Here is a 112,623-nt window from a genome sequence, read left to right as displayed (position 1 = left end):
TGGATTCAGAAAAAAGGATTTTACAGGTAGGACCAAAATCCCCTTTTATCATTCATGCCAATGGTGGTCACTGGGACAGTGGGACGTCCCAAAGCTGTCCCTTTTACGGGAGGGAACGCACCTGAGCTGCACTGATGACGCGTTGTCCAAAAGCAGAATCTGCCCTGGCGAACGTGTCAAAATGGTAAAATTTTAGAAAGGTGTGTGGAGAGGACCAAGTGGCCGCGCGACACAACTGTTCTGCAGAGGCTCCCTGATGAGCCGCCCAAGAGGCCGCTACCGAACGCGTGGAGTGGGCTCTGATAGAGGATGGAACTGGCTTATTGGAAGATACATAAGCCTGTTTTATAGTTAGCCGCAACCATCGAGCCAATGTCTGCTTCGTTGCAGGCCAGCCTCTCTTGTTTGCATCATAGAGCACGAACAGGGCCTCTGTCTTGCGTAAGGATTGAGTCCTGTTAACGTAAACTTTTAAAGCTCTTGTAACATCCAAAGAGCGTAACTCTGGGGAGTCCTCCAACTGGGGAAAGGCAGGAACAACAATATCCTGGTTTATGTGAAAACTGGAAATAACTTTGGGTAGGAACTCCTTTTTTGTTCTTAAGACTGCCCTGTCCGGGTGGAACACCAGATACGGGGATGCACTCGACAAGGCTGACAGGTCCGAGACTCTTCTGGCTGAAGAGATAGCCAGTAGAAACACTGTTTTCCATGTTAGCCACCTGAGCTCTGAGGATTCAAGAGGCTCAAACGGTGGTCTTTGCAGTGCTGAGAGCACCACTGTGAGGTCCCAAGGTTGGATTGGGGGTACAAAGGGAGGCTGTATGTGAAGGACGCCCTGCAAAAAGGTCTGTATAGCCATCTTCTTTGCTAACTTCCGCTGAAACAAAATAGAGAGTGCGGAAACTTGGACCTTTAAGGAGGACAACCTTAGGCCCAAATCCAGGCCCGCCTGCAAGAAGGCCAGGATCCTGGAAAGTCGAAACTCCCTAGGCGGGAGGTTCTTCTTCGCACACCAGGTGAAAAAGGCATTCCAGATTCGATAGTAGATCCGGGAAGAAGCAGGTTTCCTTGCTGCTATCATGGTTTTTATGACCGGTAATGAAAATCCTTTCTCTCTTAAAACTTCCGTTTCAAGAGCCACGCCGTCAAAGCTAGTCTGCCTAGATTCGGATGAAGGCATGGTCCTTGTACTAGCAAGTCCGGACGAGCTGGCAGTCTCCAAGGTGGCTGCAGAGACATCTCCCGAAGGTCTGAGTACCAGGCCCTGCGGGGCCAGTCTGGGGCCAGGAGGATTGCTGTGGTCCCTTCTTGTTTGAGGCGTCTGAGGACTCTTGGTAGCAGTGCCACTGGAGGAAAAATGTAGACCAGGGAGAATGGCCATGGAGCCGACAGGGCATCCACCAGATATGCCTGTGGGTCCCTGGAGCGAGCCCCGTAACGGGGTAACTTTTTGTTGACGCTTGAGGCCATTAGGTCTATTTGCGGGAGTCCCCATCTGTTGACTAGTTCCTGGAACACATCCTCGTGGAGCCCCCATTCGCCTGACTGTACCTCCTGGCGGCTCAGAAAATCGGCCTCCCAGTTCTGAACCCCTGGTATGTGTACCGCTGACAAAGCTAACAGGTGATGTTCTGCCCACTGCAGAATTGATGTTACCTCCCTCATGGCTGCTAGGCTCCTGGTCCCCCCCTGGTGGTTGACGTATGCCACCGCAGTGGCATTGTCTGATTGAATCTTCACCGGTTTGGAGTGAATCAGAGGGCCTGCTGACTTGAGGGCTAGCAGGATGGCTCTTAGCTCCAGTATGTTTATTGGGAGCAGCGCCTCCTCCCTCGACCAACGGCCTTGGAAGGAATGTTCTGCCAGAACAGCTCCCCACCCTCGGAGGCTGGCGTCCGTTGTTAACATCACCCATTGAGGGATGACAAACTGGCGCCCTTTTTGAAGGTTTAGAGGACTGAGCCACCATGTGAGCGACAGACGTGTCTGCCTGGACAGAACAAAGGTTTGCGATTTCAGGCTTGGTTGGGAACGGTTCCAGTGACGCAGCATTTCCCTCTGCAGGGGCCTGGAATGGAACTGCGCAAATTCCGCCATGTCGTAACAAGAGACCATCTTGCCTAGGACCTTCATGCACAGGTGCACAGAGACCCTTTGTTGCTTCAGGAACAGTTTCAGGAGGTCTCTGAGGAGTATCCACTTGTCCTCCGGCAGGTAAACCCTGAGAGTTTTTGTGTCTATCAAGGCTCCTAGATGCACCATCCGCTGTGATGGGGTTGTTGAGGATTTTTTCCAATTTATGAGCCAGCCGTGGGTCTGCAGGAGGGAAACAGTTAGCTCCAGATGCCTCTGGAGTGTCTGTGCGGATTGAGCCAGTATCAAGAGGTCGTCTAGATATGGTAGTAGACGAACGCCCTGGGCCCTTAGGGCCGCCGCCATGGTGGCCATGATCTTTGTAAAGATTCGTGGCGCGGTCGACAGCCCGAAGGGGAGGGCTATGAACTGGTAGTGGTTGCTTTTGACTGCAAACCTGAGGTAGCACTGGCTGTCCGATCGAATTGGCACATGGAGGTAGGCATCCTGGATGTCCAGGGATGCCATGAAGTCCCCCCCGGTTCCAGAGATTGCAGGATAGACCTGAGGGACTCCATCCTGAACTTGGGGATACAGAGATGTTTGTTCAGGCCCTTCAGGTTGAGGATGGGCCGGTATGACCCGTCCGGCTTTGTCACCAGGAACAGGCTTGAGTAGAAACCTGCTCCTCGCTGAGAAAGTGGGACAGGTACTATGACCCCTGCTGCCAGCAGGGTGTGAATAGAGCTGGTCAGAGCAGCCGCTCTGTCCTTCTCCCGGGGCATGCTTGTTGTGAAAAACCGAGATGGCGGACGCCCCTGAAAGGAGAGGGAGTAACCCTGGGCCACTATGGTGTTTACCCACCTGTCGGTGGTAGTGGCCTGCCAAACCCCGGCAAATGACAACAGGCGACCGCCCACCTGATGTGGTTGGTGGGCCGCCTGATCCTCATGCTGAGGGCTTGTCGGCCTGTTTTGGGGCCTGACGGCGACCCGCCCAGGACTGTTTGGTCTTGGGAGCGGATGGACGCCTTGTGGGGGCCTGCGCCCTTGATGAAGGCTGACCCCTGGGCCTCCCCTGTGGACGGAAGGTCCGAAAGGACTGAGATCTAGGCCTAGCCGGTGCCGAAGGCAGAAAAGCTGTTTTGGACGTTGCAATGGTGGCTACAATCTTGTCCAGCTCGGAGCCGAACAGAACCTCCCCTGAGAATGGAAGGGCCTCCAATGCCTTTTTGGAATCAGAATCTGCGTTCCAAGTACGCAGCCACAGTGCACGCCGGGCAGCAATTGAAGAAGCTGAAATTTTTGAGGAGAGGGCCGCTGCATCTATCGCTGCCTCTTCCAGGTATGTGGCCCCTTCCCTAATGAGGTCCACCGTCGATAACAATTCAGAGCGACGTGTGCCTGAGGAAATCTGCTCCTGTAGGGAGTCAGCCCAAGTTGCAATTGCCTTTGCTACCCAGGCTGAGGCCATAGCTGGTCTTGCTGACACGCCAGCATTGGAGAACACTGATTTTAGGCAGTGTTCAATCTTCCTATCAGTAGGGTCCTTAAGAGAGGCCACTGTAGGAATGGGAAGGGTAGTAGCCTTAACTAGGCGGGCTACGTGAGCATCAACCTGTGGAGGCTCCTCCCATTTCTTACGGTCCGCTGGAGCGAATGGGAAGAAGGAAATCAGGCGTTTGGACACTAAAAACTTTTTGTTAGGGTGTTGCCACGCTTCAGATAAGACCTCATTTAAGTCTGAATTTGAGGGAAAAAGAGCCAACTCCTTCTTTTTCTTTTTAAAAAGAAGTGCGTCAGGTGCTGTGGCCTGGGTGTCCTGTATATTGAGAGACATCCTAACAGCTTTAACTAAGGAGTCTACTCTGGACTGGGTCATTCTTTCCTCCTTATCAGGTTCATCTATGTCAACATCATCTATGTCAACATCATCGTCTGTGTCGACCAGCACCTGGTCACCCAAGTCATCCCCAGCATCTGATTGATTAGAAGCTAAAGGAGCTTGTGCTTTGCGTTTAGGTGGAGCCCTCAATGCAGATTGCAGAGAAGCAGACACCTGGACTAAATCCTGAACAGAGGTGGATAAACCCTGTACCCAGGCCGGCTCTGATGCAGCAACAGCAGGCTGAGCTGGCAATGGCTGCGCAGCCGACTCTCTGTTTGCAGCTAACTGAGTAGCTAACTCCTTCATGGCTGCTGAGAGAGTGGAAGCCCAACTGGGTTCTGTTGGGACTGAGGGGCCCCCCAGGGAGTCCTGTGCAGAACAGCGTTCACACAAACCAGCTTGCTCCTGTATGGAGGAATAATTCTCCTTACAGTTAGTGCATGTATAAGCATGCAGCTTAGGTGAATCCCTAGCTGGCTTTGCTTTGGGGTTTTTCTGTGACATTTTAACACAGACAGGCCCTGTGTGCACTGGTTACAATAATACAGTGGACAGTAACACCCTCTGAAACTATAAAGGTATACAGATGGATGACAGTAGAAAAGACACTATACTCTCTGACACTCAGCCAAATACTGAGGTACAGAGGGCTGCAGACAAAACCTGTTCCTGTAGCGTGTAGAGGAGCAGAGATTCCGGTGCACTTCTCCCACAGTGTAGTCCCGCGTAATGGCGTCTTCAGTACGCTGCTGGGGCGTGGGGAAGCTAAGCTCAGGCGGGAAAACAGCGTTATGTCGCTCTGAGCGTGGAGGCGGGGAGCTGTGGATCAAGGCCCCGCCTCCCCTGGAACCATCAGTGCCCTGCGCCATTAACAAAAATGGCGCTCCACAGTACGGCTCCCTGGTGGTCTAGTGGCCGCGCAGAAAAGACTGGGTGCCACTGCCAGGGTCACCCGGGCTGCACCCCGCCCGGTGACTCGACCGCTAGCGGTGCGCACATAAAATGGTGCGCGCGTCCCCTCACATGGAGGGCCCGCTTACCTGTGGTGGAGCGCGGCGGGTCTGGCTATGAAAGTCAGCGCGCCGCTGCCAGCCACAGGGGAGCAGCGTAACGCTGTCTCCGTGTAAAAAAAAAAAAAAAAATTGAAGATTTCAGACAGGGCACGGAGCCCTGTCCCATGGTACCTGTGCCTTGAGGCACCAAGAAACAACTGAAGCCTGTAGGGGCGTGGAGGAGGAGGAGCCTGGGCTGCACTTGAAGAACTCTATTCTACTTGGTGCCTGTAGCTGAAGCTCCACCCACACCCCACTTTCCCATTGACCACCATTGGCATGAATGAAAAATAGAGATTCCAGGGCTTATAGGCCAGGAAGGGCCTATAGGAGTGGAAACTGGATGTCTCGAGCGTCCTTTCGTGCCCAAAGAGGGAAAGAAGGGAAGGCTCCTTTCCGAAAGGAGCAACAATGACGCCATCATACAGAGAGTTGGCGCCAGGCTCAGTTTTACCAAGCTTGGCGAGAATCCACCACGGACAGGTGGGTTCTGGAAATAATTCAGTTCGGATATCGAATAGAATTTGAGACTTCCAGGAAATCTTTTTGTGGAGTCTCCAGTACCCAGCGACATAGAGGAGAGACAGGCGCTATTTTCAAGTCTGGAAGAAATGCTAAGACAAGGAGTTGTCGAAGTAGTTCCGAAGAAGCAAGAGAAGCAGGGATGGTTTTCTCGCTTCTCCGTGGTAAAAAAGGCGTCAGGAGGTTTTCGAACCATCCTAGACTTAAGGCGCTTGAACAAGTTTGTGTTAAGCCGAACGTTCAAGATGGAGTCAGCGAGATCTATAATCCCAGACTTAAAATACGGGGATTACATGACGTCCATAGATCTAAAAGACGCCTATATACCCATCTGCGCAAACCATCACAGGTTTCTCCGATTCCGTCTGCAGGGGGTCAGCTATCAATTCGTGACTCTTCCCTTCGGCCTGTCGACTTCCCCGCAAACTTTTTCAAAGGTGCTGTTTGGGGTCATAGCAAAGCTGAGACAGGAGGGCGTAAAACTCTGGCCCTATCTCGATGATATTTTAATAGTTGCAGATTCAGAAGAACTGGTAAGGGAACACACAGAGTTAGTGCTCAAATGTCTGGAACATCATGGATGGCTGATCAACGAAAAAAAGAGTCAACTGGTGCCAGGTCAAGAGATTACATACTTGGGGGTATCAATAGATACTCAAAACGAGAGTGTCTCTCACAGAGACCAGAAGAGAAAAATTGGTACACCAAGTAAGATCAATTATCAAGAGATCAGTCGTGTCATCCCAAGACTGCATGGAGATACTGTGATTGATGGCAGCCGCATTAGAGACAGTACCATGGGCAAGGTTCCACACAAGGAAATTCCAAAGTTGATTCCTGTCACAATGGAACAAGAACAGCAAGGATCTTACTCAGAAGATATTAACAAGGGCCGCAAAGTCAGATTTGGCCTGGTGGTCAGACGTGGAACGACTAGAAGCAGGAAAATCATTTGCAGTAGTCAACCACGTCACGGTAACAACAGATGCCAGCCATGGAGGCTGGGGAGCGACATGCGGTCAGTCCATTGCCCAAGGACGGTGGTCTCCAAGGTGGCAAGCCGCACATTCCAATCTCAGGGAAATGAAGGCGGTGGTCATGGCGTGTCAGGAGTTCCAGGATCAGCTGATAGCCAGAGACATAAACATAAGATCGGACAATCGGGCGGTAGTCTCGTACATAAACCGTCAAGGCGGGACGCGAAGTCGACGCCTCATGGAAATAACATCCCAGTTATTGGAATGGGCAGAGTCTCATGTACACAGCATGTCGGCAGTCTTCCTGGCAGGGAAAGACAATCTGGTTGCGGACTCATTAAGCAGAACAGAGTACCTACCGGGCGAGTGGGCGCTCAACGACAACCTGTTCAGCATGATAGTAGAGAAATGGGGGTGGCCACAGGTGGATCTTATTGCGCAACATAAAAGTCCCAAGGTACTTCTCAAGGTTCAGAGATCCACAGGCGGAGCAGGTAGATGCCCTGACAGCAGAGTAGAACATGTCCAGAGCGTATGTCTTCCCGCCGATTCGTCATTCCGCGCCTACTGAGAAAGATACAGAGAGAGGAGACGGAAGTGATAGCAATACTTCCGTATTGGCCAAGGAGGGGGTGGTTTGCTACAGTGATGCAAATGGCAGTGGATGGACCATGGTTCCTGCCCAAATGGCCCTATCTCCTAGTCCAAGGCCAAGTACGTCAACCGCAGCCAGCAGCATGGAAACTGACGGCCTGGCTTCTGAAACCGCTACATTAAGATCTAAAGGTTTCTGTGATTCGGTGATCAACACTTTGCTTAAAGCAAGGAAACAATCAACATCTAAAATATATTATCGAGTGTGGAAGAGTTACTTGTCCTGGTGTAGTTCAAACCAACAAATACAGAGTAAAGTTGCTTCAGTACTTGGATTTCTACAGGTAGGCTTACAACTGGAATTATCAGTAAGTACTTTGAAAGTACAAATATCAGCATTGGGAGCAATGTTAGATTGGGATCTGGCAGAACATACGTAGGTTTATCCAGGCTGCGAAAAGGATAAAACCAAGATTTAGGTGGCGACGTGGGACTTAAATTTAGTTTTAGGAGTTTTGACGGAAGCACCGTTCGAGCCGCTACAAGAGGCTACACTTCCTGGAAAGTCTGTTTTTTAGTGGCAATAACCTCCGCAAGGAGGGTGTCGGAGTTGCAGGCACTTTGGGCGGAGGAGCCCTTTTTGAATTTTTTTGAAGACAGGGTAGTGCTGCGAACTAACCCTGAATTTTTGCCTAAAGTTGTATCAGACTTTCATATCAACCCTGATATAGTCCTACCTTCTTTTTGTGCCAATCCGTCAAATGTGAAAGAAGAGCGATTACACAAGCTAGATGTTGTAAGAGCGCTAAAGATTCACGTACAGAATACGAAAAACTTCCGGAAATCGAAGAATTTATTCGTTTTAACGGAAGGAGTAAACAAAGGTCAAGCTGCATCAAAAGCCACATTGGCTAGATGGATCAAGGCCTGTATCTGCAGAGCATATCAGATTAGGCAAAAAGAGCCTCCAGTGGGTCTGAAGGCCCATTCCACAAGGGCGGTTGCATCTTCCTGGGCAGAAAAAGCATCTGCCTCAGTACTGGAGTTGTGCAAAGCAGCCGGGTGGTCATCCATTCATACTATCGTGTGGATGTGATGTCGTCATCAGATGCTAAGGTTGGGAGAAGCGTCCTTAGCGCGGTGATATAAGGAAAGTGGCTGAAGCAGTACCTTATTATTTAATTTGAAGTCTGGAGTGAAGTAACTCTGGTTTCGTGAGTATGCCCTCCCATATATTAACTGCTAGGGTATTACCCATTTGTAATGGCCGCCATGGGGGAGGTAGAGGAAATATCAGATTATTACCTGGTAATATGTTTTCCTCTACTCCACCATGGCAGCATTTATTCCAGTCCCGATGTGTTATGACTGTTAACATGTGTTATGCGGATTAATGATGTTTTTTGTTTTAAAGCTGGAGAATGCAAAGACACTGAGGCCAGGAGGAGGGGCCTTCTTATAGGGGCTGGTGTCTTTTTTTTTTTTCCCCTTTCTGAAGCACTACCCAGTGGGGAGGAACCCATTTGTAATGGCTGCCATGGTGGAGTAGAGGAAAACATATTACCAGGTAATCTGATATTTTTTTATTTATTTTTCTGGGAGTGTCAGGAAAAACACAAGCTTGCCCAGGTGGTTTTAGGAAGGGTGTGTGATGTCCTCTCCATCCTCAATCAGTCAGTCTGACACAGACTTGTGGAATGATCAGAGCTATGCACACTTGTACAGACTAAGAAAATAATACGATGGTGAATTGCGTTGCGTATGGATTTGCAGCTGGCCCACGATCAGCGATACTTTTGCAAGTCATACGTAGCCTGGCACAGGGCGGGTTTTCACTCTGTCTGGATGGCGCCTATCTGATCACAGGCCTCTGCAAATTTATTTTGCAGCAATCAGTTCTGACCCCCAATTCCATTAGCTGTGAGTATTTTACCATGTGATTGTGGGATCCAGGCCCCCATGCAAGTCAATGAGAAATCGTCAGATGCGTACATAGTGTCTGTCATGTGTTTACTCTGCAGTATGAAAGCTTTTTGACATACATGAATGGAAGGGAAATCATACTGAACCCCCATTAAAGTGAAATAAGATATCAGCACTGTGTATGAGGCTGTTAAAGGATTGAATTTCACAACTTTTACTAATGGAGGATGATTGCGAGCAATTGTAATTTAGGAAATAAGTAATAAGACATTGGTTCCCTCGGCACACTGAATAGTTTTAGCAACCAATCTTGAACACTACATGATAATAGAATTCAGAGATATTGGTTACATATACCTGCGCAGGTGTATGATATGCCCCCAAGCCACGTCAAGGCTTCTCTGTATATTGGGGGTCCCTAGCGCTATATCTAGGTGCAGGGTGTGGCACCCCAAAAACTATCATAAGCTAGGAGGCCCAGTGCGGCATGCCAGTGAGATACTAAGTGTTAATAATTAGTGATAGGAAGCCGAAGCTATACATGTGTATGTATTTTAGGAAATAAGCTTTTGAGTTTTTGTTGGGATACATTACAATGCCTCGTAAAATATTAGAAAAATCGTGTGGACAGTATTTGTGGAAAACAGGTGTTGGTGGGGGTACTACAGCCAGTGACTGCATCTTTGGATACAGCTTTACTGCCTTTATATGAATGAATATTACTGACATTTTGAGTAATCTAGATACTTTTTTAGGATCCTGTAAGTTGAGTTAGAAATTTCCACTACTCATGTAATCATGTTTCCAGTACTTTCTTTACTATTAGTGTAAAGGGTTATACACACAGATTTTACTACCTAGTGAAAAATCTCACTGTCTGCTAGCCAGTATCTCCTAGCATAGCTAGACTGTGCAGGCAAGGCAATTTTGACTAGATCATAAACTATAGACAAAATTGCTTAGTCAAAATCTCCAGCGCATCTCGTCTCACGTGTGCACATGGCTTAAGCTGCCCACACAGATGTGCACCATGCATTTTGGAGTAGATCGCATGGCATCTAGTTCAGAATGCATGCAATGTGCTAAAGCAGCATGCATTTCGATCTAGATGCAATCTATTCCAAAAAGTACTGCAGCACATATATTTTGTACTATGCTTTGTGATGGGTGCGCAAGCCAAAAACTCTTCATGTGTGGGCACCTTTAAGGGTCCTTGGATGTGAGGCACGGCCTAGGGGCGGCTAAATTAGGGTTACCAGGCCCACACTGGTAGTCTGGCAGGCTGCAGCCGTTTGTCCGCCCCGGTGGCGGACCTGACTGAGCGTGTCACAGAGACAATGCTGTGAAACGGACATGCAGGGGCGCTGTGTATGCGCAGCCACCTGGAGCTGGCTGGGGATGGGTGCACTGTGCCTGTGTGTGGTACGCTACATAACCTAAACTGCAGGCACAGCCCTAGAGGACAAAGAGTCAGTCTGATTTGCAAAAAGGCTTAGTGCGGCATACATAGATGTGCAACACATGGACTACATCCATGGAAGTCTGTTCTGGAGAAGCATCCAGCCCTCAAAAGGCATGGACCACAATCTCCTGGTTGACATGAAATCTAAACAGTGCCTTGGAGAGGTGAGAAGGAACTGTTTGAAGAACTACCCCATCAGAATAGAAGATGCCAGATGAAATGGTAAGCACCTGCTGAAGGTGTGCACTGAGCATGATTGAGATTACTCTGAGTTCAAGCCTCTGGTCCTTAACAGAGGTCTCAAAAGACACCCCGTCAAAGCCAGATGCTGCAAGTCCGGGTGTAGATATGGTCCTTGAGAGCAGGTCTGGATGTAGAGGTAGACGGATCGGTGGGGCCACTGATAGAGCCTGCAGATTCAAGAACCAGATCCCTCTGGGCCAATTCGGAACCAACAGGATCAATGTGCCGTCCTCCACTTTCAACTTGCGGATCACTCTCAGGGGGAAGGTGTACATCAGAGCAAATTTCCATGGGGCTGATAGGTCATCCACCATGCAAGTCACGAGGCCTAGACCTGTATAGGGTGACCTTGTGGTTGTGGCACGATGCTATCAAGTCCAGCTCAGGTCTGTTCTAGCATCTGCAACACCTCCAGATGGAGAGTCTATTCGCCGGCATCCAGAGTCTGACTGCTGAGCACTCCCGGAATAAAGATCACAGAGAGCAGGGACCATCTTCTCCGCCCATTGGAAAATGTGGTCTGTCTCCTTTATGGCAGCCTGACTGCGAGTGGTTGATATAAGCCACCGTCGTCGCATTGTCCGACTGGACCTGTAAGGTGTGACCTCCCAGCCAAGGTTCCGCCAGGCAAAGTGCTCGGAACACTGCCCTCAGTGCGAGGATATTGTTTGAAAGTTGGGTTTCCTGAATGTTCCATAGACCCTGGAATAATCTGTAGCAAGTTACTGCCCCCCCACCCACGGAGGCTGGCTGTGAGGTTCTGGTCTAGAAGCCACCCAAACAGGTAGAGATGAACAGCTGGTGATAAGGTTGTCAGCTGTGACCAAATGCTGATGTAGGATCTTGACCATTTGGTGAGGATTTCTTGTTGTAGAGGACAGGACTGGGCATATTCCGCCATGTCGAATGCTGATACCATCGAGCCCGGGACCCTCATGCTGGCATGAATGGACAACTGAGGGAGAGGAGACGTCAGACATAGGACTGCAGTGTCCTGCGATGCTCCTCTGGTAGGTAAATCCTTTGATGTACCGTATCTAACTGGGCTCCCAGATTGATCATATACTGTGCGGGGATCATGGATGACTTAGGCCAATTGATGATTTAGCCGTGACATTCTCATTACCACTGTGGTCAGATGGTCCCTGAGAATTTCTGCAGATTGTGCAAGAATTAACAGATATGGAAGTATGCAGACACCCTGGTTGCGAAGACTGCTATCCATCACCTTTGTAAACATCTAAAGGGCAGTAGACTGGCCAAAGGGCAGAGCCCGAAACTATAAATTACAGTCCTGTAGAGCAAATAACAGAAAGAGTTGATGTTCTGGTCTGATGGGAATATGCAGGTTTGCATCCTGGATGTCCAAAGACGCCATGTAGTCTCCTGGTTGTAAGACTGTGGATCTCAAGGTCTCCATTCGGAACTTTGTGACATGAACAAACTTGTTGAGTCATTTTAAGTTAAGAATGGGACGGTATGATCTGTTGGGCATCCGGACTACAAAGAGACTGGCGTACAATCCTAAGCCTCATTGAACCGGAGAGACCGGTGCTATAATGCCGGCTCGTAGAAGCTTCTGGATGGATTGCTCCAGAGCCCTGAACTTTCCTTTGGAGAACTTGTGGAAAAGAATGTGATTGGTGGACAATGCTGAAAGGTTAGGCAGTAAGCCTCGTGAGACAACATCCGGAAGCTATGCATCTTGTGGATTCCAGGCAGATGTCTAAAAACCCCAAAAGCAAGCGCTGGACTCCTGTAAGGGACTTCACTTCCCTGGCGGGATTTCCATCCCTAAACCCTTCCCTGGCGGGATTTCCATCCCTAAACCCTTCAAGATGGCGGGCGCCATCGCGGGGGGTCCGTCCCCCAAGATCCCCTTCTGCAAGGAGCCGGTTAAGACACCCCCGGGGCCCAGGAAAGCCTCTTACCCAGAGAGACAAAGCGCTGTGCAGAGGGAATAAAAAGGTGTCCCTCTGCACACAGAGCTGACAGGACGCGCTTCTGTCAGCCTCTGCTGCGCTCTCAGTGTGTATGCGCTTCAGTTAGAAGCAACACACTGGCAAACCTGCTCTAAGCTAGTGCATTAATAAAAACCTAACTATCTGAAAAAAAATCTAAAGAAAAAAACGCAGCTGCGAAGAATAGCACCCACTCCTGTGGGCACCTAAAACTAACTGAAGCATTATGGGATGCAGTAGGGAGGAGCCTGCTCCCAAATAATTTAGAAGCATAGGTGGCTGGCTCCTGGCGGACCCTCCTGCATCCCATCGTGAGCTGTGTCACCGGACTGGACGAAAGAGAAATTAAGGCAGGGTCCTAAGAGGAGGGTGCAGCGCCTGCACATTGTAGCAGCTTGCGCATAAGCCACCCTGGACATATTCCTGGGAGGGATAAGCCAGTACTCTACATTCCCTACAAGACAGCAGTGTTACTGGATTTACCCTTAGTAGAAATAACCAGGCTATATACACTGAACACAGTTAAACACACAGGCAGCTTAAAAAAGGTAAAGGTAACACAGTATAATGCTGAAGGGCAGTTTTAGTGCTAATGTAGTACACAGCAAGCATACAATGCAATGAAAAATGGCCCTAAGCTCCTTAAGCAGCTATGGCTGACTAGAGAATAAACTCTTGGAGGAGAGGTACAGGGAGGACTGGCCCAGACTCTCTGGCAGTGAAGGAGTGGATCACTGGGTGGCTGCTGTAAAGCTCAGTGTCCCTCCACACGTCCTGCGGGCAGGAAAGATCATTGGGAGGAATAGGAGTTGGATATGCCGCCTACTGTCCCCGGGGGAAGTGGCTATGTGGGAAGAGTAGTATGAGACAACAACATAATTTTCAAACACATTCCATTTGCCCTCTCCCAAGCACTAGTAGTAAGGCTGTAAAATGAGCATTACGTAAATGCAAGATATAGCACTGTACAAAGTGATTTATTTGCAGCAGCTGAAACCATGTATGATAAATATTGCACATATGAAAGAAAAGAGGAACCATTTCAACTTGTAATAAAAACGAAATTATACAAAAATTTCCCTTTCCACAATATAAAGTATAAACTGGTCAAAAAGATGGCATCAACATTTGTATTGAATGTTATTAAAAAAAAAAAGCACTAAAATGAAAAACTGCATGCATGCTCACACCAGTTTTTTTTTCCATTATATATAAAGGAGGATGAAGACATAAAAACTGTCAGAACACTGCTCTTAAAAGTCCAAGCATTCCAAAGCAGCCACAATTCAATATTTGGTACCAAACGCAATTGTCTTTAGTACAGGAGATCGGCGTGCCCGCAGAACACGGCTATAAGGGCTGTTCTCCATTAGTGCTTTTTGCCCAGGAGTTCTGGACAGGAGGTTGCGAAGAAAAGGCCTCTTCTCAGAGGGTTGGTTTGGCTGTATATTCTCATTATTGTAAATATGTTTAAAGCCAGAAGGTGTTCCTTGTAGTCTTCGCACAGTGTGATACTGCTCTGCAATACAAACCGCTTTCTTCCTCAAGTCCATCTTCACCAGGGTCATGTTGTTTTGCAGCTCAGCCAAAGTTTTTTCCTATGGAAAAGAAAAACAATGAATAAATAGACCATGATTATCTATCTCTATCTATACCCCTGATGAAAACAGACACTGCTGCTCACTTGAAACAGCTGTCGGGACAGCTGCTGCTACCGATTTCTAACTTTATGGAATAAAAGGATTTCTTCATACTCCAGTGCCGGTTCTGACCCCTTCCATGCCGTGGGGGTAAGTGTACTATATCTACACACAAATGCACATGGCTTTTGAAATAAAAGGAGCCATTGTCCAATTTTATCTTCGAAACCTTTATTTGCTCTTTATATTAAAAATCATAAAATTATATCCCCAATAAGAAATTATTAAATGATTTGTATTTTGATATTTAGGCCCTACATTTTGGATGTTTAAAATGTTTTATTACATTTCAGCAAATAGTTGACCTATTCAGCTACAGTATGTCAATTTAGACTTATTTTTGCACGCAATGTCTTACCAGTGAACCCCAGCAATGGACTACCAGATACATCCAGGTGTCAACCATTAGCCTTTTCTATTATTTATCTCAGGGTTTCCCAAACTCAGGGGTAGATTTATTAAGCACGGTGAAGTGATAAAGTGTCTGGTTTTTATCACCGGCCAATCAGCTCCTACCTGTCATTGTTCAAACCAAGCCTATAACTTCACAGGTAGGAGCTGATTGGATTTTATCACCGGCCAATCAGCTCCTACCTGTGAAGTTATAGGCTTGGTTTGAACAATGACAGGTAGGAGCTGATTGGCCGGTGATAAAATCCAGACACTTTATCACTTCACCGTGCTTAATAAATCTGGCCCTCCCAGTCCTCAAGGCACTCTAATGCTGCTAGGTATACACTATGCAATGTTTTTGAAATCAGCTAAACATATGAATCAGGGTTGCCTATTTGACTTTCTCCTTCAGGGAGAAAATGCTCTGTTCCTGGACTTTCCTGGTAAAGTATGATTGCCATCACCTGTGGTGAAACACCTTTCTTATCTATTACCTAGCTCCCCACAGGTGACGGCAATCATACATTACTAGGAAAGTCCAGGAGCAGAGCATTTTCTCCCTGAAGAAGCGGTCAGGTAGGCAACCATGCGGTAGAGGCATACAGAACATATAGGTCTGAACTATGTTGCTCACAATCCTCACATCTGCCCTGCAACACAGGGAATGCAGATATATAACTGTACATCTGGCTGTCTGTACAAGGGCCCCCATTTGCCAGCCCAGGAAGCTTCTATAATGACGTTACTACCCAGTCCTGTTGAGGGGCATATTGTAAAGTGTATATGCACAATATTGGTATCAATTCTATTCTCCTCAGTGAATAGCGCAGGGAGAGCTCCTGGCACTATCAAATCATTGCCCTGCTAAGTTGGAGAATGCCGCCGGTACTCACTGGTGTTAAGTCGCAAGTACCGTCATTTTCTGCTAAAAGTGCCCCGTGGCAATTAATGTGCCACGTTAGGCACAAGACAGCAACGCAGTCCTAATATTGCTGTATTTCTGCTCGCATCCCAGGAGAGCAGAAATCCACTAGTATGCGGCGTGCTGATTAGAATAGCGCCAGGAGCTCTCGATGCAGAGAATAGAATTGACTCCATAGTTTATGCATAGCATTTACAAAATAGTTAGATTGCTTGGCACATGGCACAACAGTGTTTAGGGATTTGCATGCTTGTGCACAGAGCGTAGAAAAGAAAAGCAATCTGACCGAGTGACTAATTAAGCCACCTGTGAGTGTCAATAGGACAGAGTTTATGTTCCAACACACAAGAGGATTTAAAAAGAAATTGGCAAATCCTGTAACGAAGTCTGGGGCACACAGATAATCTCCTCTATGCCGAAATCCTTAACCCCAGATTAAATGCAGAATGTGACAAAAATAAATAAAACGGAACCTGTTTAGTCAAGATGTCATCACAGGCAGCCAAGGTTTGTTTTAGTTTCTCAGCTCCAGTCGTATGGCAGCACAATCTATCCACCTGCTGCAGAGAGTCGCCAAACTTCTGCATTGCTGAGCGCAACAATCTGATGTTCTGTGGGGGCAAAAAAAAAAAAAAGCATGAAGTAAAATGAACATTTATTCTAACTATCATTATTCACCACTAGAACACACCACACTGAAATCTACCTCATGATTAATCACCCATTAAGAAAGGAGGTAAGCCGGTTTATGTGCAAGGAAGCATTGATGCTACATCAGATTCTGGGGAGCATGCAGTCTGTTTAATGTTACAATCTGTCATGTAGTATTTCTATTCTACATTACTGATCAAAGTCATTCTCTCGAATAGGTGTCAAACATTACATATACAATAGATACACACATGCTACATGTACTGTAGAGTGCAAGATGTTTAATAGTTTTAATCATTATAGAGTACCATAATTATAGACTGTATTTAACCCATATAGCTATACTTTAGAAATGAACAAAGAAAACAAAAAAGGGGGCCTTTAAACACAGGTGAAACCAGAACAGAAAAGGACTGCAGAGCAATGGAATCACAGCTGCTCCCCAGAATGCTGTGGTGGAGGAGGGGTGAAGACAGACAATTAAGATGGTTACCCAAAGAGCTCTTGTGTGCTGATAATCTGTGCACGTGTGATGAGAGCCCAGAACATACCGCTGGAAAACAGGAAACATTTACACACATACACAAATAAGGATTTGTTTCAACCCCTACACTGACCATGAATACTGCAAATCTAATTAGCATTTTATGAACATTTATCATCTGGACTTATTTTTGGAGCAGACCAGCTCCATGTAGAATCTGGATGTTACATGCATGCAGAAGCGAGAGTACAGGCTCTCCTACGAGAATGACCCTCAGCAGACTGCCATGCAAAGAGACCAAAAGGAGGTAAACAATGGATATGTAATGATATTCTCTCTATACAACAGAGACTACATATGGCAAAACAAACAAGGGATATCTCCTCTGCACTGTATATATGAAAAATTAATTTGAGTTTCACCAAGCAAAGCCAATTAAGAACACATACAAGTAAACTGTACACCCGCAATCATTTTGCCTGACTATGCAATAGAAGCAGAAATCTGTATGGAGATTTCTGTTATTTGGTTCCAAGTATTATAATACTGCCTATAAATAATCTCTATATGGTTATAAACCGCTGACACCAATTTATGGATGTGGAATGGGCACATACAGAGAGGCTAAGCAAATAATGCAGTTATTTGAACTGTTAAAATCAATGAGCTGTAGGATAAAACCATATGGAATGATTGGCATTTCATATTAAATCCCAGTAAAGGTATGAGAGGGGTCAGAGACCTGTAGCTCACATGGAAACATCCCCAACCCATTACCAGTCATTTTACATAATGTTCCCATTAAGATGGCTAAATACTGCTCAAGGCAAAGTCTGAGGATCCAAAGTAGTAAATGTTTATAAATGAAACATTATTATTATTTACGACTTAAGGAAGAATACACCAGGAGTAGTGGAGGAGTTGGCAAAAGAAGCACTAAAATATTCAATAATCAGCAAACGCTTTTAAAAAATAAAAATCATTCATTTTACACTACAGTCCCACCATCAGTAGGCACATTTACAAGAAAATGTAACGCTTACCTTTTGTCCCTCTTGAATCTTCCGATCTACATCAGCTGTGCACATTTTGGAAGACGCTGGTGGCTCTTGTATTTGCTTCAGACTTTCTATTTCTGCAGTAGACCGATAAATAAATGTAGAACTACAAAGCTACAATAACGACTGTATACAATAAGTTACTCCGTCCTTACCTTCATTCTTTGAACACAGATCCGCTTTAAGTGCTACATTTTCTTGTTTCAGTCTATTTAAATCCAACACATCAGGTGTGGCTAACCGCTTGGATCTACGAAGAGGAGCATTGTCCTGTTTGCATTTACTGGTGTCTAATGAATTAGATGTTAGATTTTTTGCCTCCTCTAGAGCAGCTTGTAGTTCCTCAATTTGCTCATCTTTTTCCTAGATAGAAAATAATAGGGTGAGAATACTGAGATCATATATACAAAACCCCCATGCAAATAATGTAGTCCCTATGCATCGCTATAACACTTCCTGTTTCCCCTCATTAAAGAGCTGAAGCTGGAAGAGACCCTGACCTCCTCCAGCGAAGCCCACGCCTGCAGACAGCACATCAGCCCAGAATGATGCGCTGTGTCTGCCTACCTGTCCTGGTCTTCTGGGCATGTGCAAGATCTCCTGTGCAGCCCAGAGCTGGCAGCAGGGACAGTGCTGTCCCTGCTGTGGGGATAGGGCATCGCCCCCATGTATCGGTTGAAGCTGACAGCTGCAGAAGGCATAACGGTCAGCACTGCTGACGTTCATACATTTGCCCTGCTATATTTTAAAACCAGCTTTGAGAAAAAAAAAAAAAAAAAAAAAAAAAAAAACACAATAAAATAAATAATGGCCCATTCCTCGTCAACTCACCTCCAGCTCACGCTTGTAATAATTTGTAAGAGATTCTTTCAGATTTTCTAGTCTACTCTCATGCCTCTCTTCCAGCAGCTCTCGCTCATCTTCCATCATCTCACTATTCAAGAAAATGTTAAAACAATCATGAAAATATGGAGAATTCACTGACAAGAATTGGCATAAAAGCTGGAAAAGAGAGCAAGAGAAAATGATTACTTTATAATAAATAGGCTTTAATCTACAGCACTATAGACGGTATGTGGAAAAAAAAAATTATATTTATACATCTATAATCTCACCTGCATTGAGCCTTCTGTTGTTGCATCACCTCCATCATCTCATTGCAGACTTCCTTCCGGATTGATGCCTCCATTGTCAGTTTTTCCTGACGTTCCTTAACCAGAAGTTGTTTCAGGTTCTCTACAACTTGCAGCAATTCCTAGGAGAAAACCAGCCAAAAAGGGCACATCAGTGGAGTACATATTTATAGAGTGCTGTAAAGTCTAGAACAAGTAGGATCAAAGATCTTCACCAACCTCTTTATTAAACATGGTGATATCAGTCTCACTGTCGCTTTCCTCATCAGAGCCTTCATTAGCATCCTCTTCATCAGTGTAGCTACGATTGGCCAATATACTGCTCTCCTTGATGAGAGACTGAATAGTTGGAAGATTCAGTTTCACCGGCTGCACTTGAACCAGCTGTAAAAAATAAAAAGATCACATCAGGAATTCTGGCCACTGGCCTGAAGGCCAAAACTATCAAAACATTCCCAAATAATCGGACCATTACAAATCCACCTTTAGAGAGTTGCCCCCGACTTATCCTGACCCCCCGATCCTCCCCCCCCCCCGTATGGTCAATAAGCACTGTCCATGGTAGGAAGAGAGTTCCCCTATACCCCTTTTCACATCTGTTTTTTTTTTTTGTTTCTTGTTTGTTTCTTTAGTTGACGCTGCTTTTTCGTTCTAAAGGTTTTGTTTTTATCTTTTTATTTTTCTCTCTTACGTACACATTAAGTTTTCAGCCTATGGGGGAGATTCAATCGCCGTCGAGCATTTCCCGTGGGGGAGATGCTCGACGGGCCCTATTCAATGCTGTCTTCCCCGACAGCATTGAACAGGGTTTCCTGTCAGAACGAGCCCGACATCTCTAGCTGTCGGGCTCGTTCTGCCGAGAACAGCCGGGAAGTGACGAGCTGCCGGCTGCAGCTCGTCACTTCCCGGACGCAACTCGCGGCCACGCCCCCTTCTCGCCGCTCGGCGGCCGGGACATTGAATCCCGACTGCCGAGCTCCAGGCGAGCTCACCGAGAACGGGACAGGGGCACGGCTGTCGCGCTAGCTCGACAGCCGTGCCCCTGACATTGAATACCCCCCCCCCCCCCTATGAGTCTGGAAATTGAACCACTCCTTGAACTATGCTTGTGATCATTTTGATTCTCTTTTGGCAATATTTTACACTGTTCAGATTAACCTTGTGATGTGAATTTCCGGTAAGTACTACTGATTCACTTAATGTAACAATGTTACATAGCTCAGTCTATATCACAAATATGATGGGATCTCTGTTTTTCCTGTATTTTTTAAATCTTTTCAATAAATAAATAAAACTTATTTGCAAAAAAAAAAAAAAAAAAAAAAAAAAAAAAACACACAACACCACCATTCCCAAATGCTTAAAGGATCTATACCTGGCTAGCAATTGCAGAGAATTTCATGGCATGAAGTGTCTCATCGTATGTAGACGCACACTGGTTTATATTCACAATCATGCATGATTTTCCACGACCAGTGAAAAAGGTTTGAAATACACGTGTTAGTTTACTGTCCCTGAAAGGAACCATATTCTGTCGCAGCCTACAAAAAGAAAAGCAATGTGTGAAAAATATTTCCTCCATTAAACCAAGACGTTCAAGCATGTAAAATTTTGTAGGGGAAAAAATAAAATGCCCACTTACTTGTTTTGTTGGTTTTGTCTAAGCGCAGCAATGCAGCGGCCCAGAGTATGAAGAGATGTATTGATATTGGTCGCCTCTTTCAGGCGATCCCCAATTTTTTGGTCTTTGCATCTTTCAGAGCCAGCCAAATCACAGAAAGTCAGTCTTTAGTGGAAGAGAATAAATAAAAACTTTAAAAAAAACACTATCTATAGATCTTTTTGTATGCTGCTAGTTAGTCCGGGGAGCAGCGATATAAACGTTACATAAAAACCATGTACTTACTCGCTAATCTTTGGGGATAAGTCATTTTTGCCCTGCAAGTGAAGGATCCGAATAGAGAAGATGCTATGACTAGGAAAGAGCGGGAAAAAAAAAATATATATAAAAGTTAAAAAAATTCCCCCAAACACTATTGGAACGTAATTGCATTTACAAAAGTCAAGATGGATTGCTAAAATCGAAGGCAAACTTTCCACATTCAATAGAAGTAAAACTTCAAACTGGAATAAAATGCTTAAAAACTAGTTGTTGTTATACTGCAGATCAGAACTATTACCCATACAGCATACACTAAGGGAGAATGGTGCAATGTACTTGCAGAGCAAATGTTAAAAACCTTTTTGTCCTGCAAAATCTGTTTTTCTGAATTCATGGTTGGTAATACAAATAGCCTCAGACACACAACACCGTGGCACTTAAGGATTTCACAGGCAAAAGACATCATAAAAGTAGTCCAGTTACTGGTGGGGATACTCTGGAGCTGGCACTGAGGACCGATCGCCAAAAAGGCAGAGGCAAAAGGTGTTGAAGTGATAAAGTCAGAGTGGAACACTCACTAAAAGAAAGTTTGAATCACCTGTGATCAGGAAACACGGAATTTGTGTAATATCTGGGTGCCCGATTTTGTGATTGTATTCAGATGCGATTTTCGGCAAAATCGCATCCAATGCAATGGACACGAGTTTCCATAGGATTCAATTTTGACATGGTCCTGTTTTTTTCCCCACTATCCAAGTGGGCATAGAGTTGATTTTATATAGCGTGGAGAGCGAGCGCAGCGAGCCCGAATCGTGGCGATGCGGATTACTTAAAATGTATTCCGCGGGGCTCGCCACGCTTGCTTCGGGCTTGGTGGCACGCTGCGACCGCCACGCTATATAAAATCAACTCTATGCCCAAATGAACAGGACCATTTTAACATTGAATCCTATGGAAAAATTGCGTTGATCGCATGCGATTTTCCGACCAGATCTTAAAACCAGGCGCCCAGTTATTACACAAGTACCGGAAACACATCATTGGAATAGCACAGAAGCACAAGATACCTCTACCTTGAGGAAAGACAGACAAAAAGATCCAATTACCAACTGTAAGAATGCTAAAATTCTGGAGACACGGTATATGAGCAAATCCAGAAGAATGCAGGAAAGCTTCTTGGCAGAGAACATAGTCTGGATAACCATGCCTGAAAACTCACTAGCTATTAAGGCCGACTCTCAAAAGCCACCACGTTAAAGCTGAATGAAGTGCAGATACAGGCCTTGTTGTCGTACACCATAGAGGCGGGAACATGGAACCACAATGGACAGACCATGGAGGTCTGCATAACAAGCTCGCCTTGGCCAGCCTGGAATGACAGTCACCCCCCTAGTTTCAACCTGAAAAGAACCTGCCAAAGAAGAGCAGGACAAAGACTTATAGTATACCAGACAACCATATCAGGGAACTGCCAAAGCATCTACTAGAAACACACCTGGATTGTGGCTGGAAGCAAACAAATTAATCTGTGGCTTACCACAGCAACAAGCTAACATTTGCAAAACGTCAGGCTGGACGTCCTGTCCGCTAAGGAAGTCCACTTCCCAAATCTGGATCCTTGGGAAGTAGACCGCGTATGGAGCAGGAAGGGACCTATCTGCACCCCCCCCCCCCCCCCCCCCATCTCTGATCCCTGCTGCCCCGCTCACAGCCGCTTCCCCATATGTTATGTACCAATAATGGCCAGTAACGCATTGCATCCCGGAGCGACCACCAGTCTGACATGGCAGTAGCTCATTGTAGCCTATGGGCTACTTACTCTGTACTGGTGATGGGGCAGCGCTAACCGCACATGCACAGACCCTGCACAGCACCTAATACAGCAGATCACAGACTGCTCCTTTTCGGACAGGATCATGCATATTACAATGAGCCCCTATGTGTTCTACCTCCTCCATGGCAGCTCAGCACCCTGATGATTGCTTTATGTGACTAGACACATTGTGGGAAATTTACTAAAGGAAATTTGTAAAAAACAGGTGTATTTGTATCCAGAAATACACTTATTTACTATCCCGAAAATACGGCTATTCGTATTGATAGCACATCAATACGAATAGGCGTATTTTTCGGGATAGTAAATGTAAAAAATAAGTGTATTTCTGGATACAAATACACCTATTTTTTTTTTTATTTTTTACAAATTTCCTTTAGTAAATTTCCCCCATTGTCTCACTGGACCTTTACTGATCTATGAGGGTACTCACTTGATAAAACCCACAAAAGGCCGTGCAAAGTTCCATAATGTTTACAGAGCTTTGCCTCTCAGTCGGACCAACGGCCCTGAAAGGAGTGCCTGCCTGTGATAGTCCCCCAGCCATTAAGGCTGGCATCCATGATTAGAATGACACTCCTGGATGAAGAAAGGGCAACTTATCTAGATAAGCCACCACGAGATAGGCTGACTTCCCTGGACAGAGCAATCAACTTGAATTTGAGATGTAGAGGTGGAAAACCAAGTCAAAGCATTGCCTGAGTGAATGTCTGTGTCCCTGGTGGTCTAGGAAGGACTTTGATTTATGTAATGCTGCCAGGACCACTGTTGCCAGACACCATTGGCAGTGATGGGGGATATCGCTGCCAATGGTGTCTGGCACTTCTCTGGAAATACCCTGCCTGTCAGACACCCAAGGCTCACAAGATGGTCAATAGTGCCAGGAAACAAGTGTAGTTTCCACAGGACCCAGAAACCAACATGATTGGAAGCTTTAAGGCTTGCACTCTTATCCACTTATGTAATCCATCACGTTATCTAATCCCAAAATATGTTAACCGTTCAAACTAAATGTTGCAACATGTATATTTTGTAGGGCAGGAGTTCTCAAACTCGGTCCTCAGGACCCTGCACAGTTGTTTTCCAGGTCACCCGGCAGGTGCATTCATTACGCATGGACACATTTTAAAAGATTCACAGGTGGAGCTAATTTAACTCGTAAGGAGACCTGCAAAACATGCACTGTGTTGGTCCTGAGGAAGTTTGATAACCATGTATATTTTGTAGGGAAATGTAATTTAAAACTGTATGTCAAAATCCACTTCTTAACCTAAGTGAACTCCAACTGAACTGCCAGGGGACATTTGGATGGTAAAATAAATGTTTTTGTACTCAAGCCAGCAGGAGGGACTGTGTAACTGGTATGATCTTCTTGTTAATCCCCAGGGGCGACTAATACCCCTTTTACACCAAGGAATAACCCAGGTTGGACCCAGGTCAGCCTTGGTGTAAAAGGGGCCAACCCAGGTCTCCTACCCAGGTCCTGACCAGGGTTGAACACTGGTTGGACCTGGGTCGTGGGCGGTGTAAATGGTCCCAACCCAGGTTAGGACATCCGGGTAGTGCTGAAAGGATACCAGAAGTGCTGGACGCCTTTCCACAGTGCGCAGCAGTGGCAAAAGACAGCAGCCAGGAAGGATACAGGCAGTGCACACAAATCATAATTGGATGCAGGATCATTTATATTATTTTTTTTGGGGGGGGGGGGGGGGCCACATGGGAGATGCTGCACTGTTATACCGCTATGTGGGCTTGAGCACTGAATAAAACATTTTTGAAAAATATTTTACTAAAATAAACAAACCAACATTTTTCAATGATAACTAGCATGTCTTTTCATTTTTATTTTAAAATCATTGACGGAAGTTGGATGGCAGTTTGTCAGTCCTAAAATGGACATATTTAATGTCATCCATAGGGGAAAGCAGTGCTGACCCAGGTTCAGTGTAAACGGCGCAGACCTGGGTCCCGGTGCTGTGGAAACTGGGTATGAAGCTGGGTCCAACCCTAGAAACTCCCGTGTTCAAAGACCAGGGTCCGACCAGGGATTTTGGTGTAAAAGGGGTATTAGGAAGTTCATAAGCATTGCTCAAGAGAGCATTTGGTCAGGCAACCCATTTCCTGACTTAATTAAATGATATAAAATAAATGGCCATAGTTAATGATATTTGTATTGTTAACAATGCACTCTCCCGCAGTTCGTTAGTGACCCCCTTTGTCGTCTGTACATGCAGCTCAATCCCGACTATATCGTCAAAGACCGTAACCGCCTCATAAGCGCTGAAGCGAACATTAAAATCCATCACTAGTTTTTATCGTGTGTGACCTTAGACCTACGGCCATGAAAGTCACAGGCTACTGATTTCTTTAGTGTATACTCTGTCAACAGAACTGAAGAGCCACTGTAGGAGCTGTTATTTCCTAGAATTCCCTTCATGGTGGCAAAACACAATATAGTTTAAGGGTAATATAAGTTGCAAAAAAAAAAAACATTGTCACAACCGCCCAACTTTGAAGAAGTTCTGAGTGCAAGTGCGTCATGCTGGAAATACTATATCCTTACCTAGGCCATTGATATGAGCCAATTACCATTCCAGTCACTGGTCTTGAATGTATTTTAATATAGTTTTATGTATTGTATGATTAGGAGTTTATAATAAATTTTATTTTCTTCATGTATTGTAATTCAGACAAATCATTGTGTATAACATTTCTAGACTCTACCTAGTGCCAGAGGTCATCACCCCAGGTTTGCAAGTCTTTTCCTGGAGGCTGGGAATACCTTGATTGGTGTTCTGACCTGGGCTAGCTCTGGTGGTTTATGTGCACTTACTGAGCCACAGAGGTGCTTTAAGAGAGGAAGCCATGTGCAGCCTCCTCTGATTGGAACACCTCTTCTCTCCAGGCAGCAGCGCTGCACAGTAGAGTCTGAGCACTAGCGGGCTCAGACTATACTGCACATTCACAACCATTTTTTTTTTCTGTGATTCTAGCAGTGCTGCTGCCCTTATCACAGGACCCAGGAGGGGTAAGTATTAAACAATGGGTGCAGTGTGAGCACCCCAGGGATCCTGGGGGCCAAGAGCACCGCACACAATGCACCCATTATAAATATGCTGAGCCCCCCCACCTCACCACACAAGTACATAAAATTGTTCTTTCCACACTTGTGAATTTTTGTAAATAAGTATAAATAGCTGCATTAAACATTAACCACATTTTCTCTCACCTTCTGCTGGAATTCTGGTTTAAGTGGGTGCTAGCAAAGCTCTGATTTTTCCTTCCCGCTTTCAGCGCCTTCCATGCTTCATCAGCACTATGAACATTAATCCAGTTCAGATCTGTTGACAAATGATATATTGTTTACCAGTCAGGATCCAAAGCAGAACATTTCTGACTTCATGCCTTAAGTTGCCTTACCTTTTACATAAGGATTTCCATTTCTGTCCTCACACAACCTCAATGTGGTTCTTTTGCGGTTTGGGCCAGATGGCACGGGCTCCAGTAAGTCATATACAAACTCATTATAAATTTCAAAATAAGACACCCAAATGGAGAGCTGCATATCAACCGGTTCTTGGATTGAAACAGCATCTTGTTCACCCCAGCGTGAGCAGGTGTCTGACGTGTGGAAAAGAAACACAGTAAAGGGTCTTACTATTTCAGACATGAATTACATTATGAACAGTAAGAAATTGTGAAATACCTTCTAAATGAAGGCTGGTCTGATTGGTCTGGCTGGTCTGGCTTGTACAAGAGAGTCCACCAATACCACTGTCAAAACTGATACTTGTGCCCGCGCGAAGCTGTGACTCATTGCCACCACTTCTTTTCAAGGGTGTCAGAAGTTCTTCCTGCAGACATAACCGCAAAACAATTTAAGGAAACTATTTTATCTAAAGTGGATGCAGCATCTATTAATGGAAAAATAATCCCAAACTGACATGTTCAGTAATTTACCATTATACAAAGGGTATCCAGGCATCCACTAACCTCACGCAAATTAGTAAGCACGGAGATCTTCTTTATCTCTTCCTGACGCACTTGCTTACTGTCCAGCCAGATTACTTCATTAGAAAGGGGTTTCAGGTCGGAACTTTTGTACAGACGCTCTTCAGCACTGTTGAAGATGAGGGCTATGGAGCGAGGAAGAATGCCACCATCCTTGCTAGTCCCTGAAGAGGAATTAGTTGCTCGTTAACGCAGACTGAACATATTACTAAATGCAAAACCTCTATAAAAGAAAAACATACCTTGTATTGTGTACGTCTTTCCTGAGTTGGTGACACCATATGTATAAACAAGCCAGTTTTGCCCATTTAGTACATCCTTCACCACTTGCCTCACAGTGCCATAAAAAAACTGCTTCTGGCCAACCTCAGCGCCAAAAATCTGAAATAAGAAAAACATGGTAGTGTGAAAGCTTGCAGGGCTGTGTATCATTAGGCCGACCACTTCTGTTGACAGGCAGAAGGTCGACATGAGGTTTTTTTTTGGTATAATTTTTTTAAATGTCTGTTGACATATAGACACCATATTGGTGTACCCTGTCTCTTCGAACAGCTCGCCATGTTTTGGGCATGGTCTTTCGCTGCACTTGGCACACTATTATATTTAGAAAAAAAAAAAAAAAAAAAAACACAGGTCAACCTGCCTGTCAACCTTTTCCATGTCGTCCTAACGTCCACATGTCAGCATGCAGAGAAATAGGTTTCGTGTTCACCACACATGCCATTTATTACCTGCGAGAATGAGAATTTGTGCACACTTTGTCCAAGGCCACGTTCTATGCTTTTCATAGCAAAAGAGTCTTTAGGAGCTTGCAGAATCAGAGTCTCCTGATTCTCCACCACAACACAACTCTGCAAAGAGGAACGCATATGGAGTTACACAATGGGAGATATTTAATTAGCCGCAGAAACACAGCACTCTGTCACCAGTCTATGGCAGCTATCAGCCAAAAAAAAAAAAAAAAAAGCTTTTCTCCCGCTCAAATACAGTGAAAGCAATTTTGAGAAAAAAAACCTAAGGATAATCATCACAGGGATATTTGCACAGATAATCGAATACCGGGATAAAACCCATTTTTGTGGCTCGCTGAATAACCCCCAGTTGATATATTGGCACTCACTAAATAAACATTTAGCTTTCTCTTACCTGGTTTTCCTTTTTTTCAAGCTCATCCTCTACAAAAGGTCTGATCCTGACATATACCATAACTTTGTCATTGCCTTCATCAAGTAATGGCTAAAAAGAAATTATGCATTATCAGTCAAAAAGCACAAAATGTGTTTGATGCTATATCCCACTCCTCCGTTCCCTACCTTTCCTTCTGTCAATATTATAAGACACGGAAAATCCATTAAACACTTGTTGCCTTCTTTTATCTTTACTAAGGTATCCTTTCCATGAATATTAAAAAAACAGCTCTAGCTGAGTACAACCCTAGATTGCTTGAAAATATTTAAAAGACCAACCAGTATTTTTAATAAACGCTTTATTTCAACTGTTGGCGAGTGAGCTTCTGACACTGAGCTCATAGCACCAACCACAGCCATTAAACTGCAAACTACACTAGTAGCGAGTACACTACTTCCAGATCATGGGATGCTCACACTTGTGAACACTATAATAATCATAGCTGAGCAAAGTGGTACTTCTAGAAAAAAAAAAAAACATACAATACATAACTAGGCATCTATTTACTGCTCAGTTTTGTGTAGGCAGCAAGTACTAATTAGTTTTGAAAATCCAGAAATTATTATAAAGTGTCAGAGGAAACTAAATACCATTAGGGGCAACATTTACCACACAATCCTGCCAGTTACAAGTTGGCAAAATAAAATACAAAGGAATAAGTATATAATGTTTTAAGGACATGGGATGAGAGAACATCTGTACATACCAGAGTAGGCTGTCCTAATCCTGGCGAGATGACCGAGAAATCATTGAGAAGATCTTTGCGGATTCCTGTCCCACAATCATGAGATGTGGATTCAAAAACAGGTGACTCTTCATCTTCAGAAAGCACACGAAGGTCAGGGGAAATTACACTGAAAGCCATTTTTGAGAGCTACGTTTTATTATTTCCTAAAGAAAAAAAATGGTGTCAGTGGTTGAAGAATAAAATATGGGCACAAAAACAGCTCGTGTTTTCAACAAGTTAAGACCTCAGCAACCACAAAAACACTGTGCATGCGTCACATTGAAGCTCTGCTTATTACTTTGCATGTAGACTTAGGGAATAGGCTAGGACAGAGGTTCTCTAACAGAGGGGTAGATTTATTAAGCTCAGTGAAGTGATAAAGTGTCTGGTTTATCACCAGCCAATCATCTCCTACCTGTCATTTTTCAAACCAAGCCTGTAACTTCAGTTAGGTACTGATTGGCCGGTGAGAAAAACCAGACACCTTGGGGCAGATGTATTAAGCTTTAACAAGAGACAAATCCAAGGGTGATAAGGAGAGATAAATGCCCAGCCAATCACCTGCCAACTGCCATTTTACAGGCTGTGTTTGAAAAAAGTCAGTAAGGAGCTGATTGGCTGGACGTTTATCTCTCCTTATCACACTTGAATTTATCTCTTGTTAAGGCTTAATACATCTGCCCCAATATCACTTCACGGAGCTTAATAAGGCACCTGGGGTGCTATGAGGCTCTTGTAGGGTTGCCAAGGTTTGGTGGCTTCCAATTGAAAAACAGGTGAACAATCCGAAGCACAACTGTACACCAGACAAAAAAACCTAAAGCTGGGCTCACAATGGAGCAACAAGTATTCATTCAGACACTGGAATGAATCTGTCAGCGCGGCTTGCTGGTACAGACAGGAATGTCATTGAAGGACGGAACGTTCACTGATTTTTCCCTTATTAGGATGGATGGTGTTGCTAGTGATTTAGTCAGGCACATCAAATGTGACATCAGTAAACACTTAGCGATATACTGGTCTGATCCACCTGACAAGACGACATATCATTCACCATGTACCCAGCGTCAGGATGACAGGTTAGCACAGTTAATGTTTTTCCAAATTTATCAATCAGAAACTTTTGGCGCAGTGAAGATAAAAAAAATGCGTATACTGTTGGGCGCATGATTCAAGAAAGTTTGGGAACCAACGGCTAGGACAAGGGTCCTCAAACTATTTTGCTATGGGACCCCATCAGACAATAAAAATAATTACAGGACCCCAGCAAGTTACTTCAGAATGTCATCACATCACATGTGTAGTCAGCAGACAGCATTGTGGAGGCACAGATTTTTCGGACTTCTGATAGTGCATACAAACGGTGTGATATGCACTAATTTTGCTTATAGAAGCAAAAATTGAATGGGCAACAAATTGTTTTTCTACATTTGATGCACATTTGATCCCAATGCGCACTCCCGTGTAGTGTAAATCAAATAGAATAATAGTCTTGTCTAGTCAAATCGAATGCATTTTGGGTACCACCAATCGAAAAGGATCGAATTGCAAGCAAAATGGCACCATGTGTACCCGTTATCAGATTAGAAAAGTCAGACTGTCAGTAACATGGAGTCGCGACCCCATAATAAAAAGGTTGGGACCCACAGTTTGAGAATTAAGATATTATTTGAATTTCTGCTGTATCGCTAGAAAATGCACTCAGGCATTAGGAGACCTTGCTCCTAAAGATTGCAGCAGCACTTGTATGTGCAGTCTGTCTGGAATGTGACAAAAATAGAATTACCGGAAAGCATCCATATGTGGAATCAAAGGTCTGCCAATTTAAAACAAGTGCTGCCACCTACAGTTGTCAAACTAGTTGCCTGAGCTTGTAGTGTAGATTAAATATTTACTATTTAAGGGGAAATATTGAGGTTTGAAACTTTTGAGAAAAAAAAAAGGTGCCCATACACTAGGGCGATGTACATACAAGTTGGTTACTTTTTAAACGATTGATGCAATAAATCGCATAAAGAGCATCCAAATTGCATGTATTTGACATCAGGGCCTATGCATCGCATTGGAGTCAGAGGATCGCACAGGCTGCAGGATAGATATGTTGCATCGCAGCCAGGCTTGGCTCGCATGATACATTGTATGTAGGGTGGCCAATCCCGGGATCGGGAGGATACCGGGATTTGGCCCCCAAAACGCAGAGATTCCAATCCCGGGATTAGACTGCGCATGCGCAGTCTAATGCCGGGAAGGGTCTGAGCACACGCTCAGACGCTGCCCGGCAGAGCAGCACTGCGCAGCGTGATGAGTTCAGAGGTCACGCTGCGCAGGCAGAGATCACGCCAGGATAGTGTCTAGTTCACATGCAGTTTTGTTAATTTTCCCACCATGCACTGGGTCCACGTATACCTGGAGGGGGAATTTAAATCTGTGGCGAGCGAAGCGAGCCACCGTGCCCAAAGCGGGCAAGCCCGCGAGTGTACAATGCTGCAAAAATAAAACAAAATAACCGACACCTACATGAATTACAGATAAATAAAACAAACATTGTGAGGGCATCTAACAACTTCTGCCCTCACTGTACGTCACATCCTGTAACCAATACTGCATGTGAACTAGTCTCTACCATCACGCCAGCCCACAGCAAGCAACTCCGCAGTCCCGCTCCCCGCCTTCCCCCGGCAGTATGAAGCCGCACTCCTGCCCGCCCACCTATCCAGCAAGCATATGAAGCTGCACTCCTGCCTGCCCACCTATCCAGCAAGCATATGAAGCCGCACTCCTGCCTGCCCACCTATCCAGCAAGCATATGAAGCCGCACTCCTGCCTGCCCACCTATCCAGCAAGCAAGTCAGCAACCTGGCTCCTGGCAGTATGAAGCTGCCCACCCGGCTCCCACCCACCCAGCTGCAAATGTAAATAAATGTGGGGCGGCCAGGGCGTTTTTTTATTAGGAAAGCCAATCGGCATTTAAGCATTTTTTCAATCCCAGGATTGGAAAAAATGCCCCGGGATTGGCTTCCCTAACTGTACGTGAAAAGGACCACGTACGGTATATTTTATGCAGTCCTGCCACCCAAGAGCCTAATATAAGGACACCATTAGTTTAGAGAAAATAACAAGCTTAAACTGTGTACACACTGGGGCGATTTCAGCACATATCGCTGGGAATATGATGAACAGGAGACACTGAGCAATATATCTCCCCCGTGTGTACACAGCTTTACATTTGCAGTGCTACATCTTTATGACAAATTAATAACATTGAGCAACATTTATGCTCAATATTTGCACACTAACGAGAGATCTTCCGTTTTCAGTCCCAATGGTTTATATTAATGAAAACATTTAGAAGAGAATGAGTAAAGCGTCAGATTACATTTAACCCATGATGTTCTGTACTTTACAGTATATTAAACATGAAGTATTGTACGATACACTCACTGATATACTGCTCACTGCATGTGTGTGGAATCACTGCAGACTACCATGGATTAGTGACTGTGGAGCTCATCCACAAACAGGGCAAACAACACACAATTGTGTCAGAACATTACACAAGATGATCTTTGTTGGTGGCCTGTATACGGAAGCACCCTTCCTATTCAGTGCCAGAGTGAGAGCACGGTTCTGGGCATGCACAGGCTGGACATGCGTTGAACCTCCTGGCGCCCGAACGCGTCTCCTTACAAAACACAAGAACGCTATTAGGGTCACGTCACGTGCCGCTTGCCACCCAGCCGGTGGCCGCACTCACCTCTGCCCGACAGGACTGCGAGCAGCAGCGGCAACTTCCTCACTTCTCTGCCCGTCACGCCACGACTGTTAGTATTAGTAACTGCACGGTTCAAACTTAGCGCTGATAAACCTGACCACTCACAATGCTCTATGCCGCTCCGCCAATCAGAAAGCTAGTCGCTCTAAACTACCCAATGAGACGCTGCATAGTCAAATATACTTCTTAGAAGAAGTACAGTTTTTTTCAATCTAACAACCAGCCAGGCAGAGGCACTGTGACAGTACAATAGAATCGAATACAATGATTAGGGACTCGACTCACTGTACTTCATTCAGGCCAGGGCAGCAGAGGTATGAAGCATGGGAGAAGTGAGCCAGAGGAGTAGTGGCCTAACGCAACCAATCAGCACTGAAGCAATAGCTTAATAATTTGAATAATATAAAATTATACAGAGCAGCTTCTTGGTTGCCATGGGCAACTTCTCCCCTCACTCAGGGATGGTCATCGATGCCTTTGCCATCAATGGTTGCTATTGATGGCAAAAGTGCAACTAGCCATCATTGGTGTATAAGTATGCAATGGATGACCATTGATTTGCTAAAATCTGGACAATTTGCACACACTATAATATGATGTGAAGAACAAAAAGCACAATTTGCATTGAAAGAAAAAAAAACACCCAATTTTACATTAGCCCTAAAATTAGAGTGTCATATATATTATATTACTAAAGGAAGTAAGTGTTGTGAATATATTCTATATACTACTAAAAGAAAAATAAGTAAGTTGTGAATAAATATTAATTGGACATGCATGATATGGAAACATCTATTCTAAGCACTTGATGCAGCGGACAAGTTTTGTCAAATAGGAACCTGTATGCTTTTTGATAAGATTTTTAAGTAATGGCTTTTATTTTCATTCAAGATATCACTGCAATACACAACTGGTCAAGGGTACATCTTAAGGCCCCCATACACTACGTAATTTGGGCCCGATTTCACCCGATTCTGGAGTATTGGGCAGAGAAATTGGGTGAAATTGCCCAAATTGCGTAAGGGTGTGACATCCGATCTGATCCGTTGCGCGGTCCCGTGCGCATCGGATCAGATTGTGATGTCGGACGGTCTGCACATAAGATTAATCTTATGTGCAGCCGGCAGGGAGCAGGTCCGGGGGAGCGGGGACCAGAGAGCAGGGTCCAGTCCGTGGGAGCTGCGCTAGTGGTACGCATCTTCCAACCTTTTCATACCCCCACTATCCATGTTGATTTTATATAGTGTGGGGAGCGGCCGCGTATTACTTCACATGTATTCTGCGTCCGCTCGCCATGCTTCGGGCTCGGTGGCTCGCTGCGCTCGCCACACTATATAAAATCAACTCCATGCCGACGTGGGTAGTGGGGGTATGAAAAGGTTGGAGGACGCGTACCGCCGCCCCTCGCCACGCTTCAGGTTGGCGTTGATACTGGGATGGCGTTAACACTGGGGGGGAGGGGGGGATTTCACATAGTAATCACCCATCTGGGTGCCTGTACGATTAAAAACTGGGTCCAATCGCGTCGCATCGCATGCGATATGATTGTATGCGATGCGATGCGATTTTTTAACGTGCAATGAAAAAACGGGCGCCCAGATAATACACAAAAAATCTTATGACTGTTGACCTAGCCCATGTCGACCTAATGCTTGTGTCAACCTAATTACATGTCGACCTAAGCCCATGTTGACTTTCTCGTGTATCAAACTTGGCTCATGTTGACCTTCAGTGGTCAACCCAATGCATGTCGACCTTAGCGCTGTCGATCCTATGATCCAAGTGCGCCACGGCACACAGTTTGGGAACACTTGCCCTAACCCTATACCCTAAACTAACCCTAATATCCTAACCCTGAGGTTTTCCTCTTGGTATTATACAAGTGGGCGTACCTCTCCCTGTTTCTTCATTCATACAGCACACACCAAAAGCACTGGGTGCCTGCCTAATATAACAGTGTCATTATTGGTGTGCCAGGGTAATGTTACGCTGCAAACACTGGAATCCTGCATAATACATTGGGTTGTATTATGGGGTTTTAAGGGACATTCCCGCGTCCGGCCCAGGGCCGGCAGTTTCTTGCAGCATGGGAAGGGGGGCTCTTGGGAGTCCCCCTTGTCAGCTGCTGAGCAGCGCTAAATAGATACTGTGCGCCTCTGGGCCATGCTCCCACAGGGTCAAAATGGGGGTCGCGGCCTCACGGGAAGATACGCATATAGGCCATGCCCCCTTTTCAGCAAGCCACGTCACCCAATTTAGGGAACGCGTCGAAGGAGCGTGCCTGTGTCCCTCTTCAAAGACCCTAGAAGTTGGGAGGTATGGAGATATACATTGGATTGGATTAGATTGATGTATTTTCTACTTGCCGTGTTGCTACCGGTTAGCTGCAACCAGTAACCCCTTTCACATTGCACCAAACCGGCATGAACCCAGTAATTAGATGTGATGTGAAAGGGGTATTATATATAAATAAACCCCTTCGATTTGGGTGGGGTGTGCTCAAATTGAAATCTAAACTGCAGTGTAAAAAGAAAGATGTTTGATATATGTGGGCTACATGCAGAAGCAGATGGTGTTTACCCTGCACAGACACAATATAAATGCATTTGCTCCCAGTGCATACTGAATCTGGCGCAATGATGTTAGGCAATATTGGTCGCTATGGCCAAACAGAACTTCAATCTCAGTAAATGTACGCATATGAATCTCAATATGGGTACTCAGAATAGAAATATAATAAAACATACCCTCCAACATTTGCAGGGCAGAAATCGGTACACCTATACGGAAAGGGGGCGTGGCCATGACTAAAGGGGCGTGGTCATGACTAAAGGGGGCGTGGCCATACCCCCTTTACGAATGTATATCGCCCATTTTTTCAGATATATGTATTTAAAAAATAAATAAATCATGCAATATAAAAATATCAGCACCACTGTTTAGCACCTCCCCGCTGCCCCCGTGTGCTGGGCATAACACTGCAGCATAATGGCACATGGCACACACCTAGGCCATTCTCCCCCAGCCCCCGCACAGTCCTCTCAACGCCCCAGCTGCCGCACGGTCCTCTCACTGCCCCGTCTCCTCCTCATCCCTTGCTGCTGCTGACGCCAGTGATCCCCCGTCGGACTCAGCCATGTGCGTCCTGTGAATGGCCGGGCTGGGTCACGAGGGGCGGCGGCGGACAGCTGGGCAGCTGGCTGTGGCTAATCACGGTCGGTGCACACTGCAGCCGCCTGCATCCAGCTTCGCTGTCCATACTTCCTCGGCTCGGCCTCCTCCTTTCACGCCGCAGCATATGAGGCAAGTAAAGCGCTACAAGCCCGTGCCCCGGTGATTGGCAAAAACCGGTACATTCGGTACACTTTGATTTAGCCGGTACAGACCGTAAAAAAACGGTACTGTACCGGCTAAATCGGTACAGTTGGAGGGTATGATAAAATATGGGTGTGTGTGTAACTTTCCAAATGAACATGCACATCTTTTTTTAAATCAGCATTACTATAAATGATATTGTTTTTAAGGGCATGAAGAACAAATAACAGCACGTTTTGTGCAGTGCTGCCAGTGAGTGTTCCCAATTTTCCACATCGATCAAAGGCAAGCCACCTTGATTATACTATAACACATTCACAACAACCTAAACCGGCCACGGCCAGCATGCATTGCTGTTGCTGTTTCTACCCGGCCTCATAATCCCTGTGCAGGTTACGTCATCATCTTCGCGACGTCGCGCTCCGGATGTGTAGTATAGTTTACAGTAGCTGAGAAAATGGCGGCCGGGACGGGGAGTGAGTATTGTGTAAAGAGAGAGAGATATTATATACGTTTATCCAGCCAACATATACTACCCAACACACAGCCGGCAGCACAGTGTCAGACCACATTATCTGGTGTACATGAGACGTGTGTGTACTGACGCTTTCTTTTTCTCTGTTCCCTCCCAACCTAGAGCACAAGCTGCTGAATGTCGGCCCCACAGAGCCGTGGTCTGTCCGGGAGAAGCTGTGCCTCGCCTCCTCGGTCATGCGCAGCGGCGACCAGAACTGGTGAGAGGACAATCCACGTTGACCTCCTGCTGCAAGATATAGGGCCAGATGTACTAAGCTTGAAAAGAGGTAAAATGGAGAGAGATAACGCACCAGCCAATCCGCTCTCACCTTTCAATTTTTAAGCCCACCCTGTGACTGGGCAGATAGGAGATGTTTGTTTGGTGTGTTATCACTTTTCAAGGTTTAGTACATCACCCCCAACGAGCGCTGCCCTACCAGTGTATTGCAACCATGAGGAGTCAAGCACAAATAATTACTAAAACTTCTAAAACAGAGAAGTGGTGTTACCTACAGCAACCTATCAAGTTCTATCATTTTCTTCATTGCAATAAAAAAGGATTGCTAAAATCTGATCACTACCATTTGTCTGTTTTAGAAGCATTAAGCCCCATACACATGACTAGAGGATGCTGTAAAAGATATCGCTCAGAAAGGGATTCTGAGCAATCTTTTAAAATATAGGCCCTTATTCTGGTTGGTGTGGATATGTCCGCGTGCGTTCGTTCCGCCGATGTTTTGTGTTAGCGCATGTGCAGAGGCATATCTGCGCATGTGCGAAAGGGACATACGTCCAAACTGGCCACATTGCCGGATGTCAGCTGCCCGCCCAGATCCCTGCTTTTGCACAGAGAAATGCCCGAGTGGTCTGAGCTCGCGGGAGCTGCCTGACCACTCGGTCCTGCATTTGATGGTATGCGACCATCGAATGATGGGGGAGGTTCCCAGAGATGGAGGAGGTGTATACATGAGAAATCCACTCGTGCTCCGTGCGGTCAGCAGCTTACCGCATTCGGACGGAGTGAGCGATCCGTACGGAAGGCGGGGTTTAGGACGCACGGTCCTGGACGCATATTCGGCTCCGGCCGCACAGACCAGAATAAGGCCCATAGTTAATTGGTACACTCTGTATCATTAATGATGCCCGCTCCTGTGCATCATTAACAACACCTCCCGTTTGCAGAACATGCAGATTAATTTGGCTATATAGCCAAACGCTATATAGCATGTTCAGCCATTCCTGGCGATTTTCACTTGAATGATATCGATTACCGATATCGTTCTGTGTGTACACTCAATATCTGCCACCCGTGGATGTTATTGTTCACTATATCATCCACCGACAGGGTCGCCTAGTATGTATGGGGCTTTAGTAAATATAACCCCTAGCACCACTAATGACAGTATTTTGGCAGTACAGTCCCGATTAGCAGCCCAGAAAATAACCAAAGCTAATGTAAATTGTGGGCAGAGGTTAGCCAGAAAGTTGGAAGCATTGAGCAGTGATTATTTTATCCTGATTTGGGGGCATGTTTATTATCAAGAGTTGGTCTGTATTATTTTAGTTTACTGTGGCAATAAACATATAAAGGCTCGCCAAGACTTCCATTGTTCATCTGCAGGGTCTGTGGCTTCAATAGGGTCCTATCACTGCGATGTGTGAAGCTGGGTATACAGACTTATCGGTCTGACTCATTGGTTGTGCAGCACAGCCAGTTATATCAACACATTTAGCTTTATGCGGTACACTTGCTAGCGGGAACACCTGGGAATGAGCTCTGAACTGGGCTGGCACATTTGAATACCCGTCTGGTTACGACCTTAACAACACATCAGGCAGATCATTTTGTGTGCCCCCATGCTTACTACAAATATGTGCGCTCACTACCATATGTTATAATTAATAGCGCAGGCCACAAAAAAGGTTGTGAGATATCACAAAGAAAGGACATGGTCACACTATAGGGCAGGGCTGGGCAATTGCGGCCCTCCAGATGTTGATGAAGTACACATCCCAGCATGCCTTGCATCAGTTTCAGCATGGCCACATAGCAAAACTAATTCAAAGCATCCTGGGATGTGTAGTTCATCAACATCTGGAGGGCCGCAATTGCCCAGCCCTGCTATAGGGGATACAATCAATAGGTCAACACCCCTAAGGTGCCCATACACGTTATAATTATTGTATCCAATATTGGATACAATATCGCATCTCGGTTTTGCCATAAGATGGGATGAGATGAGATCTAGTACAAAATGTATGTGCAGCACATACTTTTTGTACTAGATCTCATCTTATCGCTAAACCGAGGTGCGATGAGATGCGGTATTGTATCCAATATTGGATGGGCACATGGGTTGACATACTGGAAGGTCGACACGTGCGTTCGGTTAGGTCGACATGGGGTTTTTCACTGTTTTTTGACCCGACATGTGCAGACAGGCGGTATTTCATGCCTGACCATCCACATGGTGGGAAAATAAAACCTTGAAGTATGTTGACCTAACAGTGTCAATCCAGCCAGCAGCCTGCACCTTTTTAAAATCCCAGAAGCACCACGGCAGCGAATGACACCCCAGGCAGGAAAGAGGAACTGCATGGATTGCAGTACGGATGGTGTAAACATTACTGCGTCACAGTGCTGAGGTCATGAGTTGGGTTCCCACCATGGCTCTAACTGTGCGGAGATTTTATATTCTCCCCGTACTTGCGTGGGTTTTCTCTGGGTACTCTGGTTTCCCCCCACAATCCAAAAATATACTGGTAGGGGAATTGGCTCCCAACAAAATTAACCCTAGAATGAATATGTGTACATGGTAGGTAATCTCACTGGGACAGGGACTGATGTGAATGTTCAAATGTTCTCTGTAAAGAGCTGTGAAAAATTTGTGCGCTATATAAGAAACTGTTAATAATAACTGGATTTTGGTGCTACAATGAACACTACGAACCAATGATGTGCTGTGAGTTTAGGCAAGTGAGGCAGAGCCTTTCCTGTCATGAATGTATACACCAGAGCTGTGAAAAATGCAAAGAGTATGTTAGAAATAGCTTCTATGTATTATTCTTATTTTTTACATTAAAAATTCTGGAGTAAAAAGTTTTTGGCATGTCAGGCAGTGCCTCCCCTGCCTACCTTTGCTGCATATCTCTTATCAAAACTCAGTGAATTTCTAGCTGTAGATATTGCTGCATCTGCTTATGATGCCCACATGAACACTTGGCTCATATATTGTTTGTGAATATGGCTCTGGTAGTAGCCAGTGCCTCCTGAACCCTTTAGCTCAATGCACATCCCTGCTAGGAACCCTGGGGTAAGAAGTCATCTTCAGAGTTGGTTTTGGGAGGAGTAATGACAGATGTCAGATTCTAGGGTGCAAGGCATTGTAAAACTGGGCTACATCCTGGGTTTACAGCCTGTTCTTCATGATAAGTCTCCACTTGATCCTGCAGAACTCAAGTCCTTTCTGGCCTCGGACCTTATTTACTTGAAAGAGGGGTGGACTTTTCTTTGCCTATTCTGAACGTCAAGTCATTGAACATCTTAGGGTTCCAAGGTTCAAAATGTCACAGGTCCATTTTGAACTCTAGAACCCAGGGGAGTATTTGGTATGTTTGGATGTCAGGGATGCTTATTTGCCTACTACTGTTTGGGAGGACTATCAGCGCTTTCTGTGCTTTGCTGTCTCCTCATGCCACTACCAGTCTATGGCTGTCAATTATAGTATCTGGATGGTCTTCTGATTGTGGCTTATTCTGTAGACACCTTGCAGGAGTACTTGCAACTGGCCAGATACTTTAGTCCCATGGATACCTTCTCAATTGGCACAAATGCAGTAGTGGTAGAGTAGTATTAGTTTGTTTATTTATAGTCTTATGCCTTCTCAGCACATGCTATGCTTGGGGGCTCTGTAGGACATCCAATCCCATAGGCAGCGGTTTCCTGTCTCCTTAGGCATTTCACTACCTACCCTATCTTTCACTTCGGTTTAGTTCATTTATTTTTGATTTAAGAAATAAACTCTACTTAGTAGTAGTAGTAGTAGTACGTTTATTTATAAGGCGCCACAAAGTGTCCGCAGCGCCGTACATAGCAAAAAAAATAAAAAAATAAAAATTACAAGGTAACGTACAGGGTGTGTAGAAAGATACAGTATAAATAGGGGTATAGCTGGTAGAACTAAAATCAGCATCAGTTCAGAAGTAGGTGTCAAAATAGTCAAGGAGACCGAAGATGAAGTAGAGGAAGGGAAGAACAGGACAGGAGCACAGGTGAGGTAATGAGGTAGGGTGAGTACGTGAGGAAGGAGAGCCCTGCTCATAAGAGTTAACATACTAAAAATAGGTGGGTGGACAAACGAAATACAATAGGATAAGTAGGAACGGAGGGGAACGGAGGCAGGATAGGAGGATCAAAAGAGGTTAGGAGGAGGGATAGGCTAGTCGAAAAAAGTGGGTTTTGAGGGAGCGCTTGAAGGAGGTAAGGGAATCAGATAGCCTGATGGGTGGCGGGAGGTTGTTCCAGTGCAGGGGGGCAGCGCGAGAGAAATCTTGGACACGGGAGTGGGAGGAGGTGATTAGGTGAGAGGTCAGTCGGCGGTCAGCGATGGAGCGAAGGGGACGGGAGGGAGTGTGGATAGAGATCAGTGAAGAGAGGTAGGGAGCTGTGGAGGAGGAGAGAGCCTTGTAGGTGGTGGTGAGGAGTTTAAAGAGAACTCGGAAAGGAATGGGGAGCCAGTGAAGAGATAAACAGAGGGGGGAGGCGGAGGTAGAGCGGCGGGAGAGGAAGATGAGCCTAGCAGCAGCGTTAAGAATGGATTGGAGAGGTGCGAGGCGGGTGAGAGGTAGCCCAGAGAGAAGGATGTTGCAGTAGTCAAGGCGGGAGATGACAAGAGAGTGAATGAGAATTTTGGTCGCGTCAGTGGAGAGGAATGGTCTGATGCGTGAGATGTTGCGTAGGTGAAAGCGGCAAGACTGTGAGAGAGCACGAATGTGGGGGGTGAAAGAGAGGGAGGAGTCAATGATGACACCGAGGCAGCGCGTTTGGTCGGTGGACGTGATCTCGGTTTCACCAATGCTGATGGAGATAGTGGGAGAAGAGGGGATGTTCGGGGGATGGAAGATTAGAAGTTCAGTTTTAGCCATGTTTAGTTTCAGGAAGCGTTGGGTCATCCAGGCTGAGATGGCCGTGAGGCATTCGGAGACCTTGGACAGAAGTGATGGGGATAAGTCGGGGGAGGAGAGATAGATTAGGGTATCATCAGCATAAAGGTGGTAATGAAAACCATAGGAGCTGATGAGGGTGCCCAGAGAGGTGGTGTAGAGGGAGAAGAGGAGAGGGCCAAGGACTGACCCTTGGGGAACGCCGACTGGCTGGGGGTTAGTAGGAGAGGAGGAGCTCGGAGTGGAGACGGAGAAGGAGCGATCGGAGAGAGGTACTTACAGCAGAAACCGGTCTCCTGGGCTAGGGAGCAATCACTCTTGCCTCAACCTTCCAACACAGATAGGTTGTACATAAGTCCCGGCTTCCCATGACCATCTTAGCGTTCAGGGAAGTATACAAGGTCTTGTGTTAGCAAGACTTCTCTAATGCCATTCTGTATAGGTCCACTTGGACAATGTCACAGTGGTCTACTACATAAAACATCAAAGCAGCCCCAAATATACTTCGGCCATGCGTGAAATGTGCAGGACATATTGGTGGACAGAACAGTTCTTCAGCAGTCTACATCCTATGTATTGACTACTTCAGCCATCAGGATGTCTACCTAGGAGAATGGTCCTTTCATCCAGAGGTTTTTCAACAACTAGTGGACTACTGTGGCTTCCTGCCCATTGATATAATAGTGTTTTGTCTGAATCACAAGCTGACCCTTTATTGTCACTACTGCCTCAAATCCTCCGCAAGCTACAGCTAAATGATGGGGCACCCATCCTGTTCACTATGGGTTAACACTGCAGAGGGAAGGTTTGCTTACCCTAATATGATGTCTGTGGCTTCCCCTGGGCACTGTGGGCGGACCTTTTCTTGGAAGGTCTGTTCCTACACCAGAATCTTCCTCCCCCAGCTTTGATGAGATGTCTGTTGAGAAATCCTCCAGAATGCCAGGGGTTTCTCATATACTGTATTTCATACTATGCTTTGTGGGGGGAAACTTACTTTTGCTAAAGCATATGACTGAATGTAGAATGCCTACTTCTACTTGTGTAATCTTTGGAAACTGGATCCTGTAGTGTTGCGTCTTGCCAAGATTCTCTTTATACTGAAGATGGGGTTCAATATGAGTCTCCAACTGTCTTTCCTTGTTTCAGGTTGCTACCCTCTCAGTTTATTTAAAAAAAAATTGCAGTGCTTTCTGCTGTGCAGGCTTCCTCCAGCCTGTCTACGCCCCACCGATTAGCAATTACTACCTATTTCTCCTTCGGACTCTTCAACATCCTCTCTTTGAGTTTTTGGAATTGGTTGACTTATGTGTTTTGTTCCTGGCTAACTCTTTGGCTTAGTTGGTTTCAGAATCAAGTGCCTTGTCTCACATGTCACCTTTTCCCATTTTTCATCATGAAAGGGCACTCTTAACTTTTCTTCCAAATGTGGTTTCCTGGTATTTACCATGAAAGTGTGGTCTCCATGCTTCCTGTTGAGGATCAGGGAGATTCTCTGGTCCTTGGTTGTAGCACTCGTTCTTTGTGTTTATGTTGAACATTCCAAAGATTTTCACTGTGCAGACTCTGTTTGTGTTCTGTACCATAGTTGCATGGGGTTTGCCTGCTTTCAAAAGCCTGCTGTATTCTGGAAGCCATCTGTCACATGCGCTTCATCAAACTAGTCTGTTCCAGAACCCGGTCAGTGGGTGCCTCACGGGCGGCATGGTGCGGTGCTTAGGTGTTTGTAGGCTGCCACATGCTCCTCTAATCATACTTTTATCAGGTTCTGCTGTATTGACACCACCTCTAGAAATGCTAGTTTTGGGCCACAGCACAGGAGTGTTTTCTCACTTATACCCCTTTTACACCACCGAAAAATCCGGGTCAGCGGCGGGTCAGACCCGGATCATCGGCGGTGTAAATAGGGTATATCCGTGTCCATTTACACGGGTCCTCTACCCAGGTCCTGACCTGGGTAGAACCCAGATAGGACCCGTGTAAACGCCGGTGAAAATGGTCCCGCTGCGGTTCCAGGCACCCGCAGCGGGTCCACAGCGTGCAGCGCTGGGGAAGCTGTCCCCAGGTGCTGCGGGAGGAGGGGGGTCCCTGCGGCTGGTGAGGGGGGGGGGTACCTGTCAGCCTGAGGTCAGAGCCCGAGATGATAATGTGCGCCGCCGCTGCTGTACCTCCCCCCGCTGCCGCTGCTGTACCTCCCCCCACTGCCTGCGACGAATGGACAGTCAGCATCGGGGGTCACTCTGGCGCATGGGAACTAGTACTAGTTCCCATGCGCCAGAGAGACCCCCACCACTGACTGTCCATTCGCCGCAGGAACTTCGTGGCTGCGGGGGGAGATGCAGCGGCGGCGCACATCATCCCCTCCGGCTCCGACCTCAGGCTGACAGGTACCCCCACCTCCCCTCAGCAGCCGCAGACACCCCCCTCCTCCCAGCACCCGGAGACAGCTTCCCCCCTCTACCCCCTCGGAATCCCGACCGCCGAAATCCCAACACATTCTCCTTCCGTGGGTGTCCACGACACCCCTGGAGGGAGAATAAATTAGTGTGCCGAGCGTAGCGAGGCACCGGGCCCGCTGTGTGGCGAGCCCGCAAGGGGGGGGCGCGATCCACGTCCCCCCCTTGTCGGCATTTCGGCTGTCGGGATTCCGGCGTCGGGATTCTGAACGCCGGGATCCCGACCGCCGGGATTCAGTACTGAATCCCTCCTAGGACTTGGTATGCAATAATCACAGACACACAACAAGCAATTTCACCCCCCTTGGCAACAAGCAAGCATTTTTAACGACATCCACAAGGAAAGGCAGGGCTGACCCAGGTTCAGTGTAAATGGTGCAGACCCAGGTTGAAGTGCTGTGTAAATGGGGTATAAAGCAGGGTCAGACCCTGGAAACTCTAGTGTTCAAAGACCAGGGTCCGACCAGGGTTTTTGGTGTAAAAGGGGTATTAGTTCAGCTTTGGGATGTTCCCGATATGTCTCCAGTGTCCCCATGGATTAAAGAGAAAATGGGATATTGATTTTTGCCTGATCCATGGGGGACTCCGGAAGACCTACTTTACACTCCTGGCTTAGTTGGATATTTTGAGTTTTGGTGATCCAGGTTCACCTGCTATCCATTCAGTGTGTGGGTTTCTCCTCTTTCTCTCTGTCCTGTAAGCCTCAGTAGTGACCTGGACAGGGTGCAAGGTATGTTAGAGGATGAGCCTGTGCTGTATGAATTTAACTCTTAGGCTTTAATAAGAAATATGTACCTTTCGCAAACCACTGCTTTAGGGCAAGTAGTAGGTAAAAATGTAAAATGACCCTCACAGTCAGTGTAAAGCCACGCAATAACGGCCAGTGAATGTTTAAGTTTTTTGCTTCCAACCCATCAACAAGTATTACCTTTAAAAAGCCTTTGCTTCTTTCGTATATAAAGCCCTTACTACCCAGGGTCCTCAGGCCCCAGCTATACACAATGCCACTCCAGTGTCCCCTTTTATACATATCACTTGTTTATGTTGGCTTATTCATTTGTTCACAAAGTAAAAAGTTGTGAGCCATTTGTCACAATTGCTTCTATTTTATTATTTAACTGTCTGGGTGTTCCTTTAAGGAAATGTTGATTTTTTTTTTTTTGTTACTTGCAACTATTTTATGCTATGCATATTTCAATTCTGAAAACTACAGTTAATATTTGATAACCATTGCAATGTGTTATTTGTTTGGTTGTAATGTAAAATTTCCATGTATTGGAATGAGAAGTATGTTCTGCTCAAGGCTAAGTAGAATGGAGCTCAGGCAAGGTTCCCTGTGTGAAAGGGGTGTGGTATGGGACTCCGACAGTCGGGATCCCGACAATCATTATCCCGACGTCGGGATCCCGACTGGCCAGAGTCAGACAGCATGGCGAGTGCAAAAAAGCCCCTTGCGGGCTCGCTGCGCTCGCCACGCTGCGGGCACGGTGGCCGTCGGGCACCCGGCTGTCGACGTTTTGACAGTCGGGATCCCGACGTCACATAAATGATTGTAGGGATACCGACTGTCGGGAACCCATTCGGCACCCTGTGAAAGCAGGTGCTGGGAGGGGGGGGGGGGGGGACAATGGAGCATAAATGCATCTCATGCAGTTTATTCCTGACTGTGCATGACCGGTGGAGAGTAATATCTTATGGCCCATACACACTAGGCATTTTTGTGCTGAAAGTAGCTCACTTTTGGTGTTTTGAGCTACCTTCAGCTAATAATCTGCCAGTGTTCAAAGGTGGTTCACCCCCTGTGAAATCGCTAGGATGGGGGGGGGGGGGGGGGGGGGGAGTGTGTATACACACTGAGCGATTAGCACATCAATGCTTCTCGTACACATTGGGCAAAAACACCCAGTGTGTATGAACCTTAACGTATGTAGATGGCGAGTTAAGCAGGCAAGAATTTGTGTATGAAAACCTGTTATACCTAAGACAATACCGAAAAGGTAAACCTTTAGTTTTATTTAGACTCTAATTTCAGTGAAACTAACCAAACTGGTTAACCCACTACTTCTGTTTTTAGGGTATCCGTAAGCCGTGCCATCAAACCTTTTGCAGAACCCGGACGCCCTCCTGATTGGTTCTCTCAGAAGGTAAGCTGATGTTTTTTCCAACCTGTCTCTTAGAAAACTAGATTCATGTAAAATATTTATCATCCTCACCTTGGTGTAAGTTTTATCTCAAAAATGATATGTAGTTTTATATCTGTTTGAAAGCTGGATGGAAATGATATGTAGTTTTATATCTGTTTGAAAGCTGGATGACTAAGACACATAGGTGTGTATTCAATGCGGCCAGCGAGGGGGTTAAACGGCGGGGATCGCCGAAATAAGTGACCCCCGCGCCAGCCGCTCACCCTATTCAGCGTTCCGGGGGAACCCTCGCTGTCAGATGACGGTGAGGATTCCCCCAAATAGCGAGGTTCATGGCTAATGCAGAAAGTCCGCTGCATTTTGCCACGAGCCTCGATGTTTTGGCGGCCGCTGGGTCTTTACAGTGACGTGGAAACGGCGTGTGCAGGGGGGTCAGTTGAATACTGACCAGGCGAGCTTTCAGCACTGCTCGCTGTCACAGCTCGTAAGAAGCATTGAGTATACTCCAAAGGAGGACATTCAATTAACAGCCATGGCTCGATGTTCAGCTGTACTCGTGTGGCACATTACAGGCATAACCTGCTCATTTTATTTTGCAACCCTAGAGGAGTGCTCTGGTAATTATCCATTACATGGCCCATACGGTTATATAGGGATAGCCCATAGTTAAAAAATTAACTTGACTTTTTCATTAAAAAACCTTCTATTTATGGTTTGTTCTAACACATTATAAAACTTTTATACATGTGCAGAGAATAATTTTATGCAGACGTACTTTGGGAAATCTGTTAAAGCATGCTCTGGACTTTCTCATATATAGTCCTGTGACTTCAGTTAATATTTTGTTTCTTGAAATGTTGAATTTCATTTTTTTTTGTTCTTAGCATTGTGCGTCACAGTATTCTGAGCTCCTGGAGACCACAGAGACCCCAAAGTGAGTATAGAATGACACATCACATACAGCAGTAATCCCAAGGCATGCTATGGCTTGTACTGTATTCTCTTCTACCTCTGGCCTAATTCAGAGCTGCATTGACAGTGGCTTTGGACAGATCTCAGGATTTGTAGCAGAGCTTAGCTATGGGCAATTCATAGACTGCATCTCAACTGTAACTTTGCCCATGTCTCAGTGGGTATAACTGGGTAGTAACTAGGCTGTCACTTCTAGGATAAGTATGTCGTAGGTAAAACTGCAAACTATGTAGCAGCACGCAAGTGTGGCCTAGCTCCATGCCTGCATTTAAAGGTTTTATACTTCCTCGCCTGTTATACTTTAGTCAGTCAGTTATTGTAAGTTTTGTAACCCACTTCTACAAACAGATCCAAAATGAAAAGGTGTATTTTAGCATTTACAAATGTATCTTCCATTACCATGATGTTCGATTTTTCATAGATTATCTATCTCCAAGGAAACTCTTGCACTCTTAGCAGCTGTGAACATAACAATACCTAAACAACTCCCTATCAGGCAGCTGCCGTGTTCCCCGGTTGTTTGGATCATTAACAAGTCTTTTATTTGGCTTCCAGAGAGGAATTGTGGTGTCCATATGGAATAATCTATCTTCCCCTGCCATGTTTTTATCTTAATACCTTATAATTCTCAGATGCAAAACTGCTGAAACTTATAACTCTGTTTGTAAATGTTCTTAGTTGCACTGCTAGACAAAGTTGTCTTAAATCTAGAAGCCAGCATAAAAGTTCAGTATAGTTGTGCAGGCCACCCCAAATCTCCTTCAATTCCCTCAGACTTCACCACATGCTGTCATCTATATATTCCCCTAACACTCAAAAAATGCCATCAGAATATCACATGACCCTTCGGTGCTCATCAAACCCACCACATGCAGATTTCTAGCCCCCAACTCATACCATGCTCAGTGTTATTGAGAAAATTTTGGCAGGTGGGTGGCACAAATAATTAGGCGCTTGGGGGCAGTGTGATCTGACAGGGCACATATATAGGTTTTAAAGACTAATATTGCAGATATTTCGCATTTCCTGACTGGACCCTCTAATTTATAGCATGCCACACCATAAATGTCCCTAATTCATAGTGTAACATATTGTTGTTCTCCCAAGTCACCTACTCCATGGTGTCTCCCAAATCATATACCACTCAGTAGTACCTTAAATTATGAGTATACCACACAGCCGTGCTTCCAGTTAACAGTATGCCACACAGCAGCCCCCCAATTTGAAATTGGCAACAATTTGCTGGTAAAGAAAAAGCAAACATCACCCACAGATCCAGAAAGCTGACTAAGCCTGTCCTATGGCTGATTGGCCACATGTGGAAAATGCAGTAGAACATACTCGTACTGAAAAATGTAAACTTTATATTTTGGATAGCAATATAATCTGAAAACATTATACGAACATTAATAAGTAAGTATTCACATTGACTAATTAAAAATGTGACCCAGCAGAAGTGCTCTGGAAGTCAGTGGTAGTAAGCTGAATACTGCAGGGAACATGTGAACACTGGCTGCAGGACTGGGAGACAAATAATATACAGCAGGACATATGGATGTCTTTGTAGGATGGTGGCACATCTTAAATACAGACATGGGACTCCATAGTGCACTGTCATAACCACAATCCTGCTCCAAGGTTGCTGGGGCTGTTGGGGCCACCACGGGTTTGCAGGGGCTGTTGGGACTGCCTCTGGGGATGCTGGAACCACTGGGCTACTGAGGATCCCTCCAACCACCCTGATAATCCAATCACAATGCTGGAAATGTTGGTCTCCCCGGTGACCGTTATTTGTTGAGAACTGGCTTATTAGGTAATTTAATATTTATATTTGGTACTTGTTTCCTAGCACGGCGCCAGCGATGGAATCATAGTAAAATGGTCCCTGAGACCCGATTTTACATTGGCCCCAATGTGAAATGGTCCTCAGACCCCAATTTTTATTGTTTCCCAACCCTGATGGGTCAGATGCCCCCCCTATTAACGCCACCCCACGATCAACGCCAACCCAAAACGTGGTGGCGGTATGCGTCCTCCAACCTTTTCATACCCCCACTATCCACTTCGGCGTGGAGTTGTTTTTATATAGTGTGGCGAGCGCAGCGAGCCACCGAGCCCAAAGCGTAGCGAGCTTCGGGTTGCCGTTCATTGTGGGGTGCCGTTAACAATGGGGGGGGGCGGAGCATTTGTCATGTAAAATACCCATAAGGGTGGGTATACAATGAAAAATCAGGTCCATTGACCCATTTAACATTGTTCCCTATGTAAAATTGCGTCCATCGCATCGGTCGCATCGCATGCCTTAACTTAGGGCATGCGATGGACGCGATTTTTTCATTGTCGGGGAAAAGGCTAAAAATAGCCCTAAAATTGCGTCGGTCGCGTCCATCGCATACCTTAACTTAAGCTATGCGATCACTACGACGGGCGTCATGCTAGGAAACAAGTACCTTATATTTAATATTGATTATTTTCTAATTCTTGTGTACAGCGGGTGCACATTTTTGGACTTACATGCTAGAGTGCAAGATAGAACTGGCTGGGGCGTGTGATTACAAAAACATGATCTGGCATGTCTGATATTGTAAAAGTAGACATAATTAATATAACATAATTCAATCAAATATTAAATACTGTCTATAGCAAAACCATGCTCAGAATAAGTCTAGTGTCCACTACAAAACCATGCTGCACGGCAGGTGGGGCAGATGTAACATGCGCAGAGTCTTAAGCTAGCTATACACCTAAAGATTTATTGTCCAATCTGGCCAAAATCTGGAGGTATAAAAGGGGCAAATGACAATGAATACTTGTTCCGAAATACTGAAAAATACTTTTGGGCAGTTTGCCAGCATTTCTGAACTTTCTCCCATATGCTACCAGATTTTTGTTTCAACCAGCCAGGTTTTCCAGTAAATCTTTAGATATATAACCCGCTTTAGATTTGGGTAGGGTGTGTTCAAACTGAAATAGAAATTATCCGGCATTTACCCAGCTCAGGATAAATATAATATCTCTGCACCTGTTACAATCAGATGCACCTGCAGTCCTACATGGTTTTGCCCACTAATTTCCTTTTGTGCTTTGTTAATATAGCTGAATCAGGCCCATAGTCTCTATATGCATCCCATTTAACAGACCCATGCTTTGTAATGTTCCGGTACCCGTCATAATCACTAAATGCCTATCCCATATCTCAGTCATTTGTCATTTACTTCCAATACGTTGTTCAGTCCATTGCGCATCATATCTGGAGATCGTCGTGGCTGCCACAAGGTTACCTGGGACAGTGAATGGCATTGCATACGATACCAAAAGGACCATGTGTATAGTGTGCAATCCTAACCATCGAGGAGTTGCGAGGATGCATACAATGCCTTGGCTGTGTATAGGGACCTTACGGGCTTCTCACTTTGTATATGGTTTTTAGACGGAAACGAGGAGAACGTGGAGAAGTTGTGGAGACAGTTGAAGATGTAATTGTACGGAAACTGACAGCAGAAAGAATTGAGGAATTGAAGAAAATGATTAAGGAAACACAGGAAAAATATAGGTGAAATTTGTAGTTTTTTTTTATTTATTTTAATTTACAAGACATTGCCATACAGAGGGGTGGATGTAAAAAGCGTTGTTATGGAGGATGTATGGTATCCATGCCGTCATGTGCTGATACCCCTTCTCCCCTATGTATGAAGGAGAAGTGTGCTCATTCATACATCGCTGCTGCTCTTTACAACATAGTGCACCGATGTGCAGGACAATGTATGAACTATGTGGAGCTTTTGTCAATGTCGATTTAGTGTCCTTTTGGTGTCCACCTATTGATTGTGAGCTAATCCACACTAACATGTAATGCAGGGTCTATCAGTGACCAATCTAGCTTGGCACATTAATTCTTTAAGAACACAATGAGCATTATTAAATGAAGTTTACTATGACAATAAAGCCTCAGTGCTTTCTAGTAGGAGTTTGTTTATTAGACTGATTGTCCTCATGAAGAATTTTCACATTCGATTGTCAGGAAATTGAAGAAGGAAGCTGAGCTGATTCAGTGTGGACACATGGACAGCAAGTTGGAGGAACTGTGGAATTTCATTTTGGCGTGGGTTCTCCTTTTGTTATACACTTCTATATCTCCATCCGCTGCCAGTTCTGTCTTCCCTTTTAAATCTCTTTATCTGTATACTACAGCAATAAGAAACAAGAAGAGGAGGATGCGGAGATGAAGAGAAAAGCCACCGATGCTTCTTATCAAGGTTCGGGTGATAATGAAATTAGAATATATTTGATTTAAGATTAATATTCTTGTATTTTGCAATTTATACAGTTAAACTGTGTGCATATTTAACGATCCCCAGCACCACCGATATTGTTATCAGTGGTGGAAACTATATAGAGCATACACACTGACAAATATCGTTCATGATATCCGTCTGTGACCTTACCCGCTTTGTGCATGCAGTCCCTGACATTCTTGTCAGATTGAACTGTTGAGCTGCATGTACAGACGATAGGGAGGGTTAATACAGGAGCTATTTGCACTATATATTAACAATATCGCTATTGTCCAGGTTGTTATCGCTATATTGCCCAGTGTGTAAGCTGCTTAGAACTCCTGGATAGCATTTGTAGTGTCCTTGTCATACGTAGCTTTTATTTCAGATATTTTTATTGAAGTAGCCGAGGAAGTTACAGCAATGCACAAAAAAATAGACCTTGGTACAATAAAGTAGAAACAAATATAGATAGCAACAATACACAAAACAAAATAGATATTGGGCACAATTAAAAAGACACAAATAACTATAATAAAATATTTGCCACCTAATAAAACCAAATACCACACAATTAAAAAGCAGAATAGCCATTGGTTGTTTTTTTTGAACAATAGTTTTAATTGAAATATTTTGTTCCGTTAGTCACGGAAAGGGAGGGACTTAGGGAGGTACACAAGGGTATAGCTTGTTTTTTAATTCATTACTTGACTTAAAACCGCTACAATATCTTCTCTTAGGGCTGTTATATTAGTAATGCGAAAGACATATCCATTATTTTTTTCAGTTTACATTTAACCTTCTGATTATTTTTTATTCAAATTTTGTCCTGTTTCCAAGTATATACATAACTGCAATTGAAGATTAATTTTGTACTGCTGCATTTAATTATTTCAGCCCGCCAGGCAGCTAAGAATATTCCTCGTAGAATTTCAAGTACAATCAGTCGCTCCTCTATTGAATCTTCATCTCCTGGAGGAGATTTTGGCTTAGGAGACCTGACACCAAGTAGCATTGAGGAGGGAAGTGTTGGGGTAAGTACTCTTCAGAAAAAACTTTAGGGTCCTATTCAGACTTGATCGCAAACTTGCAGATGACTGCGAGTAGTTAAATTTTTTTTTTGTATTTTTATGCCTCCCAAAGAAAGAAACCTTCTGTGCAAATCTGCGTGTTCGTAGCAAAAATGTCACTATCATGTCACACATCCGTACGCAATTCACGAACCATCAAATGGTTTTTCCACTCTGTGCAAGCGTGTGTATGGATGACCACCAGAACTCTGCGACACAGACAGGTGGATCGTGGCAGAACATGCTGCCTTCCTGTCAGTCAAATTGCGATGATGTATTTTCCTTATATTCTATCGCTATTTTGGTTTACGCGTGCGCAACCATTCGATAATTGAATGGATTGGAATTCCCATGATAGCGATCAACTCTGAATCAGGCCCTTAGTCTTTTGGCCTCTGTTCTTTAGATATGTTTTTACTATTTTTTTTCTTTACAGGTAAGTGGGGGGTCTTTAACAAGCACCCCAGTCTCTTCCTTCATTGGCATTTCTGACACCCCTCCTCCTCCTTCTGCCCCCTTGGAGTCCTTGTTGACCCCTATGATGGATGACTCTCCCCAGAAAAAGATGGTGGGACAGAAAGCAACTCCACCCCCCTCCCCGCTGTTATCGGAGCTCTTGAAGAAAGGCAATCTGTTGCCCACGAGTCCCCGGCTGGTATGGAACCCCACCCTGGTCTTCACAGAGGGTGCCCCAACACTACCCATAGTTTTACCAAGGGAGGAAATTCTGCTCATAGTCAAGTTTCTTGCCATATCTGTTTCTTTTTTTTAACAGGTCAGTGAGAGTGAAATGACTTTAACATCTACTCAGATTACCACTTCTGGTGTATTAATGGATGTTGGAGTCCTTCCAAGTCTTCATGGAGGTGAGCTGCACCCTGTTGCAGGCACAATTCCGGCAGCTTCAGGTATGCAACCTAAATATAGTTGTGGCAAATAAAATGAAACAAAAATTATGGCCCTGTTATCAAGATAAAGGTTTGTCTGCCTCATAAGGCCTATTACATCTTTCTAAACCCCCTTTTTTTTTGTCTTTGATCCCTTTCTCTTGTACTTGATCCTTGCCTCCCATGTTTGTTTACATCAATCCTGTTTCCTTTTGTATTATACTCCCCCCCCCCCCCCTTCTCTCTTGTCCCTTTTTTATTCTATTACCTTTTTTCAATCTCTGGCCTCCTCTCTTGTTCTGTTGTCCCTTCCTGTTCTTGCCCTGATAGGTGCTCCCACTCTGTCCCGGCTTCTAGAAGCTGGTCCTGCACACTTCGCTCCATCTCTCGCTTCCTTCTCTGCTGCTACAAGTGAATCTCTGTCTAAATCTTTGCTGACCCCTATAGAGTCCCAGGCCACCATTATTATGATGTCAGCACTGCCAATGTCTGCAGCTGTCCCAGGTAACTTATGCCTTGGGCTTCATGCTTGTTTTATTAACTTGAGTTAAACTGCTTTAATTTGAATTACTTTAATGCACTTAATTTTCTGCAAATATGTTATTTCTGAGCACTGCCAGTGTTGGAACTTTCTATTTTCTTTTTTTTTTTTAAACTAAAATAAACTTATTTAGAGGACATCTAAGATACCTTTCAGAAGCTATCTTGTAATATTTAATATCTCTGAAAAGACCAAAAAGGAGATGTAGTAGAGTCAACTGATCAGCTCCCAACGGTCAGTTTACAGGCTGTTCGTGGTATCTGTGCACGTTCTTTGTTGCAGATACCGCCTCTTGCAATCATACATTGAGGAGTAGTGTTCAAGATGATGCCAGGGACTAGGCATACAAAAACTAGGCAACATTTTGTCTGGTGCCCTCTAGCACCACCAACTGTTCTGACCATGACCAAGCTCCCCTCTCAGCACAGTACCCATGAACCTGCAGCACAGATCACAGTAGCAGCCAGCAGCACCCATCACCACTCGCCCATAGCCATCCTCATCCATAGAGCCGTAACTAGACATCTACACTTTATGCCTGTCCCAATCTGCCACTGTCAAGGTGAGCCGTCTCTATGCTTGGAATGCATGCCACTAGGCATTTACCAACTTGCCTATGCCTAGGGCGGCTCTGGGTGCTGCTGGGGAGGGATTTGGGTACTTGTGTATTATCAGGGCGCCCGGCTACGCTACATTTTCAAGGTAGGCTAAACTACGTTGTCAGCGTAGCCGGCGCCGTGATAATACAGGAGGCAGCACTGGGAGCAGGGTGATGTGGTTTATACTTACCCTCCTCCGGACGGCGTTCTCTGATGACTCCCTGGCGGCAGCGACAGTCACTCCCCGGCGGCAGTGTTCAGTCCCCTCCTCCGGCACTCACAGCGGATGCTGTATGTAATTCAGCGTTGTGCTGCTGGCAGCGCATCACATGGTTTCCCTGCTCCCCCAGCGGCACTACACTAATTGCATACAACATCCGTGGCGAGTGCCGGAGCAGGGGGACTGAATGCGACTGCCTGGGAGTCACCGTGGATCCCAGCGTGAGTCAGTGGGGATCGACGCGGTGCCCGGGCCGGAGGAGGGTAAGTCTAGACCAGCCATTTTACACCCACTATCCATGTCATACCCCCAGTATCCAAGTCAGCATGGAGTTGATTTTATAAAGTGTGGCGAGCGCAGCGAGGGGACGCATATCCGCTTCGGGCTCGGTGGCTCGCTGTGCTCGCCACACTTTTTAAAATCAACTCCACGCCGACGTGGATAATAGGGGTATGACATGGATAGTGGGGATATATTAAGCATTGTGTATTTTTAGGGCCCCAGAGACACTTACGTAGTTTATGTAGCCAGCTTAGTGCTGTATTGGTATTCTGAATACACCACTACGTAATGGGCGCCCTGATAATACACAAGTACCGGGATTTGTTACCAGCGCACTATACACGCAGTGCCGGTTCCCACAGAACGTACAGCCTCAATAGACACTTCGCCAAAAAGGGAATTTAACAAAGTATAAATAAATTCCGCCAATGCGAGGGCCTGCTTTGCTGGGCTAAATGATCCAGTAATTCGGAGGAATGGCTGTAATCATACATTTCCCCCTGTGTTTGAAAAGTGATAGTTAGGGGCTGATTGGTGGTACTATATCTCTCTTCAAAATTAGTAGATCTCCTGCTATAAAAGTGATTGTTGAAAAGTTGATGAGTGGAACTCTACATGATAATCAATGGAATTGTATTTGATTATATAGTGACCCAGCAAGACGACTCTGAATCTTCTTCAGATCCACACACCGTTACAGTGTCCATGGACAGTACTGACATTTCCATGATCATAGATTCCATTAACAAAGAATGCCTTGCAAGTGGTGATGGAAGCTCACAATCTAAGGCTGAGTCTTCTTCAGAAAGCAAGGGAGATCTGGATCTGGCAGAGAAGATGGATATTGCAGTATCGTACACGGGAGAGGAGTTAGATTTTGAAACTGTTGGTGACATAATTGCAATAATTGAGGATAAGGTAAGGATATACATGTATGAGCCAAAAAATGTTTTCTAACCATCTACATTTGAAGAGAACTAATAAACATGGAATGGTATCAGGATTCTGGCGGTCACAAGACTGACAGCACCACCCCTTCCGACTACTGGGATCTTGACTGCCGGTATGCTAACCGCATCCCATAAGCGCATAGTAAATGTTCTGTAAAGGGGTTTTCATGTCTATCAGAATAGCAGAAATATAGATAGGTAACAAATAGGACAGACGTTCCCAAACGCAGTCCTCAGAAAACCTTAATGGCCCAGATTTTATGAATACCCAAGAGCACAGACCGTTAAATCATATTGAGTGAAGTACTAATTAAGTCATCTGTACCCAAGCATGGTCATCCTTAAAACATGTGTGTTTGAGAACCGCAGCAAATAGATATGAAGCTGTGACTTAATACTGCAAAACTATTTGGTTGAGGTGCTATAATTCAAATATAATTGAAGAAATTGTATGGTTGTCTGACAAAATGATTAAAACAAGGAATTGATAATATTTCATCAGATACTTTTGACCGGAAAGTTTATTATATGGTTGAAGGCTTGTGAATAACATTCCAAATTGCCTTGTTAATCATACTGTTATTTAATTATGCTTTCACTCTTTAAATAGGTGGATGACCATCCTGAAGTTCTGGATGTTGCTGCTGTTGAGGCAGCCCTTTCTTTATGTGAAGAGAATGATGACCCCCAAGCACTTGGTGGGCCCTGGGATCAGGATGTACAGGGACATACTGCAAAACAAGAGACCCTTGCACAGTCTCTTATTCCGGGGCCCAAGGAGTCAGACACAATAATGAATATAATGGAGCTGACTGCTGATATAAAAACGGAACCTCCAGAGACGGAAGTAGAGCCTGCTCCATCAGAGACTTCTTCTGTCAGTTCTCATTCATTGTTTCAGCTTGGACCTCCTGAAGAAGCCTTGAGAGGAACCACTGTAGAAGAGCCAGTTAAAGAAGAGGAAACAGAACACCAATTGAAAACTGAGGTACTTTTTATATATAAATAAGATTGCGTTACATAGGAAATATTTTGTGTGTGGCTACTTATCATTCTTCTTTTTTTCATTCAGGAACCACATTGTGAAAATTCTCAGAGTGAGGCTTTTTCTAATGAAGAGGAAAAGGGAATTGGATCGGAGGAAAGCCCTGTGCTAATTGGTGCGAATTGAGAGCAATTGAAAATGCATATGCTAGGTCTGGGGTAGCATTAAGATTAGACCAGAGTTGGGTAAACATAAGCAATGTGTAATTAGCTATGCATGTTCTCATTGTCTTGCTCCCGTTTCTAGATACAATGAAATCGGAACCTCCATCTAGCAGTCAGAACAAGGTATCCTTGCTGTGCCATTATGTCCTCTTTCTTTGCAGGATTGTAATCCGAATGAAAGCTACATTCATATTTATTTTTGCAGGACTCTCAAGGAGAAGAGGAGGAAGATGATGATGATGTAACAAGTGACGCTGGCAGTCCAAGTGAGCCCAAGGAAGAAGAAGCAGGGGAGGAATATTTGTCAGAGATGGATAATGAGCCACCAATCAGTGAGAGTGATGATGGGTTCAGTATTCACAATGCCCAACTCCAGTCTCACACACTTGCTGATTCTATCCCCAGTAGTCCAGCATCCTCCCAATTGTGAGTAACCTCTGCTTATGCCATGTTTGTCTTCATCATTATTTTGAAAATATCCTGACATGTAATTTTTATTCTATTTACAAATATATATATATTTTTTTCATTTTAGTTCAGTCTGCAGTGAAGATCAAGAAGCAATACAAGCTCAGAAAATATGGAAAAAAGCTATTATGTTGGTATGGCGGGCAGCAGCCAATCACAGGTCTGTAGTTATAATGCAGTTATAATGGTGGTGTAATAATGTTTATTATTATCAGAATGAACGCACTTTATTATTTTGTAATGTTAGTAAAATGTTGTAATTTTGCATAAAAAGTATGACTTTAATTTATGGTAAGTTTTTTTTTTTTACTCAGTCATTGAAGAACACGTTCTCTCCCCAGATGGGAAGGTTACCTGAACAAATAAGCACCTTCAGGCACCGAGGGGTAAATGTATGAAGCTTAGGTGAACGGTATGTGCAAGGTGATAATGCTCCAGCCAATCGGCTCCTAATGGTCAATTTACATATTGGAGCTGATTGGCTGGTGCATTATCACATTGCACATAACGTTCTTTATGGGGATAGATACCACTTCTCCAAGCTTCATACATGTACCTCCCAAATAAAAAATAACATACCTACCTGGATATAGAATTAGCAGTGCATGTTTTAGACTTAAATCATATGAATCCTCTGAGTACTCTTAATTCAAAAATGTATCATACTCCACATGGGCAGTCTGGTGCAACTAGCTTAATGGTGCTGCTTTATTCTACATTCCTGCAAGTGTCATTTCGGATTCCTGAAATACATTACAATAAAAAAATGTGAATAAATACATTCTACCAATGACAAAGCAAATATTAAATAATTCTTACACATGTAAGCAGAATTCAGGAGATGAAAGGGGTAGGGGCAGGGCATTTTTAAACCCACTGGAATTTTAAAATCTTACAGAAAACACAAAGTAGTGCTATAAGGCTGTAATACTGAAGATACCTTTATATCTATGTGAAGTTAAGTTCTTACATCAAATGTGTACAAAATATATTTTCTTGAACTCATGGTCATGTCTTTCTATACAGATATGCCAATGTCTTTCTTCAACCCGTAACAGATGATATTGCTCCTGGCTATCACAGTATAGTGCAAAGGTAAGATGGTTATTCGATGATATCAGAAAAGTCACATTTCTATTTGATATAGATATAGCGATTATTCTAGAACTCCTTTGTAATTCTACCTTTTGTTACCACATCCTGCGTCATGGACAGCTGTTGGCAACCCAGCAAACCTTAACCTGCAGCCCCAATCAGCGTTTACCAGTTTGATTACTCTGTGCTAGCAGTCAGAGCGTAAAGGAGGCCATACATCAGCAGGTGCAATCTGCTAACTTGCTGGAACATTTTAAAAATAGCCCTATCCTGGGATCCCCACCAGAATCGGGAGATAAGGGTTCCTCTGGTATCCACTGAGAAACACTGGCTTCTCCTTGGGTTTGGGCCCTCAATACATTGTAGAATATGGGCACCTTTTAGACAATGGGAGCAGTTTACGTCTGTCACATGACTTCTGCAATACATACAGAGGTCATGCAGCACTTGAGAGGAGGAAGAGGCAGCAAATGTTCTCCTTCCTTTCTCTGCATGTTCCATACCTCCCAATAGTTAAACATGCAGAATTAGGATCTATAAATCCTTACTCTATTCTGCTCAGATCCTCCCAGATATGTCCAATTTTTGACTGAGGTCCTGTTGGGATCTGTAAATTAGTGGCATGTTAGGATTGGGGCTGCGGGTGTGCCAAGGTTGTTTTTATGCTCTTTTCTTACTCTTGCAAATTAGGGTTTGTGGCACTTTTCAAGGTTGCACATGCATCACTTGAAGTATATTAAGTTGCCCATCACTGATCTAGGGTTTATACCACTCTTCTATGAGCAATGCTTGAAAAATTATTTAGCTATTGGTTTTGGCTTCCTCAAGCAGCCATTCTTTTAGATTAAGTGGGCAGTATGGAGGGTTTAATGGTTAGCATTACTGCTTCACCGCACTGAGGTCATGGGTTCGATCCTCACCACAGAGTGTCGTTTGCATATTCTACACCATGAATATACATGGGGAGGAAGCGGGGGTACTCTGGTTTCTTCCCACAATCTAAACATATACTGGTTGGTTAATTACAAAAAAAAAAAAGATCTCTAGTATGTGCATGTGCAAAGGTTTAGGGCCGACTAGATGGGCCAAGTGGTTCTAATCTGTCTTCAAATTCTGTTTCTGTGCTGCTAAAGTATGTAAATAGACAGGAATATAACTGCAACAGAAGAAACCAATGACTAAATGTAATAGCCTCTGTGTTCTACAGTTGTGGGACCTTTGTGCAGATCTGCCCATTTCTTTAAGCGAGCAATCATTTACAAGGCAAAATCTGGTTGGTTTGCCTTGTAAACATTTGCTGTTTAAAAAAAAAAACAAAAACAGACTCTCACAAAAATCCTGCATTTCCGGAATGCGGAGGCTGTTACATTAGCCCCGATGGTATATTTTTTGCATTTACCTGTTGTGGTTCGTCCCACAATGAATAAATAATTTTTGACAGAATGTTTAACATTTTTTCTGTTCAAGGTATCACTGGCAACATTTTTTTTAATACTTTTAACCCTGATAACATTGTTTGCTTATCACAGTATTGCCATCACTTTACGTTCCTTTTTCACCCAAGGCCCATGGACCTATCTACTATAAAGAAAAACATTGAGACTGGTATAATCCGGAGCACAGCTGAGTTCCAGAGGGACATCATGCTTATGTTCCAGAATGCTGTAATGTATAACAGTTCTGATCATGATGTCTATCACATGGCAGTGGAGATGCAGAGGGATGTACTGGAACAGATCCAGGTACGGCTAGTAATTGTGGTTAGCATAAAAATTGTTTGTAACTTTTAAATATATTAATTATTATGGACGAATACTTATAGTACTTTAGGTACTTGTGTAGTTTCAAGGCGCCAGCATGGTGCCTTGCGTCTGTGTCCAGCTGCGGGGCTGTAAGCTCCATGCCAACGTGGATAGTTCGTACCCCCACTATCCACGTTGGCATGGAGTTGATTTTAGATAGCGTGGTGAGCGTAGCAAGCCACCGAGCAAATAGCGTGGGCGAACGCCGGGATCCCGACCGCCGGGATTTCATACTGAATCCCATACAAGGTGGTATGATACAGGTTAATTTTATAGGAGATATGTACGTAGGTTAACTACTCCGTATATATCGAAAGAGCGCCACACAATCGGAAAAATTATAATCGTTATAAAATTTATTTATTGACATACACATACATACACTCCTTTAAGAAAGATTCAATATGAGGTTGTCGTGGTAACCAATAGTCCGGAATTTAATGATCCCTCTTTGTGCAATAAATGAAGATATTTTTAGATAAACTCTCCTTAGGTGGAATCCACAAAGGAATCCTACATTACAGATGTGCTTGAAGATAAATAGAAAATTGAGTTTAGCAGGTGCTGGTAATCCACTCTGTCCGCAGACAGCTCCAGCTACCCCGCAAGCGGTCGCCGCCTGTTGACGACCCGCTGATGTCACAGTACGCAGGGAGCGAGCCGTCCGCCTCACCCGGACTGTTGATTTTCATTAAGCCGGAACTAGCCAGTACTGTCGGTGTAAAGACGGGAAGACTCCTGATGTAAGGCAGGTTTTCCTTCTGAAGAAACCGCTGTACATTCCCATAGCGGAGAAACGCATCAAGGGGCAGAGTCTGCATATACTTCTATTTATAATAACTCTTGGTTGTACCTGCATAACCACCTTTGACCAGCTTTAACCTAACCTGCCGGTTCTTACACTGCCTAACATCAGAAGTTTTCCCTGTGCCCACAAGCGTCTTCACACCGACAGTACTGGCTGGTTCCGGCTTAACAAAAACCAACAGCCTGGGTGAGTCTGTATATACTGCTCACAATTCCAGCAGCTCCCGGCAGATCAGCGTATTCCAACCGAGCTGATGCCAAAGGCGGACGGCTCACTCCCTGCTCACTGTGACATCAGCGGGTCGTCAACAAGCTTCGACCACTGGCAGGGTAGATGGAGCTGTCTGTGGACAGAGTGTATTACCAGTATCCAGTTTGCTATTTGGGAGCAGCCATCAGTTCTACTTGATATTAATTATCCCTATCCAAGGGTGATTTTTTAATATGTGCTCCCGATTGGCTTTGTTTTTGTTTTTTTAGGAAACTACTGTAGCGTATGTAGATTTTAGCTACAAAGAGTAGAGCGTTTTTAGTGTGTGTGTCCTTCTACATAACAACTGTTCATTCTTCCCATGACAGCAATTCCTGGCCACCCAGTTGATAATGCAGACATCTGAATCTGGAATCAGTGCAAAAAGTCTGAGGGGTCGAGATTCCACACGCAAGCAAGACGCCTCTGAAAAGGTACGGTTTTGCCAATTGCTGCTTAAGTCAAATCAAATTACTTTTACCATTAATATTTGAATCTAAAATGTTTGTGATATGTAGAGATAAGATAATGGCTTACTTACTGACCTATTTAATACTAAATGGATAGAGGCAGTCAGGGGATGGAACATGTGGATGCCCAGCGTTTTCCCAAAAAAATGGTGGGTGTGCCCAGCAAAGCGCTGTGTGTCCCCATCCGAGCGCAGGCATGTTCTTCGTAAATAAAGTCAGCCTCGACTGATTGTTATTTACGGAAGGGACAAAAATCATTTCATGGTCTGCGATTATCAAATAATTTTTGGCCCATACGCTCCCATGCAGATGGATGTGTGAGGGAAACATCCATTCGCATTGGGCAGGGATGCACGCATGAATTAGATCCAAAGCCTGGTGGTTTGGTTAGTCAAGATCAGTCAAATGTCTCCAATAAACAAGTAATAATACCAGGCTGGTGGGCTGTGGTTAGGTACTGCCTATTTGTCAGTTCAGTGCAGCCTCATATGTTGAGGAAATGCTATGTCACTAATATGCTGAGCTTCAGATAATCAATGAGATTAATTCATGCAACAGTATTTAAGTAAAACCCTCATTGCTCTAATTTAACACAGGATTCTGGTATTCTTTTCAATGTCATTTATTATTTCTTCAGTCCTTGGGCCACATTGGTAGATAGCCATAATTTTAGTGTAAAATACATACAATTTTCCAGGAATACCGTATTTCTCCTTCATCCACTAGGTGGCACTGGAGATCTACAGTGGGGAATAGAGGGCGACCACTAGGAGCTTGGGCACTATAATAATTATAACAGTGTGGCTAGCTCCTCCCCTCTACTTCCCCCTGCCTGGCAGTTTTAGAATGTGCCCGGGGAGCTGGGTGCAACGTTTTGCCCTCTAAGGGCAAATAGAAATTTTTATTATTTTTTTATTGATTTATTAAATATTTACATATGAGGACAGACAGGCAGCTTCTGCCGACTGCCTGTCTGCGTCGCGGGAGCTGCCGGAGGGGACCCCTGCGCCACTGAAAAGCTCTTGATGGGATAGAACAAATTGTTGCTTCTGTAGTGACTCCAACCAACCCAAGTCACATATAGCTCTCCTTTTACAAAATGTGTGCTCCCTCTTCCACGCACAAACAAAGCTTCTGTAACCTGTTTCTGAATTTTGTTTCTCTAAAACATATTAGTCCAAATGCCTCACCTATAACATCGTTGTGCTGACAATTCATTTCTTAGTATGTAGCACATATTCCTTGCACATTACCTGTTCTGCATTGGGAATGAGATGGATCCCACTGAGCAACTTGTCCTCACTTGTAAGACTATGCTCCACAGTACAGTAGCAGCCTGTCTGATTTCACTGGTGAAGGACAGGGCCTCTCTGCATGGCTCGGGACTCAAAAAGTCCCCACAGTTATATGGAGAGAACATACTGAATGCGGTATAGGCAAGATAAATGTCCTGCTTCTTGAGGAACACACATAAAGTTGCCATAAAGGTTGTGATGGTATATGTTTTCCGACCACCATAAACTGGGGCGCTTGTATCTTAATCAGTAAATGCAGCTGCGCTGGTCACATTTCCTTGATATTACCTACTATTAAGGATGAGGGGGCAGCAAATCAATGCATCTATGTCTTATTCTGTTAATGTGTGTATATGTTATGGTATTAATTGCCTTGTCTTCCAAGGGACATCCAGTAATGTTGCAGGGGGGCTTTATGAAAACTGTTCTGTGAAAAAAACAACCCATGGATTAATGTCAGTTTTTGGATGAAGGAAACAGATTACATGGATAATAGTGATAGTACAATGTGATCAAACATCGGTGCAAGAATCAAGAATGTTAATTATGACAACAGGGGTTTCTTATTATGATTGTGAGTAGCAAGAGAAGCCAGTACTAGTATAACATGCTGGGACATACCAAAGTAACATACCCCCCACCCCTATAGAAAAACACCACACAAAAGCAAAACACAGATAAATGGGAAAAAGCACCTGTAGCTATATTTCAGTCTTGTGTTTCCCATAAAGGCTCTGTGTCCAAGTCCTGGCTCCTCTTCTGCTTTTGTGTTGCCAGCTTCTCTATGTCTTTTGTTGGAGAGTCTCAGTGGAATCTGACCTGTTTTTGTGTTTGTCCTTTAACAGGACAGTGTCCCCATGGGCTCTCCTGCCTTCCTTCTCTCTCTTTTTGTAAGTATTGAATAGCTGCGTTATGTTGGAGGAGATGAGTGTCTCAAGATCCTCCATCCTTCGATTAGAGCTGTTAGAGAAAGTCATCAATGTTGTAACAGTCTGCTCTGTGTCTGCTCTGTAATGCTTTCTTATGGGGCGTACACATGGTTCAATGCAGAGGCCGTCCATACCGATTCAATATTAACGGTCGCCGGGGCCCGGCAGGAGAGAGCAGTGAAGAGGAGGGATGGATGGATTCCGCGGGGGCAGGGGGGGGGTATGCTGAATAGAGCAGCATGGAACTGCCTTCGATCTTCCAGATCGAAGCAGAAAAAGACTTGTCTGCCAAGTCTATTTTTGCTTTTGATCGCGGGGCCGCACATCGGGATCGAATCTAGATCAAAAGCAGTTAACACTGTTCGATTTTTAAGATTTGATTTCGATTTGATTTTGCTTCTAGAAGCAAAATCGAAAATGTGTCCAAATCGAACCATGTGTACGCCCCATTGGTGTCCCTTTCTGTCTTTCAAACTGATATTTATGTTTCATTTATACAATGATACCTGTTGATTCTATGACTTCATCACGCCTATGTAGAAAGGTCGCAGTTTGTTATCCAGTGCATATTACAGACATATTTATTCCAGTGTAGCTGTGTTTTCCGTAAATGCAACAAATCAGAGTTTTGAAATGTGAATACAGACAGGGTTAAGGCAGGACTAGGATGAGAAGGCAGAAGTTCCCAGCTTAGATTAACTCAGGTATGTGAGCCTTTCCGATAGCACGGACATGCAAATCCCTTAGTATTTGCTGTGCCAGAAACCATTATTCTTCCACAAATAACTCTTGTTACGCTATGCATTTCCTTGATGATTTCTACTTTATTTCACAGGATGGAGGAACTCGGGGCCGTCGCTGTGCAATTGAAGCAGATATGAAAATGAAAAAATGAGGTGGCAGCCTGTGTACTGTGTGGTGCACAACGTAATAGTAGTGAAGATTGATTGTATTGTGTCTATAACAGAGCAATGTCCTTTTCTGCAAGTTAGTTTGTAACCCCCAGTATCTGGGTCTCCTAGCTAGCACATTTCTGTTTGCATGCCCTCCATGAAGTGGCAACACAAACAGTATTGTTTGACTTGTAAATATGTACATTGAGATTGCTAGAACATACTTTCTAAATAGCGGTCACTGTTACAACATTTCTACAGTTCAGTTATACTTGAACTTTATTTATTGAAATGGTAGGAAGTCGCTTTCCGCTGTCGTTTTGTTTTGACCTACTGTGCTTGTCATTCGTTTTGAAACTACACTTCATGATGGATATGATAACGGAAGAAATCACAAGCCTGTGAGAAAATGTTTGCTTGTTTAATTAAGTCGTCTTTCAGCAGCCTATACATTTCTAACAAAGTCCCCCCCACCCAGAGTCCCTATGGATTTAAGTGTACATATAGCATTTACACTTACCCCTGGACCGGACTATACTTTTGTGGTGGAGAATGCTGAATGCTTTCTCCTGTGTGGGTCCCGACTTCAGCGTCAATCTTCTGGCGGTGCAGGGGGAATACGGATCTGGCTCCTAACACTGACTGTGGGTCCCAACTGCAGCTGCAATCTGCTGACTAGGCGGGGAGTTGTGACTCTGGCTTCTCGCGCCGGATCGCTGCTGAGGTGTGCTGCTGCCTTCTTCCTAGTTTTTTAAACAGGTGCAGTGTACAAGTGGCTACTTCTGCCTCGATGTACAGTGGTTTCAATTTCCAGCAGCAACGGAGATCGTGTTTGCAAGGTCCCTTCCTCAGTCTAGGATCTTCATTATGGACGATCCAGCGGACTTGAACAGACGGCGGCACACCTGGCAAACCGGCCCAGCAGTTCAACAATGCTGGGCTAAAGCATAACGTGATTGTCTCACATCATTCTCTGGGACTTCCTCTTCAGTGGGTGAGGTCTCTCTGTCCCCTCCTTTCCTTGTTGTAGACAACTGCACATGGAGAGGGGAGAGAGAGAGTATATTGCAGCAGCAGCCTCTCTCTGCAGCCCAGCACACATGCTGCTGCTGTGTGCCGCACTGGGGAGAGTGATAACTACAGAAGCAGTCAATCCTCAAACTTCCTGCCAACGGCATAACCATGTGTGGCGTGTGCAATATTTCCTTAGGAGGGAGGCTGGCCACACCTCCCTGCATTGGTCCACCACCCCACCCAGTTACCTGGGCCTGGCACAGCTGTTGGCGCACATGTTTGTGCCCTCCTACAACTTCTATTAAACAGATTCTTGGAAATGTTTTATCAACAGTCTGTCCATGTCCACACAGCCAGTGTCCTGGCTCATAATAGCCTTCTGCTACACTAAAACAAATAATAATAAATGATTGACTAAACAAAATAATTTATGTATGCTACAATTTGGCATAAGCGAAGTTGGTTTGTATAGACTTTAATTGTGGTAGTGGAACCGCAGTCCATTGTTTTAAATTTATTTTCAAAGTTAAAAAGGATATACTTCGTATATGGATTGGAAACTACAATTGTCTATTTATTTGTGAAGGTTGTAACATGACCAACTGTAATATATGTCTCTTTATATTTTGTGTATATGTTGCTTCATTTGAAATAAAAGTACCACTTTGGATATATATAAAAATTACTATGTCAAAATCCATTGCATTTGTTTTATATTCTCTTTTTATTATGCACAGCACACTGGTATAACTGCAATAAGCCTATTTAATTTAGTGTCTTATTTTTAGATAAGTATGCACTCTTACTATGTATGCCTAGTTTTTTTTTTTATTTTTTTTTTATGTATTGCTCCATAAACCTTTCCAGAATTTTTTTTTTTTTTCTACGACAAATCTTCACCAGTTTGGATTTCTCAAAGAAGATTTTAATTTGACTGGAAGGGCTGTTGTCCTGGAGAGAGATCCTGGACCCAGGCTACTGATAGTCTTCACTTTCCATAAAAATGTTTGGTTTATGCTTTCTATTGAAAGAAGATACCTGGTTGTCATCTGTAAGAAGGGGATTGTTGAATATATCATCAACGAAGCATGCTAGCACTGGGGGCAGTTGATGTCACTGAACATTATTGTTTAATGTGTATGACCTGTCAGGCATGTCCAAACTGTGGCCCTCTAGCTGTTGTGAAACTACACATCCCAGCATGCCTTGCCAAAATTTTAGCATTTCCTAATAGCAAAAATGTGGCAAGGCATGATGGGACTTGTAGTGCATGCCCTTTTAGGTGAGTGAAACTTATTGTTGCATTTTTTTCTTTTATAACAATGTTTTACAGCCTATTCTAGATCTGGACAATGTCCCTTTTTATGTACTTACTGTGAATCTGCGAATTAGACTGCTGCACAGTCTCTTTCTACTTTTGATCCTGGGGCCATGCACTCACTTGCTATCGATTTTCGACTATACAGTCAAAATCGATGGCCAAAATTGCACCGTGTACACACCATAAGGTTCTAGTGTATTTGGGATTTGTTTATGATTAAATGTTTCTGTCATTTGTATTGTTTATTTGTACTGAACTGCATTTACCTTAGTATGTTGCATGTAAATTGGTTGTGATATTTTCTCTTTTCTTCTTCGAGTCCTCCGGAGACACAGGGCTATGCTGGCTATAGGTGGTGTGGTCCAGGCAGGCACCAAACGGGTTAAAACTTTTACTGCTTCCAGGAACCGGGCTCCTCCCCTCAGGCTACCAATTTTTCGTTTGGTGCAGCAGGAGCAGCACCTTCTTAAGGGGAAGACAGCCTGTTTTGATTTATTTATTATTTACACTGGGCTGGCAGCGCTGGGCGTCTCAAGGACACCTACGCTGCCACCCCACCACCCCTGGCGCCGGCGGCCAGAGCACCACGACAGGGTGAGTGCCTTGGCCGGGATCCCCAGTAGCAGGACCCACAGCTGCAGACACCGCCGGGGAGCAGGTAAGAGGCACTGGGCTCCTATCGCGACTCGAAGCCCAGCGGGTGAGGACCGCCGGACTGTGCTGGCCGAGCGGGGACCGGGTCACTCGGTTCCCCGCTAGACCACCAGGGTACAGGCAGCGGAGACATGGCGCCGGCAGCGGGGATACCCGGCAGGGATCCCCGCTGCTTCACTAGCGTTGTGGTGGCCATTTTCCCTGGGGCGGCCCCCAGTGTCTGCAGAGGGAGGCTGGTTCTCTCCGTTGGCCCCTCCCCCGGGCCTGCAGGCTCCAAACTCCTGAGGTTTTCGCACTGCACATGGAACGGCCATTGCTGCCTAGTCCAACTGCCTGCTGCACCTCCGGAGAACCAGGGCTGTCTCCAGTATACCTCTCCTCCACAGGACAGGCTATACTTCCTGCCTCCTGCCACCCTTGTGGTTTTTGGTCAGTTGAAAGCTGCTGTATTTATTATTTTTAATTTATTACTGGCATTGTATGTACTGCTGTTTGCTGGGGCTGCTGTGTGGTTGTTAGCTGCTGCTTCAGACCCTCACTGCACTTGCAGCACATTGCTCAACCTATATTCTCACACCAAGGGGTGTTGAGTAATTATTTGCCTCCCATTAATATGTCGATGTAAAGCACCCAAGGAAACCGGAGCCCCTGTGCTGCGCACTTCCACTTCTTGTGCCGCGGGTCTGTCCCCTCAGGATGAGGTTCATGGCGACCTATGCGCATGCTGTCATACTCGTCAGCAAGAGCTGGCGGCCACCTTATCTACTAATGAGCCAACGTGGGCCTCTTCCCTCACTCCGGTCATGACATAGTTGTTGGACCGACATACATCTGCTCCCCCTGCACAGCCTGCTCTACCGGTGGCTCCCTCCGCCTCGGTCCAGGGAGGCTTGCCCCATGTGTTGGAGCCACCCTGGGTTAGCTCCTTGACCGCATCTGTTGAGGGCCTACAACAGATCCTGAGCAAGAAGCCAGCCAAACGTCCGGCATTGCTCCGGAACGATCCCCCTCAGCTCTTGGGGGACACTGATACAGACACAGATCAGGAGCAGTTGGACCCTGAACCCGCTGAGGTTGACCTCCCTGTGGATTCTCAGGATTCCTCACCTAGGGCCTTATTTTGGTTCATTCTTTCTGACAAAATCCTTCTTAGATGGGCAAAACCATGTGCACTGCAGGTGGGGCAGGTGTTACTTGTGCAGAGAGAATTAGATTTGGGTGGGGTTTTACTTCAAAGTGAGATCTATATTGCAGTGTAAAAATAAAGCAGTCAGTATTTTCCCTGCACAGAAACAAAATTACTCACCCAAATCTAATTGTCTCTGCACATGTTACATCTGCCCCCCCTGCAGTGCACATGGTTTTGTCCATCTAAGAAGGATTTTGTCAGAAAGAATGAACCAAAATAAGGCCCCTAGTGTTGGTGTAGAGGCTTTGGTCAGAGCAGTCAGGGACATGGGCGAGGATGAAGTACCAATACCCAAGGGCCCAGTCTTTAAACGGAAAAAGAACACTTCCTCCTTTTCCCTAAGTCAGACCAATTAGAGGAGATGCTATAGGAGGCCTGGGCTACCCCTTATCGAAGATTTCAGATCCCCAGACGGTTACCCTCTCTTTATCCCCTCCACAGGAGACTCGGGTTAAGTGGGAAACTCCGCCACCTGTGGATGCTCATGTAGCTCGCTTGGTGAGGGCCTCTACCTTGCCCATCCCTAATACCACTTCCTTAAAGGAACCTATGGACAGGAAGATGGAGATCTTTCTAAATATTATTTCCTCTACCTCCCCATGGCAGCCAACTCATGGGTTAAGTCCCGAAGGGTAGTACTCTGGAAGGAAACAAAAACGGAACACTGGCCCCTATATAAGCCACACCTCCTAAGGACTCAGTGTCTTTTTTTTTCCTTCCAGGGTAGTGGAAGGGCTTACCCTGAGCTGCGCCCTCTCCGCTGCCTAGAGCAGTTGGGGTTGAGGCATGGAGTTAAAATACGGGTCCCCGCTGTCGAGGGCAGTAAGGGGTACCTGGGGTCTGCTGGAGCCGGTGCCGGAGGTTTTTTCTAAACAGATGTGAGCAGTAGCGTGGTCCAGGAGCGGCGGCGCGAGCATGGACCTGGAAGCTGGCGGGCGTCGGGTGTCCGGCGTGTGGCGTCTGACGTCAGGGGCGCCGCGCAGAGACGCAGTGACCAGGCGCCCCGTCGGGCGTGTAGCCCAGAGATCACATGCTGTGGCGTCTGACGTCAGGGGCGCCGCGCAGGGACGCAGAGACTGGGCGCCCGTCGGGCGTGTAGCCCAGGAATCACGTGCTGTGGCGTCTGACGTCACAAGGGCGCCGCGCGGACCACGGGGCGCGTCACTGAGGCGCGACAGGAGGCTTAAAAGCGGCAAATACAAATGGAGAAGCTGCTGGGGTGCAGTGGAGTGTCCGGGCACAAGGGCAGTATATTCCAGCAGACGGTAAGACTCCGCTGACAGCGTTAAGCTGGAGGAGTTGTCATCATCCTTATTGTGTGTGTCATTGCTTTCAGCTGCAGGCTGATAAAGCTGTCATTATGGATGAGGAGAAAAAGCAGCAGAGAAAATCAGGGTAAGCCAGAGATAGGAACTGTTTTGGAAGCGTTGTGGTACTGACTATTATATGTGTGTTTGTAGATCAGATACAAGCAAGGGGCAGTCGGAGGCAAAGGCTAAACATAAGAAACATCACCCTGCTAAATGCAGTCTGTGTGATAAAGCCCTGCCGGATAAATGGATAGGATCCGCATGTAATGCCTGCAAATTAACCCAGCAAATGGGTATGCCTCAGATGACTGAATTGGTGTCTATGCTGACGACCGCTTTGGCTGACACTTTTATGACTAAGCAAGATGTGGAAAGAATGCAAGCAAAAAGGAGCAGAGCGGAGCTCTCAGGGGGGTCCCAGGACTCTGCAGAGGGCCCAGCTTTTAGAGAGGAGGAAGTAGAAGAAGGAGAAATAACGCAGGATAAGGCGGAGGCAGACTTTAACCCTGTGTTATTAGAGAACCTGTTGGTTCTTATCAACAAATCTCTGAAAATAGAAGAGACTCAGGAAGAGGAGAAATTGCAGGATCTGCTTTTCCAGGACAAGAAGAAGAAAAGCAAGACATTTCCATTATCAAAGCCGCTGAAGGAAATGGTAGACGAAGAATGGAGGCACCCGGATAAAAAAGTGGCGGTGCCGCTTAGGGTATCTAAGATGTATCCATTCGATAGTGAGCAGGTGAAACATTGGGAGGAGGCCCCAAGAGTCGATGCGGCTATCGCGAGAATTTCCAAAAAAACTACGCTCCCACTAGAGGATGCAAATATTTTCAGAGACGCTATGGAAAGGAAGATTGAGGTCAGTCTGCGGAAACAGCACGTCACCTCGGGTGCGGCAATTAAGGCGTCCGCAGCTATGGCAGTAACAGCCAGGGTAATGAGGTCCTGGTGTCATGACCTAGAGTCAGACACGCTGGATGGAATTCAGAGATCAGATCTGATAAAAACCATCCAGAACATTCAAATTGCCGTGGAGTTTATGTGTGATGCGTCTGTGGATGCAGTAAAATTGGCGGCAAGGTCAAGCGCTACTACAGCGGTAGCAAGAAGAGCGCTCTGGCTTAAACCATGGGCAGCTGATACGCAGTCAAAACAGAAGCTGTTGTCTCTGCCGTTTCAAGGGCAGTATTTATTCGGCTCCAAGCTCGATGATATCATCACGAAGATCTCGGGTGGTAAATCAGTGTGGCTGCCACAGGATAAGGGGAAGAAGCCCTTTTTCAATAGATCGCTTAAATTCCAATCACCGGATTTTAAGGAAGCGAGAACATATAGGCCAGGGAGAAGCTTCAGAAGGTCTTGGGCAAATCGGAGCTTTTTTCGAGGCCAAAGGGGCAGAGACGGAAGATATTCCGCAAAGCACTCTAGCCAATGATGCCAGAGTGACAGTTGGGGGCAGGCTGCTGCAGTTCAAGCAGATTTGGTCCCAGTCTGTCCAGGACAAATGGGTACTCGAGATAATAGAATCCGGGTACAAAATAGAATTTGCGAAGTTTCCGGGTTACTGGAAGACGGAGTCTCCAATACCTCGGGATACGCGAGAAAAAATTGCGTTGCTGGACAGCCTACAAAAAATGATCAACCAAAAAGTGGTAGTGAGAGTGCCAAAAGAGCAAGAATGGAAAGGTTGCCAATCAAGATTTTTTATAGTCAAAAAGCCTTCAGGAGGTTTCAGGACTATCCTGGATTTGAGAAGAGTAAATGCCTTTATCATAACAAAAAAATTCAGGATGGAATCACTGAGGTCTATCCTACCGGACATCGTGGAGGGGTCATTTCTGACTACAATAGACCTTCGGGACGCATATCTGCACGTACCGATACATGCGGGGCACCACAGGTACCTAAGATTCAGTCTTGGAGGGGTAACATATCAGTTTGTCGCCCTGCCATTCGGCCTGGCTACATCTCCAAGGACGTTTACAAAAATACTGGTGGTATTGGTCGCCAATCTGCGACAGCAGGGGATCTGCGTGTGGCCGTATCTCGACGACTTGTTAATTATGGCAAGAACAAGGAGGGAGGCGGAGAGAAGCACGTCGCAAGTAAGGCAATACCTGGAGCTACACGGGTGGTTGATAAACCAGGAGAAGAGTCAACTCATCCCGGCGAGTGTAGTAAAGTATCTAGGCGTCTGGATAGACACAAATCACATGACAGTCAAACTAACAGAGGGCAGAAGGGAGAAGTTAAGAGGCGAAATATCTTCTCTCCAAAGCAAAAAAGTCGTTTTTTCAGGAGACTGCATGAAAGTGCTCGGCCTCATTTCGGCAGCATTAGATGCCGTACAATGGGGTCGGTTCCATATGAGGGCTTTCCAAAGCTGCTTCCTTATGCAGTGGGATGGCGATGGAAAAAACAAATTTCAAAAGATTGCCCTGTCAAAGAAGGCTCGTCAGGATCTAGCATGGTGGTCGGTCAGACGGAGGCTAGAGGAAGGAAGAATGTTCGCAGTGACGAGACAGAAAGTGGTGACCACGGATGCCAGCCTGACAGGCTGGGGAGCGGTCTGTGGAGAGCAGATGGTTCAAGGGGTCTGGACCCAAGGAACAAGGATCAAGCACTCCAACGTCCGAGAGATGAGGGCGGTGCTTATGGCCTGCATACACCTGCAAGAAGCCCTATTGGGAAGTCATGTTGTGGTAAGGTCCGACAATCAGTCGGTGGTGTCTTACCTAAACAGGCAAGGAGGGACAAAGAGCCGAGAGCTCATGGCAGAAGTATCGGAAGTAATATCCTGGGCAGAGTGCCATGTAAACAGTCTCACGGCAGTGTTTGTGGCAGGCAAAGAAAACCTGCAGGCAGACAGCCTCAGCAGGCAGCTCATGCAGCCGGGAGAATGGGAGTTGTCCCCAGAGGTGTTCGAGCAAATCATAAAGATGTGGGGTCAACCTCAAGTGGACCTCATGGCCACAAGGAAGAATGCAAAGCTCCAGAGGTTCTTCTCAAGACATTGGGAGCCTGGGGCAGAGAAACAGGATGCGCTGACGGCAGTATGGGAAGCGGAATTCGTATACGTGTTCCCGCCGTTCCCTATAATAGCGAGGCTGCTGAGGAAAATTCAGCAAGGGAAGGTGACGGCAATAGCGATACTTCCGTACTGGCCGAGGAGACCGTGGTTCTCCAAACTGCTGGAGATGGCGATAGCGGACCCATGGCACCTGCGGGATCTAGACAACTTAATAGGTCAAAACAGGTTATGGAGGGCACAGCTCCTTACCTGGAAACTGACGGCATGGCTGTTGAGACACAAATGTTAGAGAGGAAAGGATTTTCCAGCAGAGTAGTAAGAACCTTGCTCAAAGCCAGGAAAAGATCTACGTCCATTACGTACCACAGAATTTGGAAAAGGTACGTGGAGTTTTGTAGGTCAAAAAACAATCAGGCAAAGGAAGTAGGGATGGTGCTGGAGTTTCTGCAACGGGGGCTAGACAAGAACTTGTCCGTAAGTTCGATTAAGGTACAAATCTCGGCCCTGTCGGCCATGCTGGACTGGAAGTTAGCAGATAATAAATACATTCAGAGGTTTATTCAAGCAGCTAAACGAATAAAGCCGTCCTTTCATAACCCGCTGGCACCTTGGGACCTTAATCTGGTCTTGAATGCGTTAGTAGAAAAACCCTTTGAGCCGATGCAGGAAGTGTCATTAAAAATGCTTACTATGAAGGTGGTGTTTTTAGTCGCAGTCACATCCGCGAGGAGAGTATCGGAACTCCAGGCTCTTTGGGCAGAGCAGCCTTTCCTGAATTTTTTTCCGGACAAAGTGGTCCTAAGAACGAACCCGCAGTTTCTGCCCAAGGTGGTGTCCGCCTTTCATATTAATCAGGAAATTATCCTGCCTTCATTCTGCACGAATCCTGCTAACTCAAAGGAGGAGAGGCTACATACCTTAGATGTAGTTAGAGCATTAAAAATATACTTGGAAAGAACTAAGTCTCATAGAAGAACGGAAAGGTTGTTCGTGCTGACCGAAGGAAAGAATAAAGGGCAGGGGGCCAGCAAAACTACGATTTCAAGATGGATCAAATCTTGTATTGTGGAAGCATATAAAGTTAGGGGTCAAGCCCCACCTGTAGGCTTAAAGGCTCATTCAACAAGAGCAGTATCGGCCTCCTGGGCAGAAAAGGAGGCGGCGTCAATTCAGGAATTGTGTAAGGCAGCATGCTGGTCCTCAGTACATACCTTCACCAAGCATTACAGAATGGATGTAATGGCGTCGGCAGATGCCCGGTTTGGTAGGAAGGTGCTGAGCGCAGTTGTTTAAAGTGAGGTGATGTAACCCCTATTATTATTATTTCGTTATTGTTATTATGCCCACCCAGTGTGGTAACTGCTTGGGTATTACCCATGAGTTGGCTGCCATGGGGAGGTAGAGGAAAGTACAGATTCTCCTACCTGTTAATATGCTTTCCTCTACTCCACCATGGCAGCATTATCCCGCCCGGTTGTTGGTGGTTAAAACTGTTTAAGTGAGATGTAACTATGTATATGTTGGCTATTTAATCAAGACACTGAGTCCTTAGGAGGTGTGGCTTATATAGGGGCCAGTGTTCCGTTTTTGTTTCCTTCCAGAGTACTACCCTTCGGGACTTAACCCATGAGTTGGCTGCCATGGTGGAGTAGAGGAAAGCATATTAACAGGTAGGAATCTGTACTTTATGCGCATGCCGGTGCAATTACCAGGCCCACCTTGGCCTCAGCATGGGTAGCTAAGGCTCTGACGGAGTGGGCGGACTCCTTAGTCAGGGGATTATCCAGCAGCACCCCCCGAGAGGAATTGCTGCCCTTAGCAAGTAACGTACAACAGGCTGCCTCTTATTTGGGAGAAGCAGCCTTGGACGCAGGGGTCCTGGCCTCAAAGATTTCTGCTTCTGCAATTTCTGCCAGACGGGCCTTGTGGCTTTGTTCTTGGTGTCCGGACGCGGACTCTAAGAAAACACTAGAGGCGTTGCCTTTTACAGGAACGATCCTCTTTGGATAGAATTGGACAAGATAATTGCCGTTCCTTTCGCCCACAGGGTAAGGCACGTGGACAGCCTTTTCCCCGATCACAGTATCAGACCTCCAAACCTCCTAGGTAACGCGGGAAACAATCCTGGTCTACCAGTCGTCCAGAGCCCAAACAGTCCGTCAAGCTCGCTGCCTGATGGGGCGGACCTCCACCTGGGGGGCCCCTGAGTGGGGGGTCGTCTGCTGAGATTTTCTGCCTCATGGCTGGACACAACAACAGACGGTTGGGTCCACGATGTTGTCATGCAAGGTTATGCTCTCACATTTCGCCATCCCCCCCCCCCCCCCTCAATGCTTTTCCATCCCTCTACGCAGGGATCCTATCAAAGCACAAGCCCTCACGGAGTTCATTCAGTCCCTCCTACAGTCCAGAGTCATAGTCCCTGTTCCCCCTGCACAACGGGGCCTAGGATACTATGCCAGCCTATTCCTGGTTCAGAAACCCAGTGGGGCGTATCGGCCAATACTCAACCTCAAATCCCTAAATCGTTTCCCCTGGGTTTCAAGGTTACGTTCCATCATTCTGGCCTTGGAACTGGGAGACTTTCTGCCATCCCTGGATATACAGGATGCCTACCTTAATGTTCCCATTCATCTAGACCTGGGGTAGCCAACCCTAGTCCTCGAGAGCTACCAACAGTGCATGTTTTGCAGGTCTCACAGAATCACAAGAGAGCTAATTAGCTCCATCTGTGGATCTTTTAAAATGTGTCAGTGATTAATGAGTGCAGCTGTGCAGCAGCTAGGTTGTCTGGAAAATGTGAACTGTTGGTAACTCTCGAGGGCTAGGGTTGGCTACCACTGATCAAGACCATCAGAGGTTCCTGCGCTACTGGGCAAGCACTTTCAGTTTGTGGCACTGCCTTTTGGTCTCTCAACTGCACCTCGTGTGTTCACGAAAATCATGGTGGTCATGGCAGCAGATCTCAGGCATCAGGGGAATAGTATCCTTCCCTACCTAGACGACCTCCTTCTGCTGGCTCAATCTCCAGAGGTATTCCGGGAACACATACAGCAGACAGTGTCTCCTGCAGAGACATGGCTGGATTATCAATTGGTCCAAATTTGCCCTCCATCCAGCTCAGGGAATGGTCCATCTGGGTGCTTTCCTTAATTCCAACCTACAAAGGGTTTTCCTGCCAGAGGACAAGCTTCAGACCCTCCAGGCCAGGATTCGTGACCTTCTCAGACACAAGAAGGTCTCCATTCATGCCTGTATGCGGGTCCTGGGCTCGATGGTTTCCACTTTCGAAATGGTGGAATATGCTCAGGTCCACTCCCGTCCACTTCAGTGGGAGCTTCTGACCCAGTGGAACGGGTCACACCACCACATCAGGACACAGCGGATTGTACTCTCAGGGGGTTCATCTGTCCCTTACATGGCGGCTACTCTCACGGAACCTGCAGGTGGGACACCCCTTCTGTATCTAGGAGTAAGTACTCCTGACGTCGGATGCCAGTCTACGCGGCAGGGGAGTGGTCACCTGTCAGAAATCTTTCCAGGGTTTATGGACTGTGAGGGAGAGCAGTATATCCATCAATCGGTTGGAACTGCGAGCGGTGTACAGAGCTCTTTGTCTGGTCCTCCCATTACTCCAAGGTCACCCGATTCAGGTCCAATTGGACAATGCTACGGCCATAGCATACATAAATCACCAAGGAGGAACTTGCAGTCAGGGGGCCATGGCAGAAGTGAGGTGCATCTTCGGGTGGGCGGAAAGACACCATATCGACAATATTCATCCCGGGGGTTCTGAACACGCAAACAGACTTCCTAAGCCGCAAGACACTCCAGGCCAGAGAATGGTCTCTTCACCAAGAGGTCTTCAACCTGATGGCAGACAGGTGGGGAACTCCAGAAGTAGACTTTATGGTGACTCGCCACAACCGAAAGATCCAGAAATATGGGCACGCACTAAAGATCCGGGCGCCTGTCTCACAGACACCCTAATGGCGCCTTGGCCAATTCACCGAATGTACGCGTTCCCCCCCAATATCTTTCCTCCCCAGGGTTCTCCTCAAATTCAAAGCAGAGGGAGGATCCTTGCTCCTCGTAGCTCCAGATTAGCCCATGCGACCCTGGCACACGGACCTCCTGGGAATGTCAGCGTCACCTCCATTCCGTCTTCCTCTACGTACAGATCTCATCAGTCAGGGACCCTGCCTGCACCCAGATCTCCCCCGTCTCCGTTTGACGGGGTGGCTCTTGAAACGTCCCTCTTGCGAGCGAAAGGGTTTCCCTCGAGTAATCCAGACTATGTTTAGGGCACGTAGACCTTCTTCAGTGGGAGCCTATTATAGAATCTGGAGGGCCTTCTTTTCCTGGTGTAGGGCAAGAAGACTTAATCCCATGCTTTATAGGCTATCGCAGGTCCTGTCCTTCCTCCAGATGGGTTTGGAGGCCGACTTACGTCTTTTCGCTAAAGGTTCAGATCTCTGCTTTGTCAGTCCTGTTCCAAAAAAGATTGGCTCTGCTGCCGGATGTTCGTACCATCCTGCAGGGGGTTATCCGAATCCAACCTCCATTTGTGGCTCCGTGGGACCTTTTCCCTGGTTCTCAGAGCTCTGCATTCTCCCCCCGTTCGAGCCTTTACGTTCGGTCGATCTTCCGTGTCTCACTTGGAAGATGATTTTTCTGTTAGCCATCGCTTTGGCTTGGCGAGTGTCTGACTTGTTAGCTCTCATGGCGTTCCCCTTATCTGGTCTTCCATCCGGACAGGGCAGTTCTTCGAACTCGCCCTTCTCATTTGCCTAAAGTTGTCTCTAGGTTCCACGTCAACCAGGAAATCGAGGTCCCTGCTTTCCGAGCCTCGGATCAGACAACTACGGAGTCCTCCCTGGACGTGATCCTTCGTATCTACGTGAAACGTACCAAGACCATTCAGAAATCAGATGCACTCTTCGTCCTATATGCTGAGACGGTGGCCCGGTGAATCAGATCCACTATCCGTCAGGCTTATCTAGATTCGGGCCTTTCGGTTCCGAAAGGGATTTGGGCTCACAGCTGTGCAGGGAGGCAACTTGGTCATCTCCAAATACCTTTTTGCGCTTTTATGCGTTTGATACCTTCGCTTCGTGGGACTCTACCTTTGGACAAGCGCGTCCCCACCCATGAGATGTTGCTTTAGGACGTCCCAGCGTAGCCCTGTATCTCCGAATGACTCGAAGAAGAAAAGGTGATTTATGTTCTTACCTGTTAAATCCCTTTCTTCGAGATCCGTAGGAGACACTCGGGTCCCTCCCTGACGCGCCTGCTTATAGGCGTTTCATTGCATTTTATACGTTAATACTGTTAGGTTAGGCCCGTGGATTGCATGTGGCCTTGTGTGTTATAGTTTTCTTCCTTCTTTCTTTGTTCCTGCCTTTGGCTTGTTTACAAAAAACTGGTAGCCTGGGACGGGGTATAGGAGGGGAGGAGCCCGGTTCCCGGAGGCAGTAAAAGTTGTAACCTGTTTGGTGCCTGCCTGGACCACACCACCTATACCCAGCGTAGCCCTGTGTCTCCTACGGATCTCGAAGAAAGGGATTTAACAGGAAAGAACATAAATCACCTTTTATACCTAATGTAAATGCTTCCTAAATGTTCATATTTAGGCTTTTTAATTCAGGACATACATGTATTGCATAAAATAAGGCAGGTGAAAAACAACTATTTCATGTTTTTGTTTGTTACAGATGAAATCTCATTTAGAGCAGAACTTAAAGAAAGTGCAGACAACTTTTCCATCTGAGATATTTGGTGCAAACTTTGCTCAGGATTACTGTGGCTTCAAAGAACTTGGGGAGATGCATCTTCGTTATGGAAATATATCAGTTTCAGGAGGAAAAGCAATTTGTATGTCCATTGCTAGTGCACATTTCACTGCAGTTGATCAGAGCATCTGTCATGATCTAGATCAGGTATTTAATATGTAGAGAAGTAAATAAATACAGCACTGAAAAAAAACACATTCTAAGGTGGGCACCCAATTATCCGCAGGGATTCATCATTGGTAATTGTATTCCGAGTGTGTTAGCCCCTATAAGCTGGCACGAAATCTGGCTTATCGAGTTTGTTTCAACTGCATCAGGTAAGCAAACCAACCTCGAAAGCATCCCCATTTAAGGACAAAAATGGGGCTGTGACCACAAAAACACACAGGTTTCCCTAAACTGGTGGGTTTTTCGTGAGAAAATGTTTGTTTATTTATTCATTTATTTATTGCGGTAGATCTAATTGGATAGCCTGAATAGAAAAAAAAAAAAAAAAAACATTGGAAAAAAAAATTTATTTTTTGCAGAGTTTTATAATGCCTCATTTGATACCCTCCAAAATTATGGTTCTTGTATCATTGTGCCTTTCAAGCAAACATGTACAATTGTACAATAGCACTATGTTTAACCCTTTGAGTGCCAATATCTCTGTGATTTTCAAAATATCTGCTAAAAATGCACATTTGTTATATAAATTCAAATAAAAATTGCGTAAAAACACGTAAACTGTAGTGTTTACGTGTTTTTACACATTTTTTATTTGAATTTCATATAACAAATGTGCATTTTTAGCCGATATTTTGAAAATCAATATGATGAATAAAAATGTTTGCCAATTTTCACACACAACATACATCTATATGTACACGTCTGTACGGGATACGGTCGTATTATCGACCACACTTAGGTGGACAGTCATTAGGTAGTCATCGTTGGGTCGACAGGGTTTTAGGTCATCATGGTTGAAGGTCAACTGGTGTCTAGGTCAAAATGTTTTTTTTTCACTGTTTTTTTGAGCCGACGTGTCGTCAGGTGGTATTTCATGCCCTACCATCCACTAGGGCGTGGTGGGAGAATAAAATAGTGTGCTGAGTGCAGCGAGGCACTGTGCCCGAAGCATAGCGAGCGATGCAAAGGGGCTGCGGTTGACTTCCAACTGTGTCCATGTCGACTGTGTCGACATTCGGGTAAAAACTGGAAAAAAATACATGTTGACCTTGCGACCTGTCAACCTAACGCATATGTCGACCTAAACCCATGTCGACCTAGACACCTGTTGACCTTCATCCATGTTGACCTAGAACCCTGTTGACCTAGTTGCATGTCGACCCAACGGTGTCAACCTAATGACAGTCGATCTAAGTGTGGTCGATAATACGATCCACACCCATCTGTACAATATTGCTGTTCATCTACTGAAACTTCTGAAAAAGGGGGTGTCACTACATACTGAATTGGAAGAAGAACACGAACAAACCCAAACCAGTCACAGAAACAAACACGCTTTGTGTGATTTGGTCGATTCTGATGTTTCAGTAGGTTTAAAAATATTTGACTAGACAAGGCAACCAGGATCGGATGAAACCAGAGGTCTACCAATGTCTGACCAACTGGTACTCCGAAGAACGGATTGGATGAGAATTGGAAAAGTGTCTGCCCAGCTTTATGTTGATGAGCATTTCAGCATTAGCTTCTGGCTGCTGACTGGCTGTATGTGGATTGATCGCTGAAGCTAATAGGACTGTCCTCATTTGCCTATAGCAGAGGTTCCCAAATTCTGTCCTGAAGGCACCCTAATATTTGATGTTTGAAAGATAACATCTCTAAATTAGTAACTGTAAATTCTAATATGACCCATATGTGTTCGATCTTGTATATGCTTAAAATCTGTACTGTTAGGTGCCTTGTTGGCAGAATTTGGGAACCACTGGCCTACGGTATATCATTTTTGTGGCCATATTTAAAAATTAACTATTTGTTACTTTATTTCGGAAGTGCATATGATCCTCCATTTCCATAAAGATAATTAAGGCATAAATATTGATTAACCATAGGCTTAACGGTCAGCCTGCAGATTCCAATTTCTGTTCGAGCTTGAGGAAGGTTCGAATAGATATCCAAAGAGGGTGCCCACATTGCAGGTGCGGCAAACACATTAACACAGCAACACAGCTGTGATGATTGCTAAGTATGGCCTGTCTGAATATTTTTGTCCATATAGTGTAGTTCCAGACTCCTGACACCAAAAGTAATCACTTTGTATTCCATTCCCTGTCTGCATCTCTAAAGGTGCATACACACGGGCTATAATCGCTGGCAATATAGCGACCATATTGCCAGCGATTGGAGTGTGCACCGGCGATAAATCGCCTGGTGCGCGCTCCTGTTTTTAGCCCCCTTATGATCGCTGGTCGCAGGACCTTGCTCCCGCGACCAGCTGATTCCCTCTGTGGCTCCTCCGGCAGAGGTTTCCTTTCATCAGCAACCATCTCTGGTCGCTGATGAAAAGGAGACACTGAGCAATATATCGCCCCAATGTAACGGTTTACACTCTTCTTGGAAGGCTTTCCACAAGATTTTGGAGTGTTTCAGTGGCAATTTGTGCCCATGTTGGAGTAGAAAAGGGCCTTCCCAAACTGTTGCCACAATGATGGAAGCATATCATATTGGGGCAGCACGGATGGTGTAATGGTTAGCTTTACTGCCTCACAGCACCGAGCTCATGAGTTTCATTCCCACCATGGCTCTAACTGTGCGGAGTTTGTATATTCGCCTCGTACTTGCGTGGGTTTCTCTGGTTTCCTGCCACATTCCAAAAATATACTGGTAGGTTATTCGGCTGTTAACAAAAATTAACTCTAGAATGAATGAGTGTGCATGTGGCAGGGAAAATAAATTGTAAGCTCCATTGGGGGGCAGGGACTGATGTGAATGTTCAAATATTCTTTGTAAAGCGCTGCGGAATATGTGTGCGCTATAAAAGAAACTGTTAAGAAATAAATAACATTGTTCAACATTATTGGTATGCTGAAGCATTAAGAGTGCCCTTTAATGGAGATAAGAGGCACAGCCCAAACTGAAAAAAGCCCCAAATTGTTATCCTTCACAGTTGGCATAATGCAGACAGGCTGGCAACATTCTGTGGGCATCCGCCAAATCCAAACTTGCCCATCCTACTGCCACTCCAATGAACACGTTTTCAGCTGCTCCACAGTTCAGTGTCTGTGTTTTACACCACTCCATCCTTCGCTTGGTGTTGGTATCACCACTGTACAGGGAGGCATACAAAAGTGAAAGACAAGCTTTACCGGAATGGAATTCTCACATAAGGGTGCAGAAGAACAGTGAAGGGCCCTTCATTCTGGTTCACTCGCAAAGGTAAAAACCTTCTCAAATTGACAAAACCATGTGCACTGCAGGGGGGTAGATGTAACTTGTGCAGAGAGAAATAGATTTGGGTGGGGTTTTACTTCAAAGTGAGATCTATATTGCAGTGTAAAAGAAAAGCAGTCAATAGTTTCCCTGCACAGAAGCAAAATAACTCGCCTAAATCTAATTCTCTCTGCACAAGTTACATCTGCCCCACCTGCAGTGCACATGGTTTTGTCCATTCGAGAAGGAATTTGCCTTTGCAAGTGAACCAGAATCAGGGCCAAGGAGTGTGTCTTTGCAAACATTACTGTGAGCAGGAGGCTCAAGCTGACATGGCATATGGATATTTTTTTAAAGCATTATTGTGGACACAGGAGGTTTCATTTTTAAAATGATAAAAATGCTCATTAAATGAACTAATATGTAGAATAGGTCTGGAGACAACTTTCAGTTCTCTCTACTACAGCAGAGAGCTCCTAATAGTTACAGCTTTACACAGATACTGCAGACAACCAGCACAGAGGTTTCGGGCAGAGATTTAGCTGTGCAGCCATCACTGATGATTCATGTTCCCTAAAAGCAGAACCATAGGGGTTGACTTACAAAGCGTTGTGTTGTAAGTGCTTTTGACCTTGTTTATACCCAATATTTAACAGCAATTTTATATTAGCAAGGCACCGCTAATAAAAGCATTTGTCCTTTTAAATTAAAAGTTTAAACACACTCACAAGCACCATGTTTTATAAAGGATACTTTAGTAACTTGTTTATTGTGTGTGTGACCGAGTCTGTAAACTCACACACAGATATACAAGAGTTATATATCAATCCTAATCACATTACATTGCGATTAAGGGCGGTATTTATTCAATTCCCGCTGCTTTTTACGACAGGGACATTCAATGCTGTCGTTTCTGACAGCATTGAAGGCGGAATTCCACAAAACAAATCCTACTTTAAAACCAGTTCAATCTGTTTTGTTGAAAACGCCCATGGATTGTCGAATTCACGGCCGGAGTAGTTTGTACAAGATTTCTAAAACTTATATCAGGTCATTCCCTAATACACCTTACACACTGCACCTCGGCCCCGGGTAGTTGCCAGGTTGGTGACGCGCTGACCTGGGTCGGGGTGCGGAATGAAAGCACCAAAGCTTATAACCGGAATGGACCAACCCGGCAATTTGACCTGAGTTATAAAAAGGAATAAATCGGGTCGCCCTCTGTATAATGGGAAACCCAGGTTTGATGTGAAAGCGGCGGACCCGGACCGAGATTGAGATCCTGCATCTAACCTTGCATTGCAATTTGAAAGGGGTATAAGGGACAGATGTATAAATCCTGGAGAAGTGGTAAAGTGGAAGGTGACAACAAACCCTGTCTGTAACATACCAGTTATGAGCTGATTGGCTGGTGCGTTATCACCTTTTAAATAATCACTTCTCCAGGCTTAATACATCTGCCCCTAAGTGCCTATACCATGCATGCCCAAACTATGGCCCTCCAGCTGTTGTGAAACTACAAGTCCCACCATGCCTTGCCTCAGTTTTGCTATTAGGGAATGCTAAAACTATGGCAAGGCATGCTGGGATGTGTAGTTTCAGCTGGAAGGCCATAGTTTGGACATGCCTGGCCAAAACCATCTCTGTCTGCAACCTGAGTATGTGCTTACACAAATATAGAATAATCCTTCTTCATAATAATTAGAATCATAATTTATCTTTCAGGACTTGTATGAGGAGGTGAAAATAGAACAATGTGTTGACCCTCAACTGTTGACCAGTGATTATCCATCACAGCTTGGTGAATCAGGCCTTGATCTCAGTTCTTCAGTGATACAAACTAAGAGTGAAGTCTCCATTTGCGTTAAGACTGACAACATTACACGCATAAGCCCATCACTGCTTGAAGTGTGAGTGGTTGACAATGTTAAGAGGAGTTTTATACAGCTTCTCCTTTTCCCTCGGTTATGGTACATTATTTCCATTATCACAAAGCAGGCTTTACTGCATGGACAGGACACCTTGGAACTCCAGTACACTGTAGTAAGTGAAAGTGGGAACTTGATTAGATGGTAAGTTCACCTGGGATTTGCTTCAGTGCATTGGAACTTCAAACTGCCAAGACCTATCCAAACAGAGATATCAATCTCAAATGTATCCAGAGAGCCCACTATATCAATACATATTTTAAAGTGTATATGTAGTCATATGTGTCTCTACTTTTTTCAGACTGATTTTTCACACTAGAAAATACCATCAAGACAAAATCACCATCAAGAAGATGCTTACAGCTGTCTGGAAACTGATTGCTTCTCACAGGTTTGTCATGAGTACACAAGGATTGAGAAGCATTATTTACTCAACATTCCAGTAGACCCAATTTCAATTAAAAGCACAGTATTGTCTTTACATCACCACCAATAAAAATGTGCTTGACTGTAAGAACGTCTACTTCTACATAGAAAGCCATGATAGAATGGGGCCTGCTGCAATGACAGCTCTTAAGGTGCCCATACACGTTACAATTATTGTATACAATATCGCATCTCGGTTTTGCGATGAGATGAGATCTAGTACAAAAAGTAGGTGCTGCACATACTGTTTGTACTAGATCTCATCTCATCGCAAAACCGAGATGCGACGAGATGCGATATTGTGTACAATAATTGTAACGTGTATGGGCACCTTAATAACTATGATAGCACTCCACAAATTAAATTAATATGGCTATGTCCTTAAATTAAAATGGACAATTAGTTTATTAAAATATTTCAATGGGGTGGCAGCACTCACAATAATTGACGCCCCATCAAGATCTAGGGCCGGATTTAATTAGCCTTGTTACCTTACTGCGCAAGGAAAAGTGTTGTGGTGTCGTATTTCTTTACCTAAAGCTATTCAGTTAGTTATTTTTATTGCACAGTAAATCTGTGGCTAACATGTTAATCCATAGATGATTTTAATCAGCAGAGTTTGCTTGTGTGTCTTATTTACATAGTGATATAAATAATACACATTGTCAGCAAAAAAAAAAAAAGATGCCCACCACTAAAGAAGTTGCACAGGACATGTCAGCTTAGTCACGCTAGGTATCTGCCCCTGCGTGGTGTATTGAGGACACATCTAAACCCAGAGCTCTGAGTTAACTGTTCAAGGAGGCCCACTATAAGGGGAGAAACCCAACGTAACATAGGTTTCTGTTTGAGCCTCAGGAGAAGGTGAACAGATATATTGCAGCCTGCCGGATTACCATGGGTTACAAAAAGAAAATACCAACTTTAATCCTGGGCGCTGACTGTAGCAATCCCCACAATTTTTCCCTTCATTCAAGATATTAACCGGAAATGAAAACAGAGAAAAACAAGGGACACACAATAGCGTAATACTGTTTTTGTTAAAAAACACAACAAATTATATAGTGCTTTTAGATGTTCAGACTCGTACCCTCTAGAGTGGTCTGCTATAGTAGGCAGACACAAGCGCTCATCTGGGGGCGGTAACGTCACCGAGTCGTCATCCAATGCATCCAAATGAATTCAAATGTACATGCAAAAGAAGGCAGACACAAGCGCTCATCTGGGGGCGGTAACGTCACCGAGTCGTCATCCAATGCATCCAAATGAATTCAAATGTACATGCAAAAGAAGGTTTAAAAGCTGGTATAGTGTAATACCGCTTTATTTTATTCGACACATACAAAAGTAAAAACAATGGTGTAAATCATCAGCCTCTCACCGAATGGAATGGTCTACAAGATATTGCAGACAAACAGGCACAGATAGATAGATCTGTGCCTGTTTGTCTGCAATATCTTGTAGACCATTCCATTCGGTGAGAGGCTGATGATTTACACCATTGTTTTTACTTTTGTATGTGTCGAATAAAATAAAGCGGTATTACACTATACCAGCTTTTAAACCTTCTTTTGCATGTACATTTGAATTCATTTGGATGCATTGGATGACGACTCGGTGACGTTACCGCCCCCAGATGAGCGCTTGTGTCTGCCTACTATAGCAGACCACTCTAGAGGGTACGAGTCTGAACATCTAAAAGCACTATATAATTTGTTGTGTTTTTTAACAAAAACAGTATTACGCTATTGTGTGTCCCTTGTTTTTCTCTGTTTTCATTTCCGGTTAATATCTTGAATGAAGGGAAAAATTGTGGGGATTGCTACAGTCAGCGCCCAGGATTAAAGTTGGTATTTTCTTTTTCTACTATATGTTAACTGTGTATGAAAGGTGATTCATACGTTACCAACCAAATCCCAGGCTGCAGATAGCGCGAGATTCAAATCTCAGAGAATCCATTTGTTTATACCATGGGTTACAGTAGGCCAGGGATGGGGAACCTTCGGCCCCCCAGCTGTTGTGGAACTAAACATCCCAGCATGCCATGTTACAGTTTTGCTATGTGGTCATGCTACAACTGTTGCAGGGCATGCTGGGATGTGTAGTTCAGCAACAGGTGGAGGGCCGAAGGTTCCCCATTCCTGTAGTAGGCTATAATTGAATAGCTCTTGTCACTGCATTGTGGGTAATTCTAACTTTGAGACTAATTGAATTTGCATACCTCCCAACATGACCCTCTCCAGAAGGGACAGAATGCTCTGTTCCTGGACTTTCCTGGTAATTGATTGCCCTCATCTGTGTTGAAACACCTTTCTTATCAATAAACCTGTTCAACACAGGTGATGACAATCATACTTTAAAGGGGAGGTCCAGGCATAGAGCATGGTGTCCCTCCTGAAATGGGTCATGTTGGGAGGTATGAATTTGGCCCTTAATTTGAAAGGAAATAAGTAATCTATCATGCACTCACATGGCTAGATAACTTTGCACAAGGGGCTATCTTTGCTTTCAATTGCCAATCTTCAATTGTTTCGATCACAGTTTTTGGTGTATTGGATGCTGGAAGACCATGATTTGCAATGTGGAGTCCCAACGACCTCTCAGTCTTACACATTTCTTAGTTTCCCAAACATATTTTGGGGTATTAGCAATACAGAGATAAGATCCACCAAATGTTAGCAGTGACTCTACTGAGTTGCAAGGAATTCAGGCAATGAGCCATACTTAGTAAATAATGAATATCTTTCTTTTTAACTGATTAAATTAAGTGTTGAATCAGGAACAGATAGCAATTTATATATTTACACAATCATTTTTGGTAATGCTCATAGCACTGTTATGGTTTCAATTTCCATTATGGCCCTTACTATGCGGAGTTTGTATATTCTCCCTGTGCTTGCGTGGGTTTAATCTGTGTACTCTGGTTTCCACCTATAGTCGAAAAATATACTGGTAGGCTAATTAGCATATGTATGTATGTATATAATATATAGATTGAAAGCTCCACTGGGGCAGGGGATGATGTGAATGAGCAAATATTCTCTATAAAGCGCTGTGGAATATGTGTGCACTGGCAAAATAAATAAACCACATTTATGTGTTAATTTCATTGCAGATTTGCAGGACCATTCATGACCCCAGTGAAGGACAAAGACGCTCCAGGATACACGGAGATCGTTAAGCGGTCAGTAAAATCTTGAGGGGTTTTCATATGCTTCAGGAAAAAGTGAATTATGGTATTTTTTATATGTTAAGATGTCTTCTTCTCCTTCCTGATAGAAGGTAGGCTTAAGGTCCCCAAAAATGTGTGCTCATTTTATTTGGAGATACACAGTTTGTAGTCTGTACAAAAATGTGAGTAATAGCATTGCACTAGAATTACAATGATGAACGCTGAACTGCGAAATGGAATGGGTACAGTACTGATACCTGAATTTCCCTACAGATGTAAATAGTTTGTCTTTCTAGGCCTATGGACCTCACTACAATAAAACGTGGGCTATCCAAGGGAAGAATAACTACCAAAGCAGAGTTCCAGAGAGACATCATGCTAATGTTCCAAAACTGTGTCATGTACAACAGCATCCACCACTGTTGTCATCATAAAGCCTTGGAGATGCAGATAGATGTAAAAGAACTGCTTCAGGTGTGTTGGTGCTAAACATTATAACTTGTGTGATAAGCGCTGTCCCCACTCTTTTGCAACTTTGTATGTGTCACACTATCCTCATACAGTTGTATAGAATGTCTAAATTATGGTTATTACAGATTATTAGCAGATGCCTGTAAACTCCATTATGGTAAACAGGGTTTAACTTTTATCAAGTCCAAAATCTTCCATGAAATAAATTATGAGAAAACAAAATGATTTCTTCTTACCTGTGGGCACTGGCTACTGGAGTTCAACACTGAGTCTTCCTCACACCAGCACTCACACGCACAACCCCCCCCCCCCCCCCCCCATGGAGCAGTTGAGCGGCGCCCATCGGTCAGTGCCTGGGACGCTGATATGCCTTGCACCGACCCTGGTTTGGAGTGTTTCTGTGGGAATTTGGACCCATTTGTTCTGGAGAGCATTTTTAAGGTAAGGCACTGATGTTGGACGAGACGGCCTGGCTCGCAATCTCCTTTCCAGTTCATCCCAAAAGATCTCGATTTGGTTGAGATCTGGGCTCTATGTGGGTCAGGAAAGTTCTTTCACACCAAACTCATCAAACCATGGGGGCAGATGTATTAAGCATTAACAAGAGATACATGCAAGGGTGATAAAGAGAGATAAACATCCAGCCAATCAACTCCTTACTGACTTTTTTTCAAACACAGCCTGTAACACGGCAGTTAGGAGGTGATTGGCTGGAAGTTTATCTCTTTATCACCTTTCATTTATCTCTTGCTAAGGCTTAATACATCTGCCCCCATGTCTTTATAGTCATTGCTTTGTGCACTGGGCCTTCTCCAGACTGATGCCACAAAGTTGAAACCATTGTATTGTTTATTATGTCTTAGTATGCTGAAGCATTAAAGTTACCCTTCACTGGAGATGAGGCTCCTAGCCCAAACCCTGAAAAACAGTCCCATTCCATTGCCTCTCCTCTACCAAATTTCAGTGGGCGGTGGGCACCAGGCTGATTCCAGAGTAAAAAATTGAATTAATAACTATTGAGTATCAGCAAGCCTCCCCCTTCATACTGGAACTAGGAGAACCATAAGTCCCATGCTGGGGCTCTTAGTTTAAAAAAAACAAACTCAGGAGCCCAAGGTGTGCTCCCTACCACCAGTGCTGTGCCTAAACACGTGCAAAGGGGGCCGTGCGATCGAATGGGCTTATCTCCCGGAGGAGACGGGCCCCGTTTTTCCCCTAACCCCTCTCAACCATAAGGCCGAAGAGGGGAAAATAGGGAACGGTGGGTCCTCTTCGCCGAAGCTTAGAGAGACCCTCTTTCCTCAACCCCCGGAAGGGTTAGGACGGTGGGTCCTCCGCACCCGAAGGTTTGGAGAGACCCTCAGTGGACTTCCCTCCGCCTTGCGGCTCGGGGTCGTCCTCGGGGGGAGCGCAGCTCTCCCCAAAAGGCGAGAGCTTTGGCACGTTGGGGAAATGGAAGGCCCGTAAGGGTTGACCACACTACCCAAAAAAACGTGACAAACTACAAAAAAACAGAAAACGTGAAAGTGACGAACGTGAGAAGGAAAAGAAATAAATAATAAAGAAGACCCTAGCCAGAAGGCTTGAAAGCCTTTCTGTGTGAATTTGTTTGGAGCATGGGTGGTGCCATGATTAGGCAGCTTTCGACAATTGCCTGTGGGCACTGGCTACTGGAATTCATGTCGAGCAGGGCGAAAACGGATCAGGATTCTAACTGTTGGGATAGTTGGAATCCCGTATTGAATACTACCCTATGTCTTAGATGATTGGATGAGCCCCAGTCAGCAGAGATCTCACATGTGTTGGTGTATATTATGTCTCAGATGATTGGATGAGCTCCAGTCAGCAGAGATCTCACATGTGTTGGTGTATATTATGTCTCAGATTAGTAGTAGTAGTAGTAGTAGTACGTTTATTTATAAGGCGCCACAAAGTGTCCGCAGCGCCGTACATAGCAAACAAAAAAAACAAAAACAAATTACAAGGTAACGTACAGGGTGTGTAGAAAGATACAGTATAAATAGGGGTATAGCTGGTAGAACTAAAATCAGCATCAGTTCAGAAGTAGGTGTCAAAATAGTCAAGGAGACCGAAGATGAAGTAGAGGAAGGGAAGAACAGGACAGGAGCACAGGTGAGGTAATGAGGTAGGGTGAGTACGTGAGGAAGGAGGGCCCTGCTCATAAGAGTTAACATACTAAAAATAGGTGGGTGGACGAACGAAATACAATAGGATAAGTAGGAACGGAGGGGAACGGAGGCAGGATAGGAGGATCAAAAGAGGTTAGGAGGAGGGATAGGCTAGTCGAAAAAAGTGGGTTTTGAGGGAGCGCTTGAAGGAGGTAAGGGAATCAGATAGCCTGATGGGTGGCGGGAGGTTGTTCCAGTGCAGGGGGGCAGCGCGAGAGAAATCTTGGACACGGGAGTGGGAGGAGGTGATTAGGTGAGAGGTCAGTCGGCGGTCAGCGATGGAGCGAAGAGGACGGGAGGGAGTGTGGATAGAGATCAGTGAAGAGAGGTAGGGAGCTGTGGAGGAGGAGAGAGCCTTGTAGGTGGTGGTGAGGAGTTTAAAGAGAACTCGGAAAGGAATGGGGAGCCAGTGAAGAGATAAACAGAGGGGGGAGGCGGAGGTAGAGCGGCGTGAGAGGAAGATGAGCCTAGCAGCAGCGTTAAGAATGGATTGGAGAGGTGCGAGGCGGGTGAGAGGTAGCCCAGAGAGAAGGATGTTGCAGTAGTCAAGGAGGGAGATGACAAGAGAGTGAATGAGAATTTTGGTCACGTCAGTGGAGAGGAATGGTCTGATGCGTGAGATGTTGCGTAGGTGAAAGCGGCAAGACTGTGAGAGAGCACGAATGTGGGGGGTGAAAGAGAGGGAGGAGTCAATGATGACACCGAGGCAGCGCGTTTGGTCGGTGGACGTGATCTCGGTTTCACCAATGCTGATGGAGATAGTGGGAGAAGAGGGGATGTTCGGGGGATGGAAGATTAGAAGTTCAGTTTTAGCCATGTTTAGTTTCAGGAAGCGTTGGGTCATCCAGGCTGAGATGGCCGTGAGGCATTCGGAGACCTTGGACAGAAGTGATGGGGATAAGTCGGGGGAGGAGAGATAGATTAGGGTATCATCAGCATAAAGGTGGTAATGAAAACCATAGGAGCTGATGAGGGTGCCCAGAGAGGTGGTGTAGAGGGAGAAGAGGAGAGGGCCAAGGACTGACCCTTGGGGAACACCGACTGGCTGGGGGGTAGTAGGAGAGGAGGAGCTCGGAGTGGAGACGGAGAAGGAGCGATCGGAGAGGTATGAGGTGAACCAGGAGAAGACCGTGCCAGTGATGCCAAAGGAGCGGAGGGTGTTGAGCAGGAGAGGGTGGTCAACGGTGTCAAAGGCAGCCGACAGATCAAGCTGGATGAGGATAGAGAAGAGGCCTTTGGATTTAGCCGATAGTAGATCGTTAGTGACTTTGGTCAGGGCAGTTTCAGTGGAATGTAAAGGGCGGAACCCGGATTGTAGGGGGTCTAGAATGGAGTTAGCAGTAAGGTGGCTTAGGAGACGATTATAGGTCAGACGTTCTAGGAGTTTGGAGGCAAAAGGGAGGAGGGAGATGGGCCTGTAGTTGGATGGAGAGTTGGGGTCCAGATTTGTTTTTTTGAGAATTGGGGAGACAAGAGCGTGTTTGAAGGAGGAAGGGAAGATCCCAGAGGATAGGGAAAGATTAAAGAGGTGAGCCAGGTGAGAGCAGACTGATGGACTGAGACGACGGATAATATTGGAGGGGATAGGATCAAGCGGGCAGGTGGAGGGAGAAGCGGATTGAAGGATAGAGTGGACTTCAGCAGCAGTGGTGGGGTAAAATGAGGACAGGGGTTGGAAGGAGGGGAGTGGAGATGTAGGAGGGGAGGAGGGAGAGGGTGAGGTCATGGCAGCAGTGATGGCAGTCCTGAGAGAGGAGATTTTGGTTGAAAAGTAGGTAGCAAAATCAGCGGCTACGATGGAGGACGGAAGAGCTGGAGGAGGGGGGGAGAGCAAGGAGTTGAAGGTGGCGAAGAGCCTGCGGGGATTGGATGATTGGGAAAGGATGAGGGACTTAAAGTAGATTATTAGATGAGCCCCAGCCAGCCGGGATCTCATATGTGTTGGCATATTTTATGTCTCAGATGATTGGTTGAGCCCCAATCAGCAGGGATCTCACATGTTGGTATATGTTATGTCTCAGATAATTGGATGACCCCCAGACAGCCAGGATCTCACATGTGTTGATATATATTATGTCTCATATGATTGGATGACCCCCATTCCACAGACATCTCACATGTGTGATGTATATTTTGTCTCAGGCAATTGGATAAGCCCTAGTCACTAGAGATCCCACATGTGTTGGCGTGCATCAGGCCACAACTAATTGGGCAAGAGTTATTTTGCAAAGATCCCAAGTATTGGTGTGCATCAGATCCCACCAGATTTGATGAGCCCCAGTCAGCTGAGATCATACATAGTGTGCATGCATCCAATCCCAACAGATTTGATGAGCCCCAATCAGCAGAGATCCCACATGTTTGCATGCATTAGATCACTGCTGATTGGATGAGCCCCAGTCAGCACAGATCCCACGTGTTTGCATGCATTAGATCACTGCTGATTGGATTAGCCCCAGTCAGCAAAGATCTCACATATTTTGGTGTGCATCAGATCTCAGCTGATTGGAAGAGCCCCAGTCATCAGAGATCTCATGTGTTTTGGTGTGCATCTGATCTCAGCTGATTGGATGAGTCCTAGTCAGCAGAGCTCCCACGTGTTTTGGTGTGCATCTGATCTCAGCTGATTGGATGAGCCCCAGTCAGCCGAGATCCCACATATGTTTGTATGCATCAGGTCTCCGCTGATTGGATGAGACCGTCAGCAGTGATCCCACATGTTTTGGTGGTCATCCATTCTCAGCTGATTGGATGAGTCCTAGTCAGCAGAGATCCCACATGTTTTGGTGTGCATCTGATCTCAGCTGATTGATCAGGTCTCCACTGATTGGATGAGCCTGTTAGCAGAGATCCAACATTTTTTGAACTGAGGTTGGTACTTGTGTATTATCACGGCGGCCGCAAATCGCATGCAAAAATCGGATGCGATTTAGTGGCCGATTTTCTGCAGTTTTTCTGCCAATTTGCATGCTATTCCATCCTTGCACACCACCACTATCCAAGTCAGGACGAAGCGTGGCGAGCGGACGCGGTACACGTCCTCCCTACCTGTTCATACCCCCACTATCTACATCAGCGTGGAGTTGATTTTATAAAGCGTGGCGAGTGCAGCGAGCCACTGAGCACAAAGTGTGGCGAGCGGACGCGTAAAATGGTCCCGAGGCGTGGCGAGCGCACACGGATTACTTGACGTGTATTCCACGTCCCCTCACGCGGCTAGCTGCGCTCGCCATGCTTTGGTAACGTTTTCCACTTTCCCTCGCGGGGCTCGCTGCTCTTGCCATGCTTCGGGCTCCGTGGCTCGCTGCGCTCATCTCGCTTTATAAATTCAACTCCACGCCGACGTGGATAGTGGGGGTATGAACAGGTCGGGAGGACACGTATGCCCGCCACGCTTCGGGCTGACTTGGATAGTGGGGGTGTGCAAGGATGGAATAGCATGAAAATCGTCAGGAAATTGCAGAAAATCGGCCGCAAAATCACCGCGCGGATCGAATCGGCCGCAAATCGACCGCTAAATCGTATACGATATTGTATGCGATTTAGATGAAATCAGGCACCGTGATAATACACAAGTACCTGAGGTCCATCATATTCTGTTGATGTTTGTCAGCATCTGGATGGATTTAATGTGTCTTAGCAGGTTTTCTATAGCAGGGGTGGGGATTTATTTCAACTGGGGAGGCCCATACATAATAGTTTGTGTTGACAATAGGTCTAAAAAAAGATAAATAATCATTTCTGTATTTTTCCACCCAGATTTCCCACACTGCACACTGTCTAATGTCACATTTAGGGCATGAATCTGAGGGGATGACAGGCAGAACATTTACAATAAGGTTGTGGGTTATTATTGTAGATTAAACGCAATCCTAGCTGCTTGTGCTAATGCTCCTGGACCACCAGCCTATTCCCGCTGTCTGCTGCCGGCAGACTATAATTTCCTTTTACTTCCTCTTTATCAAACTGTCCAAAACTAAACTATAGGGGCACATGCCACTCCGGTGATGAGGACTTATGCCACGCTGGTGATGGGTGCTCATGCCACTCTGGTGATGGGTGCTCATGCCACTCTGGTGATGGGGGCTCATGCCACTCCATTGATGGATACAGGGGCTCATACCAACTATAACAGGAGGGAGAGAGAAAAGATTGTCTCTTTGCTGGTGCATTAGTAGAAAGAGAGGATTTGTTAAAACATACCTTTTATTATTATTATTCACTAAAAAGGAAAGATATATTACGTGAAATGTTTCCCAAAATGTAATAAAATAAGTATTCAATTGTTATATATCGGGCTGTGTGTGTCGTTTATTTGTGTATTAAATATTATGATGGTCTTGAAATTTAGTGCAAACTTGAGCATATAAAGATGCAGGGATCACTATGATGTACAATTATCATCCAGGTCCGTTCTCTATTCATATAAGATTGTGCAAAAATCCTTTTGCTTTTAAGATTGTAGTATAAATATTGTTTCTGTATTAACTTGTTGCAAAGGATTGTTGCATTCATTTGATAACAGTTGCAAGAACACACACATTTTCAGTGGCTTTGGCCCTTATTCTGATTGACGCGGACTTTACCGCATACTTTCGGATCGCGTCTTTTCGGCGTCTGCGCATGCGTGGAGAACGCAACGCGCATGTGCCACGCCTTGACTCCGTACCAGTTCGGCCAAATCCCGTACAAAACTGTTCCCCGCAATCAGTCGGGAAATATGGGCGTATTATGGGCGTCATGCGGAATGTCACATGGGCGTAGTTTCAAAGTGGGCAAAACGGGGCGGAAACATGGGCGGACACGGGGGAGTACACTTATGTTGGGGGGCGTACATTCGGATAGCACTCCGAATGCACGCGATCAAAAAGGGAAGAAATGTGCGGTGTCCACAAGTGTACTATTGCTTTGCGGACACCACTCGTTCATGCGGTAGGCGAACGTACGCCTAATGACTACAAGCATTAACACCTGAACCCAATAGAATCGACTCCTTTACTCATTACTCACTAATAGGACGCTTGTCAGTGCTTTAATTGAAACCATTGCACTTCAATTGCTGTAAGGGTTAATGTGTGCAATGCATGTGTTAGGCATGCTTGTAAGGATATATTGGCATCTAATTGATTCCAATTCCAAATAAGAAGTTTTTTATGAGGATAGGTAATTGAATAAGTGGGTCATGTGATGTATTGCAGAAGATACATAATAGTGGGTTGTTTGGCGTAAATACTCCGCTTACGTGCGGTAGCACCGCTTGGCTCCCGTTCGGATGCGGTATTCCCGAGCATACTCTGTAATACTCTGTAATACCGTGCAGAATCGGAGTGTTTCTCCCGCACACGCATGGTTTGTATGTCGTCCGTAAACACGCCCTGTTCTTAAAGAGTGAGTCCGTCCGAATGCGGAGGACCCGTGGGCGTTTCTACGGACGATGGCCGCACGCGGCAGAACACCGTGGCGTGCGGACCGCTCCGTAAGAATGCGGGAATATCCGCACCAACCAGAATAAGGGCCTTTAGGAGTTCACAGAGCTCTTAAGTCGATTGTATCTCTTTATTTGCCACAGTTCATTCTCAGTTCTTTTTTATTTTGCTGTAGTCTTTGTGCAAATTTGCTTATGCAGCAGTGTTACTTATATGCAAGTGATTTCAGGATTTTTTTCCTATATACATGTGACCTGAAATTATATTTTTAGCCACAGTATAGTTTAGGAGCAGCGGGCAGATAACTTTATAATAGCTCATTTTAATAGGTAATTGCTGGTATATTGACTTGTGATATTACTCACAATGTAGGAAATATTCATAGGGTTCGGCTGAGATGATTAAACTAGGTAACAATGTATTTTGCTAGCTGATTGGCAGGTATGTGCCGTCACAGTTCTCCAATATATTAGATATATTGTTATTGATATTGTAAGTAGTATCTATAGATGTTACTTATTGAGTCATCTCAGTCAGTAATTTTAGTGGAGAGCGTTATCAGCTGTCCTTTAACATGTTATCTGTGTCTCTCTCACAGGCACAGGTATAGCATGGGTTAACGGCTGCTTATAGGATTACAGTAGTCATTTTTTATATATATTGTTCTTATTCCACTATCCCTTGTATCATTATGCACAGTACTTCTTAGTGGATATTTAGCAATCCTCTGTTGTCACCACTTTTGTTATTAATAAGGGATTAGCAGATCTGTCACAACCTATGAATATAGCTATCAGCGTGCTGTTCGGGGTATTACTAATAGTGTGAGTATTCCTATTCATCCCCCTTAGTGGCTTCCTTTATATCTATGGATAGCCGCTATTACATATTAGCACAGGGGTGTCAAACTCAAATTCATCGGGGGCCGCATCAGCAGTTTGGTCACCCTCAAAGGGTCGCTGTATAATAATAATGCAATGACACCACAGGCTGCTCCCTCTGTATAATAATAATGCAATGACACCACAGGCTGCTCCCTCTGTATAATAATAATGCAATGACAGCACAGGCTACTCCCGCTGTATAATATAACAATAGTAATGCCATGACACAAATTATTATACAGGGGGAGCAGCCTGTGGTGTCATTGCATTATTATTATACAGAGGGAGCAGCCTGTGGTGTCATGGCATTACTTTTATATTATACAGGGGGAGCAGCCTGTGGTGTCATTGCATTACTATTATACAGAGGGAGCAGCCTGTGGTGTCATGGCATTACTTTTATATTATACAGGGGGAGCAGCCTGTGGTGTCATGGCATTATTATTATACAGGGGGAGCAGCCTGTGGTGTCATGGCATAATGCCATGACACCACAGGCTGCTCCCCCTGTACAATAATAATGACACCACAGGCTGCTCCCCCTGTATAATATAAAAGTAATGCCATGACACCACAGGCTGCTCCCTCTGTATAATAATAATGCCATGACACCACAGGCTGCTCCCCCTGTACAATAATAATGACACCACAGGCTGCTCCCCCTGTATAATATAAAAGTAATGCCATGACACCACCAGATATATTGTTTTTTTTATGTAACTTACTGTATTTTATCCCTCAGGCTCCTTTACTGCTGCTGCGGCTCCAGTAATTTCAATTCCACTCTCTGCGCCGCGGCCTGTCCTGCTGCGGCCCCCCGACTCGGCCTGCCTTCCTTCCTCTCTGCTGACGCGTGGGTGGGAGGCGTCATCGTCATGACGTCCCCACCCAGCGTCTGCCACTGCCTCGATAAGAGGGAACAGGCTGCCGGGCCCTCCTCCACGTAGCCGTGGAGGCCGGCGGCCATGTTCCTTTGGCCGCAGACATCTTAAAAGACCACAGGAACATGGCCGCCAGCAGTGCAAAAAATAAACTCTCAAAAAAGATCTAAAAAAAAGAGAATAAAAGGTGAAGGCTGGCGGCTGCGCGGGCCACATGACGAGGTCTGTCGGGCCGGATTTGGCCCGCGGGCCTTGTGTTTGACACCCGTCAACTTATATTGTAACTACTGATACAAACAGATGTGCTAATAATTAGCACATCTGTTTGTATCAGTAGTTACAATATAAGTTGATGGCTTTTAGAATTTGTGCCGTCATACAGCCGCCTCGGCAGACACTTCCCCATTCTCCCTTGATTCTCCGCTCATACCACTATGTTTATGGTGATGGGGGCTCATACCACTCTGTTGATGGTGACGGGGGCTCATGCCACTCCGTTGATGGTAAAAAACCTGAGCCATCAAAATACGAGAAGCGTAGAATGTAATGTTTACATTTTCCACTCCTCCCCAAAATGCGTGATTGGCAGCCTAGCAGCCAATCAGGAGCTGAGTTTTCCGAAACTTGGCTCGTGATTGGCTGCTAGGCCGCCAATCACGCAGCCACCCTGATGCTTATTTTATATAAGCTGATGCAGCAATGGTTATTTACCATGTACTCTTTCTATGTTGTCTTGTTAGGCACTGTAGATCTCTTGTGGCACCACATAAATAAAGAACAATAAGATATGTGAATTGATGGATTAGATGTCCAGTCACTGGGTGTAACAGCATCATTAAAACTTTATGCCAATGCAACTATCAGCCCCTCCCCCTAGCAAACAAACATTTATCTGGCTTTAAGGACAGAAACGTCTACATTGCCCCTCTCTCAGTTCAACATTCTCTTTGGCGCAACTTTAGACACAACAATCAGCTAAGTGCACATATTCCGTCAGTGTGGCCTCCATTGTGAGCCATTAAGAGCATGTTTGTGCCACACTAGGGCTTAATATCGTATAATCAAACCCTAGTTTTATGCTCACACCCCAGGACGGATGTGAGCAGAAATACATTAGTCTAAATTTGCAGCGTTCTGATTAGAATAACTCCTGGCGCTAGTCACAGCGCAGATAATAGAATTGACCCCTGTGCGTCTGAATAGCCTACGCTCAGGAATGTGTAATACATTTGAGACCGCTCATCTTGCTTTTTATCGCTCATCATTTTTTAACATTTGATAACATCCTAATTGTGTACCACGATCGTACTTTGGTCCTGATTCAAACACGTTCGCTAGGCTGCGTATACTCGCAGCCTAGCGAACAGGTGGGACCACGTTAAGAGACTTCTCCCAAGCTAACTTTCAGGCATGCTGCGGTTACAGCATGCCCAACGCTTGTGCCCAGAACGGAGTTTAATTCCTACAAAGCATTGAATCACCCATATTTCCCTATATTAGGTGTGCGCGAGTGATGCCGCCGCTCAGGGCCATGGAGCAGTACCGTCACTGCCCCACACATACCTCCCAACATGACCCTCTGTTCCTGGACTTTCCTCTTAACCCCTTGAGTGGTGGGTTTTGCTGGGGCAGGACAAACCTACCAGGGCAGGTTTGTCCTGCCCCAGCAAAACCCACCACAGATCCTAGGAAGCCCCCCCCCCCTCACCTCTGCTCCAGTGCTAGTACGCCAGAGCTCCCCTGCCATCACTTCCCCCTGCTGCCTGTCAGTCATCACAGCGGCAGGCTCGGGGATGTTTCGCGGCGGCTCGGGGGGACTCGGGCGCCTGAACTCTCCCGAGCCGTGCCGACCATCCCCGGGCCTGTTGCCTACGTCACTTATGCAAATGGCGGGTGGTGGCAGGGGAGCTCCGGCGTACGATCGCCGGAGCGGAGGGGGTGAGTGGGTGCTAGGGGGTATAACAGGAGGGGGGGTGACAGGGGTGACCCCCAAAGGTAATGCGCCAGTGGTGCTCCACTGGAGGCATCACTGGCGCACACCTAATGCAAAGTGATATGCCCGGATATTTTCGGTGACAGCCCGCTGCGAAAATTTCCGGGCATACCACCCAAGGGATTCATTTATGATTGCCGTCTTCTGTGGTGAAACACCTTTCAAATCAATTAACCCAGTTCAACACAGGTGATGGCAATGATACGTTCAGAGGGAAGTCCACGAACAGAGTATTGTGTCCCTCCTGGAGTAGATCATGTTAGGAGGTATACCCACAGAAGGGTGTTGCTAGGCCAGTGGCACTGTTTCAGTGTTGCCCAGTGTGTCTACAAAATGTTCCAGGCACAAACCATTCAGTTTGTACAGCTACTGGAACATAAGGGCTGCACACCACTTTCTACTGCTGCAGACCCACCAAGGGCCAGCACTCCTTGCTCTCCTGCTGCTAATACAGCTGCATCAAATATCCTTATTTTAAGTATACCATTGGTGTAAACACAGATACAGCCATTATGTAAGTAACTCTAACTAATGTTTGTTGTTGTCATATTTCTGTCATAGGTTCTAAATTTGCAAAGTGACGAATGATCTCAGGCGGCTTACTGTCAGCAGACTACAGCTTCTGCAGGTTCCAGTGCTTCAATACAAAATTATTATGAAGGAAGTCTGCGTAGGTGGCCTGCCCAAACTGCAAACAGTGCTAATCATATGATCTACTAATTAATGCCGAACCTAGATTAGTGTTTTGATAAATCGTTTGTTGTTAAAAAAAAACAGTTTTCAAAAACAGTTTAGGATTGTTATATGTAAGAATTGTTTTATGTTTTTTTTTTTTTTGTTTGTTTGTTTTTTTATATTATCTGTCCATGATAGAAAAATGCTTGTTATACATTTCCTCTTATAACCAGTGAGATTAGAATAAGAAAGGAAATACAATATACCGTACAGTAATTCTCATGAGACAGCTATATTTTACAATAAAGCCTATAAGTAAAATAGAAATGGAGAATAATTTTCAGTTACTGAATACCACAGGCAAATATTATTACATACAGTACTATACTATATTATACATTTACATCCAGCTGTTCATCCCAATCTCCAGCAATACCAGGTTCCAACTGCACAGTCCAGGGGCTCTTGTTACAGACCTCCGTGATAGGGGGAGTATTCAATGCTGGGTGATATTTCCTATACTCGGAAATATCAGCCAGGACCTATTCAATACTGGACGTTTTCAGACGAAAAGCTGAATCTGTCACTGAAATGAATGCAAAATTAGCGGCCATTTGCGCTGAAAAAGACGTGGACTTGTCGATTCATGTTTTTTCCGACAAAAAAGGAATATTGAATAGATCGAATGCAAATTCAATCTATTCTACGCTACAACGGATGATATTTTGCCAGGATCTAAAATATCTGCCGGGATTGAATACCCCCTTAATGTTTTATTGTCCAAATACTTCATTACATTGACTCAATAACAGCACAAAATCAGCAATTACATTTCCTTTTTTTATAGACCAAATTAGAGCATAAAACCAAGAGTCACACACAATGTTGATGCCAGACACAGTTTCATTATTTATATTCATAGTGTGCATGGGTCCAGAATTCGTGCAGACATAGCTGCAGTTGCAATTGATATGTACAGTCTCAGAAAAGTCTAAAAAATATATTGGGCCTTCATGGGCAGTGAGTTTTGATGGGACAGGGAGGTGTCCATAGGAGTACTCTATCATAGGCTCTCCTCTAGCCTGTCCTATGGCGACTGTCCTGCCAATACGCCACAGTGAGCCTAGTCTCAAGGCAGCGCAATAAGTATCACAGCTTGGTGTTTGGCAAATAGTATTACCGGATGAGTGCAATACCAGTGATCATCCACCGGATGTTGGTTTTTAAAAATCACCACTGTGCAGGCGTCAGATGTCTAATGCAAAGCTATAGCGAAAGGATTCGGATTGCATGTGCATGAAGTGTCCATTGAAATGCACTATAGCGCAAGAACTACTTTACTGTACATTACTATACTGTTCAGTATGTTAGATAAACACTTTTTCTGAAAATACTATTGCATGGACGTGTGTCTCATTATGCTATTTATAGTAGGCTATGGGGATAACTGAGTGAGTATACAGTACTTTCCCCGAGAATAGGGCAAGCATGCATGTGAGACGCTTGTGCGTCCCATTCTCGGCAAACAGCGTGCGAATGGGTCGCTGCGGTGGGAAAGCAGCAAAAGACAACCACAGATCCATACTGTAGGATCCACTTGTGTAAGGGCACTGCTGTCTGTGCATCTCATTTAGCTACACTGGTTAAACACAGATATACACTACTGTAGGTATGTCATACAGTACAAGCAGGCCAGACTGGAGCTCTGGAGGGGGTTAGCAAAATGGCTACCAGGTGTCAGACAGGGGTTTATGGGAGCCCACAACTATGGAGCTATTGATGGCATAGGTAACACTTGTGTAAGGGCACTGCTGTCTGTGCCTCTCATTAAGCTACACTAATTATGCTACAGTATGAATTACATACAGTACGGGCAGGCCAGACTCAGGCACCCACCAGGTTAACAGAATGGTTTCTGAGTGTGAACCAGGGGTTTGTGGAAGCCCACATCTATGGAGTGAGCAATGGCATAGGTTTTACATGTCTAAGGGGAATGCTGAAGGTGCGTCTCATTGTGCTATTTAAACACACAGGGGCTCCTGGCAAATGCACAGACGCTGCAACGATCAACCTGCAGCTACAGTCCCCTACCCGCACTGCTGTCCAGGTTTCAGTGCACGTGCTGTGAAACAGGAAGCTGAGCACCTGGCAGGAGCTGACCCACTAGAGAGCAGAACTCCTCACTGTCACCGCCCCACATTCTAATGATGGCTCCCTGGCTGAAGAGGAATCCAGAAAGCTAGGTGGACAATTGGACGGGACCCTACCTACGGTTACTTGCCGCTTCCCTTCCTGGTGTCACATAAATTAATAGAGTCTCCTGTTTCAGATGGCACCAGACTCTAGGGCACATAGAACCAGAGATATCAGGGTGCAAAGTGGACACATTTTTCCCCATAGACTAGAATGGACCCGTTACTTCAGACCCTCCATGGGTTCTGACGCTTGCAGTTAGCCTTTTGGGGTTCTCCTAAATTTATGATTCATATCTTCTGGTAGCTAAACCAAAACCAGAGACATTAAGCTTTAGGCTCATTTTAATTTATCCATAGGGTTAAGCTACAGTATAGCAATTCTATATTAGCATGCTTTTACACCAATGCTACTGACTCTGTAATAAATGTTGTGGTGGCGCATGGAGTCGCACAAAGAGGCTTTTATGGAAACAGCTTTTTTTTGTGTGCCTAGTTTTATTAAATATAAATTTTCTTTTTGTCCAGTCCGGTGATACAGCTAACCTTGGGATGTAGGAGGGTCCGCAGGAGCCAAGGCACCTATAGCTGAAGCTTTTCCTCTGGCTGCAGGCTCCTCCCCTTCTGCATCCCCAGCATGCTCCAGTTTGTTTTAGGTGCCCACAGGAGTGGGTGCTTGGCTGACAGGCTGCTGCTGCAGCCAGCTTTTTTACTCTGTTTTTTTACACTAGATAGTTAGGATTTTATTATTTTATTAACAAATAGTGTTAGTGCAGGTTTTGTCCAGCTCGCTGCTTCTGTTAGAAGTGCGGCACGCTGAGAGCGCAGCAGAGGCTGACAGAAGCACGTCCTGTCAGCGCTCTATGTGCAGGGGTGTCTGTTTGCAGCCGCTGCACAGCGCTTAATCCCAGCATTGCTGGGGTTTGCCTGGGAGCGCTCCGGATCCGGCTCCTTGCAGAAGGGGATCGTGGGGGAAGGACCTCTCGTGATGGCGGCTGCCATCTTGGAAGCGCTTACAGCCTGAAATCCCTCCGGGGAGGTGAAGGCTGTTACAGGTGTCCGGCAGTGCTGGACGACTCCAAGTGATCCCGGCAGGGGGAGGCACTAGGGGGTAAGGAGACTCGATTGGGGGAGCGGCTAAAAGGGGTTTGGGCGCCAATTCAGGCTTCCCACCCTGCTGAAGCAGGGACTTGGTCCCTTCCCACTTCTGTGCGGGCGCCATTTTCTATCTCCGCAAAGTTAGTGAAGCTGGCTTATCCTGTTGCTGCACAAGAAGTTGAAGTCTCCTGGAAGCGCTACCCCCCGCTGATGCTGAGAAGTCGCTGACAGCAGAGATAGCTAAGTGCAATAGTATATACTGTTTTTGTACATTGCCTGACATTTTGCACCGTGAGTTAATCATGACTCTCACATGTCTTTTAACTGCACTTTTTGCGGGGTAGAAATTTCATGTGAACAGATGGGCCAAGGGGTACCTTGCCCTGCTTATAAGTCTGTGCCAGGCACTTCACAGGCCCAGGGGGCTGAGCAAGAGCCAGTGTGGGCTGCAGCCTTGGGGAGGTCTATAAATGCCCTGGTTGAGGCACAGAATAGACATGGACAGTTTAATCAGGTCTCCTGGCCCCAGTTTTTCCTCTCAAGGGTCCATTGCTCCCACGCAGGGGGACCCCATGTTGTTGCAGGTCATGCAGAACACTATGCAGGGGGTGCTTAAAATGAATGCACTCTTGGAAAAGTTTGCTAAAGCCCCTGATAGTCTGAAATCCTCTAGACAGCCTTCAGTTACACCGCCTATGCTATTGGTAGATTCAGACGATGATGGTGTTTGTGCAGATGAATTGTCTGGTGACCTTAGGGAAGAGGCTGAGGCTTCTGTCCCGGGAATTGAGGATCTCATCCTGGCTGTTAGACAGGCTTTTGATTTGTCAGAGGAAGATAAAATTCAGACTCAGTGCATTTTTAAAAGAATGCGCAGAGAAGCCGTTACTTTCCCTTCGGACCCTGGTATGGTCTCTTTGTTAGGGGAGGCTTGTAAAAGTTCCTGACAATAAAGTTTCTATGTCCAAGAGGTATGCAAATGTGTATCCCATGCCCGAAGAACATATTAAACTGTGGGAGAAAGTCTCGTTGGTGGATGCACCGGTAGCTAGACTGTCCAAGGCCACAGCATTACCAGTCCAAGGTGGTGCAGCCTTTAAGGATCCGGTGGATAAGAAAGTGGAAGGATGCCTAAAAGTTATATTTGAGGGAGTGGGATTTACACTCCGCCCTATTATTGCCTCAGCTTGGGTAGCAAAGGCTATGATTAAATGGGCTGAGACTCTAGCTGATCAGCTGCGGCCTGATTCAGAGGCATATCTCCTGACAGAAAAACTCAGGTGTGCTGCAGAGTACATCACTGAGGCTGGGAAAGAAGGTGCCAAGATGGCATCTAAGGTTTCTGCTACTTCTGTGTCAGCGAGGCGAGCCCTTTGGCTGAAGGCCTGGGATGCTGACAGTGAATCTAAGAAAGCCCTGGAAACTTTGGAGTTTAAAGGGGAATTTATTTTTGGCTCTGAACTTGAAGCCATTATTAAGTAAAAGTACCTTCTTGCCTACCACCACTAAGGCCTCAGGTTCTAAGTTTGGGTCGTTTAAACCTACTTTTCGTTCACCGTTTCATGGCGGAGCTTCCAGTAGAGGACAGGCGGGAAGAGGTAGATTCCTGACAGGTAGAGGTAAGGCTGCCAAATCCAGATTTGGGGCCTTCGTTAAGAAGCAAGTGTCAAAAGGAGAGGATAATTCCTCCGCATGATGGGGTACAGGCTCCCAGTTCTGGGATCAGAGTGGGGGGGGGGGGTCGCCTCCTGCAGTATCGGGACAGATGGAACCTTCCATCAGCCGACCAGTGGGTTCTGTCCATAGTATCTACAGGTTATCGGATAAATTTCAGGCGAAATCCTCCAAAGAGATTTCTGCCGACCCCTTTGCCTCGAGAGGCCAGGGAACGCACGGTTCTTCTGGAAGTGGCCTCGTCTCTCGGAGAAGAAAGTTGTGGTCCCGGTCCCTCAGGAGGAACACAAGAAGGGTTTTTATTCAATACTATTTTTGGTACCCAAACCAGATGGGTCAGTCAGACCCATTCTAAATCTGAAATCACTAAATCAACACCTATGGGTGGATCATTTCAGAATGGAGTCTCTCCGCTCAGTGCTTGGCAGCATAGAGCCAGGGGAATTTTTAGCATCTGTGGACATCCAGGATGCATATCTACATATACCGATATGCAAGGAACATCAGTCTTTTCTTCGCTTCGCAATAGGGGAGACTCATTTGCAGTTCCAGGCCCTACCCTTTGGTCTGGCCACAGCGCCAAGGGTATTTACAAAGGTGATGTCAGTTATGGCTGCGTCACTGAGACTCAGGGGGATAGTGATCCCCCTGAGTCTCAGGGGGACGACCTGCTATTCAAAGCAGAGTCGGAGGCCAAGTTGTTGGAAAACCTGTCCATAGCAACACAGTTTTTGCAGGACATGGGATGGGTTTTGAACATGTCCAAATCCCATTTAATTCCATCTCAGAAATTACTTTTTTTGGGGGTGATACTGGACACCCATTTACTCAGGGTTTTCCTTCCAGAATCCAAAGCCAAGGACATCCGTCAGTTAGTCCTACTGTTACTGCAGGCTCACAGTCCTACAATTTGGCAAGGGGTGAGGCTCCTGGGCAAGATGGTGGCAACTTTTGAGATGCTCTAATTTGCCAGGTTTCATTCCAGAAGTTTGCAGTGGAACATTCTATTTTGCTGGTCGGGAAACGAAAAGACCATGAAACAGGAAAGTTTGCTTCTCTCTCAAGAGACAAAGGAGTCTTTACTTTGGTGGACGGATATAGAGACTTTGCAGCTAGGGTGGTCCCTTCGCTCTTGGAACTGGGTGGTGATTGTGAGGTTATCAGACTCACTGTAAGACTGTAATTATTATATTTTATTAGGTGTAGTAATTAATGTACTATTTTAGTCCGTCTGTACCCTCTTATTCTCCATAGATGTTTCTATCCCCCAAATCTGTGTGTATTTCCAGATCATATAGTATTAGGCTGTAGAACTCCACAGTAATTAATGTACATTTTAGGCCTCTTGTTCTCTGCAGAAGTTTCTATTCCCCATATCTGTGTGTACCATAGTATTAGACTGTATATTGCCAAATATGGTCTGACAGGAAATAGCCAGGAAAGAACATTGCATGGATTCACCCATATGTTATGTCCACAGGGGGTGATCCAATTCCCCTGCTATCAACAGGAAGGTTGTTCACAGGGGGTAATCAGGACATAATGTAATCAGACTGTGTTTGTGTCTCTATCTTCAGTTCCTTTGTGTCAATACCAGACTTAGTGGGACCGGGCACCGCAGGGGGTGATCAGCACACAACGTAATCAGCTGGGTATTGTATCTTGTGTTGACACTGCTCTGCATATCTCTGGCCACTTCCAGACTTTCTGGAACCAGACCCCAGCAGGGGGGGGCAGCAGCAGTAGCTGGGAGGGGGTGATACCTGACTCTCGAATCCACCAATCAAGATCCACTGCAAGCCCACTTTTAGTTTGTGCACCGTGGGAATTGAGAAGTTTTTAAAATGACTTGCACACAAGCCAGGAGAGAGATTTTTGATGGACTGTCCTGGACTAAGAGGTTATGCTCTGTCTAGGTATCGTGTGGACTTATCTGCTATCACTGCTGTGTGGAGGAGTGATAGTTTTGTGCTTTGGAACTGCTGCTACAAGGACTACCATTGGACTGCTACCCGATAACGTTTATATGCTACATTTGCCTCTTGTTCCTGTCTTTATCTACATGTGTGTGCTGTGATAAAAATAAACCATATTTTGGTTTCATCTGCTCGGTGTCTGAGTGATTGAAAAACTCGTATCCTCACAGTGATAACTATCGACGCCAGTCCCAGGGGTTGGGGAGTAGTTGCCCTTCACCATCGGTTGCAGGGTCTTTGGTGCAAGCAGGAATCCAGACTTCCAATAAATATTTTGGAGCTTCGTGCGGTTTGGATGACTATTCAACAGGCTGAGGAGAGTTTGAAAGGCCTTCCTATCCGAGTGCAGCCACGGGTGTGGCCTACCTGAATCATCAGGGTGGGACTCGCAGCAGGATGGCAATGCAGGAAGTCTCCCGGATACTTACCCGGGCAGAAAACAACATTCCGGTTCTATTTGCTTTCTTCAATCCGGGGATCCGGAATATAGAGGCGGATTTCCTCAGCAGGGAGGATCTGCTAGAGGGGGAATGGTGCTTGCATCCGGAGGTATTCCAGGAACTTGTGAATCTCTGGGGGCTTCCAGAGGTGGACTTAATGGCATCCAGGAACAACTGTCAGGTTCCGAGGTTCTGTTCTAAAATTAGGGACCCAACCGATTAGGCGGTGGATGCCATGACGGTTCAGTGGCAGTTTCATCTGGTATATATCTTCCCTCCGTTCCCAATGATACCGAGGGTGTTGAAACGAGTGAGGTGTTGAAACGAACAGGCCCAAGAGGTCGTGGTTCTCAGACATTCTGAGGTTATCAGTGTAGTCTTGGCCTTTGCCTCTTCGTCAAGACCTGTTAAGACAAGGACTGTTTCTTCACCAGGACCTTGCTCATTTGATGGCTTGGCTTATGAGACCGCCTTATTAAAAAAGAAAGGTCTCTCCGATGCGGTGATTCAGACTATGCTTCAGGCTCATAAGCCAGTCTCAGCTGCAAATTATCACAGAGTTTGGAAGATTTACATCAGGTGGTGTGAGCGCCAGAAAGTACACACCTCCAGATTGAAGGTATCCAGGTTATTGGAGTTCTTACAGGATGGCTTTTCATCGGGACTGAGTTTACAGTCTTTGAAAGTACAGCTGTCCGCTTTATCTATTTTTTTTCCAGAAAAGGATAGCTTTTCTGCCTGAGGTTCAGACCTTTTTACAGGGTGTTACCAGACTGAAACCACCGTATAGACATCCGGTAGCACCATGGGACTTGTCTTTAGTTCTGTCTGTACTTCAGAGACCTCCTTTTGAACCTTTAAGGTCAGCAGACCTTAAGTATGTGTCTTGGAAATTTGTGTTTTTGTTAGCCATTGCTTCACAGCTAACCGGCTCGTGAACATCCCAAGGTTAGCTGTGTCACCGGACTGGACGAAAGAGAAAAGGGGATTTTTTTAAGAACTTACCGTTCGAATCCCTTTCTCTGAGTCCAGTCCGGTGACACAGCAATCCCTTCCCTACGTTAAGTAAGTCATGCCGTGCATGTGTGTCATGTTATTGTGAGATGATTGTGCATATAAGAGGTTGGGCATTGTACTGAGTTGTGTTTCCTAGTGTGCTTTTTAAAATTAAACTGGAGCATGCTGGGGATGCAGAAGGTGAGGAGCCTGCAGCCAGAGGAAAAGCTTCAGCTATAGGTGCTTTGGCTCCTGTGGACCCTCCTACATCCCTGTGTCACCGGACTGGACTCAGAGAAAGGGGTTTGAACCGTAAATTCTTACAAAAATCCCCTTTTATAAATGTTTTAATTCAATAAAAAAAATGACCATAATCGAACATGGATGTCCAGCGTGTAGAGCGGTGCAGTTATCCACTAGCCTACACCACCTGGTGATAGCAGCCATAGCTCATGAATCTATGTAAAGGGTTATCCCATGCAGACAGGGCCGCAATGCTGTTCGACGAGAATGAGACAGTTCAGGGTTTGGACAATAATGAGTATCGGCTATGTGAACTGCAGGCTGCAGTTATTATTTGCCTAGGGGACCGGGACACTACACCGCCCATTTGCCCAAGCTTGCACAGTACAGTTGGAGCCGCAGCAATGTTCACAGGATTCAGGCACAGGAGCATCTCGTACGTACAGTATGAATACAGTTGGAGCCGCAGTGATGTTCACAGAAATGAGGCGCTGTAAGTGTGCCTCATACGTAAGCGCATCCCATATTAATCCGCTAGATTGGTGGAGCATTAGCCACCCAGCGGTGGCAATATTTATTGCATGTATATTGTATGGCGTGCATCCACGCACCTGGGCGCATAATGAAAGTAGTGTGCCAAACACCTCGACAAGGCATGCTGGCGGAAACGCTGACAGCGGCTCCATCTGTAAGTATCATATTGACAGGTGTGACTGCTACATGGTCAACCCTTCCGATGCACCCGATAATGCTTCACCACACTGAGGGCCTGATACCGAGTTGAACACACATCCAATGGTTTGCTTACAATTCCGATGTTGAGAGATCTGCACATGCTCAGATGCTGCACTGCACGTGTGCAGATCTGTATACATTGCCCTCAAACTGCAGTCAAGTGGCCAAAATAACAACAGGGTTACAGACCTTTTGTTTGTCAGATTATAAGCAACTTCTACATGCCTGCCCGGGAGCCCTCTCGTGCACTTCTACATGCCTTCCCAGAGCCCTCTCGTGTACTTCTACATTCCAGCCTGAAACCCTCTTGTGTACTTCTACATGCCAGCCCGGAGCCCTCTCGTGTACTTCTACATGCCAGCCCGGAGCCCTCTTGTGTACTTCTACATGCCTGCCCTGAGCCCTCTCGTGTACTTCTACATGCCAGCCCGGAGCCCTCTTGTGTACTTCTAAATGCCTGCCCTGAGCCCTCTCGTGTACTTCTACATGCCAGCCCGGAGCCCTCTTGTGTACTTCTAAATGCCTGCCCTGAGCCCTCTTGTGCACTTCTACGTGCCTTACCAGAGCTCTCTCATGTACTTCTACTTGCCTGCCCGGAGCCTTCTCGTGTACTTCTACATGCCAGCCTCAAACCCTCTTGTGTACTTCTACATGCCTGCCTGGAGCCCTCTCGTGTACTTCTACATGCCAGCCCGGAGCCCTCTTGTGTACTTCTACATGCCTGCCCTGAGCCCTCTTGTGCACTTCTATGTGCCTTACCAGAGCTCTCTCATGTACTTCTACTTGCCTGCCCGGAGCCCTCTCGTGTACTTCTACATGCCAGCCTCAAACCCTCTTGTGTACTTCTACATGCCTGCCTGGAGCCCTCTCGTGTACTTCTACATGCCAGCCTAGAGCCCTCTTGTGTACTTCTACATGCCAGCCCAGAGCCCTCTCGTGTACTTTTACATGCCAGTACAGAGCCCTCTCGTGTACTTCTACATGCCAGCCCAGAGCCCTCTCGCGTACTTCTACATACCAGCCCAGATCCCTCTTGCGTACTTCTACATGCCAGCCCAGAGCCCTCTTGCGTTTTTCTACATGCCTGCCCGGAGCCCTCTTGCATACATCTATATTCCAGCATGGAGCCCTCCTGTGTTCTTCTACATGCCAGCCGGGAGCCCACTCTTGTACTTCTACATGCCTGCCCAGAGCCCTCTTGCATACTTCTACATGCCAGCGGAAATGGACCTCAGCACACAGAGGGCCCAACTGACTCCCCCCCCCCGGCTCTCCCTCCAGCCGCTGCCAGGGCCCCTGACATGCTGGCCCACCACCCCAGAAGACAGCCTTTGGAACCATCCTTGCTGCCCTTTTACTGCAGCCCTGTGAGTGGCGAAGTCAAGATGGCACCACTGATGGCTGCCTAGGATCTGTGCCACCCAGCCTTAAATGTGTACCCTGTGTCTCCCATGTAGTGCTCCATATCTGTACTGTTTACCTATCTGGCTGTTGCAACGACTTAGTGGCGCCGCTCAATGGCTACCTTGGTGCTGTGCAGCTCAGCAAATATATGTTCCGCGTGTCCCTTATCAGGATACGCCAGTGGCGTAACTATAAATTTTGCTCCCCCCCTCTACAGTATGTTTCCCCAGCATGTGATGTGATGACATCACACGCATAACATAGAAGCTGAAGCAGGAGAGAGGAAGAGATACCAGCAGACACTGCTGCTTCTCTTGGCTCCGATGCATCCCAGGCCACCCTAGCATGCCCGCCCATCCTTTACACAGTAGCCAATAGCCGGCTCTGTGTATAGTCAATTAAATCAGTGGGGGGATTTGTCGTCTCTGCCATGGCCGCACCCACACTGCGGCTGACTCGCCTCCGGTGCTCAGCCAGTGGGAAGCTGCAGGCAGCAGCATGTCAGTGCGTGGAGCGGGTGCCGGCGCCCACACAGACCCCACTGCCTCTTGATCCTCCAAGCACCAGCTGGGGCTGCCTTACATTAGTTACGCCACAAAGTGGTGCCACTGAATGGCTGCCTGGGTGCTGTGCCGCTCAGCAAATATATGTTCCCCATTTCCGTGTCCCTCATCAGGATACGCATATCTGTACATGTGATATATATCTGTACTGTCTCTGTTTTACTTGTTCCTATCCTGGCTGTCGCATAACAGCAATCCAAAACAAATTCCTAGTATACGCAAGTATACCTGGCCAAATAAAGCTGATTCTGACCAGACACCCATGTCTTGCTTCACACACCTCAGTGCCAATCTTCTTACACAACATGTTATTTAGTTTAGAATTTTTTTAAATTAAATTGCAGCAACATTTTTTTAATTCTTATTATGGTCAATTTATAGCTAATACAGCCACATATATAATGGTAATAATAACATTAACAATAACAACTAATACTCGAAAAGAAAGGATTTTTACTGTGCAAATTTTAGTGACAAAACTTCCTGCCTGTAAGGGGGCCTTTAGCGCTGTCCCT

At 45.5% G+C, this 112,623-nt stretch overlaps 2 protein-coding genes across 7 annotated transcripts; one reads left to right on the top strand and one right to left on the bottom strand.

Moving 5' to 3' along the window:
* Positions 1–13,655: 13,655 nt before the first annotated feature.
* On the bottom strand, positions 13,656–32,573 carry KIF20A (kinesin family member 20A). Of its 2 annotated transcripts, XM_083182165.1 has the most exons (20): positions 32,435–32,573; positions 28,660–28,844; positions 27,912–28,001; positions 27,497–27,616; positions 27,008–27,146; positions 26,748–26,929; positions 26,461–26,608; positions 26,175–26,375; positions 25,984–26,095; positions 20,945–21,013; positions 20,681–20,824; positions 20,414–20,579; positions 19,258–19,422; positions 19,021–19,160; positions 18,737–18,839; positions 18,061–18,268; positions 17,891–17,982; positions 16,857–16,916; positions 16,186–16,323; positions 13,656–14,295 (listed from the first exon to the last, which is right to left on the bottom strand). In XM_083182165.1, exons 2-20 carry the CDS (start codon positions 28,816–28,818, stop codon positions 13,984–13,986), a joined length of 2,748 nt encoding a protein of 915 aa, XP_083038291.1. In that variant the 5' UTR covers positions 28,819–28,844; positions 32,435–32,573; the 3' UTR covers positions 13,656–13,983. The 2 variants fall into 2 exon arrangements, with proteins under 2 accessions (XP_083038291.1, XP_083038292.1); XM_083182166.1 differs by lacking the exon at positions 16,857–16,916.
* Positions 32,574–36,135: 3,562 nt separating this feature from the next.
* Positions 36,136–102,181, top strand: BRD8 (bromodomain containing 8). Of its 5 annotated transcripts, none has more exons than XM_083182160.1 (27): positions 36,136–36,243; positions 36,405–36,501; positions 45,977–46,046; positions 46,931–46,980; positions 50,449–50,571; positions 51,040–51,120; positions 51,210–51,274; positions 52,190–52,326; positions 52,799–53,017; positions 53,138–53,270; positions 53,697–53,753; positions 55,541–55,809; positions 56,452–56,829; positions 56,914–57,001; positions 57,133–57,173; positions 57,256–57,476; positions 57,586–57,678; positions 58,545–58,613; positions 60,178–60,355; positions 61,802–61,906; positions 64,083–64,127; positions 79,293–79,517; positions 84,468–84,652; positions 84,972–85,061; positions 88,212–88,280; positions 88,565–88,742; positions 100,674–102,181. In XM_083182160.1, exons 1-27 carry the CDS (start codon positions 36,225–36,227, stop codon positions 100,698–100,700), a joined length of 3,312 nt encoding a protein of 1,103 aa, XP_083038286.1. In that variant the 5' UTR covers positions 36,136–36,224; the 3' UTR covers positions 100,701–102,181. The 5 variants fall into 5 exon arrangements, with proteins under 5 accessions (XP_083038286.1, XP_083038285.1, XP_083038288.1 ...); XM_083182159.1 differs by having other exon boundaries at positions 53,580–53,753; XM_083182162.1 differs by lacking the exon at positions 52,799–53,017 and having other exon boundaries at positions 53,580–53,753.
* The last annotated feature ends 10,442 nt before the right edge of the window (positions 102,182–112,623 follow it).

Source organism: Crinia signifera, chromosome 4 (genome assembly GCF_055691185.1).
Source record: "Crinia signifera chromosome 4, ASM5569118v1, whole genome shotgun sequence".
In the NCBI taxonomy this organism is placed as follows: domain Eukaryota; kingdom Metazoa; phylum Chordata; class Amphibia; order Anura; family Myobatrachidae; genus Crinia; species Crinia signifera.
The sequence above is the reverse complement of the archived record's forward strand: the minus strand, read 5'-3'. Positions and strand labels throughout refer to the sequence as shown.

Excerpts from the sequence above, each read along its gene's own strand:
- KIF20A (XM_083182165.1), bottom strand. The coding sequence starts at position 28,818 with ATGGCTTTCAGTGTAATTTCCCCTGACCTTCGTGTGCTTTCTGAAGAT. Across the intron at positions 28,002-28,659 it reads GATTAGGACAGCCTACTCTG|CCATTACTTGATGAAGGCAA; the intron begins GTATGTACAGAT and ends ATTTCTTTTTAG. Across the intron at positions 14,296-16,185 it reads ATGACATCTTGACTAAACAG|GAAAAAACTTTGGCTGAGCT; the intron begins GTTCCGTTTTAT and ends TCTTTTCCATAG.
- BRD8 (XM_083182159.1), top strand. Across the intron at positions 46,047-46,930 it reads CTGATTGGTTCTCTCAGAAG|CATTGTGCGTCACAGTATTC; the intron begins GTAAGCTGATGT and ends TTTTGTTCTTAG. Across the intron at positions 84,653-84,971 it reads AGCCCATCACTGCTTGAAGT|ACTGATTTTTCACACTAGAA; the intron begins GTGAGTGGTTGA and ends TACTTTTTTCAG.